The 144,179-nt window shown below is 40.2% G+C and overlaps 1 long non-coding RNA gene and 1 pseudogene across 2 annotated transcripts; one reads left to right on the top strand and one right to left on the bottom strand.

Moving 5' to 3' along the window:
- Positions 1-30,104: 30,104 nt before the first annotated feature.
- On the top strand, positions 30,105-116,276 carry LOC144378627 (uncharacterized). 2 transcript variants are annotated; one of them, XR_013440534.1, is made up of 5 exons: positions 30,105-30,466; positions 60,098-60,248; positions 71,056-71,145; positions 111,557-112,706; positions 113,943-116,276. It is a non-coding gene; the product is annotated as an uncharacterized LOC144378627 (long non-coding RNA). The 2 variants fall into 2 exon arrangements; XR_013440533.1 differs by lacking the exon at positions 30,105-30,466 and adding an exon at positions 59,466-59,748.
- A 2,084-nt stretch (positions 116,277-118,360) lies between these two features.
- LOC101967292 (putative nuclear envelope pore membrane protein POM 121B pseudogene) lies at positions 118,361-119,718 on the bottom strand (annotated as a pseudogene).
- Positions 119,719-144,179: the final 24,461 nt, after the last annotated feature.

Below are 144,179 nucleotides of genomic sequence, written 5' to 3'. Positions count from 1 at the left end.
ATTGCCAAGTGTCAATAAACAAGGATTTCCCCCCAAGTCCTCTCTGCTTCATTGTGGGTTTGGGGATCTGCAACGTAGGGTCTGGAGTGATCCAGTAACTTTTCAAGTTTATGCCTTTTATTTTATAGTATACTATCTTAAATTTTTTTTATGATAAGCTGACAAATTATTATAATTATCACTGTATGATTTTATGGGGTACAATATTATGACATGTAGAATGATTGAATCAAGTCTACCTATCCATCACTTTGAATACTTACTTTGTGGTGAGAATATTTGAAACTTACTATCTTACCAATTTTGGAATACTTATTATTATTTTAAATAACTTTATTTATTTATTTATTAATTATGTGGTACTGAGGATCAAACCCAGTGCCTCATATGTGCTAGGCAAGTGCTCTACCACGGAGCCACAACCCCAGCCATGGCACATATGTTATTATTAACTACAGTCACCATGCCATGCAATAGATCTTAAACTCACTCCTCCTGTCTAACTGAAACTTTGTTACTCTTGGACAAACATCTCCTCACTTCTGCTACTCCCAGCCTCTTCCAGGAGTTAACTGTATGGATTGAAATCATGCAGTATTGGTCTTTCTGTACCTGGCGCGTTTCATTCAGCATTAATGCCCTTCACGTACATCCACATTTCACAAATGACAGAATTTTCTTCCTTTTTTAAGGCTGAATGCTATTCCATTGTGTAAATATGCCACATTTTCCATATCCATCTTCTTGTGTTGGGCACTGAGCATGATTCTGTATCTTGGCTATTATAAATAGAGCTGCAGTAAGCATGGGTGTGTACATCTCTCTGACATACTGATAACAAATCCTTTGGATAAATGTCCAGAAGTGGGATTGCTGGATCCTATTGGTATGGGTCTACTTTTAGTTTTTTGAGAAACCTCCACACAGTTTCCCTATAATGTCTGCAATAATTCATGTTTCCACCAACAGCAAGGGTTCCCTTTTCTCTGCACTCCTGCCAACATTCATCAACTTTCATCTTTTTGATAACAGTTATTCTAACAGGTGTGAGATGCTCTCTCAGTGGTTTTGATTTGCATTTCCCTGGTGATTTGTGGTGCTGAGCTTCTCTTTACATGTACGTTGGCCATTTGTATTCTTGAGAAATGTGTATTTAGTTTCCTTGCATGTTATTAATTGGGTTATTTGTTTTCTTGTTTTGAGGTTCTCTGAGTTTCTTATATACTTTGGATATTAATCCCTTATCAAATATATGACTTGCAAATATTTTTTTCCCAGTCCTTACTCTGATGATGGTTTTCTTTGCTGTGCAGAAGCTTTTTAGTTTGATGTAACCCTACTTGTCTGCTTTTGCTTTTGTTGCCTGTGCTTTAGGGATCATATCCAAATGGTCCACAGCAATGTCATTAAGCTTTCCCATATGTGTTCCTCTGGTAGATAGTCTCAAAGCTCCACACCTTATGTTTAAGTCTTTTTTTCCTTCTTTTTTGGTACCAGAGTTTGAACCCAGGAGTGCTCAACCATTGAGCCACATCCCCAGTCTTTAAAACTTTTTTTTTTTTTTAAATTTAAGACAGGGTCTCACTAAGTTGTTTAGGGTCTCATTAAGTTGGTGAGGCTGGCTTTTAACTGCCAATCCTCCTGCCTCAGCCTCCCAAGTCACTGGGATTGCAGGTGTGTGCTACTGAGCCCAGCTTTAATTTATTTTGTAGATTTTTGTGCATGGTGTGAGATAAGAATTCAATTTCATTCTTCTGCTATTCAGTGCTCCCAACACTCTTTAATGAAGAGACTATTCTTTTCCCGTTGTACGTTATTGGCATCTTTGTCAAAAATTAATTGACCATAAATGCACAGATTCACTTTTCATTCTTTATTCTGTTTTATTGGTAGATGTGCCTATTTTTGTGCTAGTACCAGTAGTTTTAGTTGCTACAGCTTTGTAATATAGTTTGAAATCAGGTTGTATTGATATCTGTTTTAAGACCATTTTTTTTCCAGTTTTGTGAAAATTGACATTGAATTTTGATAGATCACATTAAATCTGTAGGTAATTTTTTTGTAGTATGAACATTTCTGCAATATGAATTCTTCCAATCCATAAATATAAAACCTCTTTCTATTTATGTCTTTAACATATTTCATTAATACATATAGTTTCAACGTACAGATCCTTCACCTCCTTGGATAAATTCATTCCTGAATATTTTACTTTTTGATGTGATTATAAATGATATTGTTTCCTTCATTTCTTTTCCCAATAGCTTACTGTTAGCATATAGAAATGCTACTAACTTTTGCGTATTAATTTTGTATTCTGCAATTTTATTCATTTGTTAGTTTTAATTTTTTTGTGTGTGCTGTTTTTATGATTGTCTGTGTATATAACATCATGTCATTGTAAACAAACTTCACTTATTCCTTACTGGATGTTTGGATATTTCCTATTTCCTGTTTGGGTGCCTTTTTTTAAAAAAATTCTTTTTAGTTATAGCTGGACACAATATCTTTATTTTATTTTTATGTGGTGCCTCGCGCATGCTAGGTGAGTGCTCTACCTCTGAGCCACAACCCCAGCCCCTGGATGCCTTTTATTTCTTGTTGTGGCAAGTACTTACAACACTATACTGAATAGAAGAGGCACGCATCGTGTCTTGTTGCTGATCTTAGCGGAAAAGGTTTCTGCTTCTTACTGTCAAAATATGTTGCTAGTTGTAGGCTCGGCATCCACACTTTCATTGTGTTGAGTTACATTCCTTCTATACCCAAGCTTTTTTATTAAAAAAAAATATATATATTTTTTTTACGTGGTGCTGAGAATCAAACCCAGTGCCTCATGCATACGAGGCAAGTGCTTAACCAGTGAGCTACAACCGCAGCCCCTACACCTGAACTTTTAAAAGTTTTAATCATGAAAGGACGTTGAATTTTGTCAAATGCTTTCTCTACATTTAATGAGACGATCATATGGTTTTTGTCTTTTATTCTGTTAATGTAATGTATCACATTTATTGATTTACATATGTTGAAACATCCTTGTATCCCAGGGATAGATCCCCACCTGATCCTGCTGAATGAACATTGTAACATGCTATTGAATTTGGTTTGCTAGTATTTTGTTGAGAATTTTTTTCATCTGTTTATTGGGGATATTGGTCTATAGTTTTCTTGTAAAGTTCTTGTCTGACTTTTGGTACTAGGGTAATGCTGGTCTTATCGAGTGAGTTTGGAAGTGTTTCTTCCTCTGATTTTTTGGAAGAATTTAAGAAGAATTGATTGATACTACTGTTTTTTTCTTTAAATATTTGGTAGACTTTATGGGTGAAGCCATCAGGTCCTGGGCTTTTCTTTGGTGGGAGAATTTGTACTGCTGATTCAAGTTTTTTACTCATTATTACTCTATTCAGGTTTTGTATTTTATTCATGATTCAGCCTTGGTATGTTCTGTGTGTCTCAGAATTGATTCATTTCTTCTCTATCTGACCTGTCAGCATGTCATAATTCATAGTAATCTTTATGACCCTTTGCATTTGTGTGGTGTTAGTAGTGATATCTCTTCATTTCTGATTTTATTCATTTGAGTTTTTATTCTCTCTTTTTCTTAGTCCAGCTAAGGGTCTATCTACTTTGTTATTCATTTCAAAACCCCAACATAATTTTGTTGATTTTTTTTCCTATGGCTCCTGCCTGTGTTTTGTTTATCCTGCACTAATCTTTGTTATTTCCTTCTTCCTGGTAACTTTGGGCTTAGTTTGTTCTTCTCATGGTTCCTTCAAGTTTCTAGAACTAGTTGAGGGTGGGTGAGGGAGAGCAGCTGGGGTGCGGAGCTTTGTAGAGAAGAAACTGCACTTCAGCCAAGGCGTCATGGGAAAGTGGCCAGTCCAGAGAACCCCAGCTCACCTTGCCTTTGGAAACCATCTGGGCATCCTCCCTGGAGCCCTTTGGAGAGGGGCCATCGGTATGGAGAAAGCACAATTGCTTGGGTTGCCTGGCATGTGGTTTTGAGTTCACTGGCAGACACTGACCGTGACCTCATATATTACGCGTAAGTAGCTTGAGAGGGCAATAAAGCCAAGAATAAATAAAACTCTTTAAGAGGTTCTTGCTCAACAATAAAATATGTTTAAAGGCTTGCCCAAACAAAAACAAAACCCCTACATCTTGAATGATACGAGAATAACAAATAATACTTAAGTCACAACCACTGGATTTCTAAAAAGATTATTCATAGAAAAGGAATTCCATCAAGCAAACATTTTATTTTTCTCAAATTGGCTTTCTACCAAAAAATTAAAAAAAAAACTTGAAAACAAAATAGTAAAAGAAATTGCTTACATCGATCCAGAGAAATGGATGGATTCCAGTAATAATTAGTAGTCACCACCAAGCATCGTCCACACAACAGAGCAGTAAGGGTCTGGCTTTCTATGAGGCCCAGGTCTGAGTTTCTGAACCTTGGGGTTCACACCAGGGTGGGATGAAGGGTTTCCCTGCCTCATTTCATCAGGGTATGAGTCACGGCTGCACCAGGAGTTGTTTCTATGTCCAATTTCACTGGCTCTTAGTCTGTAAAAATTCTCTCAGATTCTGACAACGAGCTGACTTGGGCTCGTTGTTCTACCACGTTGAGATTGACACCAGGAAGTCCCCGCAGCTGATATCGTCTCCAGCCACCTGAATGTGGTCTGGGGACTCCTTGTGTCAACACCGCACTTTTTATGGACTCCTGAGGTCATAACTATTTTCATAAACATGAAGATGTGGTTTGCCCTTTCTACTCTCTTTTCCTCATGAATGTACAAGGAATCTTCCAGAAGTGATGACATGATGTGTGATATCACAACAGAGTGAAGGTAGAAGCAGGTAGGAGAAACTAGCTCTCTTCTATGAAAACAAATGTGAAAGATATTTCAAAAAACCTGAAACAACACCACTCTTTCACTATTTTTTTTAATTTTGAAAAATGCAGTTATTTCTGTTAATAGATTTATTATTTTTCAATAACGAAAATATTTTCATTTGATTTATAATATAGTGACTATCAAAAGATAAAACATGGGGTTGGGGATATAGCTTGCCTTACATGCACAAGGCCCTGGGTTCAATCTCCAGCACCACCAAAAAAAAAAAAAAAAAAAAAGATAAAACACATAAACTTCAACTCTTTATCATTTTTAAGAGTCTATGTGGTTCAGAGACTAGAAAGTTTGAGAACTGCTGTTCTCTGAGATAGTGAAATAAAGTTGATATTTACTGAGTGCTTCTGCTTGACGCGCACTATGCCAAGGGCCTTATATAAATTACCCCATTTAATTCTCACAACTACGCTAGAAGTGGACGCTAGCATTCTGTCTGAATGGTACAGACGAGGGGCCTGGAGCTTAGAGAGGATGCATAACTTTCTCAACGTCTTAGAGCTAGAGAGTGGCAGAGTGTGGACTTGAAGTGGGGGAATATGGCTCCAGCTCCCAAAGCAGTAGCCACCTACTGATAGTGACTCTGATAGCTGTTCCTCTGCCTGTACCCACATGCCACCTTAATAATGTAATTTAATGAAATGAGACCATAGTGGCAGGCAGTAGAGAAGGTACTGCACGCAGACCCTGAAAGGGGTCTCTCGATCTGAGTGGAGGTTGGACTGGGACCATGGCAGGGCTCATGGTGTGGTAGACACCAGTTGGGCAACTAGATCCTAAAAGATTGTGGTCCACACTGGTATCTCCTCTTTTAAGGCCCTCCAGGAGATGAAGGGCCGTGGATGTTAAGAACCAAGTCCCAGGTTGGATAACATTTTAGAGCAACGTGGTAGAATTAGAATGAAGGGACCCAGAGGGGGTGAGGCTGACGAGGAAGGGCCCTGGCCACCCTGGTGGCATCCTGTGTGGGAGGCTACTTACGCAGACTTCCCATTCTACTCTGGGCCCTTCAGATGCTGCTTCAGGACCAAGCCAGTTACTGCTTTTTACTAAAATGCAACGGTGATTGTGTGCACGTGTGTGTGTCCTGGACTCATTTGAAAGAGCTAAGGTTTGTGTGTAAGTAGTTGTGACCCTAAGTCACCTCCACCCAGAGGTGTGGAGCTCCAAGATGTTCTGTAAGCTGTCCTTTTATTGAAACTAGAGAGGATTTTAAAAACAAACAGATGAAAAAAAAAATCCCACAGCTCCAGTGAAGCAGAAGACTCATGCCTGTGCTGAACATGAAGAGCTGGGTGGGGTAGGGATTGTACTGGAGGAAAGTGAGAGGCGAAAGGGTATGAATGGAATGGGAGATGGGAATTTTAAAATGGATCTTAAAAACTTCCTGCCCTCCCCGCTCCTGCTTAGGAAGAAGTCGAACACAGGGAGGCAAGCTTTACTTGGGTAGCCATTTCTTCATTTCACTTATTCATTCTAGAGAGAGTGTTTGTATTTGATGAGTTATTATTTCATGAACAGATGAAGGATGAGCACAAGGAGAAAGTTGCAGCTTCTGTAGAAGCTAAGATGAAAGCTTTGGAAAGACTTGATAAAGCTGTTACTAAAAAAAAAATGCTATTGAATAAAAAGTGAGAGAGAGAATTCTAAGTGAGAAAAATCCTAACAATCAGTGGGGGAGGGGGAATTTCTTTCTCGAGTGTTTTAAGGATCTCATTCACTTAGTAAATAAAAAGTGAGCATTGTAGATGATATCTGATGGCTTAGGCAATACAGAGCAGTAGTGGGTCCTGCATTCAGGAAAGGAATCCAGGTTGCACCTTGAATGATCAGTGAGTGAATACATAGATAGGTGTATGTTCTAGGTTAAAGTATTTAGTGAGCTCTGCATGTGTCATTTTAATGAATCTCTGTTCTACTAATTTTCTTTAAAAAATTTCAGGCACCTTCCCAATAAGTATTGTACTGGAGGAAAGTGAGAGGCGAAAGGGTATGAATGGAATGGGAGATGGGAATTTTAAAATGGATCTTAAAAAATTCCTGCCCTCCCCGCTCCTGCTTAGGAAGAAGTCGAACACAGGGAGGATAAGACATACAAAGGAAGAGTCAGAAAGTTTGGGGTCTTTTTAATTTTTTTCCTTCTCCTCACTTGAACTGAGCAAAGGTGTGATTGATGTACTTGACCACTAGATGCCACTGTTGCCTCACGTGAACGGCACCAGATGCCCCAGTCCTAGTGATAGGCTGGAAATTTTACGTGTTCCTGGTGTTTAAGGAAGGGAACAGGAAAGGTCCCATTGTTGTTGGTAAATTTTAAAAAGTATATGGACTTGGGTTTTGGTTAAAAAGCACTCAAGGACAAAGTCCCCAACCAAAGATCACTAATTCTCAAGGAATGACTTCAAAGCTGGCTTTCTTTAAACAAGCAGCACAATGTTTGCATGATCAGGGAAAGCCCATGTTATGGATGGTTCAGGGCATTCTCACTACCTGGTGTCCCATGCAGGTCACCCTGTCACAACGAGACACTCCACAGAATGGAGTGCACAAAAGGTAAGGTGCAGCCTGACTCCCCAAAGCAATCTTCTTTGAAGAACTGCATGCAGAATAGGAGCACAGGTATGGTGAGAGGAATGGGCTAGCCCTGCAGTGTCCCGAGCTGGCTACGGAGTGCTCTCCACAGCTCCTGACATCTGTGTTGGGGACCTCAGAGCTGGAAGAGCTCTTGAGAGTCTTCACTTTAATCTTCCATGTAGTGCAAGCAATTCTTTGGAAACATCCTTCATAGATGAGGATTCACCTGCTAAAACATGCTGTACTGAGATTCCTGTGGTTGGGATGTTTTACTGTGGGTTATCTCTGTTTGAAAGCACATTCTGTATTAATCTTCCCTTCTGCCTCCCTTCAATTTCCCTTAGTTACCTCTCATGATTTCCAGACTCCTGTATCAATTCAGGGGACTGCAGTCCTTATTTATTGAACAGCATTAGGGCCGTGGCCTGTGCTAAGCAATCAGGACCTCCTCTGGACACAACAGGGACCGCCAACAGCTTCTTACTATGGCTCTCCTGGGACTGAACCTGACATTCCAGGTGAAATCTAATTCTTGCCAAGCATAGAGACATGATTGCCCTCTATCTGGAAGCTGCCGTCCAATAAGACTGTATTAACTTTCACATACTATAATGATGCTTGTTCACTTTTAAGTTTGAGGGAGATTTAAATTCCCAGGTCTTTTCTCAGGATCTGTGTCAAGCAAGTTTTTTTTTTTTTCCATCCTATACTTTTTTTAATAAACCTGGGTCCTTTTTCACCCATTCACTCACTTGGTGTGTGTGTGGAGTACTTCACGGTTAAACATGTGGCTTAGCAAGGGGGTGTGGCAGTGGTCTACCTTTTGCTTCCTCGGGGGTTGGGTCCATCGCAGATTTGGAACTTGCACCTGCCGACACCATCCTGATTGCTGAAGCATGAGTGCTCGTGCCTGTTTGTTCTGTGAGAACTTGAGAAGGACCTGACCCACTTTTATAGAATCTGACTCTGTGTTGAAGAATACAAGTGAGGCCAAGTGTGGTGGTTCATGCCTATAATCCCAGTGGCTTGGGAGGCTGAAGCAGGAGGATCATGCGATCAAAGCCCAGCCTCAGCAACTTAGTGAGGTCCTAAAGCAGCTGAGTGAGACCCTGTCTCTAAATAAAACATAAAAAAAAAGGGCTGGAGATGGGGCACAGTGGTTAAGCACCCCCACACCAAAAACAAACAAAGAACCCCCCCCCAAATAAGTGAAACTTAACTTGGATTTGAGTTTTTTTTCTTTTCAGAGAGAATATAGGTTGTGTTTATTCAAAATTCTCAATAATGTTGTTTTTTTCTATTTTTAAACATTTGTTCTAATTAGTTATATATGACAGTAGAATGTATTTTGACACATCATACTTAAATGGAGTATAACCTCTCAGTCTCCTGGTTGTACATGATGTGGAATTACACTGGTTGTGTAGTCATACATGCACATAGGGCAATAATGACTGATTTATTCTACTATTCTTCCTTACCCCACATCCCCTCCCCTTTCTTCACTTCCCTCTGCCTAATCCAAAGTACCTCTATTCTTCCCTAGTCCTGCCCCTCTTATTTAGAATTAGCATATTCATATCAGAGAAAACATTCTGCCTTTGGTTTTTTGGGATTGGCTTATTTTGCTTAGCATAATATACTTCAGCTCCATTCATTTACCTGAAAATGCCATAATTTCATTCTTCTTTAAGGCTGAGTAATATTTCATTGTGTGTATGTACCACATTTTCTTTCTCCATTCATCTGTTGAAGGGCATCTAGGATGGTTTCACAGTTTAACTATTGTGAATTGAGCTGCTATGAATATTGATGTGCTGTGTCACTGTAGTATGCGGATTTTAAGTCCTTTGGATACAAACCGAGGAGTTGAATGCTGGGTCAAATGGTGGTTCCATTCTGAGTTTCCTGAGGAATCTCCATACTGCTTTCCTGAGTGGTTGCACCAATTTGCAGTCCCAGCAGCAATGTATGAGTGTGCCTTTCCCCCCACATCCTTGCCAACATTTATTGTTGCTTGTATTCTTGATAATTGCCATTTTTACCTGAGTGAGATGAAATCTTAGGATAGTTTTGATTTGCATTTCTCTAATTGCTAGAGATGTTGAACATTTTTTCATATATTTGTTGATTGATTGTATATCATCTTCTGAGAAGTGTCTGTTCAGTTCTTTGGCCCATTTATTGATTGGTTTTTTTTTTTTTTTGGTGTTAAGTTTTTTGTGTTCTTTATATATCTGGAGATTATTGTCTATCTGAGGGTAAGTAAAGATTTCTCTCCCATTCTGTAGGCTCTCTCTTCACACTATCAATTGTTTTCTTTGCTGAGACGCTTTTTAGTTTGAATCCATCCCATTTATTGATTCTTGATTTTACTTCTTATGTTTTAGGAGACTTGTAAAGGAAGGCAGTCCCTAAGCCAACATGGTGAAGATTGGGCCTACTTTATTTTTTCTAATACATATAGGGTCTCTGTTCTAGTGCCTAAGTCTTTGATCCACTTTGAGTTGAGTTTTGAGTAGGGTAAGAGACAGAGGTTTCATTCCATTTTGTTACACATGGATTTCCAGTTTCCCCAGCACCATTTGTTGAAGAGGCTATCTTTTCTCCAATATAACATAACCATATTTATATAGGTTTGTCTCTGTGTCCTATATTCTGAACAATTGGTCTACATATCTTTTTTTGGTGCCAATACCATGCCATTTTTGTTATAATGGCTCTGTAATATAGTTTAAGGTCTGGTATTGTTATGCCTCCTGCTTCACTTTTTGGTTATTTTGAGTGTTTTATTTTTTCAAATGAATTTCATGGTTGCTTTTCTATTTCTGTGAAGAATGTCATTGAGATTTTAATAGAAATTGCACTTTGGGAATTATGGCAATTTTGAGAATATTAATTCTGCCTATCCAAGAGCATGTGAGATCTTTCCATCCTCCAAGGACTTCTTCTATTTCTTTCTTTAATGTTCTGTGGTTTTCATTGTAGAGGTCTTTCCCCTCTTTTGTTAAATTTATGCTTAAGTATTTTTTTTTTGAGGCTATTGTGATGGGGTAGTTTTCCTAATTTCACTTTCAGTGGATTTATCACTGATGAACTTATGGGTTTTGATTTTATATCCTGCCACTTTGCTGAATTCATTTATGAGTTCTAGAAGTTTTCTGGTGGAATTTTTGTATCTTCTATATATAGAGTCATGTCATTGGCAAATAGTGATAGTATGAGTTCTTCTTTTCCTATTTGTATCCCTTTTATTTCTCTCATCTGTTTAATTTGTTAGAGTTTCCAGGACTATATTTAATAGAAGTGGTGAAAGAAGGCATCCTTGTCTTGTCCCAGTTCTTAGAGGGAATCTTTTAAATTTTTCCCCATTTAGAATGATGCTGGTCTTGGGTTTAGCATTGATAGCTTTTATAATGTTTTACAATCCTACCACCCCTAGTTTTTCTAGTGTTTTGAACATGAAGGGGTGCTGTATTTTGCCAAATGCTTTTTCTGCATCTGAGATGTCCATATGATTCTTGTCTTTAAAGTTTATTGATGAATTATGTTTATTGATTTGCATATGTTGAACCAACCTTGCATTCCTGATGAACCCCACTTGATTGTGGTGCACTGTCTTTTAAATTTGTTTTTGTGTATGATTTTCTAGAATTTTATTGAGATTTTTTGTGTCTATGTTCTTTAGGGGTATTGATCTGAAGTTTTCTTTCCTTGATGTGTCTTTGTCTGGTTTTGGTACCAGGGTGATACTAGCCTCATAGAGTGAGTTTGGAAGGGTTCCCTCCTTTTCTATTTCATAGAATAATTTGAGGAGTATTAGTGGTAATTGATCATTAAAGGTCTCATAGAACTCTGCTAAGAATTCTTCTGGTCCTGGGATTTTCTTGGTTGATAGGCTTTTGATGGCATCTTCTATTTCATTGCTTGAAATTGATCTGTTTAAATTGTGTAAATTCTCCTGATTCAGTTTGGGTAGGTCATATGTCTCTAGAAATTTGTTGATGTCTTCAAGATTTTCTATTTTATTGGAGTATAAATTTTCAAAATAGTTTCTAATTCTCTTCTGTATTTCAGTAGTGTCTGTTGTGATATTTCCTTTTTCATCATGGATTTTAGTAATTTGAGTTTTCTCTTCCTCTTCATTAGCATGGCAAGGATTTATCAAATTTATTTATTTTTTCAAAGAACCAATTTTTTGTTTTGTCAATTTTTTGAAATTTTTTTTTGTTTCAATGACATTGATTTCAGCTCTGATTTTAATTATTTCCTGTCTTCTTACTGCTTTTGGTGATGATTTGTTCTTTTTCTAGGGCTTTGAGATGTAATGTTAGGTAATTTATTCATTGATTTTCATTCATTTATTTATGAGCTCAATTTATGAACTTTCCTTTTAGCATTGCCTTCCTAGTGTCCCAGAGATGTTGATATGTTGTATTGGTGTTCTCATTTATAACTGAGTATTTTTAAATTTTATCCTTGATTTCTTCTGCTATCCATCTGTCATTCAGTAGTGTATTGTTTAGTCTCCAGATGTTGGAGTAGTTTTTATCTTTTATTTTATCAATGATTTCTAATTTTATTCCATTATGATTTGATAGAATGCAGGGTAGTATCTCTATTTTTTTCATATTTGCTAAAGAGTTGCTTTGTGGCATAATGTATGGTATATTTGGGAGAAGAATCCATGTGCTGCTGACAAGAAAGTGTATTCACTCATTGAATGAAATATTCTATATATGTCCATTAAATCTAAGTTATTGATTGTATTATTTAGTTCTATAGTTTTTTTGTTTGGAAGATCTATGCTGAAGTGAGAGAGGTGCATTAAAGTCACCCCGTATTATTATATTGTGGTCTATTTGCTTCTTGAAATTGAGAAGGATTTGTTTAATGTACATAGATGCTGCATTGTTTGGGCATAGATATTTATGATTGTTACATCTTGTTGATGTATAATTCCTTTAAGCAGTATAAAGTGTCCTTATTTGTCCCTTATGACTAACTTTAGCTTGAATTCCATTTTATTTGATATAAGGATGGAAACCCCTGCTTGTTTATGTGATCCACATGAGTGATGTTTTTTCCCATCCTTTCATCTTCAATCTGTGGATGTCTTTGCTGATGAGATGAGTCTCTTAAAAGAAAAATATTGTTGGGTCTTTGCTTTTAATCCAATCTGCCAGTTTATGTCTTTTAATTGATGAGTTTTAGGGTTAATAATAACCCTGAATGGGTTATTATTGAAATATGGTTTGTATTCCTGGTCATTTTGGTTTGGTTTTGGCTTTTTACTTGACTTGGTTTTTCCTTTGGTTGACTTTTCCTTTAGTGTAATTCCTCCCTTTGCTAGTTTTCACTTTTTTTCACTTCACCTCATGGAATATTTTGCTGAGAATGTTCTATAGTTCTGGCTTTCAATTTGTGAATTCTTTTAACCATTTTTTTTATCATGGAAGGTTTTTATTTCATCTTCAAATCTGAAGCTTAATTTTGCTGGATATAATAATTCTTGTTGACATTCATTTTCTTTCAGAGCTTGGTATATGTTGTTCCAGGAACTCTTAGCTTTGAGGGTCTGGGTTGAGAAATTAGCTGAGGTCCAAATTGGTTTCCCCTTAATCTGATGCTTTTCTCTTATGGCCTTTAGAATTCGATCTTTTTTCTGTATGCTAGGCATTTTCATTACAATGTGCCTTGGTGTGGGTCTGTTGTAATTTTGCACTTTTTGGGGTCCTGAAAGCTTCTCATATTTAATTTTCCATTTCATTCTTCAGGTTTGGGAAATTTTCTGGTATAATTTCATTAAAAAGATTGTGCATTCCTTTGGTTTGTATCTCCGCATCTTCATTTATCCTCATAAATTTTAAATTTGGTCTTTTCATGTTATCCCATAATCCTTGGATGTTCTGTTCATGGTTTTTTACCATCTTTTTTGTGTGGTCAACTTTATTTTCAAGATTATATATTTTGTCTTCATTGCCTGAGGTTCTGTCTTCTTAAGTGGTATGGTCTGTTGGTGATATTTTCCATTGAATTTTTAATTTGGTTTATTGATTCCTTCATTTAAAGAATTTCTGTTTGAGTTCTTTTTCATAATCTCTATCTCTTTATTAAGTGATATTTCATTTCTTGAAATTTAACTCTGATTTCACTCCTTACATCATCCTTTATGTCATGGATCAGTTTAATTATGTACATTCTAACCTCCTTCTCTGACATTTCTTCTACTGTATTGTCAGTAGATTCTATTATTGGAGCATCTTGGTTTGTTTGGGGCACTTTGTTCCTATTTTTTATGTTGTTCGTATTGTCTTCCCATCTAGCTATGTGGATCTGAGGTAGTAAGTTTCTACCCAGTAGACTTATAGTGTTCCTAAAGAATTCCAGTAATTCATTTTTAAGGGGAAGGTCAATATTAACAGCACCCAATGCAAACATTATACAGCTTAAACCAAATAGCTCCTGTGAAGAGGTCTGCAATTTTGTCTCGATAAACAGAAATGATGTGTTCAATTATTGTCTGCAATATAAACAGTATGTTTACAAAAGAGCTTACAATTTCTAATGGTGGACAAAGAAAGAACATAAGTGGTGTAGGTATGATATTTATGAGAAAGGAAGAGAGTATATAGTAAAAGATTATAGGAAGAGTGAAAGAGGAATCAATAGAAGTTGGCTGCTATCAGAAGAAAAGAGAGAAAGAGAATCCAGAGAAACAGGTGAGAGAAAAAATATATATCAAGTAAAAATGAATAAATAAAAAATTAAAAAGAAAAAAGCAAAAATAAAATAATAAAACTGTAATATTCAGACATCCTAGTCCTCAATAAACTGATGCATAAAAATACTTGGTTTCAAAATGGTGGGGATGTGAGAGAGGTTAAAAAGAAATCTTGAAGGAAAATTGAACAATTGTTTCCATTGGAGTTCAAAAGATTCTCAGCTTCCCTCTTCAGATGATAGGTGGGGCTGTCTGGAGTTTGCTGGGGGCTCCACCCTCAGGATGGTGAGACTCACTAGGGTGGTAGAGTTAGTCCTGGAGGCAGAACTCCTGGAGGCCAGGTATAGGAATTGCTGGTCCATGTTGGAAAGCTGCATTCAAGGAATCTCCTTTGAGTTCCACTTGTGTGATGGAGGAGCCTGATCTTAGCCCCTTACATCACATACAGACCCCACAATTCCTGGTCTCTGATTTAGTCTCCAAACTCGATCTTTCCTGCCCCCACCCTTTTGAATTCCTGGTCAGGAACTTCTCTCCAAGGTGGTCCTGAGGTTGAGTGCCAGGACCTAAGCGCCTGTAGCAGAGAGCTATTTTATATTGGCAGATCAGACCAGGCACTGAGAGTTGAGGGCCAGGAACATAGCTTAAATGCTGCGTCTGGTTGGTGGCTAGGGAGGGTTTGGGAGACTGGGGATTGGGGAATCTAGAGGGCCCTATTGGGTGCCTGACTGATGCCAGATATGGCAGGACAAGAAGATGGGTGGATGCCAGACTGGGGAGGGAGTCAGGTTATGGGCTGGTGCACAGGGACCAGGCTAGTGCTGGGGACCAGTGAGTGCTGGCCTCAGTGGGCCCCAGGAGCTCGGTAGGTGCCAGACTGGCTGGCTGGATAAGCTGAGAGCAAGATGCCCTCCCCCCTCTTCCAACCTTTCAACACAATGCAAACAGCCTGGTCTATCCCAGCATGCTTCAGGACTTGCGGAACTGGGGAGGGCATGGCTGTCTCCTGTTTCTGCAACAAGATGGTGTGGCTACTAGCACACCGAGCCAGAAAACGTCAGGTACAACCAAACTTGCAGGCACCCCTATAATGGGAACTCCAAGCCCTGGCCAGTGTCCCCACATGAAGGGTGTTGTGTTCTCAGTTGGCAGCAGTGGTGGCAAATCAGCAGCACCTGATACTGGACCTCCAGGTCTGGCTGGTGTTCCAAGATGGAGGCTGCCACGTCTTGAGATGGCCAAGGCAGCAGCTATGTCCCAAGGTGGAGGCGGCTACGTTCAGAGATGGGGCAGTGGCAGCGGTGGATTTGGGCTTCTACTAATCTTGTAACAATGGTGCTTTAAAATATATCAAATGATAACTTGGTTCCACATTCTTAGTAAAATTTGGTACATATGAATATATGATTGTGTTCAAGGAATTTGCAGAATAATAGTATATGTAAGGGAAATCAGAAATAGAGAATATGAAAGTCTACCAACTTACACAATTGAAGCTCTGCTGCTCTCTAGTTTCTTGAGCTCAATTATCCTCTGAGGGAAATATGACCTTGAAGGCCCCTTTTGGTAAAAATCTCTAGGAGCTTGTGATGGAAAAGAGTGATCATATGCAGACTGGGCAGCCTTAGGTTTATGGGGGAAATGTTTCTAAGAAGATATTTCCCTGTTGTGAGTAAAAAATACATCAGATGTCTCTTTCACATACACATTGATCTGAATTCTAGTACTGGTTTTGTTGATATTAGCTCTGGTAACCATGAATGTCACACTGGCCAGATTAATACTTACCCATATCACTGGAAGAACTAGCCAAGTCAAGTGGTTCTAAGTACTAAGTGTTGAATGAAACCATTGAAATTGACCAAACAATTTTATGTTGCCTGAGAAAATACTAGATTAAACAGTAGCCATTATGTGGTTAAAGGGACTTGTTATGATGAAGTTTAGAGTTAGGAACAGCTCTCCCCACCCCAACTTTTTGTCCTTAGCTACTCATTTTGGCAAATGACAAGATTAGACAATATTGCAATTAACATATTTCAGATATTAGTCATATATGTTGACTTGCTATTTCTCTCTCTATATATACATATTATATATACCCTATTCATATACAATCTGACCATCCCATTTGTTTAGTTAAACTGTGGATATTATTAAATAGGAAAATAGATATTATGTGGAGACAAGGATCTGAACCACAAGAACTATGTGTGATAAATTAATGGGCAGATAAGCCAATGATGAAAGAAATATTTCCACTGCATGCTGCATTTGGTATGCAAATGGTTTGATTATATAGTTCCTGGAGAAGTCCCTCAGATGAATCCAGGTTTAGAGAGAAACCTTTGACTCACACATTTTGGTTCATTGATAGGATGTTTTCACAGAGCTTGTATAGGGCATGACACTTTGTTGGTTTATGTCCTACCTCACTGATTGCTGCTTTCAATCTCCTTTGGTGGTTTCTCCTTTTCTTCTCACCTGTTATTTATTGGGGTGCCCTATAGCTCAAACCATGGTCTGCTTTACGAGAATCTACTCCCTTAATGACCTGTTCCAGGCTCATCTTCTAAATGCCTTTTTTTTTGCCAACAACTCCAGATACATACTTTGTAGCCCACAAATCTTACAGATCAACAGCCTACACCACATCTGTACTGAATGTATAAGAACATCCGAACACAAAACCCTGATCTTCCCTTCCAAACTTGCTCCCCTTGGCTTTCTCATCCAAGCTGATGATAATAAAGTGCAGCAATTTAGAAGGTTAGAAAAGTGACAAGGTGCCAAGTCATGTAGGGACTTGTGGGTCCTTGTATTGACACAGAGTTTTCAATAAGTAATATGAGGAGACATTGAAGGGTTTTGAGCAAGAAGTGAAGTTTTATGATATAGTTTGAAAGGCTCATTCAGGCTTCTTTGGGGGAGATCAGAGAAGAGAAGCCCATGGATACAAACAGGTGGAAGACTATTGCAATAACCAAGGTATGACTTGGACCATGGCAGTAGCAATGGTGATGCTCATGGTGACTTGGACCATGGCAGTAGCAATGGTGATGCTGAAAAGTAATCACATTCTGGATGTATTTTGAAGGTAGAGTTAGTAAGATTTCTTGGCAAGATGCAGGATATAAAAAAGAGAAAAAGTTGGCATGACTCCAAGACTTCTAATCTGAGCAACTAGAAGAAACTGGAGAGGATTGCAGGTTGAGTTTGGGATGCCTATAAGATATTGAATAAAATAGTTGAATGGGGAATTGTATATTCTATCTTGGAGTTCAGGAGAGAGGTCTGATCTGCACATATCATTTGGATATCATCCCCTATAGATATTATTTAAAACCTTGAGATTGGAAGACAGCATTAAAGTCTACCACATTTAAAAGAAAGTTTCCTATAGATCTTAGCATTCATTCTCAACCAGAGATACTTCTCTTGGGGATATTTTGCAATGTCTAGACTCCTTTTGGGTCTTCACAGTGCAATCTAGTGAATAGAGGCCAGGGATGCTGTGATACATCCTGCAGTAGGACACGGGACTGTCCCTGTGATGAAGAGTTACCTCGCCCCAGACGTCAATAGTGTCAGAGTTGAGAAAACCCTGTGTAGAAGGAGAAGAGAGGGAGACCAAGCACTGAGCCTGAAATATGGTAGCAGTTAAGAGGTGAAGCAGAAGAGGGGGACCAGCAAAGGAGACTAAGAAGGAGTAGTCAGGCAAGTAGGAGGAAGTCAAAAGGTGTGGGTTCTGGCAGGCAAGTGGAGAAGGTTTGTCAATAAGGAGGAGCATCAGATGCTGCGGATCAGTCAAATAAGATGAGAACTGAGAATTATTCATTGCATTTAGCAATATGCATGTCATTGCTGATCTTGACAAAGTAATTTTGGTGTATATGGTGGCTGGATTTAAGATTGAATAGAAGGGAGGGTACTAAAGACAACTGGTACTGAAAGTCTTTATAGATGTTTTGTTGTAAAGGGGAATGAAGACAGGTGTCAGAGAATTTGACATGAGTTTTGACTGATGCCAGTCCAAGGCAAGGGTCCTAGAACCAAGGACAAGGCAGGTCCAGGTTGGAATGATTCAGGACACAGGTCAAGAATGAGGCAAACATCTAGGGATCTTAAGTTTGGATGTTGGGTTCATAGGCCAGAGGCAGATCTGATGAATTGGGCCAAACTAAGACATCTCTAAGGCATTCTTTTCTCTACATATGATCCTTCTTCCAGGACTTGAGTTGGCTATGTGGAGTCTTTGCAATAACTCAGATTCCCTCTTACCTCTAGCTTTAGAGATGGGCTTGTTTGGTGTTGCTTTGAGGGTCCAGGTAAGTCTTAGAGCAATGGATGTCTGGATTATTGTGGCAGCCCCTGGTCTGATTCCAGCTTGCTTCCCTTTACTCCCGTGTCTATTTCCAGAGTGATCCATCTAAATGCTAATCTAAGCATAGAATTTCCCTGTCTAAAAACTGTTTATAGCTCCCCATCCTAGTCAAGATAAAAATTCAGGCTCCTTGGTGTGGCATACAATATTATCTCAGTTTTTGTTTCTAGCTATGTATCCCAGCTCCGTATCCTGCCTTTCCCGGCCTTGCAGTGTAACTGGCCTTCTCGTACCTACTGCTCTACATACTCACCCTGCAGTTCCATACCTCCACATCCGTGCTCAAATTGTTTATTCTTCTGGAACACCCTGTCTACTTTTTGTGCTTGTCCAACTCCTGCTCGTTGTTTAAGACTCATTTCCTTTATGAAGCTCTATAAGTTAAAATTAAATTTGGTGCAAGTGTCAAACAAACAAACAACAACAACAACAAAAATAGTAGCTTTGTTGTAGCCCTGGAGTAGGGGCATGAGGAAGGGAGGGTTACTTAGAGGTCCATGGAGAGGAATATCATATGCTTCCATAGTCCTATTTTTGCACAACTATCATTTAACTAGGATGGGCAAATCTCAGTGTGATCTTTCTTAGATTTTGAGACTTTGATGTTGTTGCTACTAGGATTGTGCCTTCAGCTCTAAGAAATTGAATAGTCTTATATTTTCTGGGTTTTTTTGTTTCGGATTTTATTCTAAGCCTTGTTTTAGATTAATTCATTAGTTCATTGATTCATCATTCAGTGACTGACTGGCATGTTAGTTCACTCACTGTTTCTTACTGTATGAACAACCTGTTTCTTCTGGCTCACTCATCAGGGTAGCTGGAGGGGCAGGATAGCAGACCAATTATATCTCCATAATTTCTCATGTTCTTAAGATGCATCACCCATAGCATTAATTTTTCTTTGCCCATTTATTTGTTGTAAAACAATTATTAAGTACTTATCACTTGCCAGACACTGTATTTGGTGTTCAGGATGCAGAATGCAAGACATCCCTTGTCCTGAAGGAGCTGTAGCCTCATTTCAGTGTAGTCAAAGAAAGCAACAGAGATGAATATAATAAATTCTTAGATCAAGGTTTGCCTGAAGTGTCATGAGAGTGCAGAAGAGGGACAGAAATGGTTGAGACTTGGAATCAATGAAAAAAAATCTTAAGAGAAAGTGATGTGCTAGGTGCAGCAGTGTGCACATGATCCCAGCTACTGGGAGGCTGAGGCAGGAGGATCACAAGTCTAAGGCCAGACTGAGCATCTTAGGGAGACTCTGTCTCAAAATAAAAAAACAAAAACAGCTGGGTATGTAGCTCAGTGGCAGAGCACCCCTGGGTTCAACCCCCAGTACCAGAAAAGGAAGAGGTAGGGAGAGAGAGGGAGAGAGAGAAAGAGAAGGATATGCCTGAATGGAGTGATCACAGACCAGGGGGAACTTAAAGTGGGGTAAACCAGAGGCATCTTGGTGGGAATTAAACTTCCTAGAATTGTCAGCAACCCTTATTCATGCTACCCTAAGTAAAAGAACCATCAAAGTAAAAACAATATGCTTAGTAGGCAAACACTATTATAAATTCCTTAATCTCCATCATTCCCACCCTCAAGTTACCCCCAAATAAATGTACAATACAATTTCCCCAATTGCTCCTGGATTCCCACCTGGATCCCCTCCTGGAGAGACATCTGGGGGGTGTCACTGCCCTCTATCCTTCACTCCACTTCGTCTCTCAAACTCATCTCTATCCCGAATACCTATAAATTAGTATCATTTGTGAGCTCATCCAGAGAAAATGATGAGGGGGTGGGTGGAGTTGAAGGGCAAGGAAAGATTTAGGGGAGGGATGAGGTTTGGGATAAGTAAGGACCAGGAATGGGGTGGGGATAACTGCTGTGGAGTAAGCGGTGTTATGTGGCATGTCTCCCCTGCCTTACACCTCAGAAAATCTCTGTTTCTGGGGATGGTATAGAGGAAAAGGTGGGAGGGTCTTATCCACTAGTCAGAGAGTCATGGAAATCATGTAGGTGGGTTTTCCTAAGGTCCATTGGTGGCAGTTTTGTGTCAACTTGACTAAGTTAAGAGATGTGCAGCTAGCAAATATTTCTGGGTGTGTCTGTAAAGACATTTCTGAAAGAGATTAGTGTCTATATCAGTCGATTGGGCAAAGAAGATTGATGACTCTCACCAGTGTGGGTCTATCTAATAAAGACTCAGGAGACAAAGAAGGCAGAGGAAGACAGAATTCACCCTCTGTGTTTGACCTGGGACCTTGTTTCCTGTCCTCAGACATCTGCACACCTGTTTCTCAGGCCTTTGGGCTTGGACCAGGACTTAACACAATTGTCCCAGCCTCTACCCCTACCCTAGTTCTCAGGTGTTCAGACTTGGAGTTTGCACTTAACTATATCATGGGCTTTCCTAGGTTTCTTGCTTGCAGATGGCAGATCATGGGGCATGGCCTCCATAATTGCATGACAAAATCTCCATAACTTCCCTCTTTCTCTCTCTCTCTCTCTACATACACTCTTTCACACACACAAAAGCACACACCCACATTTTTTGAGAGAACTCTGATACAGCTATGATGAAGAAGGGGAAGATTTGAGAGGTATCTTTATTTTACAACATTCTTTTCTACTGTAAAAAAATACATAATCATTATGTAAAATCTGGAAAATACAGATAATTATTTTTAAAATTGCCAGAAATTTCAACATCTAGAGATAAGACCTGTTCATATTATAGACTACTTTCCCAGCATATTTTCTATGCATATGCAGACGAATGATATATTTATTCTATATAGTCAGGATCCAACTTTATATACACTTTTTCCTGGTCCCATTTTCTTATTTTAATGTAATACACATCACATAAAATTCAACATTTCAACCATTTTTAAGAGCTTCATGATACTAAATGTAATCATATTATTGTGCTTTCCTGGTACTTTTTAAACTCTTTCTACCTGTAGATATTGGTTCTCCTCTAATTCAAGAAAATTCTCTTCTAGCACATCTTGATTATTTTCCTGGTCCCATTTGTCATATGTGCAATCAACACATCATACTTCAAATCTAGATTCTGAGGAGAGTATAGCAACATGATTTCTTGTGGTTTCTCACTTCTTATTATTGTTCTGAGCTGCTTCAGAATTATTTAGGTGATTGCTTTGGTAAAGGAGAAGAGTTTTATTCTGGAGAGAAGTCTGCAAAATTTACTGTAGGTAAACAAAGGACTTAGGATACAAAGATTTCTGGTAGCCTACAGAAGAACTAGAGCCCCACCTGGTATAAGGGAATGTCCACAAACATATCCTTCCTTTCCCAGGTCACCTGCAGAGAAAGAAATATAGACTTTCAGCAGAGACTCGTTCCTCTGTTTGATGATGTGTGCTTCCTGGCATCTGGAATTCAATTGACTGTTCTTTGTCTTACAGCCAAGAATCTGGAAAGTGGGTGGGCACATCAGCTGGGACTCAGTGTTTCACAATGGCACTGAAGAGAACCTGTCAACACTCAGTCAACAGGCAGTGAGTGGCTCAGGGGGCCTGGATGAAGGATGGGTACGTGGGAGGGTGTGAGTGTGCATGGGGCCTGGAGTTGGAGATCTGTGAGGCTATTTTGGTGCCTCGCTCAGTATGGGCATGTGTTTATTAACTCTCAAGTGGAATACTTCTTTACTGGGAGTCTGATTGGACTTAATTTTCAGTTAACTGTTTATTTGGTCTAATTTTCTCAGTTTTAGTAGGTTGTTAGACAAATCAACCAAATGCTAGTCATATATATCCAATCACTGCTTCATCAGTAATAAAAACAAACACTAAATACTTCTGTGCTATAGAGATAATTTGTTATAACACTATTTATAATAGAGGAATAGTTCAAGATGAACCCTATGTTGGAAAGGAAGTATTTTTTTTTTTAAATAAGAAGTACATCTGGCTGATCCCCAGCAGGCATTGTGATGGACATAAAGTCTCTGTCCCACTTGTCTGTCAGCCTTTCAGGTCCAAATGATGTGTCATCTCCTCTCTAAAGCCTTGCACTCTTCCTCCCAGGCCCCCTCGTATCTCCTGAGCACCACCTCAGCCTTGTGCATACTTCAGGGATGGCACACGGCTCCCTACCTTCCTGATGAAGGAAAGTGTCCCTTATTTATCTTTGTGCCCTGTGACATAGTTTAGAAGCTCAGTAAATTCTGATTCCGTTATAATTTAAATTAAAGTCAGAGAAAACAGTGAATTGTTTGTGCTAATTTAACAAGTAACCAGGCTTATTGGGCTGGAATCAAATAATAAAGTTAGAATTGAAATCATTCCTCCGCCCACTGGTTAGAAACAACCACTATAAATGTTTTAGGATATTTTTATCCAGATTTTCTTTTTCTGTGCACAAATGTATATAAAGATAGAGATTTCTCTGAAAAAAAAGTTAAGATTAGACTATGACTCCTTCTTTGTAAAATTGAACAAATTCAATATGCCATAGGTATCTTTCTGTATGAATAAATATAGAGCCAGACCACTTATTTAGCCAATCACCTTATTTTGAATTTTGTGTCCATTTTCTCACTACTATAAATAATACTGTGCTAAATATTCTTGTATATGCAACTTGTGTGCTTATTTCAGTTATATTTATCCAATTACCTTTTTAAGAAATTTTAAGTTAGTTCTAATATTTTCCTACTGCTATAAATAATACTTAGATAAACTTCCTATGTTTCCCTTTCAATTATGTTCTTATGATAACTTCCTAGAAGCAATCTCATTGGTTACCCATTGGTCAAAGGGCATGTAGTCTATAAAGATTTTGGATACCTATGGTCAAATTACCCCCACAGGAAGGATGTACAAATTTGCCGTTGTTAACAGCATGTGAGAATTTTCCTTCCATCCTATTCTTGGCCACTCTGAGGTTTATGAATATTTTGTAACTTGATTGGGTATATTTTGTGGACCAGTTCTCAGGCCTTAACCATAAATAGCATGGTTTCTCCAGAGAAATGTGTCCTACCTAAATGGCCAACTTAGAACTAGCCATCTCTATAAGTGTGTGGTTACCTGTGAAAAATACCTAGGAATCTTTAACAGCATGCATTAGAAAATGTGCCAAGGTGTAAGATGGAGCCCTGTAAGTTGGTTTAATTACTGAGCACCAGAGGACCGGGAAAAAAAAAGTAGCCTCTTCTTGAAGGCAGTCTTGTGACATGTGGCCTCATGACATTATCACATTGTTATAGGGATGTTCATTTTGCATTTATAAGGTAAAGAAGTCAGTGGTATTTAGAATTATACCAAGGACCCTTTGAAAATACTCAGGACAGGGGACTAATTGATGAGGTCCTTTCAAATATGACTTTTAGTCCAGCAAATTATATTTAGACACCCGGCACTAGAAATATGTAGACAAATTGGAGAGAGTTCAGAGGAAAGTAATAAAAATGATGAAGGGAACGGAGGGACTGATTTATGAGGAGAGATTAAAGGAACCCAAAACACAGAGCCAGGTCCCAGAAATGACTTCAGGGAACATGATAACAGACAGCAAAAATTTGAAAGGTGTAAACCACCAAAGCGAGGACTTCTTGAGCTTAGGACCCCAAACATAAGCAGTGGCAGTAAAGTGAAATGAAAGGGAAGAATCAGACCTACTAATTTATTCAGGGGTGTCTCCAGGGAGAGGTTAAAAGTTCTCGGACTGGAAACACTTAGCGCCAGACAGCACTCAGTACCCCCCACCCCCAACCCCAGGAGAGGATTCTAGAGCGGAAAACAAGAAAATAAACTGGCAGGTTGGATCATGCCAAACTTTGGAGTCCTTCCATGTTTTTACCTCATGGTGATCATATAAATATACTATCTGGGGTCCCAAAGGTAAAGTAATATGGCTCATCTCCTTTTCATTTCCTGACTTTAATGCCTCTTAAAGTTAGCAAGTTTAATCATGTCAGAACATGTGCTTTTCCCATCACGTCTCCCCACATGGTGTCCTTGTGATAGAGGTGGGGTGCAAGACTGCTGTTCCTGTGGATCACGGCGGGCAGCCCTGGTGTCTTCCAGGGCCTTTTGAAATCCGGAGGAGGATACAGGAAGGAGTCAAGCAGTTGGGAACATCCATCCGCCCAAGCCAGCGAGGCTCTCTCATCAGCTAGGCGTCAGCCTTATTGCCACCCTCAGATGACCCCCATTACTGCATGTGGGAGCTGTGTTTCTCCAGAAATTCACCAGGGCAGCAGGTCCGGGGGCGGGAGGGATGGAAAAAGCACATGAAGGCCTACCCAGGGAGATGGTCCTGAGTTTGGTCTTCTCGTCCTCTTAATAATAGAAAGTTAATTTGCTTGGATTTGTTCCAGCTCGTATTCAATTATCCATAAAATCGAAAACAGAAAGGGAGGATAATTGAAACCAATAATAATACGTACACATCTCTGTTGTTGCCTGTTCTCTCTTCATAACAAGTAAGTGTTCAATTAGTAGTTATCCTGGACCTTGTGCTGGGTTAGTTGTGTGAGGGAGCCTCAGGCAGGCCTCCATGTGAGGTTCAGCATTGGTTCCCGTGGCAACCGGAGGGGGTGGCAAGATAGTGACGAGGACCAAGGCCAGCTCTCATTAGGTATATAAGTGAAGGAGAGGGGTTGGGGAGAGATGACCTTTATTGTGTTCAAGTGAGGAGTTTGGGCTTTGGCCATAGACAAAGGCTTCTCTGCTTAGTGCGTGTCTTTGGTCACAAATTATGTAACTTCTCTAAGTTATCATGTAACTTTTCCTAAGTCTTGATTTCTTCATTAGTAAAATCACAGATAAGAACAATACCTAACTTGTAGGATTGTTAGAACTGTTAATAAATAAAATGTACAATGTGTTTCAGCATCTGTGTATGAAGTAAACACTCAATAAATATTAACTATAAAAGAACTATAAAGTCCTCTCCTGAGCTGCAGGCGTACACACACACACACACACACACACACACACACACACACACACATCCCTATCTAAGTCCGTGGGGCCTCCTGTACCCATCTGTGAAAAGGGAAAATGATCTTTACTTCTACAGGTATTTCTTAGGGAACTCATGACTGTGAATTCTTAGGGGATCCATGGATGCAGTGAGAAGTTTTAAATTTTGCTTTTTAAAAATCTCAATATTTGTTGTTATTAAACATAAAATAATGAATATATTTAATGTTTTAATATTTTTTAAAAAAACTAATATAATCTGAATTTGGATCATGTCATCGGCTATCTTATACCAAGAAATTTACTTTTAGGCTTATAGCGGTGTCAACACTGCACGATCACAGAAAGTGACAGCTGTAAGTGTCTCTCAGACTGAGGTGTGAGCCCTCTACGTTTTCCCCCACATTTCTCAAGTTTGAGAAAGACTGAGCTACAATAAACACCACACCAGGTGGGGGTGGAAAGAATGGAAAGGTTATGTAGGAGTCACAAGAGAACCTGAAAAGAGGAGAAGGTTCTTCATCAGGTAGTGAGGAGCTGTAAGCTGGCTAATTTGGGCTCCAAGGCCAGCTCATTCACATGGATTGTGCTCTTGGAGCTAGAGGCCACCACAGGTATGTGAGAAGCAGAGAATCATTCATGGGAGATCCCTTGTCCTTTCTACCTGCCGACATGGACTCATCTACCCTAGATACTACCATTCCTTCTCTGAGGGAGCACAAAATATAGCAAATGGAGTAGAGTAGCTTTTCAACACCCTGAGACAGACTCTAGCCAGTCCTCTAATGGGGCAAAGTTTTGGGGCAGCAGTGGGGTTTGGAGCACTCTGGAGTTACACGACCATGGTTATGACGATGTCAAGCCCTGATCTGCCACCAAAGAGCAAAGAAATTCAAGAGGAAGGACAGACACTGTCAAATGCACCCAGAATCAAGAGGGGCCAGTTAATCACCTGGGACTGTGAACAGTAGATAGATTTTTCAGAGCAAGAGACAGTACTGCATCTGAACTTTCACAGGAAGGAGACACACGGATTCTATAAAATAGATAATGTTGAGATCTGGAGCTCAGGCTTTGTAGATTTGAAGTAACTAGTTTTAAGGATCTGCTGGGCCTGGCCATCCTGGGGTATAGTAAGTTTAGTCACACCTCCTCCGTGCCCTGGAGCAGAAAACACACAGATGACCTTGGCTCAGCTTCTGGTCCTGCCCTTCCGTGGGGTCCTGACAGCTCCTCCTCCACTCTTGGAGAGTGCACAGAGAAGAGCAAACTCCTGGTTGACTGACACATGGCTGGAGGGCAGCAGCAGGTATTGGAGGGAGACCAATGGATTTACCTAATTGAGTTTTCTCATTGGAAAAATAGGGATCCTTGTGAGATCGAAAGAAAATCACCTACTCCAGGTGTGTATAATGAACTCAAGAAGAGGCAGGACATTTAATTTCCAACTCATCCTGTCTCTGTGACATCGGCCTGACCTCTCCGCTCTTTTGGGCCTCAGTCTCCTCATTGGTACATTCCTCAGGAGACTGAATTTAATACCCTCTAAGGAAGGATCCATTTGCAACTGATCGATGAACAAATTACCCAGGTGCCTGAGTGGTTTCTGCTTTCCTTAAGGTCTTGGAATCAATTATCATATCCTTAGAAAGATGGTTTTGGTAGAAATCTGCTTTGTGAATCCTGATAGGTAATAAATCTTTAATTTGAGGATCTGCTTAGACTTTTCTCTTCTACTTTCTCCCTTTGGTCTTACCCTGTGTAGGTGCATCTATGAAATAATGGAAACGGAAGGATTCGAGCACCCTGTGTTCTGTCGTGAAGTCTCTGCTGCCATTGGCTCAATGACATTTGCAGTGTGCTATGGTTTGGGTGTGGTTTGTCCCTCAAGGATTCATGTGTTGGAGGCTTGGTCTCCAGTGTGGTGATGAGAGAGGTGGTGGGAACCTTAAGAGGTGGGACCTGGTGGCAATTGTTTGGGATGTTGGGAGCCTGCCCTCAGGATGGATTCAGGTCATTCAGGATGGATTCATGCAGCACTGAATTAGTTCTTGTGAGAGCAAGTTGTTATGAGAGTGAGCCTGACCCCTGAATTACTCTTTGGTTTCTTGTCTTGTGATGGGGTCTCTCATTCAAACACGTACTCTGCTGTGATGCCATCTGCCATCAGATCTAGTCCCTTACAAGAAGCCAAATGAATGGTGCCACCCAGTCTTGACTTTCATGCTTCAAAACTGGGAGCTAAAAAAGTCTTTTTTTCTTTATAAAGATACACAGCTTCAAGTTTCTTGGAACAGTAACCGAAATGGACTGATACATGACACATGATGGGTTTGAGGGCATTTGAACTCACTTATATGTTCAGAAAGGAGACTGCTATGACCTAGAGAAGCAATGACAAAATACCACAGGCCTAATGAAGGCCATCTTTTCAGAGCTGTCCTCTCCACATGAACAAAAAGTCTCATGGGCCCTGGGGAAATCTTATATGACTTGAGAAAAATGAAAATACTTTTACAGTTGAGTCCATCAGCAATGCAAACCTCTAGGTATTGCTGGTAGCCTTTCCAGGAGGGCCTCCTTGGAGGGCCACTTCTACTGCCTGTCCTTCAGCTCACTAGCCTGAGCTCAGGATAGGGAAATAAGCCTGAGAAGGATGCTGAAATTTGCCCCTATGCTGATGCCAACTTTGGCCCAGGACATAAATGGAATTTTATGTGGGCACAGCTGCTTCTGAAGTCTGAGTCAGAGAAGTAAGAGCTAGATTTTCTGTAACCTGAGTTCTTCTATTAAGTGTTTTTGTGAAGTTTGAGGGATCTGAAAGGTGGGGGGTTAATGTACTTAGTGGTCTCTCTTGTTCCTTTACAGGCTCAGACAGGCACAGTTCCAGGAGTGGCCACGGTTAGGGAGATGGGGGAGGTGAGGGAGTAGGTGGGAGCTTTCTATACTTTCTCATCAAATTTTCTGTAACTCTAAAACTGTTTAAAAAAATAAAGTCTATTAGTTTAAAAAAAGAAAAAAAATGCACTTACTTTAAAAGCCATTGATCATTTATTTGTATTTGCTTCCCTTTTCATTAGTACTAGACCCCAAATTATTTCTCAATAAAAAATAAGTAGTATTAAGAAAAACACTAGGGGCTGGGGCTGTGGCTCAGTGGTAGAGCGATTGCTTCTAGCACTTGCAAGGCCCTGGGTTCAATTCTCGGCACCACATAAAAATAAATAAATAAAATAAACATATTGTGTCCAACTACAATTAAAAAATTAAAAATAAACAGTAGAGGGACGGGTCGTTGTTGGCCTGTCTCCTGATGTGGCCACTGAGTGTAGAGATAAGCCAGGAGCCTGACACTTAATAGATGCTGAGTAAATATATAATGAGTGAAAGAGCAGATAAGTGAATACCGGAGGTAAGCAGTCCATGTGGGACAAGCAAGTATTTCTGGTGTTACACCTGGGGGCAGTGCACAGGTGCAGGTTGCCTCTGGGGATCAGCCTTCTTCTCGCTCATAGCTTAGGAGAGGCCATCACCACCAATGCCTGGACTCCTCAGAATACCCTGGGCCCAGGCCTGTAGTTCTTGCTTGGCATCTACAATGACAACCGGATGGCCCTTTGGTTCCCAGTGGTTGGGCTTTGTTTACTGTCACGTCTCCCTTCTTACTATCTAACATTACTTATGTTCCTGACTATTGTCTGTCTCATTTTCTCTGGATGTCATTTCCTTGACAGAGGGCTGCTGCCCGTCTTATCACTTTTTCTACAGGGTTGGTCGGAGAACGAACACATAAAATCTAATGCTGAAAGCCAGGTTGGAGAAGAAATTTGAACCTGAGTTGAGGATGTGTTAGCAAATCTGAGACATCCAGCAGACAACGGGAAATATAAAGATATCCAACTTATTCATTTAAAATGATTACGGAGGCACATGCTATGTGCCAGACACTGTGTAAGGTGATTTAGATATCGTTTTGACTTTCCACCTCCGATGTCCAAGCCCAGGAATAGAACACCCAGACCAAGTTCTCAACTTACTTCTGCCAATTTGCTGTGTGGGTTGGGCCAAATCGCTTAACCTCTCTCTGTACAAAGCAGGGGAGTTGATATTCCACCACCTCCCAGGGCAGTTGTAAGGATTAATTGGCATTTATAGAGTGCTTTGTGATCCAGAGATGAAAGGTCTTCTGCTTCTGCCAAATCGCATGATTACAGCAGTGTGGTAGGATGAATGATTTAGAGCTTATGAAGGACTTTGAAGATGAAAAGAAACTAAGTCTTATTATGATTTCTTTTAGCTCCTAGGCAGCACTGACCTCAAGGTTTATGTGCCCCTGAGTCTTTCCGGCACCACTAGGATTCTCTGTCTTTTTCTTGTTCTTCCTCAGAAGTTATGTTGGCCTGTGGATTTCTAAATTTTGCATAATTTCTAAAAGAAAAACTCAAGGCAGCATCCTGTGTTATAGACACACAAATTCAATGAGCCTAGGGCTATGGGAGGAGGGGGATGAGAAGGAGAAAGAAGGGGAGGAGGAGGAGGAGGAGGAGAAGGAGGAGGGCAGCACAGAGTAGATTTTTCTCTGACCCTCTGATTACTGGACTTAGATCCAGGGCTCACTGATGGTTGGTACCAGTGAGTTCTATTGAAAGAACAAAATAGAGCCAGTAGTGACCAAATGAAAGGGTAGTTGGAAGCATTAATTTGTTGGATGTTAGCTTTTAAAAATATGTTCAGAACCAATGTCTCTGGGGACATATTAAAACTTCCTCCGTTGGGACAAAACACTGACCTATACTGCATACGTTTCTAGAGTCTTCACTCCCTTGAGGGCCTCCAAGATTCCACCTCAGGAGGTAAAGATTCCATCTGGCCTACAGCACCCTGAAGTCTGAATTCTCAGGACTGGGAAGATGATCAGGTACCAGTGGAATATAGTTAGGTCAGGGCCATATAGAAAGGAGGGGGCAGGGTTCTGGGACTGGGATAACAAACTGTATGGAGTTCACTTTAAAGAATCTCACTTGAAAGGAGTCCCTCCCTTTCTTCCTTCCTTCCTTCTTTCTTCAAAGCCTACTTGGGACAGAAAATTTGAGATGGATGTTAACGGTATTAAAAAAAAAAAAAGGGTATGTGTCCTCTTACAGGAGGGTCCAGAAGCCCTGCCCAACTTGTCCTACCCGGAGGATAGGGCTGCACAGGACCAGGTGCTGTGTGCCTACTGATTCCACCTGACTGGGAGGTCTTGCTGCAGACGTTTATGTGGTGTTCTTAATATGGAAGGACTTGGTTCTGGAGATAATATGCCCAGATTCGATCCCATCTTGGTTATATTCATATCTCAGCTCCGTTCAAAAGAAACCCATAGCTGGGCTCACCGATACATGCCAGTAATCCCAGTGACTCGGGAGGCTGAGGCAGGAGGACCATGAGTTCAAAGCCAGCCTCAGCAAAGGCAGTGAGCAACTCAGTGAGACCCTGTCTCTAATAAACTACAAAATAGGGCTGGGGATGTGGCTCAGTGGTTGGGTGCCCCTGAGTTTAATCCCTGGCACCAAAGAAAGAAAGAAACCCATAAAACAAGGAATTTTCAATTTCTTAATGCCAAAAGGAAAAGAAGATTTACCTTTATTAGCGCTTTTGAAACCTGGCTGTTGGATAAAGATAGTTTACTTTAGTTGACTAGTCTCGAACTTTCCCCACTTGCCCATGTCTCTTTCCACCTCATCCATTCAAGCCCGTTTTTCTGTATTCTTCTAGAGCCAACACTTGTAGCCGGGAGAGGGGCCATGATTTTTCCTCAGTCCATTGCCCGACTTGGTAATGGAGAATGGAGGTTGGCTTTTGGAAAGCACAAAGCAAAAGCAATTTAAGTCAACGATCAGAGTGACAACACAGAGTCTCCCCAGGATAATGCCTGTCGCTGTGTAAAATGCACTATTGTGCTCGGTTTCAAGTAAAGGGTACAAGGCATTTCTGGCCAGAACAATTTGGTTCTGAAGGGCGCGTATCTGACTGCCAAGTGAGAAAGCACCCACGTCCCAGTGAGAGTGGATGCGAGAGGAAATTTTTTTTGTCCATTATTTCAAAGTCTTTTAGTAATTCACCAACAGGCAGGCTATTCAGTAACATAATTGAGTTTTCCATTTATAAACAGTGATATAACAACATAGTAGTTTGATCCAAGATTCTGTCCCAGTATGTCCCACTTCCTGGCAGTTATTTTAAATGGTGCAACGGAGCTTTATTGGATTTGGGGAATATTTCTCTATCCAGTGCTCTCTGAAGTCATAAGATTGCTTGATGAAAGGTGCCTTGTGAAAACACTGCCTTGTTTTAAGAAAATGTAAATCAACTTTTATAGTTAGTTTTCTTCCGTATTTGTATTAATATTTGCTTGGGGAATAGCAAGAGTTGTGTGCTTTTGAAGCACAGTTTCATTATATATTCATTATTGTATTATTTTTTTTATCATCTCTGAAGCTTGTTCCCAGTACTCTTCTATATAACTTGTTTTTGTTATGTCTGATTCTAATTTTAGCCATAAACCACTGTGGTTTAATGGGTTTAAATCACCGGAAGGACATGTGCCAAATTAAAGGCTTGTTTGTAATTTTTTTTAATGCTATATATTTTAACCCTCTCCTCTTGCTGAGGAAAACTAGGTTTCTATAAAAATGTATACTTCAAAATATTTTTAATGCATGGCTTTGGAAGAAGTCTGAGAATGCTACACAATGCAGGAGAGGGCTGGGGGATCTTTTGTTAGAGAAACATAAAAATGAAATATTTATATGATTGGGCCCAGGCTTTAAAGCACTTTTTCCTCTAGAAAATAAATGCTGCCACATTTCATTTCTGTAAGTCTGCTGTCTAACCTAGTTGCTATCGCTGTCTTCGTTATTTAATTATAGGCCTAAGGAGTCGCTGGAGAAGGAGGGCAAATGGTCCTACAATAGATTTTATTTATTGGTTGTGGTCAGGTTGGGGACCCCTGGGAAGCAGGCAGTTTGCAAGAATAGCATATTCTAGATGCTGCTTGCCTTATTCAAAGAACCAGTTATTTAACCATCGGTTCAGCAGCTGCCCGACTGTCCACAGGTGTAGCACACCGAATGTCATTATTCCTTAAGGGGAGTCCACCTAAAAATTATCTGGGTACACATGGAAAAAAATCACCCAAATTAGAGTTGGGGTGGAAAGTGTGGTTTGGCTAGCCAGTGAGACTCGACTGCCTACTAGATTTGGAATTTTAATTTTGAGTTGCATGATAAAATAAAAAGGGGTCTATAGGAATTGAAACTAGAAGCAACATTTTGTGTGGCTGTGTATTTTTTCTGGGGAAAGCATGGATGCGTCTTGAGATTCCCTCACGAGCCACAGCCCTGAAAAGCTGAGAACTCTTTCCAAAGCAGATGACTCAGTCTTCCCCACACGGTGGACCAGCCTAGACAGTCACCCACATGTGGCGTCTGCCAGGGAGGAGTGCCAGCCCATGGATGAGCACTGCGTTGATTTATTGTGAGCTTGAATGGAGAGTGGGGACCACACTGATTCCTAAAAGCCTCAGCAGGTGGTGTAAATGGGTGGAGGGAAACTGGTGACATAGTGACCACTAGGGAGATGTACCTTCTTTCTCTGGGATAAGTTTTTGCCAACCAATGGTGAAGCATGCCAGCTGCATGTTTATGTGTCACCGATTGTTTAAATGTCAGCAACTAATTCAAAAATTTGAAGAACGTGGAACAAACCACACAGGTTTGCAGGACGGATTTGACTACAATCCTTTGGTCGGTCACCTTTCTGCCAGAGCAGTAGCTTCCATTGGAAGCAAACTAAGGGCTCCATTTTCGTAATGTGTATTTGCTAACAGCTTCTTTTCTGTTCTAGAATGAAATCCATAGATGATACAATTAACATGCATAAATTAAGAGCAGGAACAACAATTAATATACTGCCTCAACTGGGATGCAATGGGAGAATAACAGGATAGAAATTTGAAAAAGTGTATTTAAACACTCAGATATGACTAGACTGGAAATCAAAAGAGCCCCTATCGATGTGCAGAATGCTCCCTTAGAAGCAGAACTGACATCGTGGAAAACCATAATGGCAGAGGATTCTTCCTCATATAAATCCAATCTCACATCCTTGAACTTTTTACTCATCAATCTTAGCTCTGCTCTCTTGTGCCACATAGGTCACATTTCATGTTGCCTTTATGAGACGACTTTTCAAAAATATGAAGAATTTCTCTCTCTCTCTCCTCACAGCCTTCTCGTGGCCAGACCTTGTCTTCTCTGGCCAAACATTTCTAGTTCCTTCAACTACTCTTGACATAGTTCACCTCCCAGGACCTCCCATGCAGCCCTGGTCCATCCGTCATTCTCTTTTTCTTAAGTCTGGGAGTCTGAACCCCCAGTCCTGGCTCCATCCTGCATGGCAGGCTGTGTCTGAGCTGCCCTGTCCTTCTCCTCCCCAGCTCCAGTCAGTGGACAGTTATAGGAGAATGTCTTGGGTTGTGTTGTTCCTGTGGCTGTCATGGTCATTCTTGATGTCACATAGGAAAGGAAGCCCTTCGGCATGCTGGGATGTCCCTTGGACATTAAATTACATCTGTGCATCTGAAATTGTGAGATTTGACTATGCTTGACCTATAGAAAAAGCTCATAACCTACTATCTTTATTAGTGCTGTTAATTGCAACCACATCTCCATTGTGGGTTCATTTGAACAGGGTCCTTGCTGTTTCCATCACATTCTGAGTGTTGACACTGTCCGTGCAACTAATCAGCATCCTCTCAGGGCTCTGATTTATAGACGCAACCCTTAGAGGAGACATCAGGCGCTGTTGAAATCACTGGCTTTAGCTGTTTTGTCCTAATGCGCTATTTCCGTATCAGCTCTAGAGTGAAACTCAGCCTCTTCTTTAAATCTACAAAATGTTGATTACATTAAGAATCCTGAGTTGTCCAGAGAAATGGAAAGTAGAATGGTGGGGAATTGCCAGGGGACAAAGGGGGAGATAATAGGTCAAAGTGCACAAACTTGTTGTAAGATGAATGATTTCTGAGGATCTAATGTATAGCATGGGAACTCTACTTAAGAGTACTGTATTATATACTGAAAACTTGCTAAGAGAAGTAATGCTAAGTATTCTCACCACACATACACCAATATAACTATGTGAGGGATGGGTATGTCAGTTTGGTGGTGGTAATCATTACCAAATATATATGTATACCATGATATCACTTTGTACACATCAAATACCCACAATTTTTATTTATCAATTATGCTTCAATAAATCCAGAAACAAAGCTGACAAAAAGTTCATAGGTTTTGGCTTTATTAAAAAAAATTTTGTGTGTCAATAGGAGTTGACAACATTGCAGAGTATATTGATTTTTATCATCTCACTGATGATATTTTTATCATATTTTTATCATCTCTTCCTCACTCCTTCCTCCTGGATTGCCCATGAAACTTCAAAAGTTCTTTCCTCTTTGATGCAGAATATTGTGCTCTCAGGTCTGCAGCTTTTGTTCTAGCTATTGCATAGGACCTGCCCAGGGGATGGGGGTGGAGTCCAGAGAGAGTGTCACTGGACACTCCAGTCTTCATTAACGTCACTTCTCATACTGAAATATTTCCCTCCTTATGAGTTTCTCAGGCCAATTGTGGGAATTATTTTCTCTGTTGCAGTAAAGCATTTGTGTGCTTTATTCTGTCTACCTATCTGGAAGGAGTATATTTATTATCTATTTGTGCAGTCTTCCCACATCCATTGGTTGAGTGCCTACTCTGTGCTAGGGAAGGGTCTTCCCGTTGGGGATAGCCAGGCCTTACTTTAAGGAAATGGTATTTTGGTGTCCGGCAGAAGAGTTCACAGACAAGTCAACCTAGCATGTCTTGGTGGCATTGTCATTGGCTCTTATGGTTGCACAAAAGAAGAACATATAATCTAGTCTTCAGAGACCAGGGAAGTCCTGGCACATTAAACAATCTTGCAAGATGAGCAGGAATTAGCTAGGTGAAGGAGGGGAGAAAGGGAGGCCCAAGGAGTTTGAGGAGCATGTGTAAATGTATAGAGTGAGACCTGAAGCCTATTTCTAAGGAAATCAGTCCTGGCCAAACTCAGGAATGATGGTCAGGGCTCTACCCATGAAAGCTGAGCACCCCCAACTGTCATTTGTCCTACAATAAAGGTCCATGTACATTGTTTGTGAAATTTCTTTGTCAGAGCATTTACCCCTAGCATCAAGAACTTTATTTTTATCCTTTTCCTATCAAATTTCTGTTCTTTCCCTTCCTGCCACTTAGCAGTACATATAGAAACAAAATTATTTGAGGTCTCTCTGAGACCTCATCTCTGTTAATAAAAATCAGGGTTCTGTGTTATGGATGTATTCCAGGTAGAGCTTTTCTTTGATTTTTCTCTGTCCTGGTGACTGAGGTTGAACTGGTCTAAGTTCAGACTCCATTTGCCCCATTTCCAGCTGTCTGATCTAGGGCAAAATATTGAATCTTCTGAATCTAAGTTTCTTTGTCTTAAGATGGGGATGGAATAGTTCCTGCTGTAGACAGCTGTCATGTGAGGCAATGCCTAATGCAGGAAAAGTATTCAAAAATGATGGCTTTTGTCTTCATCCTTATTAAGACTTTACTGAATCCCACTGACTGAATGGGAAGAGGGTGGCTGCAGAATTTTCTTCCTATGCAGGGTACAAAGTAGTTGAGACTTGAGTAAATGTGAGAAGCCACTGAAACAAGTCCCCAAGAAAGTTTGATCTCGTGTTTTCTTATCAAGAAAATGAGGGAAGGAGCTGCCAGCCTCTGAGTCTCCCTCTGCAAAATAAGAGTTGGGTGAAATGATGGTTTAAATCCATTTCAACCTATGGAAGGTGGTATAGCTCAGGTGGAGTATATGCTTAGCATGCACAAGGCCTTGGGGATTAGTCCCCAGCACCAAAAAAAAAACAAAAAACAAAAAACCAGAAACAACCTTTTGCATTTCATTCATTTCAGCTTCCAGAATATCGCCAATTAATGGATATTGATTATAAAAGTACAGAACTTCTAAATAATGGTTACATGTTAGAGATCCTAGGAAGTTTTTAAGACCTTTTAACATCAGGGTTCTACTCCAGACATTTTAAGTCAAACTCATTGGGTCACTTTATGGGGTAGCCAGCATTGAGGGTTACTCTGATAGCTAGAGTAGGGGTCTTTGATATCAACTTATAGTATCACTTACAGTAAGTAATCAAAGCTAGAGAATTAGATGTCAGAAGTAATACCAACAATTGCTTTTATTGTTTGCTTCAAGGTTTTTTTTCCTGAAGTGAATAATTAGACTTTTAAGAGATGTATGTAATTGCAAGTCTTTGAATTTCCTTTATTAAAATATTCATAGCATAAAGATATATGTTGGCAATTATGTTTTTAATTAGAATGAGAATGTGTGTAAAGCTCTTTCACAGAAATGCATACTAAATCTGTTTAGAGAAACTTACTTGTAAGACTTTTTCATTCCAATTCAGGCTTTGGCTTCCATTCAAGAGAAGCCACTACAATGAAATATTTCCTGACACTATGTGGAAACAGCTGTCCTTGATGTGTGTATTCTTATTTATGCCAGGGTCCCTAAAAGCTTCCACAAATAAAACCTAGGTTTTTTTTTTTCAATGAAAACTATTTCAAAATGGAAGAGGGTTGTATGTCATGTTGACCCAGAAATAGCATGATTATAATGAGCCCAACATGGGAGAGGGCTTAAAGTCTCAGGTCTTCATGGGAAACGCTTTTCCTTCACTATAATTGGAGGGGAAGCGTAATGGTATTTTAGCACGACAGTTTCCTAATGTGTACTTATTGAACTTCAGTATGTGTGGTCTCCTAAAAAATTCCACAGGAGAAATTTCACAAATTATGAATGCATATGTTCACTTCTGAGAAGGATAATAACTATAAAACTTGTTTGATAGCTTGTTTTTTTTTTTAGTTTTATTATTATGTAGTAGACATTCTTGTCAAAACCTGTGATCTCACGTCATTGCCCGTTTTCCCACAGAAATGGAAAGTAGAAACGGAAGTGGGAAAATGTAACAGTGGTCCACTTTATATTTTGGATGTAGTAGCCCTTGCTGCTCTGCCACTGCTATTTGGTTTTAAAACAGTTTCTACCTTTTCTCTCTCCTACCTCCTCCCTAATCTCTCCATCCCTAATCTTCCCCTCCCTAATCTCAGGATAACTTTTGTTCTCTATCCTAATCAAATATTAAGGGCCCTTGAGCAGCTGCCCACCACAGGAATGAATTTAAATTTGGAACTTCTGGGATGGGACCAAAAGGTCTAAGAAATGACTTCCCGATTAACAGGTGAATTACGACTCTGGAAAGTTGTTGCAATGGGCAAAGGTGCTACATATGCAGTTGAGGGGAGAAATAAAGAATGTCCATGTGCTAATGCCCTTTTCAATGTTTTATTCACTCAAAATCACTCAATACAATTTCACTGTATAGGTTCTTAATCAAGAAATGACAATCCTTTAGGCTGGGCACTACAAACACAATAATTCAGACGGATTAAAAGCAATAAACACAACTAATTCAAAGCAAACAAATTCTAAGTTAACTCTAAGCACAGCAACACTCTTAATCAAGACAGACCTATTACAGACATTCCCTCTGCATGCTAAGTTTAAGTGCTAGATTTAAAGTCTTAAGTTTTAGATCTTAAGTCCAGAAGATGCACACTCAGACCACAGTGATCAGGACAAGAACCGATGGAGGCTTCTCTCAGTGTGGAGTTGATGGCTGGTTGAGGAAACGGTCCTAAGGAGAAGTCGCCATTCTCACAGGGGTCAAGAGGCTGTAGAGTTTGAGAGCATGAGGACAATGCAGAGGATCAGGAAAATGATGAGAAGAGTTGGGATGTCATTCCAGGTCCTCATCAGACTCTCCAGCACGTGTGCATCAGTATCGGCTGGCTTGAATGTCTGTTCATTTGTTCCATTATTAATACTAAATTTTGGGGCTTCTGTGCACCCTTTTGGTCCCTATAAGCTGATACCAGGTTTCTTAGTGTCATCTCACATCTTAGAGTCAGGGCCTATGATCTGATGGTTTCCACCCTGGTATTACCCTTCTGACTCTTATCAGGGTTAAGGCAAATGACATGTTTATATCAAGTGACTTCACTCTGACTCTTATCAGCATTGTGGAAAGGGACTTGTTTTATCAGGCTATCCCTTGTGACATATTGAAGGGCTCTGTGGGCTTGTGCCTGGTGAGACTACAGGTTTATTTTAAAATGGAGTTGCTTAGGCTGAGGCCATCCTTACAAATGTAGACTTCGAATCACCTCCTTAAAACCCCCTTGTTCTCCCTAATGGGCAGAACCACAGACTCTGGGACTTGAATTCCCTGTGTTTCTCCTTTGCTAGCAAAAGCAATAAAACTTCTTTATCCTTTTTCTAAAAAACAAAACAAAATAAACAAAATCCTGAGATTTCCATAATCAATTTAAGGACTAAATAATATTCTTCATTTATGAATATATCAGAGTTTATTTCACCAATTTCCTATTTCTGGCCAGTTAGCTTGCATTCACCTTTTCCTGGGCTAAATAACACTGCAATGAACATCTTTGTCTTTGTATCTTCTTGTCTTTTCATTTTTTTGTGGTACTAGGGATTGAACCCAGGGGCACTTGGCCACAAAATAGGGCCACATCCCCAGCTCTATTTTGTATTTTATTAGAGTCAGGGTCTCACCGAGTTACTTAGTGCCTCACTTATGCTGAGGCTGGCATTGAACTTGAGATCCTCCTGCCTCAGCCTCCTGAGCTGCTGGGATTACAGGCACGCGCCACCACACCCAGCTCTGCCGGGTTTCTGTTCTTGCCACTAAAAGGCTCAGGGGTCACTCTAGTTAAACTGGGCTAACTGGGCTGCACGAAATAACCACACAAGAGACACAAATACCTTTTTCTTTGGGGTCGCTGTGACGGCTTCTCTGACCTTAAGGGTCCGCAGAAAAAGAGAGAGACCAAGAGCACGCGCTGACCCCTTTTATTGAGGAGAAGCTATTCAAATGGGGCAAGGGGTCAGGTGTCAGGGGGCTGAGTTTATCTTCATGATGTCCACTGTCAGCAGGTTGACTGACACCTGGGTAGGCCACACCCAAGGGCACAGTAAGAGAAGGGGACACACACAAGGCACTTCCCTGGAAGATTCTATCCTAAACAGGGCAAGGGGTTATATTACAAAGGAACAGGTAAGCCTAGCTTCACCCATGGGGCTGTAGCAAGACACACCCATTTCTGTGAGTGAGCGCCTCAGCACCCAGCTGGGGAGTGTAACTCAGTCACCTGTAAGGTTGGCCTCCCACACAGCTCATCTTCCTTTCTTGAGACAATGAATTCCTAGAAATGAATTCAAAAAAGTGGAATTACTGAGTCAAACAGTGTTCATCCTTTTAAGGATTTTGATACATTTAACAAAATTTGTACTGAAGGCTATATTTATACTCCTAGTGAAAGTTATTCTTTATTTAGCAAACACTTTTCAGCAACACAGAGTCATCATCTGCTGCGTTTTTGTTTTTTTAAAAAACCAAAGTAAAAAATCTCCCTTAATAACTCAACAAATAGCTTCCAAACTCCTCAGGCTCATTCTACAAGGTAAAATTCTAGAGAGTGCCAAACACACTGAAGCAACCAGAGTGGAGGACAGGGGGGGATGCAGAGGAGAAAGAGGTTGTTGAGAATATGGGCTTAGAAGAAAGGAATACGTGTTCCACTTGTCAGTGTCTAAGAACAATGCACTTCCTCTTAGAGACAAGCTGGGGTTGAAAAGAAGGGAAAACTAGAAATTCCACTTAAAATTTCACTGGGTCTCGTATTTGAGGTTGGCAGCGCCCAGGCATGCCAGATGGCTTTGTCCATTCTTTTGAACTCTCCCTTTTGATTGTCTTTAAATTTCCTCATTTCACCTGTTCTGGGTTTATTGGCTGGAAAACAAGCAGGTGAACATATTAGCTCCTCTGAAGGCACCAGTAGACTACAGGAAATTTATGTCCAGGTTAGGAATCATATAACATGACTACATGCTGCACATTTATGAGCAAGTTAAGCCACAGGGAATTTTATACGGGGATTTATGACACCAAGTTCTAGCAGGCGCATTCTGAGGCGTGTGCAGGGAAAAATTTAAAAAAGGGAAAAAAAAATCTCTGCCTATTGTATTGATTCAAATACTTCAATTGATGGGAAAAACATGTAAGGGTTTTATTCTGCAAATTGCCTATGAGTTCAGAGAAGAGACAGGAAAACATAAATATTATAAGCCCACCACTCCTCCTTCCCCAGGTATTAAAGTCATATATGAGTTTGGATGAAGTCATTTCAGTTTTCTAGGCATGTGTGTACAGACTAGAATTATCTACGGGCATTTAATGGGATGTTTTAGCAAAGTCTATCCCTATTAATTCCAGGAAGGAGGAGGAAAGAAAGGAGAAGCATGTGTGGGGTTGAGAGGGCAAGACTTCTACATCCCCTAAAAAACTGACCTACACCTCCTGTATCCGTCCCTACAGCCCATAAAAGCCAGCACAAAGGGGAGCAGCAGCTGGAATCATTCAGCAAAGGAACGACTTTCAGAGGCCTGGCTAGCAGCAGGTGGAATATACATTAGGGTCTTTTATTCTTCAAATAGTACTTATTTTCAGTGGGAAGCAATGTGACTCTTATGTAGTCAATAAAGAGTAAGGGCATTTGTGCTTTTAGCCAGTGCAGCTGATTAGTTGTGATGATTCCAGCATCTCACTGTTCCCAGCATGGCTCAGAAAACATCGAATTAGAGGGCGGGAGGACCCGGGTCTTGGTGGCAGAGTGATTTCTCAGACCATGCTGAGGTCTCTAGGAACATGGCTCAGTGGCCAGAACAGCTTGGAGTGACTGGGCTGCTGGGACAGTGGTTGCTTGGAAAACTGTTTTTTTTTTTTTTTTTTTTCATACCTGTCTGCTTCTCTGTTCTATGGTTCTGGAGGCTAGAAGTCCGAGATCAAGGTGCCAGCAGACCCAGTGTCTGCTGAGGATTTTCATTTTTGGTTCTCAGAGGCTGACTCTTGCTCACATGGTGGAAGGAGTGAGGGTCTCTCCCAGTTCTCTTTTATGAGAGCACGGATCCTAATCACCCTCCAAAGGACTCACCTGTTTTTTTTCCTTTTGAGAGAGAGAGAGAGAGAGAGAGAGAGAGAGAGAGAGAGAGAGAGAATTTTTAATATTTATTTTTTAGATTTCGGCAGACACAACATCTTTGTATGTGGTGCTGAGGATCAAACCCGGGCCGCACGCATGCCAGGCGAGCGTGCTACCGCTTGAGCCACATCCCCAGTCCTCTTTTTTTTTCTTTTAATTTGTTCTAATTAGTTATACATGACCGCAGAATGTATTTTGGTTCATTGTACACAAATGAGCACAGCTCTTCATTTCTCTGGTAGTATACAATGTAGAGTTGCACCACATGTGCAGTCAAACATGTACTTAGGGTAATGATGTCCATCTCATTCCACCATCTTTCCTCCTCTCATGTCTCTTCCTCCCACCCCACTTTGCCCAAAATTACTTATTCTTCCCATGCTCTGCACCCCACCCCCCTGCATTGTGGATTAGCATCCACTTATAAGGGAGAACATCTGGCCTTTGGTTTTTCAGGATTGGCTTACTTAGCTTAGCATGATATTCTCCAAATCCATCCATTTAACTGTAAATGTCATAGTTTTATTCTTTTTAAAGGCTGAGTAATATTCCATTGTGTGTGTGTGTGTGTGTGTGTGTGTGTGTATCACAGTTTCTTTATCCATTCATCTACTGAAGGGCATCTATGTGGCTTCCACTGTTTAGCTATTGTGAATTGAGCTGCTATAGACATCGATGTGGCTGCATCACTATAGTATGCTGATTTTTAAGTCCTTTGAGTATAGACTGAGGAATGGGACAACTGGGTTAAATGGTGGTTCCATTCAAAGTTTTTCCATATTGCTTTCCAGAACAGTTGCACCAATTTGCACCTCGAGGACTCACCTCTTAAAACCATCACTGTTGGGGGCATAGGATTTCAACATGTGACTTTGGGGCAGGAAGGAACAAACATTCAGAACACAACTGCAGTCAGCTCCACAATGTGCCTCGAGTGGGTAGGTGGTGTATGGTCCAGAGGTGGTGATAGTGGTCTGGTTTGTCTTAACAACCTTTTTGCTTAGGATGGTAGTTATTTTTATTCTAAATGTAGATGGGTTTGAGGGTGGGGAGGAATAGAAGAGGAAGGAACTCTTGGGAGTCCAGGGGCTCTAGGAAAAGTCAACAGGAGGCTATTGCTGGGAGAAATCAGATCATACACTCCCTGAAGGTTTTATTTTCCACTGCTCTCCCAGTGTCTGCACCTAGCAGGTGCTTAATGCATGATCATGTTGCCCGAGATCAAGTGGAATAGGAGGAAGTGGCACTATCCCTTGTCACAACCAGGAGCAAGGCTTCTCTCCTTGGAGCGTTGTTAGTGCTGTCCAAGGACAGAGGTTTAAAGATATAAAAATGGGCCAGGTGTGGTGATCCACACCTATAATCCCAGTGATTTGGGAGGCTGAGGCAGAAGGATCACAAGTTGAAAGCCAGCCTCAGCAATTTAGTGAGGCCCTAAGCAATTTAGTGAGAACCTGTCTCAAAATTAAAAAAAAAAAAATGCACACAACATACACACACACACACACACACACACACACAAACACATACATACACGACTGGGGATGTGGCTCAGTGGTTAAGCAGCCCTGGGTTTAATCCTCAGTAACAATAACAACAACAAAAAAGTATTTAAAAATGGATTAATTAAAATGTCATTAATTTTCACTTTTCTTTCTTACATGCACTGTGGGCTGGAATGGAGCTAGGGCAGCTTGTTAGCATTACCTGACTCCTTGCTGAGGTGTTGGTGCAAATTCAAACTGGAAGCCCAGGGCTTTTTTCCATGCTTTGTTAAATACAAAAGGACCAGGATTCTGGTTCTCACACTGGAGCGTGTATCAGTGTCCCCTGCAGGGCTCCTTGAAATGTAGAAGCTGGCCCCTCCCCCAAAGTATCTGACTTCATGGGTTTGGATATGACTGATGATTTGTATTTGTGACAAGCTCCCAGGTGTGACCATGCTGCTCCTCCGAGACCACACTTCGAGAGCCCGTGGCTTGGAGGAAAGAGCCTTCACACTGCAGTCAGATGGAGCGGGACTCCTGTCTCACTTGCTCTGTTGAGCTTGGTCAGGTCGACTCTGTTTTTCTCATCTTTCTTATCTGCAAAACAGTGACATCCAACGTCACAAGGACCATTCTGAGGGTGAAACCAAATCACTCCATGGGAGTGATTCAGGATACAAGGTCTTCTTCCCTGACTCCCTTAGTGGGATCTTCATATACCTGGTAGAGGGCTAAGTCTTCTGCAGTATTGATTTCCCTTTATTGCATTTATGTCCTGAGGTCTTCACTATTACTGAACCTTTACTACATGAATGACATAGTGCAAGATGATTTTTATATTACATATAACATTATGTGTTATTCCTTTTTAGCAGATGAGGATACGTAAATTGCATATGAACATCACAGCTAATATGTGGCAGAATAGAATATTCAAACCAGCCCCTGCCCCATCCCTGCACTGTTAATTTGTTTGTTATAATGGTTCCCATGATTCTCCATGTACAGAAATGTGAGATTATTGGATCCCTTTCTCTAATTATTCACTTGTAAGGCAATAGAAAACACATCTGAGAATACTAAGTGATTATCCTGAGAATGTGAATAAAAGGGGTAGAATTTTGTTGTTGTTTCTTTCAGCCAGGAACTCTGATTCATCTCACCATGCTGCCTTGTATATAGAGGAGCTCGGCAAATGTTTATGGCATTAATAAATGAATGAAAGGCTCAGATCCAATGGTACTCTCACCTGCCTTCATAATTCCTGGTTTTCCTCCTTTAAGATTAATATGAACCACCTCCTTTATTATTCCTACAGAGCCACTGGCACTGGCTCTTGAACAATTGGTGAACATAGTCTTAAAGTCTTGGATCTAGAACTTTTGCAGGAGTTTTTATTTATTTCCTTCCCTGAACAATTGGCACTCACGGTCTGAGTTACTAGAATGGTTTGGAAAGGCAATCCTTCCATCAGGACCTATTCTGTATACTTGTAAGTAAAGTTACCCTAAGATAACCTTGAGCCCTTCCATAGTTGAGTCTTGTATCCCTAGGAAGGGATACAAAATAAAAAGCCAGTTGTTTTCCCTGTGATTTCTAACTTCTTCCACAGAAACCTCCAGAAAATCAGAAGAGAAAGCTGCGATGAGCAAGGAAGAGCACAGGGAAGGACTCTCAAGGACTCTCAGGGTAGGAAGGGTGGAAACAGGAGGTTTACGGCAGGGCTCTTAATGGGCACTGTTCAAAAGATGCCTGGCAAAGTGCCTCTTCCTGTTGGTCCTGAAGGCAGAGTGGTTTTCCCATGGAGGTCTGCTCATCGCAGTCAGGGAGGTACTGGGCGGTGTACTCTGAAAGGATGGTGATCTTAGGTTATTTCTGCTATAAGAACTGTAGGTTGCTGCTTCCTATGTTGGAGCATCCCTGTAAGAATATGAGAGAATAAATGGCGTATCCACATGTATACTTTTGTCCCTAAGATTTGGACTCACATGTAAGGCAATTTATTGCTCACAGTCATTTACTTATGAGTTCTGTCATATTGCCCCATACCTTTAATCCTAAGAGATATGTGGAAGCAAGACACAAAATTACAGTATATCAGGTATTTTTTTTTTATATTAGCGGAAGTGAGTAGATGAAAAATTATGTTTGGTCAATCTTAACTTTGATATCTTAGGGAGAATATTGTTTTAGTTTAACTCACATATGTTTATCAGACAGTTGTGTATCTGGAATCATGTTAGATGCTATGGATATAGAAATCATTGATAAAATCCACAAATCAAAGCCCTCTTCTATTATTGAAATATCTTACTAAGGTGTATGTATGTACACACCTTAATTCTTTCTTTTTTTAAAAAAAATGTTATTGTATTTTTTTATATCTTTATTTTATCTATTTATTTTTATGTGATGCTGAGGATTGAATCGAGGGCCTCACACATGCCAGGCAAGTGCTCTACCACTGAGCTACAGCCACAGCCCCAAACGCACCTTAATTCTTACATTAGTTTTGTGTGTGTAAATGGGAACAGGGTGGGGTCCCCCCATTTTTTATTTTAAAGAAAATATCATTGATTCCCTGTTTTGAAAAAAAAAAAGGTTAAGAAAAAATTTCTGAGTGACATTGGTGAAGTTTTCTTAAAGGATAAGTCACAAAGGAGAAACCAGCCCCACATCCTACTCCTGTGCTGTCCCTTCCCAGCAGCTGTGTCCTAGGGAGCACCCACCACCCTCTGGTCTTCATAATTCATGTATTTTCTAGAATCCCAGCAACCCCCCTCCCTCCAGTACAGCCCCAGGTAACCAACCCTCAGTCTCAGGGGAGACGAGGCTGACTGTTCTCACAAAGTTAGAGTTTTCTGTCTTTTCTTTCCCTGATCCACAAGGAAATGAATCCTAAAGTAATTCTTAAAAAGAAAAGAAAAGAAAGAATTTAAGAAGAAGGCGGCTGGGGAAAGAAAGAAACATTGATACTCACCTATATCCAACAAGTGCAAACTAACAGTAACTGGCTGGGAAAATTGGAGCAGTCCTCTGATTTGGTGAGGAATGGCCACCAGCGTGGCCGAGATGAAGCTGTTGGCTGCCATATGTACAGTTGCTTTCTCAGTGTTAACTCAGCACTGTGGTTATTAAAATACCTAAATCGGGGCTGGGGTTGTGGCTCAGCGGTACAGCACTCGCCTAGCATGTGTGGGGCCCTGGGTTCGATCCTCAGCACCACATAAAAATAAAATAAAGATATTAAAAAAAATAATAAAAATAAAATACCTAAATCATTTGGGGCTCATTGAATCAGTAGGAAGACACTGCTTCACAGTCTAGTTCCTATCAGCCACATGGGGGCAGCATGAGGATCCCAGACTTTAGATTTCAATTTTTACCTGGTTTCTTTGTCTCCACAGGGTCTGGAAGACAAACCAACAAGTTCTGGCTATGTGTGTGCATGTGAGTGTAAGACCTCCACCATGGCTATATAAAAGCTAAAATATATTTTTTTTTAATTTTTTATTCTAATTTTTATATATGACAGCAGAATGAATTAGAACTCATATTACACATATAGAACACAATTTTTCATATCTCTGGTTGTATGCAAAGTATATTCACACCATTTGTGTCTTCATCCATGTGCTTAGGGGAATGATGTCCATCTCATTCCACAATCTTTTTTACACCCTTGCCCCCTCGCTTCCTCTCCTCCCCTTTGCCCTCTCTAGAGTTCATTTAATCTTCCCATGCTCCCCCTCCCAACCCCACGATGAATCAGCCTCCTTATATCAGAGAAAACATTGGGCATTTGGTTTTTTGGTATTGATTAAGTTCATGTAGCATTATATTCTCCAACTCCATCCATTTACCTGCAAATGACATGATTTTATTCTCTTTTATTGCTGAATAATATTCCATTGTGTATATATTCCACATTTTCTTTATCCATGCATCTAGGTTGGTTCCACAGTTTAGCTATTGTGAATTGTGTTGCTACAAACTTTGATGTGGCAGGGTTTCTGCAGTATGCTGTTTTTAAGTCCCTTGAGTACAGACCAAGGATTGGGTAGCTGGGTCAAAAGGTGGTTCCATTCCCAGTTTTCCAAGGAATCTCCATACTGCTTTCCAAGTTGGCTGCACCATTTGCAGTCCCACCAGCAATGTATGAGTGTGCCTTTTCCCTACATCCTCAACAACACTTATTGTTGTTTGTATTCTTAATAGCTGCCATTCTGACTGGAGTGAGATACAATTAGAGTAGTTTTGATTTGCGTTTCTCTAATTGCCAGAGATGTTGAACATTTTTTCATAGATTTGTTGATTGATTGTATATAACCTTCTGAGAAGTGTCTGTTCAGTTCTTTGGCCCATTTATTGATTGGATTATTTGGTTTTTTTGGTGTTTTGTTTTTTAAGTTTTTTTATATACCCTAGAGATTAGTGCTCTATCTGATGTGCAAGTGATAAAAATTTGCTTCCATTCTGTAGCTCTCTATTCACCTCACTGATTGTTTCTTTTGTTGAGAAGAAGTAAAAGCTAAAATTTCTCTGTGACTATTTGGTGTTAATCCTACATTTTTTAAAAACCAATAATCCTGTGTGTGTTATTGTGTATGTCTTGTCTTCCCTGGTTGGATATGGGACACCATGATAAGACCTCGCTCACAGCCTTCAGTGGTTAGATTATGAAATCACTCCTCAAAGAAAATTTTTGAGGGCAGAATGTAGAATCCACTGGGATTTTCTAGGAAATATAAAGAGTTCTGGGTTCTGTTCCTAATTTTCCAAAGCCTCACCCTATGACTATACAAAGAGATTTCATTGTTCACTGGTGAACAGTTTATTGGCTTGGAGACTTAAAAATTCCTCTGGAGTGAAAAAGAGGGGCCACACTTACAAACACCAGCACTACTGCTAGCATCAAGGAATCCCAGGGGCCTGGGCCTTGTGGGAAATTCCTCCTCACCTAAGCCCCATCAATGGACATCTGAGAACCCAGTTACCCTAATAACTCTCACACATTCTGTATGCATTGTCAAATGCCTGATGGATGCTGGTCCCTGTATGGGCTCTAGGGATGCATGGGAGTGAGGATTAAGAAATGAAGAAAACCTTCCTATGCTCTCCCACAGGAAGAAACAAGAGAAATCTTGAAAGACCTTAGATCCATAAGAGTTCTCAGCACATAGAACCACACTTACTTCATAGTGGACAATAAATGTTAAGTTGTAGGAGGAGGATCTGACCCTCATGGTGTGCATAGGTTGAAGACTCTCTTTAAACAACATGGATTCTCTCTAAAGATTTTTTTTTTTTAAATCCTGCAATTCTTAGAATTCCACAATTCTGGAAAACAAACACAAGATTATCAGGTTGGGGAGATTCTACTCCATAGTTCTCTGTAGACAATTTTCAAAGTAAATGGCCGTGTGGTTGACCAAACCACAGATGAGTTCCTTAGGACCTACTTGGAATGCATATTTAAGGCACGATGGTGATTAGGTCTGTCCCATAGTAAATCACAGCACTACACACTGCACCCGAAACATCATAGCATAGCAGTCTATAGCTCTTGTCCTGAACTAGACTTCATATCTCAGACTCTAGACTACTTTGCAGTAAGGCGAACGTTCTTAACAAAGAATCCCATGTAAGGGGTGCTCTTGGAATAATCCTCAGGGAAAGAAGCCTTCCTCAACCCCGGAGGCTGTTAGGTGCCTTGCAGCTTGCTCTTGGAGTTCCTGTCCTCCAGAGCACAGATCATATCTTCCTAACTCCCTTAAGGCAGGGATTGGGTGTATTTTTACTCAATACGGAATCCCCAGCACCTAGTGTAGTATCTGGCCCAAAGTCAACACCAAGCAAACAAATCAAACAGAACTTCTGTGAATAAATTTGTGCTATGATTCCAGATTTAAGAACTATCATATTTCTTGGCCAGCCAGCCAACCTATTGCTGTTAGCTGTGTCAACTTGCAATTCTACTCACTTCTCCATACTATTAAAAAAACTGAAGGGGTATATGTATATATACATGTGTGTATATAAGTGTGATTATGTAGATATACATATTCACATATATAGAATATATATAGTGTGTAGATATTTTATATATATATCTGTATGTGTATGTATATAAAACTGTTGTAAAAGTTAACAGCAAATTGAGACAAATTATATGCTGTAAATATGTTAATCTGTTAATATCCTTATTGTATATTAAAAATAAGGAAACTTAAAAAAGAAAGAAAACCAACTATTTCAAAGTTGACCGTAGCCTTTGTATACAGCCTTTGTATACAGGGGCAGCATATTGGGATTATCTTGAGAGATTTTAAAGATCCTGATGCCTGTTTTGCTCCCAGAGATTCTGATAATGGGTGTGGACAAGGCCTGGGCATTGAGTTTTTAGAGCTCCCGAGGTGTATTAGTCTGTTCAGGCTACCATAACAAAATACCTCTGGGTGATTTAGACAACAGACATTGACTCGCTCACCATTGTAGAGTCTGAAAGTCCAAGATCAAAGCACTGGCAGGGTTGGTTTCTGGTGAAGCTTCTCTTCTTTGTCTTACAGATGGCTGCCTCCTCACTATGTCCTCAAATGGGCTTTTCTTTGTGTTTGCAGAGAGAAAGGAAGAAATATCTGGTGTTTCTTCTTTTAAGGATACCAGTCCAGTTGGATTAGGGCCTCATCCTTATGACCTTATCTAACCTCCTCCAAGGCCGAATCTCCAAATGCAGTCAAATTGGAAGTTAGGCCTTCAACATATGAATTTTGGGGAGGACACAAGTCATTCTGTAGTATCATATGTCTCTAATGTGGGGACTAAGGTTGCAGAGCACTGGTCTAGGAGCAGAGAGCATATCATTTTGAGCCCATTTTGTCAATTTGTCGGGGAATCTCTCAGAATCCAAAACCAGTTGTTATCCCCTGCTTCCAGGTAAGTTCTCTGAGGAAGGAAACATTTCCTGATGTTTGAAAAACGGACATGTATGGAGAAGGAACAAGGATCCTTTAGAAGGAATGGGATCAAGATTTGACTTCTACCTTGTTGAGATTCAACCTTACATTGGGTTGAGATAGTCCCAAATGAAGATCCACCAAGAGGAAAAATCTTAAGAAAAATATTTCATGAGAAGAGAGAAAGAAGGGTAATTTGGGCCCAGGGTAGGGCCATATTTATAGCAGTAATTATTAAAAAAAATGACTGATTGCTCCAGAACTCCTTTACCCATAGTATTTTTGTTGGTCTGGCTCAATGTGTTTACCCTGCAAGTAGGTGGCATACAGTGATTGATGGTCCCATCAGGGTGACATGGGCTGGGAGAGCATCAGTTCTCTAGTAGGTTGGCAAAAAAAACAAAAACAAAACAAACAAACAAAAAAATCCATGTGTATCCTTCTTCCAGCTAATTAGGTGAACTCTTTCTGGGAGATGATTCTGTTTGGCTCCACAGTTCAACCTTCTTTGAAGATATTAAGAACGTGGTGAATTATCAGTTCGCTGCACTCTTTCCAGCTGAGGATTAGCCAGAGCTGCTAGTTTCCTTGCCTCCAAATCTTTTTCTTGGATTTGTGACTGATAACTATTAGGAATGTGGAAGTCTTTACATACCAGTATCTTCTCTGTGCCGAAAGAGAAAGCTATGAGGTGCCCCAGCCATGGCGCTCAGCTTTGGGACCCTCTGAGCCATGGAGGCAGAAAGGGCTGGCACCACCACTGAAAGATGGAATTCAATCCAAGTCCCAACAACCCTTGAAACCCTTCACATGCTGTTAGTGAATCTGAGTGAAGCATCACTTCAGATGTGGTGAGAAGCTGAAATGGAAACTATTACATCAAAACATTTCATTTGGTGAGGGGACTATTTGGAAAAATCCTATTTTTTTTTTTTTAAGGAACAAAGAGAAGTTGATGAAAGGATTTGAGGTTATAATGACCGAAGTCTCCACTGCCTCCCTTCCTTCCCCCACCCTTCTTCCAAAATGGAGAAAAGAAATAAAGCCAGAGAAATGTCTTGAATATTATAAGCCTGCCAGGCCAGACTTTTAGCTAGGATAGCGTGGAGTTGTAATACCTTTTAATTACAGTTGTATAATTATAAATAGGAAAGAAATTAAAAGATGAAGATGTGGTTTGTAATGAAATTACCATAAATACCATGGCAAGCTTTAAAGTCGTCACAAAAATTCGTAATACAAAAACATGAATTGGAGGTTCACTTCTCCCAAAACTAGAAATTAAAATTTTGTGGATTCGTGGCCTTCCTTGTTAGCTTGGTATTTCCTCCTCAGTACACAAAAGCACTCTTAGTCATGCAGACATAAACAGACCTTTAAAGAATCAAAGTCCTGGTTGGTAACTCTTATGCTCTCCAAGCACTTGGGCAAGTGACATAGAACTGACTTGGTTTTCAGAGACAAATGGTGGAAACATCAAAAGAAATCTAGTCCAACTGCCTGGACGTTTTTGATTACTTCTCCTTTTGGGAGCTAGCATATGTTTTGTTTGTGATGAGTGAATTTATCTTGAAGTCTTTATTTAAACACCCATTTTATTTCCCACAGAACTGACAAAATCTTGAGATTCGGAATAGGAGACTGTAATTGCAAATTGCTGCACTGCCCTCGGGCCAACAGCTTAAGCCCATAGATCTGTGTAGTTAGATGCATGACATCATCTTTTAGTGCTTTTGCTTATCTCACAGGTTAGTTCCTGTTTGTTCAAACATGGTTAGTGACATCAACATCATGAAGTCAGTTTCCTAAGCCTATTCCACAATAGTTGCCCACTACTAAGACATCTTGAAAATGTGAAACCTTGATCAGAAGAGAGATCAAATAAGAAAGCCTGGCTCATTCTCTGTTGCAAACCTTTCTCTGACATTGTGAAAATGCTTAACACATGTCCTCATGATGGTGAATTGTACCTTTTTTGTACACGAAAGATATATTTTTCTTTTTCTGAACCAGGAATAATTCTTTTGCAAGAATTATTAACTTACAGGCTTGCACTATCAATTAGGAGATATCTTTTTGTGCCTCTGCTATGAATAAGAAGTTATGTGTGCTGAGGACTACCTAGGATTAAAAAATAGGATAGTAAAGTAAATTAGAGGATAACAAAAAGGCAAATATCAAGAATAAAAAGAGCTGAATGGAGAAGGCATTGTATAATGGCTCTTTTTGTTTAATACCATTTGTAAAGGAGACCCATTGAAGGTGTTTGAGCAGGGAAGTGACATGATAAAAATGGTCTTTTGGAATAAATCAAAAGGGGAATAAATAAGAAGGTGGTCACTGCTTCCCCTGTAGCCCTTGTGGAGGTAGTTATAAGAATATAAAATAAACATTATAAATAGGGGAATAGAGAAAAATAGGAAAAAAAGCAGTTATAAAAAGAGCCAGCTAGAGATATTAGGTAATATAGATGAAATGGAGGTATTAGGTCAATAGATGAAATGAAGAACACAACAGAGGGAATAAATAGCAGAAGGTAGACCTGGATGAACTAACTGGTGAGCTGAGAAATGTAAACCCTTTGGCATCAGTAAAAAATAAAAAGGAAGTTAAGAGATATGGAATTGAGAGAAGTTCAGGAGTCTCAGAAGGAGAGAATAAATATTAGTGAAGAAGATTTATTTTAAAATTTAATGGCAATCTGTAAAGGAATATAAAGACTAAAGGTCCAGACAAGGGAAAAATATCAACAAATAGACACATTATAGAGAAATTTAAGAGCCAAAACAACAAGAAAAATCCTAAAAGAGTCCTGAGAAAAAAAAGAGCAAATGAACTTGTAAGGAACAACAACAACAAAAAAGCTGCCATCACACTTTTCAATAGCAAAACTGGATGCTAGGATTCATGGGAGTCATAGTTTCAAAGGACAATGTAGCTCCTGGAGTTTTATACCCAGATAAACTATGGTTTAAATGCAAGGGGGTAAAATGAAGATCTTCATAGGTATATAAGTTTGGAGAATGTTTATCCTTTAAAGATAGGCTTTGAAATGCTATTGTAGGACAAATGATCATTGTAGGAGGATGCTGAGAATATGGGAAGTTTATCTACCTGTCTGTGCCTGGTCAGGAAAACAGAAATTATTTTAGGTCATTCAATCTGAGAAGGACTTAATGTTGGGGAATGATTATAAAGATGTTTGTAGGGCAAAGGGAAACACTCTACCCCAGAATTCAGGGAGCTGCTCCTGTAATTGGCTGAAATAGATGAGTCCATCCTGTGGTGGCTCCTGCTTGGTAACAGACCTGTGGTACTTAGTGACACTGGTGACGGTTCCAGTAGCGTTGGCTGTGTAGCCTAGCAGTACCTGAATCCAGCAGAAGCCACCACTGATGCTGCAGTTCAGGTTCTGTCAGAAACAGAGTAGCCTGACCTTCTTTCCACCAGCTGATCAGGTAGAGGTGCCTCCTGTTGATGGAACTTGGTTAGAATTTAGATGTCAAAGAAATGTCATCTGTAGGCTTCCTGCTCACATCTTCTTCTAGAGAATAGAGAAGGGTGAGTGTGGGGCTAAGAACAAACAAATATCTGGTGTTAGAATCATAAATAATGTAGAAAAGTGGCTTCCTGTCTAAATAATGAAGAAAAAAAAAAGAGTAGACAGGAAAGGCACATCCATCATCACCTGGAACAAAAACTGATGAGATCCACATGATAGGGAGGTGAAGGTCTGCTACGCTACTTGTGTCTTCTGAAGAAAGTCACAGATGCTAGAAAATTTGTGAAATTGATAGTGTTCTACCTCACTCGTCATTGGAGAGTTATTAACTACAACAACAGTGAGATAACATGTAACAGACATCAGAATAGCAAATATTATAAAATTGAATGACTTCATGTATTGGCAAGAATTTGAGAAAAAGGAACCTTATGCATGTGAGAAATGCTTAGAGAAATTGAGGATGTGTTTAAATCAGTTATGAGCTGCAAACATGCTTCTGGGAATATACACCAGAGAAACGTTTTCAACATATTCATGATGGGACATGAGTCATAATGCTCACTGCTACATTCCGTTTGGTGGCAGACAAGTGGTGGCTACTGCTAGGGAATTCAATCAGTAAAATATGGCAGGTGCATACACTGGAATACAAACTAGGTACATAAGAACATGATGGATAGACAAAAACATTGTGGTAATTGAAAATGGTAAGGTACAGAAAGAGGTTTTTTTTTTTTGTTTTTGTTTTTTTTTAAGAGAGAGAGAGAGGAGAGAGAGAGAGAGAGAGAGAGAGAGAGAGAGAGAGAGAGAGAGAGAGAGAGAGAGAATTTTTTTAATATTTATTTTTTAGTTTTCGGTGGACGCAACATCTTTGTTTGTATGTGGTGCTGAAGATTGAACCTGGGCCGCACGCATGCCAGGTGAGCACGCTACCACTTGAGCCACATCCCCAGCCCCCAGAAAGAGATTTTTTAGCAGAATATTACTTCTAAAGCCACACATATATACAAATCACTATATAAATTTTAGAAATACTGAAGAGGGTTGAATAGTGGCAGACCAAAAAATATATACATGTGCCAAAATCCGTGTGATTTTTTTTTTTTTAAAAGAGGTCTTTGCAGGGCTGGGGTTGTGGCTCAGTGATAGAGTGCTTGCCTAGCATGTGTGAGGCACTGGGTTTGATTCTCAGCACGCAAGTAAATAAATGAATAAAATAAAGGTTCATCAACGTCTAAAAAATATTTTTTTAAAAAAGGTCTTTTCAAAAGTAATTAAATAGGATCTCAAGGTGTGATGATCTTGGATTAATAAGTGGGTCTGAATCAAATAATAACTGTCCTTATCAGAGATACACAGCAGATGGAGAGGAGGCCATCTATACGAAGATGGAGGTGGAAGTTGGAGTGATTCAGCCACCAACAAAGGAACACCTGGAGCCTGATCTATAAATCCTACTAAGGAGCACTTCAGCAGAGTAGGAAGTAGCCCAGTCTAGGTCTGAAAATCTTCACAAGCAAAATTTCTGCTGTAAATATTGGCCCTAAAGAGCAGTGGGCCTCTATAGTGCCAACTCCATGTGGTACGTTTCCTTCTTCCCTTCTACCATTCAGACCTTTTAATAGAAGGTGAGTGTTTGAGCTTCTCTGAGGAAATATTCTTGATGCAGACAAGATAATGAACAGGGAAATAATGGTGGCTCCTAGTCTTTAGTCTTAATGATGGACGTAATTCAATGAGGATTCCTGGCACAAGAATTTTTGTTGGTTTGCAATTGTCATTTCCTGCAATTCTGCTTGGGCTCCAGGAATTGAGGCTCCAATTTACCTCCATGCTCTTCTGTGACTAGTTCCTGATGGTCTCTGCATTCATTTCCTGTGGCTGCTGCAACAATTCACCACCACATTTGTAGCTGAAAAAAACAAATTAATTAGATTACAGCCCTGGAGGTCAGAACTATGAGTGAGTTTCACGGGGCTGCAGCTTAGGTGTCCTCTGGGCTGGTTCCTTCTGAAAACTCTAAGGGGAGACTTTGTTTTCTTGATTTTTTTCTCAGCTTTTAGTGGCTGACTATGTTCCTCATCTGGTGATCCCCTGTCCCCCTCTTTCCATCCTCAAAGTACATCCCAGCAGTCTCTGCTTCTATCTTTATACTTCCTTCTCCTGTGACTCAAAGTCATTCTGTCTGCATCTTAAAAGGATCACATCACACCCACACAGGTAGTTCAGGATAATCTCCTCCTTTCAGCATCCTTGACTCAATCACATCTGCAAAATCCTTTTGGTAGATATGATAACATTTGCAAGTTCTAGAGACGAGGATATGGGCATATTTGGGAGCTGTTATTCAGTCTACCACAGTTCCTAACCACAGAGAGGAGTACATTCTGAACCTTTATTTCATAGCACTGTGAGGCCTAGATTTGCTCTTTCGCAATGAGCATTCACTTGGCATTCCTGGGGTGAGTACTGAAGCTTCTATAAGCCCACAAAACCACAGGCTTTCTTCAGGACTTGTCATGTTGGCCCACACAATTGGATCGATGTTCTTTGGATTCTTTTCCCGTTCATGATCCCAGGTCTCCAGCTGCATGAACTCCGGCACCCTGGCAGACTGCATGGTATTCTCCCATTTTCAGCCAAGGGAATGGAATCTCAGTGGATTGACTTGCAGGGTCAATGAGGTCTCTGCAGCCATGGACTAGACATCTCTGGATGTGTGCACCAACTGTTATCCAGCACAGGTTCTTCCCACCTGTCCTTGGTCACATTAGTCACGGTATTATTCGCTGTGCTGTTGATCACTTCTTTTTGAGGACCAGGGCTTCAGCCAACTGGATCTTGCTTTGTCCCAGACTCTATCCATGCCTCCCTTTATCAGGTCATTCTTTTAAAGTCCTATCTTTCCCTGAGGTCAGGTTCTTATGAGTTATGAAAGCTTGCAACGAAATTGTGAATGCCTTCTTAGAAAATATCTTCTATTTTATCTAATATTTTTCTGATTATGTAATCATATGAGCTAGCTAATTTATCTAATGATATTATCTAATATTTTATAGATTTCTTACTTTGTTTTAATGCAGTGCTGGGGATCAAACCCGGGATTGCTCTGCCACTGAGCTACAACCTCAGCCCTTTCTATTTTTTATTTTGAGACAGGTTCTTGCTAAGTTGCTGAGGCTGATCTTGAACTTGTGATCATCCTGCCTCAGCCTTCCAAGTGGCTGGGATTAGAAGTGTGTGCCACTGCACCAAGCTCATGTTATAGATTTCTAAAGATGTAATATGAGTACACAGTCAACCCACCTGGGGTCTGCAGGGATTAGATGGTGGCAGTAGCCTGCCTTAGGGGACTGTATGCTGTGGTCTTCTTCTACACCTTTCCCTTTAGGGTCTGTTCTCTGTGCGTGAGTTAGCCACTGCTGGTAACAAATTAACCACAAAATTAATAGCTTCAAACAACAAAATTTATTATCTAGCAACTTTTGTGGGGTAGGGTTCTATATATGTAGAGTGGCTTAGCTGGATGCTTCTGACTTATACCATCTCTCATGAGGCTGCAGTCAAGATATTAGCCAGAGCTGGAGTCATCTCATGTTCAAATGGTAGGTTCTGTCTGCTTCCAAGCTCAGTCACATGGCTGTCTGCAGACCTCAGGTTCTCACTAATGGGAGAGCAGGTCCTTTGACCTGTGGCCTCTCGATAAGGCTCTTCTCAATATGGCACTTTGTTTCCCTCTGAGAGAGTGAGTGAATGAGAGAGAGAGAGAGAGAGAGAGAGAGAGAGAGAGAGAGAGAGAGAGAGGGATTTTTTTTATAACTTATTCTTGGAACTGATATCCCATCACTTCTACCCTTTCCATTTGTTAGAAGCTCATCACTTAATCCAGCCAACACTGCAGGGGATGGGGCAAGAACTACCAGAAGGCAGGAATCACTGGAGGCTATTGTAAAAGCTGCCTGTTAAACCTCAGGAGGAAGTTGGTGACAGAATACCATCTATCTGAAGGGAACAGAGAGCCTAAGAGTTGAGAGGGGTCACAGGAGCCCTAAAGATAAAGTGTTGAGCAGAGTTAGACATTTACTCATACCTCAATCAGATGCTACCCTTTATCCCAGGCTCCTTTCTGGGCTTTATTTTATACCTCTGAAGAGTATGATGCTTTTTTTTTTTTTTTTAATACTCGGTAAAGACTCAGGTTGTAAGTTCTGTGTTACTTCTGTGTTCAAATCTCAGTGTTACTTTGTAAGCCTTGGCTGTGTTCCTTTGAGTTCATCCCACATGTATGTGTTTGGGGGCTTAGTCGGGGACCCATGCAGATTGTTTGCACAGAATACAAGGGGACTCTTCTTTGGTTCTCTCCTCTCCTGTTGCCCTCCTTCCTTCCCAGCAGTTGGCTATGATTACTCATGTTTTTTTTCCGTATCTACTCACCAAAAAAGACAGAATACGTTCCGTTAGAATTTTAGCTGCAAATGTCACACCATTTTCTGGTGATGGCCAATGGATAAGGGAAAGTTGGTAAAAATCAAAACAAAACAAACCTACTCACCAAAGGAGAAATTTATTCCTGTGCTGATTTCAAATTTCATCTCTCTCTGCAACCTGTTGTTATTTACTTTCTAAAATCCTCAGAAGTTTGTTGTTGTTGCTGTTGTTATTGTTTCAATTTTGTCCAGAGTTTTCAGGAATCATTGATGGGAAGGTTGTTGACATATGAGAGAAAAAAAAAAACCTCTACATTATGTTAAATGCATTGGATTCATGTTTAAAAATAAATTACAGTGGGTGGAAAAAAGGATTAATACGTTGGGACTCACTGAGTCAAAGTAACTCATTTATTTGGCTTCCATAAAAGTCCATAAGGGTTCTAAAACTCACTTTCTCCCCTGGAATTAAAAGAACACAGAGTATAATGCTTGATGGACCTGATTTAAATTCCAGTTCTACTAGGAGAGTGACCTTATGCTTACTTGGTTTCCTCATCTGTAAAAACTGAGTCATGTACATAACTCTGTTGTATGGATGTTGTCTGAGACAATATGGTACCCAGGAGGCCTTCCACAGAGCCCTGTATCCTTCTCTTCCCTTTCTTTTATCATCTGTTTCTCCAGAAAGTTTATAGCCCTGGCATATTTTGGCATTTGCTAGACAATTATCCAGAGCATCCCAGCATGCATACAAAGAAAACAGCTCAGTAAGAATGGGTATCTTTGTAGAGAGAGTGTTGGTGTGTGTAGAGGGCTGGCCCTCTGCCTGGGATGCAGAGGTCAGTGGAGCTGCCGCCAGCTGTCTGCAGTGTTAGCCAGGGAAATCAACTCACAGCCCTCCTGGCACCTACTGCTGGACTTGGGTAAACATAATTACAGCCTTTAAAAAGAGAAGAGGGAAAGCAACCAAATCTCCACTCGCCATGTAAACAGGATGTCCACTGAATGGCAGCGTGGAGATGTTTATATTCTGTTTGGGGACAATTGACAAAAGGCCTCGGGGAGCCTTTATTGCTGCCTGGGGCAATGGTCTGCCAGGAGTGGTGGTGGCTGGGTTCCTCCCGGCTTTGTGCGTGCTGTGAATGCTGGGCTTCAATGAGAACTCTGGGGCTCTCTGGAGCTGGGAGGCAGACCTTTGAGAGTCTGGGTCTGGTTACCTGCCAAAGGCCCTTTATCCACAGATAAGGTCATTCTGGTGTCCAGTGCAGAGTTTCCAGCATACCCACTGTGACCTATTAAACAGTGATCTTAATGATGATTCACTTAGAACAAGGCAGCAGGCGAAACACTTCATTCACATAGATTATCTTGTTTTGCTCTCCTACAAACACTTGGCCCAATTTTCTCACTCTCATTTTTTAGCTAGGAGGTTTTGCAAAGATAAGCCACTGTTTTTGAAGTCATGTCCAGTGTAGCCTCAAATCTGGGCTAAATAGGAAGCAGGGACCATCTACCAACTTCAGATCCCTCTCTTTAGGGCCCAAATGAAAACATTTATTGAAGGTATGGTTTATTTGTTTTATTTGCAGTATTGGGAATCAAATCCAGCATCTTGGCCGTGCTAGGCAAGCACCCCTACCAATGAGTCATACCTCCAGTCCCAAATGATTTTTTTGAAAAATATACTAAAACTTTGTTCTCTATGGACTTCCTAAGGAACTCATGTTTTACCCCAGGAGTGAGATTGTGTTGCGCCATGTATTCCACGTGGTCCTGCTTTCACCCCAGTGACCCAGGGTACACATTGGTCAATGTTGGCTGTGGTTGCATCTTGAGTAAACATGATGGACTAATTGGACCAAAGAGGCAAGTCCTGCTTTCATCCAGTTTTGTTTTGTTTTTGGAATTCTAGGCAAGAAAAGCATCTCTTCTCTTGAGGCCATCCAACTCAGTTTACTTCTGAAGCAAGAGAAATAGTAAAAGCAGACACTGGTCTTGGCTGGCTTTTGTCTCTGGCACATACCCCTGGAGACCGGTTTTGCTACCCATCTTCCTGGACACTGGTAAGTTTAAATGCAATTGTAAACATAGGCTAATCAGGCTTCTCTACACCAGGAAGTGGTCTCTCTACCTTTATAATTCCAAGTGGAACAGGCTGAGACTTGAACAGAAGGGAGGGAACATACTTGTTTTTGCAGAAAGAATTAGGACATTCACACGAGCAGTTTCAGAACACTGCATGGCCTTTTCTAATGTCTGAACATTTAGATTATAGGGAAACTTAATCATCAGCCTTTCCCTTCTCTATTCAGTTCTCCTCAAGGGGAGACACGTGGGTGGATAGTTTCCCTGTCTGGGGCTAAGGCTGTATTATTAGCATGTTACAGTCAGGCACAGAGACTTGTTCTTATATGGCCCAAGTTTTAGGAATATCATTGAAAAAATAGAAGCATTCTCAAGACTACCCAAATTGGTGGTGTTTGTGTTGTTTGGGTGATAGTAAAATGCTAGAAGTGAGAAGTTCCTGTGGTGTGTGTGTGAGTGTGTGTGTGTGTGTGTGTGTGTGTGTGTGTGTGTGTGTGTGTGTGTGTGAAATTTTTGTCATGCTAGCCATTGCATCCTGAGCTATGGAAGACTCTGTCCTGGAATGCTGGGCTCATCAGCTGATGATTTGTCCTGTCCATATGTGCACCAGACCTGCAGACAGACCTGGGAATTTAGCTATCATTGGCCATCCTTCTCAGTGGTCTCTTTTCCTTATGTTCATTCCTTCCTGCACACGGTATGGTCTTCTACCCTCTTGCTACCCTGCAGCTCTAGTGTGCCCAGTCTCTGCTCCCAAAGTAGCCGCTGTTCACAAAGGGTGCAAGCCACCAAGTTGGGTGGCCTTGTCCAGTTCTGCTGGCATGCTGGTGTTTGATTTTTTTTATCTTGCTTTATGAAGAGAGATCCTATCCTTGATCCTATCACTGTAAATATGAAAGAAGTTGAAATAGAAATGTAACCACTTCTTTCCACATTTCCTATACAAACTGAGTTGGCATTCTTACCTCAAATCTGCTTGGTCCAGTGCCCAATTTTAGCCTTGATGTTCTCCATATGTGACCTACTCTCTGGTCTTATGCCTGGTTATACTCCATAGCACACAAATGCACAGACCTCCAAACCCCATTTACCCTTAAAGGATTTCCCATTTGAGGGTATAAAAGTTGAATATCTGGAGAGGAGGATGGGTTATTTTGGGGGAGGTCAGTACTTGTTAGTTGAATAAACAATATCCAAGAGACAAGAAGATAATGGTCCCAGTTTGGAGACTCTCTCCTTTTTTACTCTCAATATTTCTCCTTTGAGTTACCATTGGATATGTATATTCCATTGAATTTCAAAGCTGGTGTCTGATCTCACAGGCACACTTGGAAATGAGCTTCTGCTGAAAGTCATAGTGAGGATCACAGGCAGTGAGGATCACAGAAGATCTAAGTGATTGGATAGGACTTAAATAAGGGATGAGGGCATTGTTGGTATATATTCTGTTCTGGCATTACTTTTATTATTGGCAAGGTGAGTTAGCATCGTTTTCCCTCAATAAACTCCTTTTGTTTGCTCAGGTCACATTGGCCATAGTTACACATGGAATCCAGTCCACCCCATTGGTTGTTATTGTAATTGGGAGTTGTGATCCCATTCATTCCACCAACTGGCTTATTGATCTGTTGAAACCTACCCATGTGTGTGGCCAGGAAGGGCTCTGTACCTTTCCTCTGCTTTCTGTCTTTCCCTTATTTTCTACATGGCTAATGCTGCTGCTGATTCTTCCACCTAATTTATTCCCAGCCCCTGCTCTAATCTCTTTCCCTACTGCTAGTGGCTGCTGCTTCCAATGGGCTCTGCTGTGGCTCCAGAAAGCACCAAGACCCTCCTACCAAGCCTAGCTGAGGGCTACAGCTCTTCTAAGTGGAAGAACCTTTTTGTCTCCCAAAGTGAGAGGTCTTTCAGCCAACCTGAGAGTTGAAATATGACTCTAATAACTCAGTCTCATAACTACCTGCTTGAGTCATAGAAGAACACCCTAGTTGCAAATTAAGTTTAGGTTCAGGAAAAGAAGCAACATTGCTCAAATGTCTGGGGCCTGGAGCTCTGATCATTAGTTCCACATTTCTTTTCCTCTCTTGCAAGGGCTTGGAGTCCTTCTATAGTTGGAGTTTTCCTTTTAGGTCTTCCTAGGTACTGTAAATGTCACACGTAACACAAAACTCCCATCAATACCATTTTCATTCGCAGAGACCCATTGAGATCCATACAGATATTTTCTTTTTTCTAAGCTAATCTCAATAATATCACATTTTTTGGGAAAAAAGATGTTAGCTGTAGTTATGTTTCAAAGACAGGATTTTTGTTTGTTTTTAAATGCTTGTTTGTATTTGTAAAGGTTTTTATACTTAAAAAAAGGACAAAATAAGATTCAAAGAACCCCACAGATGTTTATTGTTAAACCTGAAAACATTGCCCCATCCCATTTACTGTCATTCCTCTCACTTAAGAATCTGTATAGAAGAGTCATGTTTTCCAAGACCCTAAAGTGTCTTAAATATGTTCCTGTTGGTTGTTGGTTACATAAACATCCAGATGTGCTATTTTACAGATCACAAGATATATCAAACATGTCGCTTTCATTTTCTGTATTCTGCATAATTTCTTTGTCTCTAGCTTTTGAAGATGCACTTAAGTTTTTGTTTTTTGGTGAAACTGAGCTAACTGTGTGTGGCCAACAAAGCTCTCTGTCTCTTTCAGCTCAGTAAGTGACACTTGCAGTTCACCTCTGGGAGATTTTGTCAGCAGAGCTTGACTCTCTGCGTTCTGCTGGAGGGGGAGTAGCTGCAGCCACAGCAGCTGGGACGACTATGGGTTCTCCTAATGCCCTTGGCTCAGTCAATAGAAGAGCAAACATGAGAATCAAATGAATGCTCTCTGTTGATATGTATTTATGAGTCTCTGTGGAAGTTACAGAGAACAGGGAAAAGGAGAAAAGATGTGAGTAGAAAGAGTCCAAAAACAGATTAATTAGGGTTGCTGGTGGAAACTCTAAATGATTCAGGGTTTCTTTGGATCAGAAGAGAGTCACGGGATTATTAATTGGGCATTCTTTATGAAAGAGAGAGAGAGAAAGACTTTGAGGGAGCACTGACTCTCTCAAGAAAATATAAATTGGCCTTTGGCAGGAAACCTGCTTTTTCTTGCCATCCGAGAGTCATGCGAATCTTAGGAATGGCAAACATCTGTTTGAAGGGCATCCAACCTTGAACTGGCACAGAACTCACAAGAAATTGCATCAGGATTTGATGTGTAGTTTTCATTCAACACAGCAGGCATGGTGGGTGACATTGTGGCCAAGTATTAAGAAGGGACTCACAATTCAATAAATATTTAGGGTGTCTAGTATGTGTTAGTCACTATGCTATGTGCTGGGTTACTAGGGCCACCTTGGACCCAAATAAATGATTTCTTCACACTGACACTAGGATAAGAGTTCACAGTGTATTTTCATCAATATGCTATCCCTTTACTGTGTTTTTTTTTCTCTTGTGCAGTCTGAAATTTGGTGGACAATTACAATGCACATAATGTAGACCAGTGCTTCAGAGAGGCTAAGCCTAATTCCACCATTGTGCATGTGAACTGGAGTGCCAGTCATTCTTTCCTCTTGATCTTCACTCCTTGAAATATTGGCAGATCCTCCTGAAGTGGTTATGATAAGATTAAAAGTATAAAAATAGTCTGGGATTTATGAGTGCAAATTTGCTTTTGTAGACTTTGTGCTCTCTATTTTGCAGAATCATAGTAGTTCTGATTTTTATATGGTAAAATGGTAGATGTATTATATATTATCTAATTTGCTTTGTGGGTGCTGGGAAGCAGTTTTTAATTAAGTATGTTAATACCCCTGCCACTCAAAGGTATGAATATCAACACTAATTGTGATAAAGACTATTAAATAGCTTCACATCCCTGCCAAATATCCTATGAAAAAGATTTGATTTTCAAAGCTTTTTTTAAAAAATTTCATAATTGTAGACAAGGAATGATAGACTTAAATATTAATGAAGACTATTCACTATAACCAAATAGTTTATAGATGCTGGAACAAAAGTTTACAAAGTACGTTGCTTTGACTAAGTCATACCTTTGCTATAATTGTGTGCTCAGATTTACCCACAAAACAATTTTGACTTTTCCCTACAAACACATTTAATGGGAGGAAAATCCTCCCTGTCCCTCTGTCCCCCAAAGAAGATCTTCTGCCATCATGTTTGGAATTGTTCTCCAGGCGCCAAGGCTATTGGAATCACTCTACTAGTTTAACTTTTGTGAACCATAATGTGTAGTAGAAAACAGAATTCCATTACAGCCTCACAAATGCTACTGAATTGGAGCCAGAAAGCATTTTTTTGAGGCACTGAACAACATAAAGCCAACATCTTGGTCCATGGCTCTGGAGGCATCAGCATCAATAGCTGGAAAACAGGGGGACGAGGGATGAATGGGGCTGGTGAATATAACCTCACTTGTCTCATTTCTATGCCTTGTGCATCCCAGATTTCTCCCCAAATTTCTTCCCAATTCTAGGACCTTTGTTCTTTCTGTTTTCTCTTCAAAGAACATACTTCTTGTGACTTTTGAAGAACCATTTCCTTCTCATCATTTGGACATCAGCTTACATGGCACCAAGGGAAGGAAGCATTCCTTGACCATCCTATCATCCTATTTGATGTGGATGGTGCTTTTTTTTTTTTTTTTAATATACTCGGGGTTAAACCACCCAAGCTCTTTACTATTGAGCTACATCCCTTGCCATTTAATTTTTTTTTTTTTTACTTTGAAAAAGGACCTTGCTAAATTGCTGAGGCTTGCCTCAAACTTGTGATCCTCCTGCTTCAGCCTCCTGCCTTTTGTGTGCCGTGGCACCTGGCATGACTGCTCTTTTTAATATTACCTTCATTTATCTTCTTCAGAGTACTTCTCTGAAAAGAGCTTGCCATTTATTTGTTTACTTACTTCCTTGCTTATTAGTTTTTCTTCTTCACAGAGCAAAGACCTTTCTCACTTAACTGGATCCTTAGTCGCTAGAGACAAGCCTGGCCCAGGAAAGAACCCAGTAACTATTTGCTGGGCACAGGAAGGACCCTTGAGGTATCACTAGCTGCCCTACTTTAGAATGCCTGAGCCCCTCCCATCCCAACAGTGCAATGTTCCTTTTGTGACAAATGTTCCAGAAAAAAAATTATTGGAAATGTGGGAAACGTGATAGAGCATGAAGCATGGTAGAATATTAAATTAGCTTCATAAACTGTGAATCATAAATCATGGTTCCATCTGTTCTGCGACAGAGTGAAAACAGCAAAATTTTCCACAAGAGAGAAACTAAAAACAAAGACAAGACACGAGTTTCAACTCATGGAGAGCCTGTTACTATTATTTTGGATCATCTTCTCTCTCTCCTCTGCTCTTCAGCAAACATTTGAGTCATGCATTCTGGAATAGGCTCAGGGATCTATTCCTAGCAGACATCGGTCTCCACCAACCCAAATCTTTCTGCCCCACAACTCTGTGCTTGGCCATAGAAAGCCACTCGACAAATATTTATTGACCATTAATTCTACTGTAATGAATTTATTCATCTCATGTATGTTTTATAAAATGGAAATATCCTTTAGAGAAGGTAAGCTACTAAAAGTCCATCCATTCATTGTCTAGCATTAATTTGTCTTGACTCATTGACGGATTTGATGAGGTATCGAGGACAGGATAATTTCTTGAGCTTAGATTATGCTTTGGGCAGGACAGGTCTGAGTGAGGCATGAGGCACAGGGTTTATGAGGCATGATGGGACATTAGGAGGGGACAATGAAATAAGGAAGCATTTCCAAGACAATAGATTCAACTTTAATCTACTCTAAGGCTAGTATGGTGTAATAGCTGTTCTGGGAGAACTGGTGCCTTCAGATTATTCCCACTGAAGGCAGGAGGTCACCAGGACATCCAGACCAACCAAAAAAAAAAACCATAGTGTTATCTTGGGGATAATTGAACATCAATAGACAGATATCATTTTGGACAGCCTTTCCAAGAGACCGATAGCAGTGTTTGCATCTAGAGAATGGAAATGAGGGGGAGTAGGTTGGTGGGTGGGTCTATAGAGCTTTACTTTCCTCTTTATAACTTTTTCTAAAGTTTTAATTTTTTCCTCTGAGACTGCATGGGTTTTATAATTACAAAATTAAAAATAATAAAAATCATTATCTCTTTTAGAATTTACTATATTAAAATTCTAGCCAGATAGAAAATGAATATTAAAGTAACTATAATAAAGTAGTAGAGGGATTTCACAACAGAGTTAAAATTAATATATTATTATGAGAAAAAAAACCCTTGCATTTGTAAAACACAGTTTTCATGCATATTTTTCAGTCTTTCCTGAAGGATGTTTACTCAGCCTTCTTTAGACAAAATAACACTCAGGACACGCATGGGGACCTGGTTCTAGAATACAGACCCTCTCAGACAAGCTTCTCTAACATATTGGCCCCTGTACTACTCATCCCACTCTCTTTGTGATGTTCTCTCTCTCTCTCTCTCTCTCTCTCTCTCTCTCTCTCTCTCTCTCTCTCTCTCTCTCTCTCATTACCAGCTTAGACTTCTGCCTCTCTGAGTGTTTTGAATTCAGACACCTCAAAAGAGGAACTGATTTTCCCCTATGCAGCATTCAGGGTAGGAATAGTTACCCAAGCTTCTATATTTTCTTGTGCCATAAAATGCAATCAGCAGTGGACAAGTGTAAATGCCATCTGATCTTTCTAGCCTGAAAGTTTCTAACACATATTTCCTGTATTTAAGAAAAAAAAAAAAAAACAACCCAAATACCAATTCCTTTCACTTGCAGTGCACTAAATAGATTTTCAAGTTCTCACATGCACCCTCCTGGTTCATCTCTAGCAGAGAGCGACTGTCGTTGAGCTTGTCTCCCATAATAAAAGGCTGTTTAAGTCATAATTACATGTAGCAAAAGAGGTTTTGCATCACAGGCATGAAAGTATTATGATCTATGGCTCTTGGGGAGTAAGTAGAAGGTTTCCCGACTATTGTCTGCTTCTTTAACAGCATACCTTGTTTAGTCTAGAAGACCCTGAGCGAGTAAGGCACCGTGGTTTTACCCGCACGCTTGCCAAACTAGTGCTTTTCATAATGGGACTTTGTGCAAGAGAAGAATTGTGCAGAGGTGCAGTTATACAAGAGTTGCATCAAACAGTTTCGATCCCCCACCCCCATCTCCCATAACTCAGGGTGGAGACTCTCATTTGGGAGAACTTCAGATGTGACCCTATTTGGAGCTGTGGGGAAGACCACAGAGACTATCCAGACATCTTCTGGCTCTGTGGCTTTTGTCAGTGTTGTCACAAATTAATGCTTGTCTGATTTCCCCTTGATTGCAATGTTACAATCTCCCTTCCCAACATTACAGGAGTAATTTGTTTCTTCTCCCAGGCAGACTTCTTGTAGGTAAAAAATAGAATTTCCATTGAAATTAACAATACATACTTTAAAAAATTAACAATGTCTATGTATACATGTAATTTAATTTTCGTAAAGAGGCCTATTTAGCCACTAAAAAATTTGCTCTTTCCCTTCTATAGATGAGGCCTGCACCCTGATATGCAATGTGGAAAGGGAAGGGATCTTGTGAGGTCACTGCCCAGACCCAAGCTCTATTTCTCGGCCCTATTGCCATGTGTGACTTCTTGCCAACACAAATGAGTCAACATGTATCACTTCTGGGCTGGAGTTTTAAGAAGCAGATGTGCATATTCCAATGTATTGTGCTTTTCTCCCGGATTCTACTCGAGTACACTGGGGCTTCAGGACACGGTGGAGCCTCGAGATCTAAGAAGCCTGGATCCCTGTCAACCAAGAACATCTCCAGTGAACTATGACATAGCAGGGAGAAAACCTGGATTGAGCCAGTCCCCTGAAATTTTAAGTTTATTATACTCTTTCCTCGAGGGTCAGAAAACTTTCTTTGTAAATAACCGGATAATAAATATTTTAGCTTTTGTGGGCCATGTAGAGATTCTGCCTCCTCTGCTTCCTCTTCCTTCTTTTTATAACCATAAAAAGTATAAAAACTACTCTTAGCTCATAGGTTATACAAAAACAGCTGTAGGCTTAACTAATACAAGCTTTTAATACAAAACAAGAACAACAGCAGCAACGAAGGATTCTGCAGTCATTGCCATCTGTGCCATTATCTAGCAGGCCCTGAGTCTTGGGAAGAAGAGCTTTAGGTCCCTGGGCCAACCTTTGCATGGTGGAAATGGTGCACTGTGGCTCACCCGCTGCGCTCAGGTGCTTCCAAATCACTGCTCTTCAGATTGGTTCTCGTAAAAGCCAGAATGACTCAAAAGTTGAGGTAGTGCATCAAACTGCTAGAAAAGTTAAACTCCTACAACTGCCAGGGGGCACTTCAGAGTATAACTATGTTACTGCTTCCCTCCCACCCCCTCAGCTTTATCAGCAGCACAGTTGACACTGTTGTTTGGATCCAGGCCAGAGCTAGATCCAACTCGAATCATCCATCAGCAGCTCAAGATCAACTATGGGTCCTGAAGCACAACACGGTGAGACTGCAGGAGGGCGTCTACATTTCCTGGACCTGCCACCACAAGGTCACCAGGGTTTCCAGGCTGGATGGTGATACTGTCAGTCCTGGCACCTTCTGTTCCACCCAAACCTTTGTCTCAGTCAGCACAGAACTCAAGACCACCCAAACTTCTGGGAAAGTCATTATTCAACAACAGAATGGATAAATAAATGATAGATTCTCCTGCGGCAGCTGCAGTGGAAATTTTGAAGAATTTATAATGGTCTGGGGAAAAGCTTATGAGAGTGTTAAGTGAAAAGAGCAGAATTGCAAATTACACACTCAGTGTGACCCTCATTGTCTAAAAACATAGCTACTTTAAAAACTAACAATGTCTTGAAGTAAATATACCAATGTGTTAACAGTAGTATATCTGGATGGTAGATTAGGAGTGATTTTTTTAAAAGCATTCCATTCTGTGTATTTTGGAAATAAGGACAAATGATCTGTGCTGTGTGTGTGTGTGTGAGTGTGTGTGTGTGTGTGTGTGTGTGTGTGTGTGTTTTGTTTTATGATCAAGAAATTTACAAGTATCTCTTCCTGCACAGTCATGGGAGAACCCTGCTGTACAGAGTGAGTTCCCAGCCTGAGTGACTCTGCCCAGAGAGGAATGTGGGTGATCCTGAGGTCCACATTTAGAATAGGAGCAGAAAAGGGAAGAGGAGAGCAAACGGCAAGGGGGCCAGCACAGTTCTTTGGTGGAAACCAGGAGACTGGGAGCAACCTGTTTGCCGTGATCTGTTTCTCCTGGGCCTGCAAGTATTCGACTCCTTTTAGGCCCAGTGTCTTACCTCAAGGTACACCCTGCACTCCTTCCTCGCCTTTGTCTGTCTGTTCCTAAGGCCATGGCACTGGAATCAAAGCAATCAAGGTTCAGGTACAGGGTGTGCCTGTCCTCTCTCACCCTTCCCAAGTGGGCGTGGGAGCAGAAGGCTCCCACACTGTGCTCACGGCCCCACCCCAAGGCCAGGTCCTTTCTCCTACCTCTCATCTTTCCCAAGTGACTACGTGGGGCTGTTCTGTGACTGTCCCCACACAGTTTGTCATTGCCTTTGCTCGTGCACATATGCTCCTGGAAAACAGTGTTGGTTCTCCGCTGGACACGTGGCTGAGCACAGAATTCATTCATTTGGCCAGTTAACAAATGACCCCTCTGCTTGTGTAATTACATCGCTCTAGGTGCCAGAGGCACAAGAGACACCAGGTAGAAAGATTCTTTCTGTCTTGGAGCTGACTTTCTATTGAGAGAGTAAATAAAGATAGATATAATGTTGAGTCAGGCTGTGCTGTGAAAAGAAATACAGACTGAAGAAGGAGCTAGGGACATGGGTGGAAGGTGCCCTTAAGCAGACTTATCAGAGGAAGTTTCTCTGGGGAAGGTTATTTTCAGCAGAAACTGTGATTAGTGAGGGAAAGAACCAAGTGTGGGGACAAGTGTGCTGGCTAAGGGAACAGGAAGCCCAAAGGTCCTGAGTCAGGAACAATTGTGTTTCCATTGCAGTGAAAGACACGGATGTGTAAACAGGTAATTGTGACACTGGGGGACAGACACTTACCACTCAGCATGTATAACTAACATTTATAAATATAGCTTATTTAGTATCTGTGTCCCCTGATAGAAAACAGACTGCATAAGGGCAGAGGTGTTTGCATTTCTTTGCTCATCACAGTGTCTCCAGGACCTAAGACAGCTACATGCCCACAGCATGATGGATATTGTGTGAATGGAGCCAAGTATTCCACCCTGTCCCTCTGCTTGCTGGTTCTGCTGTCCAGAGGCCCTGGGAGTTATTAGGCCCAGTGTTGTTAGACCCTGGGAGGAGTGTGTTATTTAAAGAGACCACCACACTCTCTCTCCACCTAGTTTTGGCTTTGGGATTCAGGCGAGTCTCTGAATGTCCTAGAACTAGGAGATTCTGCTTACCCAGGAGGTGGAGGGTGCTCGGTACCAGACTTCATGTTGGCTGTGATCCACACTCATTCTCCAAGAATCACAAGGTCCCTGGTGGCTTTCTTGATCATGGGCTATAGTTTGGAAGTTTCTCCCTACAGCCCACATGTTAAAGGCTCATGGTGCTGTTGAGTTGGGGCCTCGTGGAGGGAAGTTCGGTTGTTGGGGCATGCCTTTGAAGGAGGTGTTGGGACCCCAACCCCATTGTTTTCTATTTGCTTTCCAGCTGCGATGAGATGAGAAGCTTTGCTCCATCACATGCTCCACACCTTCAAGTTCTGCCTGGCCACTGGCCCAGAAATGGACAACAAACCATGTAAGCCAAAAATAAGAATTTTCTCCTTTAGGAAGATTTATCTTGGCTGGGTGTGGTGGTGCATCTCTATAATCCCTGCAGCTCAGGAGGCTGAGACAGGAAGACTGCAAGTTCAAAGCCATCCTCGACAATTTAGTAAGGCCCTAAGCAGCTAAGTGAGACCCTGTCTCTAAATAAAAAACAAAAAGGTCTGGGATGTGGCTCAGTGGCTAAGTGCCCCTGTGTTCAATTCCTGGGACCAAAAAGAAAAAAAAAAAAAAGAGAGTTATCTCAGGCATTGTGTTCCAGCCATGGAAAGCTGCTGACCACATCATGCCAGGAAGGAGCTGTGAACGTAGGCTTTTGTGAACACTTGATATTTAGGAAAATACACACTTGTTGTCTTATGTAATGAGGCCCATCCCTTCAGTGCTTGGCCACATCTTTACAGGCCAGGGAACTGGTAGCAAATATTCTGTCTGCGAACTGGTCTGTGAATGTGTAAAACCAGAGCTTTCACAAGTGTCAGGAGCCTTTGCTTTTGTGTCGGACTGATACATATAACCATTGAGCAAGACCCTGACCAAGGACCAAGTTGTAGAGGCAGGGACCTTCTTCTCATCTCAGAAGAGATGAGTTTTTCACAAATACTCAAGTAACAGATCACCTGCACAGTGTATCTGGGGAGTCAAAGTGAATTTTCTATAATTTCCTTTATAGGAAAAGCAAGGCCTAAATTTTATAAGTATCACAAAAGGAAGAAATTAATAATTATTGAATATGCATTATTCTTGATAGATTAAGCAGAATACTATGGTCCAGAAAGCTTAAATGTGCCCAAGACCACACAGCTCGTTAGAGTTGCTTAATTGGTTTTAGAAAATTAGAGAATTAGAGCAGAATTTCTTGCCTCCAAGCAAATAACACTAAAAGGCGGCTTTATTCTGATGCTCACAAATTCCCACTTAGGTTTCCTCTGTCTCTATAAATCTCTTGGTTGAAATTACTTCATCTTTGGCTTCTGAGTACCTATAACAAAGCCTAGCACATCATAAACTCAAGAAAAGTTCGTTAATAAACAGAAGCAAAAAAAATTTATTTGTCATTAGCACTTTGTGTGAATTAGAATTAAGTCTCAATGGTAACTTTTCCTTTAATGGGAATAGCATATGCACTAATTTTAATGGTTACCATGACTTAACAGCAACTGAATTCTTCCATTTGCTCAATGCATAATCTCTGGAGTTATCTTTGATCCTTCTCCTCTTGCACCTTACATCCAATATGCCATCAAATGTTATTGATTTTACCTGCAAGGGATGTCCCATTTGACCAATTCTTGCCTCTTGCCCTGCCACCAGGGGCAAGCCATACTCACTTCTACCTGGATTGCAGGCACAGTTTCCTATGGAACTCTGAGCCTTAGCACTTGCCCCTCCAGTGTTTCCCAAACAGCAGCCAGAGTGAATCCTATATGAATGCAAATCAGATCACATGGGTCTTATAGGATTCTCACTCCCCACCTCCATCCTGGGGCTTTGCTGACCTCATTAGTGCTCTCTTCTCTCTTTGGTGTTTTGACTGAGTAAAGAAATTTGTATTCGTTTCAGTTTTATTCTTGCCGAATACTATTAATTTGAGTTTGCTTAGATCCTGTGAAATCATTAGTTTATAATGGTTATGCTTACTAGCCATGGTTTCATTTAATTCACTGGTTTTCACTCTGACTGCACATAAGAAGCTCCTGGGGAGTTCTAAATGGACACCTGTGTCTAGGTCTCATTTCTAAAAATTCGAACTAATTGGTCCTGGAAAGTGGAGATCTGTTTAGTGTCAGTATTTTTTTTTAAACCTCTTTATTGCAGTAAAATTAAAAATCTACTAAAACTACATACAAAGTATACAATTTGATGAGTTTGGACAACTGCACACAGTCATGAAAATCCACCACCACAATCAAGGGAATAAGCACATCTATCACCTCCGAAAGTTTCCTCGTGCCATTTATGTATTTCTTTATGTGGGTAAGAACATTTGAAATGAGACTTACCCTTTTTACAGATTTTAAAACTGCTTTATTAAAGTACAGCTGATATATGAAAAGCTATAGATATTTAATGCATAAAACTTGAACAACAGTATTTTTTTTTCCCCAAGAACTCCCCAGGGGTACCACTGTGTAGTTGGAACTGAGAGGCACTGTTTACTCCTTGCAAAATAATCTCCTAATATGATTCTGATCATGAACTTCAACAAAATCATCAACAATATATATTGATAACCCTATTTTAAGCTCTGGGATGGCAGAGACCTCACATGTCTTTTGCACAGTTATGGCTTTAGGATGTAGTGTGGTGCCTGGTGTAAGATTATTACTCAATAAGTATTTGGTCAATGAACAAGGGACCAAGCATTAAAGGCTCACACACCTTGCCAAAGGTCATACAACGAGTAACTGACAAGAATTCTAACCTGCATCTATCTCCAAAGCCAACACTCTAAGCATTATTCTGTATTGCTAGACCCTTATCCTGAGAAGAAGATAAGAGGTAAGATGAGGAGATTGGTGACATTGAAGACAGATATTTTTCCCATTTCACAATTGCGGGGGTTTTGACAAAAATAATGTTTCTTTGTTAAAATGAGTTGGAATGCATATTGAAGATATCCAGGAATATTTGGTGAGACCACAGCTATTAAGCTATTATGGTGAGACCATAGCTATTATTAATAAAATAAATTGAGTTGAAGGAGAGGACTAGTGATTTTTTTCCTCTTCTATTAGACAGACCCATATTGTATTTTAGGGCCAAAACAAAACATTCTGCCAAGATTCTGTTTCATAGTAGTTGAACCACAGATCATTTCTAAAACAGCATAAATCTGTGTTTCCTGAGATGAAAGTGTATGCCGCAGACCACAGGTTGACATTTCATATGTTATAATGTGGTTAGCTTATGCTTTCAAAGTTTGTCTTAAAGATAGGGCTTGCATAACACTACGTGTGTAAGTATGAGAGTGTGGATGAGCCAGAGCCTCGACCTTGGACTTCTAGCCTCCAGAACTGTGTTAGTTTAGCTACCTAGTCTATGGTATACAGCTGGATGGCCCTCACCGACTAATAACATCTTTGGAAGAGATTAGGGGCTATAAAGACATACAAATATATATTTCTGTCAAATTTGCCTGTCTCTTCTACTTACCAAAGCCTTTTGTTGAGGTTCATTATCAGAACCTTAAATGGAAAACAATTTCAGAAACCAGCATGGAATTTATATGAAACCAGTTTTCTAAAAAAAAAAAAAAAAAACCAGATGGATTGCCATCTATGAGTTAACCTTTTTGAATGGAGTTAGAATATTCCAGAAAGGTAATAACCCAGCAGGCCCATGGAAAACTTTGGGTTGATTCTCTCCCATGGATAAATGTGTACTTGGTAGGCCAAGAGGACTTTTTCAATAATTAGTTTAAAATAATATAGTGCTTTTTATTCATGCTTAATGACATCCATCAAAACTGCTTAATTTGCTTTAACTTTATTAATTTACTTTAACCTTCTTTGTGAATATATTTTATTCTTTTGTAGTTCTGCCCAAATCTGAGTTTCTGATCTTTTATTTTTTCATGGTTGGAAATCAATTTAAAATAATGGTTAAGAACTCGGGCTTTGTGGGGGTTTCTGCTTTGGGGGAGGTTGGAGAAGGACATGAAAGACCTTCTCTCCCAAGGAAAAAGAAAGAAACAACAACAACAAATGTATTTTCTATGGGGCTAACGAAGGCCAGTGTTCACACAAGGAAGCCTTGATTAACTGAATTCCAGAGAGAAAGAGCCCTTTATAAATGAGCAGAGAGCCAAGGCTGCCTCTATACTTGGGACAGCTTCCTGGTCTAGCTAAGGGTAGGTCTGACAGAGAAACTTCACAGGGTCAAGGGGAAATGAGCAGGGCCTTGGGCCAAGTGGGCTGTCAGGATAAATTAGAGTCTAAAAAAGCCCCAAATGGTGGGGCAGATTACTGGGGCTCAACAATGCTTTCCTCTGGCCCTCCTGCACCATGAATTTTGCTAAGGAGGTAGCAGTGAAGGAAGGGCTGGTAAGCAGAGAGAAAGTACTTAGTCCTATGCATTCCTGTGGTGTTTGGATTCCAGAGCCCTTCCTGGAAAGGTATCCAAAGATGAACCCAAAATAGCCAAGGTTTCCCCAGTTCAGCTACTGAAAACATCCAAAAGAGCTGGGACCTGGGAAATTGAGAAGTGAGCTAATCACACATGATTTCCATCTTAATAAAACTATAACAGGGTGGGAAGAATCCAAGATGGCGGGCTAGAGGGAGGCTGCATTCTGGGTTGCTTCACCATCTGGGATTCTAGTAGTGGGAATACGGTTTCTTTACTAGTGATTAGAGGACCCCTGACAGCTGCTCCGGCGCAGGAATCATGGCCACTGTGACCATGCAGGTTTCCAGGCCTCAGCATCAGCAAAACTCCCAGCCACTTGCCCAAGCAGGACCTCTGGGTGCCAAGCAGGACCACTAGCATCAGTACTTATGAAGGGTTCCTGGCCGCCCACCTGTGCAGGAATCCCGGCTGCAGCTTCCACGCAGGACACCCGGCTACTGCCCACGTGCAGAAACTCCAGCCGCCACTCCAGTGTGGACCCCATCTACCAATGGGGGCTCCCCTGGTTGCCTCCATGATGGGACACTGCAACCACTGCCATAGTCCACTACACATGGTAGCCTGCACCTGGGGACACTGCACAGGGTCTGGGGACAGCTGCCAGCCACAACACTGCATGCCACAGAGCTGCATCTCTGAACACGCTGTCCACTGCAACCACCTGGCCCCACCAGACCAACCTGACACCCCATTGCTGAAAGGAGCTGCCTCCATCTTGCGACACCTTCATCACCCTGTTTATTTGGGGTAACCTCCAGCTTGGAGCAACAGCTGAGGTTTAGGAGCAAAATCAAGGTACCTATAGTCCCCAACTTCCCCCCTCCCTGGCAGCGCTAACCCAGCACAGTGCTAGCAGCTATGCAGCTGGTCCATAGCTCACAAAATCTGGTCCTGAACTGCCCAGTACAAAACAGCTCTCTGCAACAGGTGCATAGCCCCCAAAGCGCAGCCCACAAGACCCCCAGAGAGAAAGGTTCCTGACTGGGAAGTTGAAAGGAAGAGGGTGAGTAAGATACAGTTTAGAGACCAAGAATTGTGAGGTCTACAGGCGACGATACAAGGAGATCAGACCAGGTGCCCACATCAACAAGTGGGCCCCAAAGGAGATCCTTGGGGTGCAGTCTCCCATCAGGGGCCAGCAAGTGTTATTCTCCATGTCCAGGAGCTCCGCCCCCAAGAACAACCCTTCCACCCTAATAACCTTCACCTTCCTGAGGATGGTGATACCAGCAAACAATAGACAACCTATTGGGTGAGAAGGGAAGCAGGAAAGATACTGATCTTCAACAAAAATAATCCTAGTATTTTTTTTTTCCTATCTCTCTCTCTTCTCCCACCCTCACATCCCCAAGATTTGTGAAACCAGGCTGCTGAGGACTGGGATGTCCGAATAGTATATCATAGTTGTGTTGTATATTTTTTATCTCCTATTTTCATAATAGATATTTTATAAAATATCTGTTATTTTTACATTTTTAATTTTTCTTTCTACTTCTGTTTGTTTTTTTTTACTCTATTGTCTTCCCATTTACTTTTCTCCCCCAAATCATTTTCTCTTTCTTTTCCTGTTACTAACCAACTTCTTTTTCATGCTTTCTAAGATCTAATAACTCTATATAATCATGTCCTACCTCCTCAACATCTCATCCTACACCTCATTCCTGGTTCTTTGCCCACCGTCAGAAACTGGAGACCCTTTTGCAAACCTACTGTTTATATTGCACATAATAATTGAACTTACTATTTCTGTATATTGTAACAAAACCGTAAACGTCTTAATGGCAGCTATTTGGCTTAAGGTTGTATATTGTATATATTGGGATCTGTTAATATTGTTGTTCCCCCTTAAAGGAGAGGTATTGGAATCCCACAAGGACACTATAAGTCTATAGGTAAAAGCTGTAATGCTTCAGATCTGCAGTGCTAGAAGGGAAGACACATGAACAACATGAAAAAACAAGGGAAGAAAATGCCCAAACAAACCAAGATACTACATTATTAGAATCTATGGGCAGCACAACAGGAGAAATTACAGAGAAGTTCAGAATGTACATAATTAAAATATTCTGTGAATTAAAGGATAATATAAGAGACCAAATACAGGCAACAAAAGATCATTTTGATAAAGAGCTACATAAGCAACTACAGGAAGCAAAAGATTACTTCAGTAAGGAGAGAGAGGTTCTGAAACAAAACAAAACAGAGGGCGAGGGGCCGCATCTCGCTGCCAATGTGTGGCTGGGCATGGTGTTGGGCACCGGCCTGCCTTGCCTGTCTTGGGGTGCCCAGGGTAATGGTGGCAGTAATGCTAATGCTGGCAAGCAAGCTGAAGCGGGATGAAGGCGTCAGCCACCATGTCTGACTCCACTCGGAGGGTCTCTGCAAGAGACAAGTTGCTTGTCAAAGATGAGGGTTACTACCAGGGTGGAAAATTTCAGTTTGAAACTGAAGTTCCTGATGCAGACAACATGGTGAACCATTAGGGAGGTGAAATAAAGTGTAAAAGGCCAATGAAGCAATGAAAGTGCCTCCCAAAGTGAAATGCTTGACCAGGATCTGGCACCCCACCATCACGGAGACAGGGGAAATATGTCTAAGTTTACTGAGAGAACATTCGATCGATGGCACTGACTGGGCTCCCATGAGAACCTTAAAGGATGTTGTTTGGGGATTAAATTCTTTATTTACTGACCTTTTGGATTTTGATGATCCACTGAATATTGAAGCTGCAGAACATTATTTGCGGGACAAGGAGGACTTCCGAAATAAGGTGGACGACTACATCCAGCGTTATGCCAGATGATAAGAGGAGATGATTGCAGGACCATGGACTGTGTGTCACAGTTTGTCTCTAATGTGAAGCAGCATGAGGTAGCCCTCCTCCCTGACCTCATGCTCCCTCAGTCCCACAGGATTGTCCCGGTCCTGTGACCTTGTCCCGAAGAAGATCATCCTCCTGACCGCCCACTGTAGGCAGGGAATGCAACATAAATACATCAGGAAACATGTTTGGGCCTCTGAAGAGTTGTCTGCCTCCCTTAACATGCTCACTTTTCTGAAACTGTGCTGTCTAGGCTGTCGGTGAGACTCCTGGGAAGTTGTAATGGGCCGGCATTGAGGCTAGTGCTTGCTTCCTCTTCCTCAGCAGATGGGTATCCAGCGTCACTTGCAGATTGGCAATAAGAAACCATGGCATGCTATGGTTGGATGCACATTTTCTTAGCTTCTTCTGCAAATGGTGGCCCTGCATAGATGTGAGGCTTCCCAGAGCAGAGTCATTCACTGTAGATCTTATTAAAATGCGTATTTTATTTAATGTAAGTGTACTTTGGAACAGATTTGTAATTTGTACAGTTTAATGCTTTAATTATTTTTTTCTATTCTCAAAAAAAAACAAAAACAAAAACCAGAAATCTCTGAAATGAAAGAAAGAAACAAACAACAACAACAAAATAAGTTAAAAACACAATAGAAAGCACTACTAACAGATTAGACCATTTGGAAGACAGGACCTCAGACAATGAAGATAAAATATGTAATTTTGAAAAGAATTTTGACCACACAGTGAAGATGGTAAGAAACTATGAGCAGAACATTCAAGAATTATGGGATAACATAAAAATACCAAATTTAAGAAGTATAGAGATAGAGGAAGGCATAGAGTTCCAAACCAAAGAAATGAATAATCTTTTCAATGAAATAATGGCAGAAATTTTTCCAAACATGAAGAATGAATTGGAAAATCAAATACAAGAGGCTTACAGGACATCAAATGTACAAAATCACAACAGATCTACACCAAGGCACATTATAATGAAAATGCCCAGCATACAGAATAAGGAGAGAATTTTAAAAGCCAAAAGAGAAAGGAATCAGATTATATATTGGGGAAAACCAATTAAAATATGTACAGATGTTTCAACCCAGACCCTGAAAGCTAGAGGATCCTGGAACAACATATACCAAGCTCTGAAAGAAAATGGATGCTAACCAAGGATCTTTTTTTTTAATATGTATTTTTTTAGTTGTAAGTGGACACAATTCCTTTATTTTTATGTGGTGCTGAGGCATGGACCCAGTGCCTCACATGTGCCAGGTGAGTGTTCTACCACTGATCCACAGCCCCAGCCCATGAGCCCCAGCCCCAGCCCCCATGAATCTTATATCCAACAATATTAAGCTTTAGATATGATGACAAAATAAAAACCTCTCATGATAATCAAGAGTTAAAAGGATTTACATTACTAGAAAGCCTGCACTACAGAACATCCTTGGCAAAATATTCCAAGAGGAGGAAATGAAAAACAACAATGAAAATCAGCAAAGGGAGGTATTACACTAAAGGAAAAAGCAACCAAAGAAGAAACCAAGTCAAGTTAAATACCAAAAATGACCAAGAAAAGAAATCATTTGTCAGTAATAACCCTGAATATTAATGGCCTAAACTCACCAATCAAAAGACATAGACTGGCAGATTGGATTAAAAAAAAAAGACCCAATAGACATCCACAGATTGAAGGTGAAAGGTTGGGAAAAAATATACCACTCACATGCACTGCAGAAATAAGCAGAAGTTTCCATCCTCATATCAAACAAAGTAGATTTTAAGCCAAAGTTAATCAAAGGGGATAAAGAAGGACATTTCACACTGCTTAAGGGAACCATATGTTAACAAGACATAACAATTATAAATATATATGCCCCAAACAATGCAGCAGCTATGTTCATTAAACAAACTCTTCTCAAGTTCAAGAGTCAAACAGACCACAACACACTAATTCGGGTGACTTTAACACAGCTCTTTCACCACAGGATAGATCTTTCAAACAAAATCTAAACAAAAAAACTATAGAACTCAATAATACAATCAATAACTTAGACTTAACAGACATATATAGAATATTTCATCCATCAATGAGTGAATACACTTTTTTCTCAGCAGCACATGGATCCTTCTTTAAAATAGACCATATATTATGCCATAAACAAATATAAAAAAAAGAGACACTAACTGAATTCTATCAGATCATAATGGAATGAAATTAGAAATCAATGATAAAATAAAAAATAGAAGCTACTCCAATGACTGGAGACTAAATAAAATGCTATTGAATGTACAATGGGTTGCAAAAGACATCAAAGAGGAGATTAAAAAATTCTTAGAGGTAAATGAGAACATTGATACAACATATCAAAATCTCTGGGACACTATGAAGGAAGTACTAAGAGGAAAGTTTATTGATTAGAGTTTGTTCCTTAAAAGAAAAAAGAGTCAACAAATAAATGACCTAACATTACATCTCAAATCATTAGAAAAAGAAGAACAAATCAATCCCCAAAGAAGAAGACAGGAAATAATTAAAATCAGGATTGAAATCAATGAAATTGAAACAAAAGAGATAACTGAAAAAATTGGAAAAAAAGTTGGTTCTTTGAAAAAATAAATAAAATTGATAAAAACTTAGCCATGCTAATGAAGAGAAAGAGAGAGAAAACTCAAATCACTAATATTTGTGATGAAAAAGGAAATATGATGGACACTACAGAAATACAGAATATAATTCAAAATAATTATATTTCAATTATAAATTGAAAATTTATACTCCAATAAAATAGAAAATATCAAAGGCATTGAGAAATTTCTAGAGTCATATGATATGTCCAAACTGAATTAGGATGACATACACAAGTTAAACAGATCAATGTCAAGCAATAAAATCAAAGACAACATCAGAAGCCCAACAACTAAGAAAAGCCCAGGACCAGATAGATACACAGCTGAGTTCTACAAGATCTTCAAAGCAGAATTAATGCCAATACTCCTCAAATTATTTCATTAAATAGGAAAAGAGGAAACACTTCCAAACTCATTCTATGAAGCTAACATCACCCTGATTTCAAAGAAAGAAAACTTCAGACTAATATCCCTAATGAACATAGATGCTAAAATTCTCAATAAAATTCTGGCAAATCGAACACAAAAAAACATATAAAAAAGGTAGTGAACCATGATAAAATAGGGTTCATCCCAGGGATGCAAAGTTGTTTCAATATATGGAAATCAATAAATATAATTCATCAAATCAATAGACTTAAAGATAAGAATCATATGATCATCTCAATAGATGCAGAAAAAGCATTTTGACAAAATACAACACTCCTTCATGTTCAAAACACTAGAAAAACCAGGGATAACAGAAACATATCTCAACATTGTAAAAGCTATCTATGCTAAGCCCCAGGCCAACATCATTCTAAATGGAGAAAAAATTAAGGGATTCTCTCTAAAAACTAGAAAAAGATAGGGGTGCCCTCTTTCACCACTTCTATTTAACATAGTTCTTGAAACTCTATCCAGAAAATTAGAGAGACAAAAGAAATTAAAGGGATATGATAGGAAAAGAAGAACTCAAACTATCACTACTTACTGACAATAAGATTCTATACCTAGAAGACCCCAAAAATGCCACCAGAAAACTTCTAGAATTAATAAATGAATTTTGCAAATTAGCATGATATTGAATAACACCCATAAATCAAAGGCATTTCTGTACCTCTGTGACAAATCCTCTGAAAGAGAAATGAGAAAAACTACCCCATTCATAATAGCCTTAAAAAAATTAAATACTTGGGAATCAACTTAACAAAAGAGGTGAAAGACCTCTACAATAAAAACTACAGAATGCTAAAGAAAGAAATTAATGAATACCTTAGAAAATGGAGAGATCCTCCTTGTTCTTGGATAGGCAGTATTAATATTGTCAAAATGACCATACTACTAAAAGACTATATATATTTAGTGCAATTCCAATCAAAACCCCAATGACATTCCTCATAGAAATAGAAAAAGCAGTCATGAAATTCATCTGAAAAAATAAGAGACCCAGAATAGCTAAAGCAATTCTTAACAGGAAGAGTGAAGCAGGTGGCATCACAATATCACATCTTAAATTATAGTACAGAGCAATAGTAACAAAAACTGCATGGTATTGGCACTAAAATAGACTTGTAAACCAATGGTACAGAATAGAGGCCACAGTAACAAACCCACATAAATACAGTTATCTCATATTAGATAAAGGCACCAAAAACATATATTAGAGAACAGATAACCTCTTCAACAAATGGTGCTGGGAAAACTGGAAATTCATATGCAGTAAAATGAAATTAAGCCCCTATTGTTCACCATGCACAAAACTCAACTCAAAGTGGATCAAGGACCTAGGAATTAGACCAGAGACCCCGAGCCTAGTAGTAGAAAAAATAGGCCCAAATCACCATCATGTGGGATTAGGCCCCAACTTCCTTAATAAGACTCCTATAGCACAATAGTTAAAATCAAGAATCAATAAATGGGATGGATTAAAACTAAAAAGCTTCTTCTCAGCAAAAGAAACAATCAATGAGGTGAATAGAGAGCCTACAGAATGGGAGCAAATTTTTACCACATGCACATCAGATAGAGCACTCATCTCTAGGATATATAAAGAACCAAAAAAATCTTAACACACAAAAAACCAAGTAACCCAATAAATAAATGGGCCAAAGAACTGAACAGATACTTCTGAGAAGATGATATACAATCAATCAACAAATATATGAAAAAATGTTCAACATCTTTGGCAATTAGAGAAATGCAAATCAAAACTACTTTGAGATTTCATCTAACTCCAATCAGAATGGCAGCTGTAAAGAATACAAACAACAATAAGTGTTGGTGAGAATGTGGGGGAAAAGGAACACTCATACATTGCTGGTGGGACTGCAAATGGTGCAACCAATATGGAAAGCAGTATGGACATTCCTTGGAAAACTTGGGATGGAACCACCATTTGACCCAGCTATCTCATTCCTTGGTTTATACCCAAAGGACTCAAAACAGCATTCTACAGTGACACAGCCATATCAAAGTTTGTAGCAGCACAATTCACAATAGCTAAACTGTGGAACCAACCTAGATGCCTTTCAGTAGATGAATGGATAAATAAAATGTGGTATATATACACAATGGAATATTACTCAGCAATAAAAGAGAATAAAATCATGGCATTTGCAGGTAAATGGATGGAGTTGGAGAATATTATGCTAAGTGAAGTTAGCCAATACCAAAAATCAAATGCCGAATGTTTTCTCTGATATAAGGATGCTGATACAAAATGGGGATGGGGGAGCATGAGAGGAATGGAGGAACAACTTTAGACGGGGCAAAGGGTAGGTAGGGGAAGGGAGGGGTCATGGGGGTAAGAAAGACAGTGGAATGAGATGGACGTCATTACCCCAAGTACATGTATGAAGTCACAAATGGTGTGACTCTACCTTGTGTACAACCAGAGACATGAAATATTGTGTTCTATACGTATACTATAAATTGAAATGCATTCTGTTGTCATGTAAAACAAATTAGAATAAATAAATTAGAAAGAAAAAGTTAAAAAAATCACCCAAAACTATAACCCAGACACAGCTCTAATTGGTTCTAAAAGAAATATGAATGATCAGCCCCTTGCCCTAATTGCCAGTAAGGGAGAAGGATTTCCCTGTCTAGATAAAAATCAAACAAAACTAAATATTATACATCAGTCACCATTGTTCTTTTATATACAATGTCTGGAATATAAGAGCTATGAAGCATGGTTAGAAGTGGGAAATGGATTCTGTAGTCAAAAAGAAAAGGTAGTCAATAGAAATGGATCCATAGATTATGCAGTTATTAGAATTAATATCAGGACTTTGAAACAGCCCCTCTCCCTCTCTCTCTCTCTCTCTCTCTCTCTCTCTCTCTCTATATATATATATATATATATATATATATATATATATATATATATATATTATATATTATATATTATCTTTTGTAGGAAAATAATGGTGAAAAGATTGGATATTTTAGAAGAGAAATGGAATCCTCTAAAATAGAATAAAAAAGAAGTTATAGTACTGAAAAATACAATGTCCAAATCAGTCATTAGAATGGCTTAGCCTTAGATTAAACACTGCAGAGTAAGTTTCAGTGGACGCAAAGACAGACAACTGTTGGATCTATAAAAATATCACATAAAATAGACTTTAAAGCAAGAAGTATTACCAAATACAAGGAGAACATTTCATAATGCAAAAAGGGAAAACTAAGAAGGCAAAAACCCTAAATGAATATTTTGTTTCAATATATAAAGCAAAAAATGGACAAAAATAGAGAAATATACAAATCTAAATTCATAGTTGAAAGTCATAATATATTCCTCTCTCACTAAACAGATGAAAAACTAGAAAGGAGATAGAAAATCTGAAACACCCTTTCGATCATCTTAACTTAATCAATATTTATAGAGTGCTGTACTAAACAACTGCATAACACTTATTATTTTCTTTTTGTTTTTAATACTTAGTATTTTCAAATGTATTTAGAATATTTATCAAGATAGAACATGTGCTGAACTATGAAAAGAACAGAGTTCAAAAGACAGAATTTGTACAGAGTATGTTCTTGGAACACAATAGAAAACAATAACAAAAAGACATTTAGAAAAATTGCCAAGTATTCAGAAATTAAACAACACTTCAAAGAAGAAATTGCAAGGAGAAAAATACTTTGAACCGAATTATAATGAAAACACACAACATATCAGAATTTGTTGGAGGTAGTAAAACAGTGTTTAAAGGAAAATTTATAGCTTTATATTCTTATATTAGAAAATAAAAAGATTTAAAATCATTGTTCTTATTGTCCACCTTAAGGAGCAGCTACTAAAAGAAAAGTCAAATTAAATACAAAGTAAGTAGGAAAGTAGGAAAGAAATAATGAAGAGCAGAAATCGATAAAATGAAAAAAGCCAACAAAGCCAAAAGTTGACTCATTGAAAAAATTGGTAACATAAACACAAAAATTTTAAATACATTTATTTAAAATATGATCAAAAGAAAATAAAAACACAAATTAACAATATCAAGAGTGGAAGAGAGGCATTATTAAAGGTCTTACAGACATTAAATCAATCATAGGGGAAATATTATGGTCACTATTGTGTCAATAGATTCAATGACTTAGATGAAATTAACAAACTCCACAAAACACAAATTAACAGAATCAACAAAAAATAAATAGAAATTTGAATGCCCTATATCTATTACTGAGATTATATTTAAAATTAAAAACCCTACTACAAAGAAAATTTCAAGGTTCAATTGGTGTCACTGATAAATTCTCCCAACTCCATAAAACTTACTAACATTAGAAATTGCTATTGTTATCAATATGATTTTCATAAGTCTTCTCCCTCAACTTTCAATCTCCATCTTTCTGGGAACTGAACTCAGGGGCACTTAACTACTTGCTGAGAACCACAGCTGAGTGGGAATGGCCCCTGGCATTTTGCTAATAGTATTGGTTGAGAGGCGAGCCATTAAGATGATGACTTTTGAGTTCTCCCGGAGTTCCCCTTGAGTTCCGGTTGAGCTCTTGCAGGGATTCCTGAAGAGTTCACATTGGTTGGGGAAGTGCCGGAGGAGGGATTTCCGGTTGGTGGTTCCTGGAGGAGACGTGTGGCGTTCAGAAGAGTTCCCGGGGAGTGTGCTGGTGGAGTTTGGAAATAAAGTTTGTTCCTGCTTTAGTGGCTCGTGATTTGTGCCCAGCCAGACTGCGGCAACTACTGAGCCATATCTATAGCTCTTTTTATTATTTTATATTTTATTTAGAGACAGGGTCTCATTGAATTCCTTAGGGCCTAGCTAAATTGTTATGGCTGGCTTTGAACTCACAATCCTCCTGCCTCAACTGGATTGTGGAGCTGCTGGGATTACAGGCATGTGCCAATGCACCGGCCTCTATCTCTATCTTAAAGCAATCAGAACAGAGCTTTTCATAGCCCCCCTAGGAAATGTCTGAATTTAATGAAAGATTACCTTGTAAATCTTACTTTTCCTGTCTGTGTTCCTTTGAGTTAGAATGATTTGTGCAAAATACCCACATTGTTATTGCATCTGAATTTAATCTTTTCTAATATTTTTGCATAAAACCAGTTATTCTTCTGGGGTTTGAGAAGAAGTTCTGCCAAACAGTGTCAACATGAGAGAGTAGAATACAGTAGTTTTAATTTGATATAAGTTTCTTTTCTTTGGGGTCCCATCATGTCTTGTGTTCTGTTCTTTTAGTAACAACTAAAACTTTATTTACTTGATTCCTTGGTACTTTGTATAAGCCCTTTCTAATTGACAAATAATTGTCACCTTGATTTAGGTTCTGATAGTAGACTCAGATTAAAATTTGTTTAGTAAATGGAGAACTCATGAATAATCACAATTATGGCTGGAGGTAGCTTGCCTTTTATCCTGTCCTTCCTCAGAAATACTAACAGCCAGTTAGACTAGAAGCTAACGTACATCCTAATGTATTCTTGACCACTGTTGTTTGGTGTAGTTCCAGCAACATCAAACATAGGAGGTATCCAGATTTCTTGGAGTTGAAATGATTAAGGCTGCACATTTCAGAGACCCTAGGAAACTGGAGGTGCTGACTGAAGAATATCGATGTAAGAATGTGTGAGGCTGAGCATTCAAAGCCAACTAAGTGATGAAGGGTCTGCCGCTCTGGATCCTTCTGGTTCCTTTACTCCTCTTCTCCAGCAGCAGAAAACTGAGTTGGTTAGACTTCAAGATATCTGGCCCCCGCTCAAGGACAGTTTCTTGGTGGACTATGACATTCAACTATTTGGAGTACAGACTCTGCTGTAACCGAGAGATTAAAATACCATAGTTTTAATTTGATAGAAGTTTCTTTTCTTCTTCATCTGGGAAAGGCAATCCTTTGTATAAAGCTAAAAGCTTTATTCAAGTTCTGCTGTGTTTTTTCTTTTTTTTATGTGTGTGTGTTTTTGAGTAAACACACATTGAATATCCACTCTGTTCCAGGTAAGGTGCTGGGGACTGGTCATACCAAAATTAATATGACAATGTTCTTGACTCAGGAAGCTCTGAATCACATTTGGGTGTGGGTGTAAATGCATGAATGTGTGTGTGTGTGTGTGTGTGTGTGTGTGTGTGTGTGTATGAAGGTGTAGGTGGTACATATAAATAAGTTACTTGTCTTTAGTGATAACAATACTGCATTGTTTCCTTGAGATTTGTTAAGGGAGCAGATTTTAAGTATCCTTACCACAAACACAATGGTAATAATGGGTGGTGATAGATCTGTCAATTAATTTGTGATAATTAGCACACAATGTATGTGTATACTAAATTTCGTTGTATACCTTGAACATATATGACTTTTATTTGTCAATGAAATATTTTTAAATGCAAAAGAATAAAGGTATAATGGAGATAGAAAAAAGGGAATGATCATCAAGGAAGGAACAAAAGATAAGTCTTTGTTATATTTATTATTATAATGTAATCAGTATATAACCTGTCCCTGAGCAGTATCTCTGTTTTTACTCTCTTTTGTCTTGGAAGCAGATATCAAAAATTCTTACAATCAACCTAAAGAATTCTCTGTGACCAAGCCAATAAATAGCCATTCACTGTTATAGTTTAGATATGAGGGGTTCCCCAAAAGCTCACCTGTGTGACAATGAAAGAAGATTTAGAGATGAAATGATTGGGTTATGAGAGTCTGAACTCATTTAGTAAATTATTCCATTTACTTGGTGGTAAGTGTAGGCAGGTGGAGTGTGAATGGAGGAGGTGGGTCTCTGGGGACATGTCTTTGAGGTGTATATTTTGTCCATAGTGAGGGAAGATCTCTCTCTGCTTCCTGGTGCCAGGCTGCCTTCCTCCATCACACGCTTCTGCCATGATGTTCTGGCCCTCCTCCAGCTCAGAGCAACAGAGTTTGCCATCTATGGACTGAGACCTCTGAAACCATGAACCTCAAAATAAACTTTTCCTCCTTTAATTGTTCTTGTCAGGTCTTTTGGTCACAGTGGCAAAAAAGCTGGCTGAAATATTCACTTTATTAAATGTTTCATAAAGAATGAGGGTTAATTGTCATTGCACAGTTCAATGTCATTTAAGTCCAAGTTATTTAACTCCAGTATTACTTCACTACAAGAGGTTCCTTGAGGCCTTCCTCTTTTGCAGTCTGTCCAACCCTGAAGTCAAGTGGGGTGTATCTCTGTTCTTCTCTAGGCATTGTCTAGATCTTCTGCTCTAGTTTTCCTTAAAATGAGACATATAACACTCTACCTGCTCCCCACTTGCATCTGCCTGTCTTCTGCTGAGCAACTTAATTCTACTTTTCAGCTATAAACCTTTTCACCTAAATTCAAAGTTCAGTAGTGTCTTTTAAATGAGAAAAGTCCATTCTTACATGTTCTTATTAAAATGGTTAATTAAAAAAAAAACTATTATTACCCCCCCTCCAGAATTTCTTAGAACATTACTTACATTATTGAAAGGAGTAAGCAAGATACAGCAACCTAGGCTAGAAGGAGATGGGTTGACTGACTTGATCCTTCTTTTTAATGATTTTGTTACTTATGATTTTCTATAATTGCACCCATAAGTGACTCCAAGAGATGTAGGCCTCCAAAGGGGCTCTTGAAATTCTGTTTCTTCTCTACTTCCTGATGTGGTGCAATATTTATGTTCATTTTTCAATTTTCCTGGAGAAATTCAATTTTGTGTATAATTTGGAGGTAAAAGATGGTCATTAACAGGTTGGAAAAATGGTGGAGGTAATGCTGGGACATTGGGGTTATGGTAGAGGGGGGGAACAGAACCCAGGATCTCTTTAACCCATACCATACTTCTTGCCCAATATCAACTCAACTCATTTGTAGTTCAGAAGAGTAGGATGAGTGCACTTTTTGAAGTATCTCTTGAGAGGTGACGCTCCTATAACATATCTGACCTCTAAGGTTACATCCCTCTGGGATGCTGAGAGAGGAGGGTCAGATCAAAGGGGGATGTGAGGGAAACATTGAGCAGGAGCTGTTGGGTCAAAGAGGGACACTGTGTGTGTGTGTGTGTGTGTGTGTGTGTGTGTGTGTGTGTATGTGTGCGTGTGAGTTTTTTAAAAGTGACAAACTGAGCTGGAGTCTGCAGAGGAAAAGGAAAGGTGGAGAAAGGGGCATCAAGTCAGGTGGTAGATACAAAATATTTTCTGGGTGTGACCAGAAAGACTAGCCTCTCCCTTTTTAGACTCCATCACTTAATTCATTTTATATTGTGAATTAGCAAACCTAATTCAAGATTTCTTAAACAGTATGGTTTTCATTACTACATAGTTAAGAGAACAGGCCTTGGAATAAGACTGGGTTTGGACTCTTGTGATCATGAGTAAGTTACTTAAGTTTGGTGTCTCGGTTTCTTCATTTCAATTAAATAAATTTCACTTAAATTAAATTAAACTGATCTGATTAATAAATGTAAAGCACAAAGAAAAGTATTTGGCTTCTGGTAAGCTTTCAATAAATGTTAACTATCATTTGTTATTATTATCTTTAGGAAAACCAACTTCCCAAACCTATGAAGTTCGTTTTTCAGAAACCTATGAGGCAAAGGGTGATAATAAGATTCTTTGCTACAGTTTGGTACACTTGGCATTTTAAATCACTATATTCACAGTGTTAACTATGCCACTCTCACCAGAAAATTATGTGTGTGTATTTGAATTACAGGCCTTTAATCTGAAGCTCTGTACTATCTGCATGTATAGTCACTTTAATCATACAACAAACCTGCAAAAATATTTAAGTGTAAATTATGATGTTGACTAAACACAGAAAAACTGCAGTTACCAAAGCCTGCACCCAGATTCTGTACAGGGTGAATAATTTGATAGGGTATAGAGAATGCTTATGAGGACCAGGTGGCTGCTAATTAGATCTTCTACACTACTGAAATGTTCTCCATGCTGGAACTCCCTGAAGACAGTGAATATTAGCTTTGTGGATGTTGATAAACCTGTAGTTTATCAGCATCAGGGTGGAGGTAGGCACTATGAGACTTTTCTCAGGCTGCTGGTTAATGTACAGTAGTTTTAATACCTTAAACCTATAAATGGAGGAGAGAAAAAGCCCAGACAGAAAGCAGAGGAAAATAAAGACCCAGAAAATGAAAGGAAGAATAATATTCATAAGATACTTTCTAGGAATTTTCAAATTTCCATATTGTCTTTATATCAATTTTGTGGGACACATTTCTATCCCCATTGTAAAAAGTGTCATGGGGTATCTGTATTATAGATACTGCTTTCCTATCTTTTTCCTTGCTGGTAGAAATCCAATTTATTTGGAGTGTTGCCCTCCCAAATGTGACTTCAGTCCTTCACCTGTCACCACTGCTCAGCAAGAGAGAGACCTTGAGAGGTCATTGTCTTGCAATTACTCTCTAAGGGGATTGTCTGGACAGGTTCTGACATCTGGTTTAAAGACAAAATGTGTCTCTTCCAAAGAAAATACACACACACACACACACACACACACACACACACACGCACACACACACTTCAAGCCAACAATTTCTGTTTTTGAGCTGGCAATGTAATCTATTTATACTTACTGTATGTACTGATATATTGATTTATTTGCATATATTGATATATTGATCATATATTGATTTATTTCAATTCATCCCACTATTTCTATATTTCTTTTTAGTCCCTTTTACTTAAGAAAATAGACAAATATATCTCCCCCCCCCAAAATGAAAAATCTACATAGTTTTATATTCTTAGAACTATTCCTATTGGGTGTGTTGGCTCATGTTTGTAATCCCAGCAGCTCAGGAGTCTGAGGCAGGAGGATCAAAAGTTTGAAGCCAGCCTCAGCCAATTAGCTAGGCCCTAATCAACTTAGGAATACCCTGTCTCAAAATAAAAAATAAAAAGGGCTGAGCCCCTCTGGGTTCAATCCCTGGTGCGGAGGAGGAGGAGGAGGAGGAGGAGGAGGAGGAGGAGGAGGAGGAGGAGGAGGAGGAGGAGGAGGAGGAGAGAGCTTCACTGAGACATAATATCTACTCCAAGGATATAACCATCAAAGACCCACCTCTTCCAGCTACACCCTACCTGCCTACAGTTACCCTCTTACCATCTAGTTATACTCTATCAGGGAATTAATTTGATGATTAGGTTAATGCTCTCATAATCCAATCATTTCAGCTCTAAACTTTCTTGCCTTGTCTCACACATGAACTTTTGGGGAACACCTAATGTTTCAACCATAACATCCTAACACAATCTCTCAGATTTATTTTAAAGTGCTTCAAAACATTTCTTTAATGTGAGTCATCTGTCCTTTGAGATCCTATATCTGAACAACAGGAAGTTCTAGGGTCTTTTCCTTCAATATTTTGAAAATTGCTTTCTCATTCTATCTTCGACATATCTCAATCAATCATTCAGGTTTTTTTCTTTTATCTTCAGGTTGAATTTAGATAATTTCTCCAGTTCTGATTTCCAACCCATTAATTCTTTCTGTAGCTGTGTGTTATGTGCTGTTGAATCCACTTCTTGAGTTTAATTCAATTACTGGAACTTCTATCTACAGAGATTCTGTCTTATTCTTTTAAAAAAATCTGCTTGCTGTTTAATCATATCTTCCAAACCATTCCATTTACTGAAATATATTAAATGCACTTATTTGATATTGTGATTCTCATGATTCCCGTATCTGAAGTCACTGAGGATCTGATTATGCTGTCTGTGGTTTCTTTTGGCTCTTGTTCATAGTTCCTTGTTTTGTGGGGTTTTTTTATTTGTTTGTTTCTGTTTTGTTTTGTTTTTACTGGAAGCTGCCCATTTTTATAGGATAAAGTTCTCTGAGGCTCTTCCAATGTGAAATCACACTTGTTTCTATCACATAATTGAGGGCACTAAAAATCTGGTCTCCTGTAAACTAAATTCTTACTTTGAGGTTCTTGAGAAAATTTACTTGGGATAAATTTGTGCTCAATTTTACATGACTGACTTATATGGATGATTTCCCAAGGGATTTTTTTTCCCTCTCTCCCCCTCTACTTAGCAATACTGTTTGAAGGCAATTTCCCTTTTTAGTGCTTTGGAGTGAGATTTATTGTTTGTATTTCATCCTTTTCCCAAGGGTGCATGCCTTCAGGAAGCTAGCTTTGTAAGCAAGGTCTTCCATTACCTCATCTACCTTGGGAAGGCTCTAGAACTTGTGTTTTGTTGCCTCAGCCTTCTTGGGGCTTTGATAACAAATTCTCAGGTGGAGTTCATTTCTCTAAGCTCCATGGGGTTTTCATGACTAACACTTATTTGGTAAATGTCACCAGGGTGAACAATCCTTACCTCTCTGGAATCCTGCCTTCACTTCATTTCTGTAAACCTAACCCTAACCCTAACCCTAACCTAACCCTAACCCTAACCCTAACCCTAACCCCTAACCCCTAACCCCTAACCCTAACCCTAACCCTAACCCTAACCCCTAACCCTAACCCTAACCCTAACCCTAAGTATGATTGGCATTCTTGCTAGGTCATGAATTCATTTAAAGTGTTACTATTTTTTACCAAAGTTTTTATTTGAGTGAGAACAGTGAAAGTCTGAGAAAGTTGTTTTAATTTCTGGTGGTGGTGGTGTTTGGATTTACAGAGTGACCCCAATATATTAGATGATTTTTCCCCCCTGCTACAGTTGAATTTAAGCTGTGCTGTGCTTGAAAATGGTTGATTACTCTTAGGACATGTGTTGTCTTTTGGTTCAAGCATTTGCCCAACCAGAGATCTGATCTTTGCCTCAAATTGAACTAAAGCAAATTGAAATTAGCAATGTTGACTTTGGTGTAAAGCTCTCCGAACCATTTTATTGGTGCTCTACACACAGTGATGGTTAGAACAGGAAATTTAGACTTCAGGAACTGTAAGGGGGTCTATTGTGAAAGTTTTTCTGCAAGGGAATGAGGTAATGTATTTCTGGGATTGAGGAAAGATTTTAACTAAAGGGGATGGTTGTTCCTGCTCATTCCTCCTGGAATAGAAAGGATGAGTGTACTGGGAGGGAAGGTTCTACCCCTACCCCTTCAATGTCGAGGAGGAGGAGTACTGGGAAATATCAAGCTGTATTCAGAAAAAAATAACAGTGATAGATTATTAATGTTCAGCTTGTTTCTTTGCTTTAAAAAAATCTGGGTAGCAATAACCATGATTATTTTGTACTTTGCTTAATGCTCAGTTTATCTAACTTATATATCTAAATAACAATTTAAAAAGCTATTGTAATTGTTTGGTACTTGAGGTTAAACCCAGGGTGCTTTAATATTGAGCCACATCCTCAGCCCTTTTTGTATTTTATTTTGAGACAGGGTCTCACTAAGTCGCTTAGGGGCTTGCTAACTTATCCAGGCTGGACTCAAACTTGCTAATAACCTCCTGCCTCTACCTCCTGAGTTGCTAGAATCATGGGCTGACATGAACTAAAAACATGCTACAGCTGTGCCCTGCTAAAAACATACTACAATTTTAAGAACACTTTATTCAGTTTCTAATAAATTATGGAAACCTTTAGAAGTTTCATCTACTGGGAGACAAGACATGATTCTGCAGTTTCCTCTTCTCTTTGAGACCTTGGAACACAGTAATGAATTTCTTTCAACTTGGTTATTGCGTGTAATCCCCATGCTAATTAACTGTTGGCCTGCCCCCTTTCTACCTAGCTTTGAAGAAACTTGACCATGAGAGAAATGTAGACAAAAAGGAGTGGGAAGTTTCAAACTTAGTTTATACTTGTACAAAAATAAGTGCATCCATCAGTTGATTAATGAATGGCTTATGATATGATGCTGATTGTTGTAGTTTGGGTATGAAATGTCTCCCAAAAGCTTATGTGTTGAGGCTTGTTCCCCAATGCTGCAATGTTTAAAGGTGGGGATTTGGGGGAGTTATTGGATCATGAGGGCTCTGACCTCATCAATGATTTCATCCATTGAAGGATTCAAAGCTTAATGGATTATTGGAAGGTCATGGAAACTGTAGGAGGTAGAACCTAGTTGGAAGGAGTAGGTCCTTGGGAGCATGCCCTTGATGACTATATTTTTGTCTCTGGTCCCTTCACCACTCTCTGCTTTCTGGCTGTCACAAGATGAGCCATTTTTTCTGCCACATCTTTCCACCATGATATTCTGCCTCACCTCAGGCCCAAAGGACAGGAACCAGCTGACTTCTGAGAGCAGAGATAGATGATGAACCACCTTGTTGTGATAAAGACATGGAACAAGAGAAGCCTGTTTGCAGAAATCATAAAATCCAAGGAGTGTCGGCTTGCCCTGTGATCATGAGTAGGTATTTGAGGAGAGATGTTGAAGATATATTCTATCCGCTTGCACTGGTATCAGTTAAGTATAGAGGGAGATTTTTCAAGTGCAGTATGCAGAAGACAAAGGATTTTAGACCCTAGTTATGTGGAGCTATGGACAAACTCACACTGGCTGCATTCTTTCAGGTCATTGCTTCTTCTGCCCAGAATGTTCTTTGTCCTTTGGGTTTCCTGTGGCTCCTGTTCTTCCTTCAAGATTGTTCACAAGTGTCAACTTTTTTCCCATCAAACACCTTTAGACAATGCTGATTGTCCCCACCCCATCCCCAACATACATCTAGACTGTGTGAAATCCTAGACAGTGGCTGTTGCAGAATCTCTTTCTTTCTCTCTTCAATTTTGGAGGGTCAAAGCCTTAGCCTTGTACATGCTAGGCAAATGCTCCACCACTGAGCTACATTCCTATCCCTGTTGCAGAATTTCTGTTTGAGAGGATCAATAACTGGATTGAGAGGAGGACTTCTCCTGAAGCTATGTTGGTGTAAAAAGGAAGGAGACTTTACTAAGAATCGTGGCTTATTAGGAGGGAAATTCAGGGGATGACAGATTGTATGGGGTCAGTCACTCTTTGGCACTATCGTGGCCTGACGGGGAAGGATGGCATCTTATCCACATTGGGACCCTGTGAAGGAATTATTTATAGAACATATGAATAATTGGGGGGAGTGCAGAGACAAAAGTGGGACAAAAATGAAGAAACAAGTGTGTTAGTTAGATTTTGTCCCTGAGACAATACCTGAGAAAAACAACCGAAAGAAAGAATTATTTTGGCTTCTAGTTTCAGAGGTTTCAGGCAATGATCACCTGGCTCCATTGCTTTGGGCCTGAGGTAAGGCAGAACATCATGGTAGAAGGACATGACAGAGAAATGCAGCTCAGCTTATGACACCCAGGAAGCAGAGAGTGATGAAGGGGCCAGGGACAAGATACAGTCCCAAAGAATGTGCTCCCCAAGAACCGACTCCTTCTAACTAGGTTCTACTTCCTACAGTTTCCACCACCTCCCAATAATTCATTAAGTCATTATTCCGACAAGGGGGGTTCCGCAGGCAACCACCAAAGGGTTCCATAACACAAAAAGGCTTGGAAACCTCTGCTTTCTATGTCTATTTCCATCTGCCTTCTTTCTACAAATCAGCCTGCTTTAGGAGCACCTCCGGCTGTTGAAGGAAGGGTCACTGTCTACATTGGAGCCAGAATATTTATCAAGTGGACAGGAATATACCTGCTTCTCACTGTCCCCCTGGATGTGAGATGTTCTCAAAGGAAAGTGGATCTGGTGGAGGAGGGAATGCTAGAGGTCGCCTGGTCTTCTGTGCCACTGACACAGAGATTCTCTCATGGAGATCATCTTATGGAAGATTTGGGTTTTTACTCAGGGAGGGAACATTTTCACATAGTACCTGCAACATCTCTCCCAGGAACTTAGTGGAGTAGATTTTCCTGGTAGGATTTTCTCTACTGTCAAATCTTCCACAGGGCCGACATCACCAGGCAACTGCAATTCTCTTTCTTACTGAGCTTAGACTCTGCCTCCAGAAGTCTTCTCAGAGCAGGGCTCCGGGCAGCAGTCCACACTAATGGCACAGGGTTGGCATGGCAGCTTGAGTGTTGGCCACCCTCTCCACAGCCTTTTTCTAACTTCCCTCCAGAGGGAGGATCCTAGTGCCCTTCTGGCTCCCTGAGTTGCTGTTTTTCTTAAGGTCTGCTGCTTGTTAAGCATTATCATGTTTTCCTTCTAGGTAATATGTTTCTATTTAATATGCAGAGATGGTTTCAATATGGACCAATGACCCTCATGTTAGAAGTTTTAATAACTCAAAGTGAACATGAAGGCAGCATAATATGACAGAGACACCAGCTTTGGCATGACAGACATTCAATAAATGTCAGTTCCACTTCTTGGGTTGAGCACCTCCTGATTCCCTAGTACTGTGGTAAGTACCCAAGGAACTTGAAGATGTAGGCCTTTTCTTTGAGAAGGCTTTACTAATACTGATGAGATGGTGCAGAGCAATCTTTTGATTTTCTGCAGGTACTATGAGGTGGTAGGCAGCAGTCTGGCTAATACAATTAATTTAAAATTTAGAAAAGTATAGCTTTCCTCTGATGTGCAGTCTCTGCGATCTCAAAGCAGCAGTGGAGTGTTTCAATCTCTTCTGGGCACTGGAAGGCAGACGGAATACTTTACTTGCTGCTCAGCAATGTGTAGATGGAAAACACATCTTTTGATTAATTAAAAGCAAAAGGTTGGAACTACTTACCTTTCCATTCTTTAATTAACAAAGCCCACAGGCCACATGAGGAAGTAATAACACTCATTATGTTGTGATGAAGGACTGTGATGATGAGTTAAGTCAGATGGGACTCCGGGCCCCATTCCCTTCAAGGCTTCCCCAAGATGTGCCCGAGTGTAGACAGATCCTTACTTGTTGAAGAACTCTGTCTCCCCAGCCCTGGCACATGCTTCTTCAGAAAGGGTGTTTCCTTTTGCAAGGGAAAGAAGAGCCCTGGAAACAAAGGGTTATATTTTAATTAAGCCTCAGCATCCTCTCTGGAATTTCCTTTATTGAAAGAACACCTCCTTTGATTTCTATCTGTTGGTGTTAGTGTTTGGAACAAAAAAAAAGATTGATCCCTTGCAGGCAGAGCTGTCTCCTCTGAATGATCAAAAGGTAGGTCAGCTGACTTACAAAACAACAAATTATTTCCTTATTGTCCCTCAGATCTCTCAGGAAGCACCTTTTGAAAGATACTTTTCATTCCTCAGCCTTTGCTCACTATCCTTCAGGCCTGGTCTGAGTGTATTTCAGGAAGTGACAGACACCCTTTCTACCTGCTGGTAGAAGCCCACCCTACCCTTCACCACCACTTCCTTGACTCTGGTGCCCAGAGTCTGAGGGTTCCCCTGCCTATCACCCAGGCACCACTGAAATTTGTTAGTCAAATAGCTTCCCACTTGTGGGGAAAGTGCGCTTTCAAAGTGGATTTGCTACTCATTCAAATGCAGCAGTATCAGTTAACATAATTCCCCCACACGATGTGTGCAGGCTCACTCTCTGTCCGTAAGTCCTCTGATGAGAATAGAAAATGACTCCAGAGCATTAGTATGGAACATTAGGTGTCAAGATTTTGCTCTCATTTCCCCTTCTTTTGGGAAATAAAACCCAACATCTCCATTGTCTTTAAGAATCAGAGATGGGATGGGTTCCCCCGCTCCCCAGAAAGAAAATAAAAACCTGTATAAAAGATTCTTTTTAATGCTTTCGTGGGAAACCCTGAGTTGAGCAGCAGTTGGGTTTTCAAGAAGTCAAAAAAGTTTTAATTGTCCTCCGATGGACTACCTATAGAAAGTCCTGGTTTCTTCACATGAAGATTTTCCTTCATTGAGTGTAATTGTATATTAGAGATTACCTCTTTTTAAGTTAAATGAATGCTAAGAAAACTTACTTAGGTTTCTATTCTTGCTTTTTAAGAATGGAGTGATTGAGTCTTTGCAGGAAATTTAGAAAATTTTTGTGGCTAGCTTTGCATGCCACGTTTCAGCATGTTGTAAGTTTTATAGCTCTTGAAATGTGATGTTAGCAGTAGCAATGCTGACCCTTCTATGATTATAGTGTTACAAATAGCAATGCTATAATCTCTGTCATTGAAAAATCTCATGCTGCTAAAACCTTGAGGGTGATCTGAATGCTTTAAAAAGTAGCTGAAGGAAACCATCCCAAATTCCATAGCGTCAGTGCCTATTTTCACCAATTTGGTTTAGCTACAGATATGAAAGCCCTCCAAATATACTTTCTGCTTCTTTTAGATTATGAGATACATTGGTAGGCTATAAGGAACCCTATCTATCTCAAGCAATAGGCAGGTGGAATCTGAAACTTGAAATCCCTCTTCAAATTTAGAATTGGTCCTGTTTAGTATGAACTGGGGTTGACACACCCCAGTACAAGCCACAATACTAACTCTTATCTGGCTTATTGATATTGCCTCCCATCTGGTCTTCCCAAATTTACTGGATGTTTCTCTAGTCCATTTTCACACAACATGCAGAGTGTGAAATCCAAGTATGTTTACTAAAATTGTGTTAGCGTAGGTCCTCTGAGAAGCACATGCTGTAGTAGAATTAGATATGCAGGGGATTTATTGCGTGGGAAAGAGAGGGAGATGAAGGTGATGGGGAGGATTTTCTGCAGAGATTCTAGTCAGCTCTTGTGAAGGACAGAGGGAAGGAACACAAGTTGTGGGGTGCCAAGGCCAATGTCTCGGCTTGGCACCAGAATCACGAGGCACTCACAGCTTTGTAGGTTCAAACAGCAATTCTTTATTCCCGCTCTCACACCGCCTCCACACAGGTCCAGGGGCAAACACGTTCTGCTGTCTCCCGCACAAACCACCTACTCACGAGGCTATCTCCAAAACCCATTTTAATCTCACGAGAACTCAATGGGAACAAGCAGCAGGAACACCCTAATCCCAGCAATAATCTTCAACTTCCAACTTCCCTAAAACCCATTATCTTAAACTGGCAACGCCTTAAACTCAAGGAGCCGGTTACTTCCTCAAACCTGATCAGCTCTAAACCCGAATCCGCCTTGGTCCTTGAGCAAGGTCACCTTATTAAAGCATGCATGCAATGTTCCATCAAATGTCCTCTAAGCAGCATGGGGTACGCTTGGCAAGGAAATTTCGATGCGTCATTCCTACTTGGTAATGGCCCTCAGCAGTGGGGGAAGGATCTCAAACTGCAGTGTAGTTCTCAAAAAGTTCCATGTTCCAACTTCCAGTTTCATCTCGGGTTTTCCCCCGACCTCCTGAGCTGCAGTTTCCCTGGTGTCCCTTCAACACTCCCCACACTCCAATCTGCTTCCAAGCTCAGGGCCTTTCCATGTCTTCTTTTATTTGATGGGAATGCATTCCTCTCCAGTTCTTCAAAAGGAGAACTTTCAATCTCCACCGTTGGTTCTCCACTTTGGCTGCATATTAGAATTACAAGGGAGATTTAAAAAATCCTGATGTCTAGACCACACCCCAAATAAATTGTATCAGATACTCTGGGGGTAGTATTCAGACTTTAGAAGTTTTTAAAGCTCAAAAAGGAATATTTCAAGGCAAAATATTTATTTTATATATATAATTGTATATATATATATATAATTATACATATAATATAATATATATAATGTCTCCCTTAGTGGAGACTGGTGCAGAACTGATACGTGGCACTATGGATCGAATGTATGTCACTCATCTAGCCAGTCACCACTAGATGAAATGTCATGTCATGAGGGATGGAGTTGCGAGCTGTTTAGCCTATTGCAGGGCCTTCCTCATAAGCATTCCTCAGTAAAGCCTTCTGTCTCATACACCATCTCCAGGTATTTTCTTTGGTCTCCCTACAACCTATCCTACTGCCCTGGCACAACTGGTCTATGGACCTGACAATATCAAATCCTAATAGAGTTGAGCTTTTGCCAGCACATTTCAAATAGAACACTATTGAACAGTTAAAAAGTGGCTCTTGGAATGCAGGGAGTGAATACAAATTTTATTTAAATCGAAATGGCCAAACAGGACAGTATAGTGACTACTCTATTACTCAGTATAAATCTAGACAAAGTATTTTTATGTCTTTTTTTTTTTTTTTACTACTGGCATATGTAGCATTTAAAATTAGCCCATTACTTAGATTCCACATCTCTCTTGTTCATTGACGGGTTGTTGAGGCTTAGAGGACAGTTTGTACTCAATAAATATTTGTTTAATAAGTGACTGAATACTTCAAGCTTATTTTGACTCTCAAATTTAGATCTCTAGCTTCCCGCCTCCTGTCAAAGAAATATGTAAGCATTTCCTTCTGAGGAGCCAGACTTCCAAAGCAATAGAATGAGCCGTCCTTATGGGCTGGGGCTGGGTCTCTTCTGTTCAGGCTGTATCCCCAGCCACTACAACAGAAACTGTCTTGTAGAAGGTGACCAGTGAATATTTCCTGAATAAGTGAATAAATAGTCATTCTATGTCTTATATGGAAAAAAAAAAACCTTTGATCAGTAACATTGGCCAGCATATGTTGGTTGTTACACCACCAGGCACTGTTCTATGCTCTTTACAAGTAGTATCTCATTTAATCCTCTCATTTGCCCTGAAGATGAGAAAACTGAGGCACAAAATGGCTTAGTAGCTTGCTCAATTCATTACAGCTAGTCAGAGGCAGTGTCAAGGTTTGATCCAGAAAAATCCAACTTTCAAGCCCAGATGGAATTGTCTCATAATGATGAATGTCAATCATGACATCACGTGGCATGTGGTAAGTACTCAAAAATATTTCTTTCCCTTTTTTTCCTCTCTTTTGCTACTTCATTTCCTCTTTCCCTCTCTTAATCTTCCCAGTCTTTATCTTCCCAGTCTCCCCCTAGGGCCATATTCTGCCCTGCATGTCAGAGTTGGTTGTGTCACAGTGTCGTCCCACTTCGGATACTTCTGCTGGGAATGTGTGTCTGAGCTGATTCTCTTCCTCCAGTCCTTCTGGCTGTATCATCAGCAATGTAAAGAGGCTGTTGAAAGGTCCCCTAAAAGGAGTTTCATGTCAGAGTTGCTGTTTTAGATCAGACTGAATCATAACTTTCCTTCCCATTAGTCTGTGAGCTGAAATGAAATTTGCTAATTTCTCAATGATTCATTGACCTCCTCTAGTGTTTAAGCATTTTCCAAGACTGTTAGAGAGACTTCCACCACTATAGAGCCAGGTATAGAACTTGACAGATCTAAATTTGGGAAGAGAGAAGAGTACCGCATAGGAGACAGCACAGGGGGACAAAAAAAAAAAATTAAATAGGTCACAAAGTTTTGGTCCAGGAAATTTAGAAATCTTAAACAAGTTATGTAAATCAAAAGAAAGGAAACATTGTTTCAGCACATAATGGACTGATTGAGAGCAAAAGCCAATCCAACCAAGTGTCAAAGCATTTTATGAAACTTCACTGAAGTCCCTTTAAAGGGAAAGGGCTGCTCCCTTGTTCTCCAGGTAGCAAAACTCTGCCAAAGAGCAGTCACTCTGTCCAAAGTCCTGAGTCCAGTCAGCTTCCTGCCACCAAACAACTCCTGAATTTCACACCCTGTTGACATAGAATCCAGAAAGGAGAGGCCCTAAAATCCTCCAGTGTAATGGCAGTGTTTTGAGTGCTTAGCAATGAAATCATTGCCTTTGGTTATCTGTTAATTCTTTTGGCTAAGCATTAAGCCTGGAAAGTTATCAATCACAAAAGAAAAGGGGCTGAAGTAAGACATAAAAATAAATAGTATAGGAGAAATTGGACAGGCACGAGGCGAAGCTCTCCAGAGCTCAGGATGCTGCTTCTATATAGTAGCCAACTCAGGCCTGTAAAATCCAGCCATCAATTGTAAGAGTCTTGGAGGAAATGCCAGACCAAGAATTCATCCGTGCCATGTGCATATTGCCACGAAACGGTGGAGGTATGGGAACTGCATGAGGCTGCTTTCTGGCTAGAGTGGTTTATGGAAAAAAAACTCCCTTTTTTTTCCAAGTTGGAATATGCAAGAAGGAAAAGAGCACCACCTGACTCCTTGCAATAATGGCTCAGAGGGGCTGTGAAGTTGGTGGATTTGGTACCTGGGACTTTTATGCTTCTTGTCTTCCCAATAGCTACTCTCAAGGTAAAGCACTGTATAATCTGAGCAAGAGAACCAAGAAGACACATTTCTAGGCTTTTCCAGAGTTGCCAGAGATCAAAGGAGAAAGGTAACCTCAGACAACGGTGGAGCCATTCAAGAGGTGTTCAAGGAGACACCAAGTTCAGTGTGAAAGAAAGTAAATATTAGAGATGACAATTAACTAGGGGGAATATGAGTTCCAGAACCCATGGGCCACTCATTGAATTGAAACTGGTTTACTCTATTGAATCTAATGAGTAGAGAATGATCTGGGAAACCAGGCCATATTGTGGTGCTAGATCTACTCTGGATAGAGAGTATTACATAGAATTTAAGTTCAAGAACAGATCCCAATAAGAACAGAAGAAGGATTGATAAGCATTCTTAGGGCAAACCTAGCCCCTCCTCCCATCTCTCTCCAGAACTCCCACTTCACACAAGAGGACCTCTTTCCTGATGAGAGCGCCTCCATTACAGCTGCTCTTCTGAGCTCTTTCAGGCTTGGCCAGGTTGGAGGTTTTCCTGCATTCACCTTCCTTTCCTCTGCCTAAGTACATCTCCATAAAGTTAGTTGGCATCATGTAAAGGGCAAGGGAAGCAAGCACACCCATAGCTCTGGCTGGTCAGCGATTCCCTGAGTGCCTGTCCACTCTTCCCCATATCTACCCTGCTCTGTGCCCTGCGAAGCTGTCATGTGTGGGCTCTGTCAACCGAGCTCTCTTGCTCTGACTTCTAAGCCGTGTTAGGAGCACTGTCTAGATGGCAGATGTGAGACATAAGAGGGTTTGAGGTATGTACATTCCTAATTTCTCTGTTGAAGGTTATCAAAGGAGATATGTTCGGCTCAGTGTGATCAGCACAGTGTCCCCAGGCAGAGAAAACCCTGGATCTTACATAGGGCTTTGGGAAAGCAAGGAACTCGGGATTGGCAGATTTTCAAGGGCTCACTGTAGGTTGGCAAGACTGTTGATTGTTGACTCTCAGAGGTAGGTTTACTGGAGTTATTTCTGCCTGACTGAAAATTAAGGCCTGATGGTAGTTGGCTTGCAAAAAAAAAAAAACATGTTGACTGATGTGATTATGTGCTCATTTTGTTGATCATTGGATCAGATCCTGATGTCCATTTCTGTGTCAAGACTATAACAATTAGTCTTTTTGTTAAGTTTGTGGGGACTTTTTAATTCTTATCTTTCTGTCCTTCTGTGGTTTGCTTCTCCAAGCCTCTGTGGTAACAGCTTCCTCCAGTGGCTGGGCTAGGGTGCTTGGTTACATCCTGGTCATTGAACGATGTTCCCTCTTGAGCATGCTCTGTATTCCTTGGAGAGGTCTTGATATACACATTATCTTCCTCTCCTGTTAGGATGTAAGCTAACTCTAGAATTCTTTTTTTTTTTTTTAAAGAGAGAGTGAGAGAGGAGAGAGAGAGAGAGAGAGAGAGAGAGAGAGAGAGAGAGAGAGAGAGAGAATTTTTAATATTTATTTTATTTTAGTTCTCGGCAGACACAACATCTTTGTTGGTATGTGGTGCTGAGGATCGAACCCAGGCCGCACGCATGCCAGGCGAGCGCGCTACCGCTTGAGCCACATCCCTAGCCCCTAGAATTCTTATAAGTTGGTCCCTCTTACTCATTTCTCTATCTCCTCCTTCCTCCTTAATATTTATTTTTCCTTTTGTTGGTGTCTGTGTGAATTTCTCAATGCTCCTTCCAAATTTATATTTTTCTCTTAAACTTTATACAGCCTGGAATTTATGACATCAGTTGGCTGTCTTATTTCAATGACTATATTTTTATTTCATTTCTAACTATTCTTTTTCTTATCCATCTGTTCTGATTTCATTTCTGGCCCCTTAAGAATAGTATAGGTCACTATGCATACAAACGAATCTCTTAAATTTGTGGGATATGGTGTTGGTCATTTACAAATGATGGGCATTTTGCGCTCTGACTTAGTCACAGTGACGTACAATGCAAACTTTCCTTTTCTTTATCTTTCTTCCTCCACTTCTCCTTCTTTCTTTCGCCTCTTAACTTCTTTCTCCCTTTCTTCCTTTCCCAAATATCCACAGAACATTTATTGAATAATCTTGCACTATTGCTTCTGTTATACTTTGTACTACTAAGGTGTATTCATAGATGAACTGTACCAAAGTAGGCTCTGAAATTGGAGCATCCTCATCCTTATTCAATATTATTTCCTTTTAGGTTGAGAGTGAGGGGCATGTGTGGAACTGTAATGGATTTCCTATATAGTGTTGTCAGATAGTACTTTATATTCATGCCTGAGAGCAGGTCATGTCAAAAATTGTTGTTAATCTAAAAAAAATCAATCCAATGATTTAGACCATGAAACACTTAAACAAATGATTTTTTTCTCAGTGGTACTGGAAAAAGCATATTGGATTTAGAATCAAGCTAATTCATTTGAGAAATAATTCCACGATGGATATGTGCTCTTGGGAAAGTCACTTGACTTCTTTGAAACTTGAATTTCTCTTCTTTAAATTGGGATCTTGCGACTTCAGAGATACTAGAACTGAAGCATTTAAGAACCAGTGTACCCTTCTTCAATCTTTTACTAGAGGACTATTGATGCTCCAGATGGTGGAGCCTGCACAAACCCATGTCCCTGAGTGAGGGTGTTCCAATTGGCATGAAAAAGAAGTCTATGTGGCATTAGCAAGTTATCCTTTTAAATTAGATCATTGAATCTGGGGGTTTGTTTGTTATTGTGACATAACTTAGCCCATACTAACTAGTAGAGAGGGAAAAAATAAGGAAGAAAATGTAAGATTAGGGAGATGATTTTAGACACTTTAATCTACTTATAAGCCTGAATAAATGGAGCAAACAGAGGAAGATAAATTGAATTATCTTTTATAGTATTAATTAGAAGAGAGGGTGGGAGATCACTGAGGATCAAGATCCAGATGCAGGAGGAGAGAGATTTTACCTCTGATATTGGATGCAAAGATGCAAGCATGAGTGGATGAAGATGCTTGTAGATAATGGGATGAATTGTGGAGAGGATTCACCCCTGATCATTCATTTTCATTGGTTAATGTTATATAAGTGTATTTGCTAAGTAGGAGGAAGATAGTCGAATCAAAAATACTTGAGAAAGTAAGCTTGGTGAAGGCTGTGTCTTTATTCCTCTTTATTATCAGCAGCAATCAGAGTGCCTCAAGACATTCTTGCCAAACACATGACTGCCAGTCATAGTTATTTGGCCCATAGTTTTGGCATGAAATGACTGGGATTTTCCCCTTTCCCTTAAAATATCAGCCTGCCCTAGACCTACCCTTACTTGTTCCCTATAAAAGTTGTTATTAAAAGAAACAAAAACAAAATCCAGTTCCCTCTTGGAACACTAAATTCCAACACACCCAGGAAGCAAATGCACAAATATAATAAGACTTTGATTAGTTGTGTTTCTCCTGTTGGATCTCAAACTCTTTCATCAGTAGTGGCAACTTTCCAAAAGGAAATTTTTAAACTGAAAGCTTTCATCATGTCAAGTTCTCATCACAGGCAGGTAGCATAGGAATGCCTCTACAGTATGACTTACAGTTAACATCCTAAGGAGACATGTGAATTGCAAAGGTGCACTGTGTGACAGTTAAGCTCCGGAGGAATTAATACTATAGCTCCATTTTAAATAAAGTGCATACATGTAAAAAGAAACTTTAAAAGAATCACCAATATAATGTTTACCAATTGTAACCAGTAAACCATGAAAAACATGTAAAGAATAAGTTAGAAATTTCTTTTTTTAAATTTACTACACTTTTTTATATCTTCTTGGAGTTTTTTGATATATGTAGAAGCCAATTTTTCACAAACACACACATACAAATATATACATACATACACATTTTTGTATTAATACTCATTTTCACATAAAAATATACAGTTACCTCTTGGCATTTTTATTTTGTCACTCAAAAATATATCTCTAACTCAATCTTGTTTTTTTTTAAATGGTTACCTTGTCTTGATAATTTGGATATATAATAATTCATTTAAATAGTACCCTATTCATGGACATTTGAATTCCTCAAGTTAGTTAGAAATGTCTACTATCTCCATCCCCATCCAGTGGAGATGATGTTGATAGCTTGATGAACAACATTCTTTTTTACACTTTTCTCTATGTTTGTATAAATATCTGGTGCCCTATGAGGAGTTTTGGTTACTATCTTTAATTTTATTAATACTACCTATGTTACTCTGCAACACGCATATTTAATTGTGTAATGTATCATGGATTTTTCTTCCAGTTTGGTTTATGAAGATTTTATTGTATACTCCCATGTATTAAACTATTCCTATATTCATGAATATTCAGTTTTACTCGTTTAGAGGCAAGCGCTCTGCCACTGACCTACAACCCCAACCCTTCAGTTTTACTCATTTTTGTTGCTTTAACAAACATTGCAATAGATGTGCCTTTTTCACGTTCTTTTGTTCATTTATTTTTCATAGGACCCACAGAAATCCTCTTTTGGAAGGTCTAATGAGGAAGCCCATTCTAGGTATTTGGAGGAAAATGTTTCCAACAGAAGAGAAAATGTGGCATAATGCACAAAATGGGAAACAAAGTGATAGGAGATATTAAGTGGATTCAGAATCTTGTTTTGCATCTGCTGTGTGCTGGAAAAACCTGTGATTTCAGTCTTTCCTTGAAATGGGATTATTAATGCTTTCCTTGCCATCAAGATAACTTCTTATTATTTCTGCTACATATCCTTTTAAGTTTGCTGCATAAAATCTTGTTTATTATATACACATGTATGTGTATGATGTGTATAATACAAGTGACTGCTAGCTCAGTAGATCCTATTCTAATTCCTCCATAACTGGTTACTCTTTTGAATTTCCAAAGGGATGCTTCTTTTATGCCCCAAACATCATTTGAAGAAGCTTTATGTTCTCTGTTAATTATGAGGTGACAATATTCTTGCTAAGGGGCTGGCTCCAAATCTTCCACTTTCCAATCCTCTTGGGCTCCAAGAGGTCCCAAGTCCTGCCTCTACCACTAGAGCCCCCAAACATCCCTGTTTATATCCATAGTCCTGCAAGACTGTTTCTGAGTTGTCCCATCACTTTCTGGCCTCCTCTCACTACAGAGAATCAAATTCAGTCCCCGAGGCTGGATGGGAAGCAGATGCTGAATAACCCACTTCATTATCCACTTCTTATTGTGAGAGCTGGGATTTTTGGAGTGGTCTTCTGATTACCCCTTCCCACATTCCCATTCCAAGACATATTTGAAACAAAAGTTCCCATGGATATGAGAGAAAGCAAATGGATTTATTTAGAGGAGGGGACAGCCTGTTCCCAATGTTCTACTATATATGTACCTTTGAGTTGTGGCTTTATTCAATATCCTAAAACTTGGCATCCTGTTAATTGGATGTGAGGGCATTATCAATGAAGGATAACAAAAGAAAGAAAGAAGGGAAATTATGACTTTCACTGCACTTATACAGTGAAGGGCTCATTCTCAAATGTGTTGGCATTTCATATGAAAATACACATATGGTAAGGAAAATGTAAAGAAAAACATAGTAGTAACAAGAGTTCTTTTTTTAAAAATGAAAATATCTTTTAAAAGACTGATCAGACTGTATGCAGTAATAATTAATCTGAGGGAAAGAAACGTGTTTTCCAAGTTTGGTCTAAGGCCAAGTTTAAAGCACTTACATAATTAAAAAAATTCTTCATGTCCCTTTGAACCTCTGGAAGAAGGAAAATTCCTATTTATACAGATAATGGCCCCCTCAGAAAAATTTAACATAATTTTCATTTGCATTCCAAAACTTAAATTTGTAGGGACATGATTATAGGATTCGGGCTTAAGTTTGAAAAATAAATAAATGGAGAAAAAGCAGTCAACATTGGACAGTGCCTTCCCAAGCTCTTTGGGCAGCAGACCATTTTGGGAAGTATTGAGCTTACCCACAGGAGAGTTTTGTCTAGGAGTTCATCTTGTAGTTCATCAAACTCCTAGACACTGACCTTGGGTACTACTCCTCACATCTAGGCAGATGGGTTCTGTTTAGACTTCTCCCAGGAATATGTTACAGTGTTGGCTTTAGAAAGAGGTTAAGTTGAATCCAGTGCCCTCTTTATCCAACTTCCAACAGAAATTTGCAATCATTCACAGGCAGGGTCCTTGGAAGAACTTTCGGGTCAATGTGCTTTTAGGATTATAAATTAAATAATAGAGTATGATATGTGTCATTTCCACAAATATTGATATCCAAGAGGTCATATGTCTTTATTTTACTTATATCAAATTAAATCTAGTTCAGAAGCAGCACTTCCTTCTCAGTGTGTTGGGTCAGCAAGAAGTTTTTTAGGCAAGTGGAACTGCACATTCTTTCTCAGAGTTGTACAAGAGTTTTCTGTGGTGCTCAGAAAATGGAAAATGTATTCCTAATATTCAGCCTGTCATTGCTACTAATATTTTCACCATCCAGATCATCATGGTCCTTTCAAGATGGGTGGCTTTGAAGGCGGGTACAGAAAAATATGATGACAACAAAATACAAGCCAGTATTTCAGTAAATGATCCTGTCACCACAGGGTGAGGACATGGTCTTGCTGATTCCACTGTCCTTACTGTTCCTGGCAGAGCAAGGATTGGAACTTAGGCATCGAGTCCAGAGCCCATTTGGAATGAATTTACTGATCCATTCACTACATTGTAGGTATCATGCTAGATGCTAGGAGTATGGCAATGTGCAGAAAAGATGGGGGCCTTTCCTCATGAGCCTTAAAGTCTGACCGTAGAGACAGGTATAACCAAATGCAGCAGGGCTGAGTTTACACCTTACACTTCAGATGTGCCAGAAATTAAATTTGTTTATTTTTATGATAGATGATATTCCTGCTGATAGTGAGAAAAATCCTTAAAATTATCAATCAATAAAAGTCATTCCTTCACTTAAATGAGTTTAAAATATCCCCTTTTGATCTACTTCAGTTTTGGGGGAAGGTATTTGCATTATTTCTCAGTATTTCTTGCTCCTTCCCTTTTTCCTTCTTTAGGCATGGGGAGCTTAAGAAATACGTTCATGGAGAAGGTCATTTCCCTGAGCTGACTCTAGGAATTATCTTGGGATCTCTCCACTAGCCCTTCTCGGGGTTTCTACCTCCCCTTGTTCTCTTCTTCCCAGAGGTTTCAATGTGCTTTTAGGATTATAAGTTAAATATCCTGAGGGATAGCCAGGGCCCTCCAGTCTGACATCTTTGCCTTGATCCCCCTGTCTTTTCCCTGAAGGGAAGGGCTTCTGCTTTCTGTTGGAAGAGAGCTCCTAAGAGATATTCTTTTCTCCTCTATGATTATCTTCATATGACTTTCTGTTTCCTGGGGTCATTTGCTTACATATTCCACAAATATTTATGGAACTCCTATAATAGACCCAGAACTCTTCTGTGCACTCAGAATATACCAGTGACCCAAACAGAGATCCGTGCCCTTTGAAGTTGACATTCTAGTGGGATAATATAAAAGAAGCACCGTGTGTTTAACCCATAAAGTACACAGTATGTTAGAAGATCATGAATGTTAGTGGAGAAGACAAAGTCAAGAGCAAAGGAGAGCCTGGGGCTGGAGGGACGGGTTGCAATGTTTAATAGAGTGATCAGCTGAGAGGCAGGCAGAAGGTGAGATTGAGCAGAGGTTTGAGGGAGATGACGGCGCTGGCCATTTAGACTTGTTGGGGATGGTCAGGGGGCTAGCAATTGTTAAGGCTACATGCCTGGAGTGGCATGAGACAAGGGAAACAGTATGACCATGGTAAGAGAACTTAGGAAAGTGGAGCAGAATCATGTAATACTCCATAAATTTTTTTTGTCAGTGATGAAGATTGAACCCAGGGTCTTGTGTATGCTGGGCGAGTGATCTACCACTGAGCTACATCCCCAGCCCTGTAATTATTTTTTATAGATTGTTTTCCATCAAATATTTAGCTCCTTTAGCTAAGATGTGTTTGATGCTCCCCCCCCCCCGCCCCCCGCCTGGAATTGGAGGCACTTAATAATTACCTATTCAATTTTTTAAAAAAAGAATTATTGTAAACTATTGGGGAGTTATCAGAACATGATTCTACCTAGTGACAAGGTGGTCAGCTAAACTCCTTTTCTGTAATTCTAAATTCCTGACAATGATTGCACTTAGCCCTGAGTTGTGGGGAAACATTTCCAGTTTATATTCAGATCTATGCATGTTCTGTTGGCAGAGTGTCAGTCAGTCAGGTTGGAGCAAGTGATGTGCACCAGTTCAATAGGAGATCAAGTTCCAGGAGAGAAAAAAACTCTGCAGGGTTAATCATAGAACCTTAGCTCAAAAGCACAGGGCCTCATGGATAACAGATGTTTTTGGCTAAAACAATGGCATTCTGATTTAATATTCAGGTTAAGGGGGCAGCTGTAAATGGCCATCCTGGAGATGTATTGCGGGAATTTGTCTGATGTACCCTGCTGAGACACATCAACTCAGTGATGGATATTTTTATATCTTTAAAATTGAAGTTTTTACAGCAAATCTAACAAGGAGATACTGAACAGGGCCCACTTCTGCTCAACCAATTAATATAATCTTTGCCCCCAAATCTTGTCTCTTATAAACTGTATTTAAGCAGATCTTATTTTTTTGAAGGGAATGTGGATACAAATCCAGGTGCTGAGCATCTAAGAAGTTACTTTTCTGTGAGCAACTAAAGAAATGTGAGGAGCATTTTGAAAAAAGAGACTGCTCTTCAGTGTCTGTTAAAAATTAGCTGTCTGTCTTTGTGTTGAACACAAGTACAATCTGTAAAATATCATTCCTAGAAGGTGGATTAATGAAATTCTGAAACCATCTAAACATGATACACCTCTTGGGCAATCTTACATATGTTAAAATTGTTACAGACATTTTCCCATCCCCACAATTACACATTTTGTGTGGGGTGGTGGAGGGGAGGAAAAGAATTCTTGAAATTAAAGTACATCTTTCTTGACATGTGGCAAATCCATCAGATACATGATAAATCTTTCTTTCGGAGCTGCACTCTATGAGAGTGTTTGTTCTCCTTCAGGATGGCCTGGGCTCCAGTAATTCATTAGCTGAGTATGTAACTGAACTTTGCATCAGAACAAAGTTCCCAAGGCCCCCAGTGAGCAGTTTACTTCTTGCTGAGCACATTGTAAGGTGGTATTTTGAGTTGTTTGCTTTTCCCCTCTTTGAATGCCACGAAGCCATTTACTAGAGCAGAATTGCTTTTATGTTTCTTTTTCCCTTCTCTTTTCATGTCCATTTCTAACAGGCTCCTCTGTAATGTGGCCATTGGCATGAGCTGTACACTCCGGTAACTGGGTAAGCAATTAGGACAGCCGGACAAATCTTCTCTTTTGCAGCGGGAATTTCCTGGCTTCTCTACACACAATCTGCCAAACAATGAAGATCATGGGAAGAAGCCAAACAGTAAGACCTTTCTTTCCTTAAAAGAAACAAACTCAAAATATTACTTAAATAATTGCCCTTTCGTAGCTGAGGACAAGACGCTTCAGGAACGGATGGCACCAAGATCATGTGGGAGGGGATGACTGGATGCCAACCTCACCCAGCATCTCCAGCATGTAAGGGTAACCTTTTGGATCTCCCTACCTCTGTTGCAACATATCATTTTGGGAGCAAACATTCAGACTCTAGACTGATGCATGGCCGATGGCAGAAGCTCCTCTAAATCTTCATTGACATTCCAAGAGGCCAGCTTGCAGGTTAAGAGCTAAGTGAGACACCTCTTCAGACATTTTGGAAACAAATGATAGATTGGTGATGGTACTGTTATTAGAGCCCAAGATGAGATTTCTTCCACTCTGGAAATGAAACAAACTAAAGGAAAAAAAATCCAAATATAATTTATTGACACAAAAGGGACAATTGAATTAGTAAGACTAGGCAAGGACTCAAAGGTAAATCAGAGCATGAATCCCATAGGCACAGGATCAGATGGAATGTTTTTTAAGCCTTTCAAACTTCTGAATTTTGCTGCTCTTGAAATGCAGTTGAAGAAATGGAAAAAGTGTGGCTGGAAGTTCTATCGAAGCCAGAGGAGGAGGAATTCTTGGGTCTAGCAGACTGAATTCATCTCAGAGATGGGAAATGAAGAGCAAAAAGGAGTCATGTTCCCACATCATCCCTGTGGAGAATGCAAAAGCTGTGGCCTCACCCTTCATCTTTGTAGACACCATATGGGATCAATCTTGGTGACAATGATAAGTTCTTGGTGACTGTGATATTTCCCTTTAAGATTCTTGGGATTTGGCATGGGACTAGGGTGGGGTGAGAGGGTGGAGGAGGGGGAGGGAGAGAAAGGGATCATTGGGGATGAAAGGGGATAATGAATATCAAACAAACCACAAGAAGACAAAAAGATGGGATTCCTCAGAGAAGTTTCAACACTTCCAAAACAAGTAAGTTAGGGAAACCTCCCTAAATGTGCCGCCCTTAATTTAAGGTAGTAGAGAAGAGGTTTCCTTTGTGCTCTCTGAAGGCTGGAATAAGTTCTGATGGATACTCTTATAAATAATACTGTGATTCTTAATTTCTCCACTTGCTTGGGCTTGCCACTCAAGCAGGACACCTAAGATGAAGTTGGTATGTGTGCTCTTCCAACTGACAAGAACAATCATGAAGGAAAGAGCACAGTATTAGAAGACTGAGGGTGTGGGCTCCTGCAGACAATCAAATAGCATCTCTGGACATATTTTCTAATCTGTGAAATGTGAGCGTTGGGTCAGATAATCCATCAGAATCCTCTGAGCTCTGGAAACTCCGATCTAACATTCTAGAGGTTTATTTGATGTTTATCTTTGCCATGGTTTTGGATATGAGGTGTCCTGGTAAAGCTCTTGTGTAAGACAATGCAAGACTGTTCAGAGGTGAAATGATTCTATTAAGAGAGATATAACCTAATCAGTGAATTCATCCACTTGCATGGATTAACTGGGTGGTACATGTAGGTAGGAAGGGTGTGGTTGGAGGGAATGAGTCCCTGAGAGGGTTACTTTGGGGGTTTCATTTTGTCCTCCATGAGCAGGCATCTCTCTACTTCTGGATGTCATGTCCTGAGCTGCTTTCTCCTGCCATGATGTTCTGCCTCACTTTGTGCCCAGAGCGAAGTAACCCTTAGTCATCCCTTCTGCCAACTTCCTCAAACACTCTCTCCCAAAGGAGAACTCCATGGAGAAAGCTTCCTGTGTAGCATGTCTCTTGTTTTCATTGATAAAAGGCATGTGGCAGACATTATCAGTCCTCCTCTTCTGAGGCTCTGTCTTTTCTTCCTTTCTTTCTATTCTTCCTATGACTGCCAATGAGACCCAAGTGGAGGCCTTAAAACAATAACTGAGTAAGGGGGAACAGAAAGGAAGGAAGGAAGGAAGGGAGAAGACAAGAGAAAGGAATTATCAGGTCAAAATGAGAGGAATGTGAGGAGGATGCGAGGAAGGAATGGGTGAGGGAAGAAATCATCAGCACTGGCAGGAATGGACTTCACCCGCTGGGCAACCCCCAGAGTGAGAGGGACTCCACAATTCTGGGTTTGGCAGCTCTCCAATGGCTCACAAATTTTTAAAATCATGAGGAATACATTAGCTGGCCTAGATGAAAATATAGACCTGTTGTTGTTTTTTTTTTTTTTTTTTCTCCAGCTTTATGTTAGATAAAAGGATACTTTCATTGGACAGCCTCTGGGAAACAACTGGAATCTACTGACACAAGTAAGCAATCCCACGAGAGCAGCAGCACTATAGGAAATTGGAGAGGCATCCCTGAAGGCCTGGAATTTTCATTCGAGGGACTGGGCTCCATCGGAGACTCCTAAAAGAAACATGAAAGTCCATGAATTATCATTGGATCCATGGATCAAACTCACAATACCAGCACTCCACTCATATTTCCAACTCAAATAACTCTCACACTCAGGGCGGCCACCAGGCCCTGGCAGGAAAGTAATATCCATAATCCTGCCATGTTGCATCTATCTATTCTGACAAAAGGAGTCAGGTTGGATTTCAGTGGGAACTACCTGCCGGCTTCTGTATTTAGCACCCCTGCTCAGATGCTTTCACACAGCATTACTGACCAGGTCCATACCAGGCAAAGCTCAAACTGCCACCCGTTAATCAGCAACTCAGTACGACAAAGGAGCAGACTCGGTCCCACTCAGGGAGATCACATTAGCACTGTGTGATTCTGGTCACTCAGGAGGAGCAGCCATCATTCTGGAAGAACCAGTACTTAGCTTTCTTCCATTAAATCGCCTTTAAAAATGAACCACTTTCAGCAAAATTGAGCTTTGTTAAAAGTCAGGAGAATGGTTGACCTTGGCTGGAGTTGAAAAGAACAAGGAGGCTTCTGGGCGCTAGTGAGGTACTGTTTTTTAAAATTTGAGTCCTGGTTACACAGGTGTGTTTGGTCTATGAAAATTTACTGGGCAGCGTGATTATGATCTTTGTGCGTGTGTGTGTGTGTGTGTGTGTGTGTGTGTGTGTGTGTGTGTGGTGTGTGTGTGTATTATAGTTCCATTAAAAAGTACAGTTTTCTTTTAAAAGCACCTTTTTAAAGGAGAGGGATTGTGCTTTTATTCAGTGCTCTAGCCCTTGATGTGAGCACAAGGTCTGCCTCCTAATCATTGTCTTAGAGAAGGTGCTAGCAAATTCAGCAACTGGTGAGGGCTGACTTTCTGGATCACACACAGCTGACTCCTTGCTGTGTTAGCTCATGGAAAGAAGTGAGAGCTCCCATTAGTGTCTGAAGACACTAATCCCATTCATGAAACCCTCACCTTCATGATCTAACCCTTCTCAAAGACTCCACCCCCTAACAACATGAACCTGGGGACTTGGGTTTCCCTGTCTGAATTTTGGGGATACGCAGTCGTTCAGTCCATTATGATTCTTAATAAATATTTGTCAAATGAAGGGAAAAAGAAAGAGAACTGCTTTTCTTTGGTGTCCTGGCTCCAACCATCTGTTGTTGTCCTTCAGAAATGTTGGCTTCGACGAATAAGGAGCCACTGGACACACAGTTTACAGATGTCAGCTGGTGACAATGTCTCAGTGTATTCCCCTGGCAAGGAAACTCAGTGAACAGGTGCCTGGCCTTTTGTGTTTTAAATTCTCTTAAGCATCGGATCAATTTTCAAGCCTAGAGAAACCATTGCTAATGACAAATACGAATCATCTGGACCAATGCTTCATGATGGAGAAAAGCAGAAGTAGTGGAAAGGCCCAGCTGTTCTTGGAAGGGCCAAAAGAACTGCCCAGTTGGGGCTTTCCTACCACTGAGGAGAGAGCAGCCAGACACCCTGACATTTCCAGGGGCCCCTGCTCTCAGGTGTTTATGTTTTCACTGCTGGACATATTTGTCCTGATTTTAAAAATATGCTTAAATATTTTCCCAAAGTAATCACAAACTTAGACAAAAGTGGCAATGCCGACACAAAAATTTTTTTCTGAACCAAGTGAGAATAAGTTGTTAACCTGATGCCCCTTCATCCTGAATACTCCAATGCCCATTGTACCACAAGAAGGTCATTTTGCCACACAGTCACATTACCACCATCAGATTCAGGAAATTAGCGGGGACACATAACTACCATCAAAACCTTAGGCCTCCTTATGGTTTATGAGCTGTCCTAATGATGTCCTTTATTTCAAAAAGAAGGTCCAATTGAGAATCATGCATTGCAATGAGTTATCACACTCCTGGGGCTTCTTTCAGTCTACACCAGCTCTGGAGTCTTTCCTAGACTTTCATAATTTAAAATATTATGAGCCATTTTTTTAAAGTTAAGTAACCTTCAGTTTGAGTTTCTCTGCTGTTTTCTTAAGATTAGAGTTTGGACATTCTTATTTGGTAGGAAATCACAGAAGCGAGGCATGTTTCTCTTCACATTCTCTCAGAGGACACAGGATTTTAATTTGTGCCACGACTAGTCATGCTTACTGGCATCACTCAATAAAAGTGAAATATGTCTGGTTTCTCCATTGTATCATTTCTTTTTTTTTAGGTCACAAGTTTTTTTTTTATTCTTAATAACATAAGGAGAAAAACCTCACATTCATACTAAAAAGTCCAACTAGACTCAACAGGAATTAAGCCCTTATTTGTAACAGAATGTCCCAGCCTCCTGTTTTGTCCAGTGCATGTACACACGCATGCCCAGGCTGTGCCAGGCCCTCCCTGCTTCAAGGCATTCCTGGACTGAGTGGCCTGTCTATGGAGTGGAGGTGAACTAGCTCAGACTAAAACTGAGAGGATCCACCTTACACTTGGGCATAGGCAGAAGCTTCATCTCCAGACCTGTGCCCCACCTCCACCCCTCCAATCTTAACAGGTGTTTGAGACTTGAGGTGCAGGATCCTTCCTCCGCCGGGCACGCAGCCAATCTCACACAGGTTCCCAGCTCTCCTTGGGGTGGGAGCATCCCCTGCCACAAGACATTCAACCTCAGTCACAAAGGGCAGGGGACTGATTACAGACACATCACATTATTTATAAAATAAGAATTATATTTATATAACACATCAAGAAGGCACTCCAATCCCTCAGGAAAGCTGCCTGGGACAGCATTTGAACCCCTTCTTCACACAGGCATAACCTCACTCTACAGCTAATTCCTAGTCTACAGCATTTACACTCAACCATCTCAATAAACCAAGCTTGAAGGAATTTAATAGGTAAATTAACTTAAATACAAAAGTAAATTTGTATTTTGTTAAAAAAAATGTTTAAATATTTTATTTTAATTTAGATGCACACATTCATACTTCTCCCAAAGAGGATGGGCATGGCAGCAAAGTTCTGGGGCCTGGGGAGTATGGTTTTGGAACCAGGAGAGAAAAGAGGAAGGAAGGGTTGGAGAGGGCCCTATTTGGGAGAGAAGTAAGGTACAACTTCAAGGAATGGTGCATTGGGGTAGGTCAGACATACTAGGGGTTGCCTTGCCTAGTGAGGTCAGGGAGGTTGGAGAGATGATGGAAGGAAAGAGTCTTTGCTTCCCCAAGGTCCCTTCCCTTGGGCTCTCAGCCCTTAATCTAAAACCACTGGAAAATTCAGGAGCCAGCACTGTGGCCTTCAAGTGGTGCCACTTTGAATTAGCCAGGCCAGGAGACTTGAGACAGTTAAGTCCAGCACTACCAACATGCCACCACACATACAATTCAATTCTTCCTCCAAACTTGATTCAAAGAGCAACTGATGTGGGCTTCAGACAGTAACACAGGACAAGGCATGGAGCCTATAATCCGGGACAGGCAGACAACGGCCCGTGAGGCCAGCTGGTGGCAGAAAGCAGCTGAAGGCAGGGGTGGGCATCCTGCCTGTTTCAGGAGTTTCTCTCCTGGAGCAAGGGTCTTGCCCCTGGATCTGCTAGACTAACAGTCTTGAGCCAAACTGGCAGAGCACCCAAGATGAAAATTGAGTCAGGCTTGGCAGGGCAAAAGAGGGCAGCAGAGCAACACCCACTGGGGTCTCCAAGGCAAAGCTAGATCCAGGTCATTTAAAAAGGAATAAATCCTGCAGGGGACCAGCGACGGACAAAGCAGCAAGAAATGGGGAAATAAGAGTCCTGGAAAGAGACCTGAGGAAGAGAACCACTTATAGCCTAGCCAAGGGGGTAAAGATTAGAGATAATCCATTTTCCTCAATCCCACGAAATGTAACCAGAGATCCAAGTGGGTGCATCCCACACCCTCTGGAAAGGCCGGCTCTCTGGGAAAAGGTGGGAAAGGAGGACACCTGACTCAATGAGCCAGGAAATGAGCCAACAGCATGGACAGATGTTTCTTTAGGTCTCCAGCCTCACCAGCGCAACTGTTCAAATACAGGGATCTGGGCTTCAGCCCTGCCACCATCTGCCCCCTTTCTGAGGCCCCTACTTCCTCCATAAGAGAGAGGGCCCTGGGATGCTACCAGTACCCTGGTCAATCAGAGATCTAGGGTAGTTTTGTTTTATGGAACTCGAAGGGTCAAGAGGCTATTTCTAGCAGGTACTAAGGTCCAGATTTTGGCAAGGGTAGGGAAATGGGGACAGGGACAGAGGCTATTTCTTTCAAATGTGCTGTCAAGCCCCTGGGGTCTTGGATCCCCACATCAATGGGAACAAAGGGGCTGCTGATCTGAAATACCTGACTCCAGTGAATCTTTGAGTGGGTGTTGAGGATGCCCCAAAAGAGAGGCTGCTGCCTGCCTACGGTGCCCACTCTAGCAGCCTGGGTGCTCTGCCCAAAGGTAGGTGTGGAGGTGCTTCCAAATACAGATTTGCTCTCAGGTGTGTCAGCCACATTGAAGTTAAAGGGTGTGTTCTGGCTGGGTTTCCCCAGGGCATTCTGACTCAAGGTCCCCCCAAAGGGATAGTGGTGCCTGTGGTCCCACTCTGTCCAGCTTCAAAACTGAATGCCCCAGAAGTAGAACTGGGGCCTGGGACAGCCACACGGAGCCTGAAGTCCCCACTGGCAGCTGGGATCGCAGATCCCCTAAACGTAAAAGGGGACGGAGTTGAGCTGCCAAACACTGAGCTATCAGTCCCACTGCTGGTGGTCTGGGTGGTAGCTCTGAAGCCAGAGGTGGTGGCTGCACTAAAAGAGAAAATGGCCATGGAGCCACCAAAGCCTGGCTGTGTGCTGGCAGGAGTGCTGAAGGCTGAGGCTGTGGTTTTCAAGGCAAAAGCCGACTGCGCTGAGCTGCCAAAGGCCGACTGGGATGGCACTGGCGCCGGCGCTGGGTCTGCAGATGGGACAGGGGCCACAGAGTTCCCAAAAGTGAAAGAGCTGCCAAATTGTGGGGTGAGGGCTGGCTTGGTAGACCCCTGCTGCTGCCCATCAGCAGCCTCAAATGTGGGCTGGAGGGTGGCTGCTGGATATGCTGGGAGGGGGGCTTTGGCTCCAGCCAAAGGGAAAGTTGAAGGCGGGGTGGTCTTGTTACTGAAGTCTGTGTGGGCTGGCTGGTAGTGGCAGGAGCTGAGGTTGTGAGAGAGCTGCCAAAGCCATGGAAGCCAGCAATGCTGCTGCTGGTGGTGGCTGTCTGAACAGTACCAGGCAGGGATTGGCCAAAGGTAGTGACTGCTGTGGTTGTCAGCATGGTATGGATGGGGCTTGCCAAATTGGAATACGGAGCCCACAGCTGTGGCAAAGCTGCAGCGGAGGCTGGGGGCCCCTCAAAGGGGAAGGGCCAAGAGGTGGGGGTCGTGCAACTGGTCATCCTGCTTTTGTGCTGGCGACATTGCTGATCCCAAAGCAAAAAGCAGGTTTGGAAGCAGAGACTGTGGATGCACTGGTGGTTGGTGGTGGAAGCCGAAGTGGCAGTGGCAAGGCCATCAAAGAGAGGGGCAGCTGGCACTGCAGTTGCAGCAGTTGTTGGCTTGAAGGAAAAGGGAGCTGGCAAGGTCACCAAAGATGGGCTTAAAAGTTGGGGTGGCACCATGCATAAAACTCAAAATGGATCAAGATCCTAGGAATTAAACCAGAGACCCCGAGTCTAATAGAAGAAAAAGTTGGCCCAAATCTCCATCATACTGAATTAGGCCCCGACTTCCTTAATTAGACTCCTGTAGTGTAAACATTAAAATCAGGAATTAATAGATGGGATGGATTCAAACTTCTTCTCAGCAAAAGAAACCATCAGTAAGGTGAATAGCGAGCCTACATTTGGGGAACAAATTTTTACCACTTGCACATCAGATAGAGCACTAATCTCTAGGGTATAAAAAGAACTCAAAAAGTTAAACACCAGAAAAACAAATAACCCAATCAATAAATGGGCCAAGGATCTGAATAGACATTTCTCAGAAGGTGATATACAATCAATCAACAAACATATGAAAAAAAAATGTTCAACATCTCTAGCAATTAGAGAAATGCAAATCAAAACTATTCCAAGATTTTATCTCACTCCTGTCAGAATGTAGCTATTAAGAATACAAACAATAATAAGTGTTGGCAAGAATGAGGGGAAAAGGCACATTCATACATTGCTGGTGGGATTGCAAAATGGGGCAGCCAATATGGAAAGCAGTATAGAGATTCCTTGAAAAACTGGGAATGGAACCACCTTTTGACCCAGCTATCCCACTCCTCAGTGTATACCCAAAGGACTTAAAAACAGCATACTACAGGGATACAGTGACATTAATGTTTATTGCACCACAATTTACAATAGTTAAACTGTGGAACCAACCTAGATGCCTTCAGTACATGAATGGATAAATAAAATGTGGTATACATACACAATGGAATATTACTCAGCAATAAAAGAGAATAAAATCCTGGCATTTGCAGGTAAATGGATGGGGTTGGAGAATATAATGCTAAGAGGAGTTAGCCAATACCAAAAACCAAATGCCGAATGTTTTCTTTGATATAAGGAAGTTGATTCATAGAGTGGTTGAGAGGGAGAGCATGGGAGAAGTAGATGAACTCTAGATAGGGCAAAGGGGTGGGAGGGGGCATGGGGGTAGGAAAGAAGGTGGAATGAGATGGACATCATTACCCTAAGTACATGTATGAAGACACGAATGGTATGAATATATACTTTGAATACAACCAGGGATATGAAAAATCGGGCTCTACATGTGTAATATGAATTGTAATGCATTTTGCTGCCATATATAACAACTTAGAATAAAAATAAAATAAAATTTTAAAAGTTGGGGTGGCAGTGCTGGTCATCATGAGGATGGTGGAGCTGGAAGAAGCCGTGGCTGTGATGGAGAGGCTGCACTGCAAGGGTCCTTCTATCTCGCTTTTAGGTGGCATCATAAAAATGGGCTTGAACCTGGGAGAAGCAGAAGACATATGGGGGCAGCTGGGGAGGAAGGGTCAGAGGGCATGCTTTTTGACTGCCAAATAGCAGACCTTGCTTGGGGGTAGGGGAGGAGGCAGGTGGGCTTGGGGATTTGGCAGATGTGTCTGACTGAAGGTCTGGAGGTGACTTGGCGTCAGCTACTGGTGCTGTGGAGGAAGCAGGGACCAGCTCCAAGAAAGTGGCTGTGGATTTTGAGACTGAAGAGGTGACTGGCAGGGGCTCTGGTGGTGAAGAGCCAAGAGAGGCCAGAAGGCTGGGTGTCCTCAGAAGTGAAGAGGCCACAGTAGTTGCCACTCCAGCAGATTCATGGAGGGACAGAACCAGGAGACTCTGTGTCATTGCTACTTGTAATAATAAACATTTTGGGGGGAAATACGTTGAAACTATGTGAATATCCCACTATTGTCAAACTTCCGCTTTATTCATTAATTAAATCTTCATGGACCCATGGCTTCCTTCCCGCTTATTTGGTGGGCTATCATGCATTGTTATAATTTTTTCTTGAGATGGCTTTAATCATTGTGATGGGTTGTCTTGTTTGTCAACTTAATTGGATTGAGAAATACCTAGAGACTCAGTAAACACACTTCAGATTGTGTCTGTGAGGGTTTCCATAGACGACTGGCCTGGAGGTCATGAACTGAATTGCCCCGAGTGTGGATGGTACCATCCAATAGGCTGGAGGTCCGGGTGGAACCAAAAGAAAAAAGGGGATTCCCACACCCACAAGCTCAAGTCTTCTTGAGTTGGTGCATTTTTTTTTTTTTTTTTTTTTTTTACTGCTGCCATTGTTGGGGACAGCAGACTCCAAGTTCTTTAGTCTTTGAACTTGAACTCCATCAGCGACTTTGCAAGTGGCTTTTAGGCCTTTTAGCCTTGGACTAGGGTGGCATCTTGTTCTGAGGTTTCTTGGACTGAGCAGCTATTGATTTCCCAGGGTCTCCAGCCTCTGATTGTGTAAACCAGTCTGATAAATCTCTTTCTCTTTGTGTACACACACACACACACAGAGAGAGAGAGAGAGAGAGAGAGAGAGAGAGAGAGAGACGTGCCCTTTTGTCCAGTTTCCCTTTATAGAATCCTGATTAATACAACTGTCCCCTACTTTGACTAGTGGATGATCTCTTTTGGATTGAATTCTGTGTCCTTTTGACACATCCTCATCACTCCTGAAGTACTTCTTCTTTTTGTTTGTTTGTTTGTTTTTTGACATAAGGTATGCCAGGCTTCTCTTATTTTTTTCGGTTGGAATTAGCCATTTCTCCAAGACATCATATGTATGCACAATCACATGCATGCACGCATACCTGTCTTTACTTCTGTCTTTACTCCTATGTCCTTTTGACACATCCTCATCACTCCTGAAGTACTTCTTCTTCTTCTTCTTTTTTTTCTTTTGACATAAGGTATGCCAGGCTTCTCTTATTTTTTTCTGATGAAATTAGCCATTTCTTCAAGACATCATATGTACGCACAATCATATGCATGCACGCATACCTGTCTTTACTTCTGTATCTTGTTTTGTCTATGGAAAACCTCAAGTTCACATCCAAAGCTCTGCTTCTGGGCTGATACCAACATCACAGGGTTCATATATGTAACTTCTTTCTCTGACAGTTGGAGACTCAGTTATCTTTAACATATTGTCTATTTGATCCATTTGCCTATATGTAACGGATCTTGCTTCTCCACTGCCATAGCCTTCTCAGTATGGGCATCTTGTTCTGTCTCTGACCACCTTTCACATGGGCCTCCACATGTGGATGTCCTCCTCACCCAGTTTTGGCTCTGACACTATGAGTTGGGCTGTCCCCATGTGTGAACATGTCTTACTCTGCTCAGACACCCGACTCTGGGCTCTGACACTTCCTTAAAGCTGCCCCCATGTATGGATTCCTTCTCATCACACCTGAGCTGGAACACCCAATAGTTCCCTTCCCCTTGTACTGCTGGTGTGAAAGTCCACCTGCATCTGCTGTACCTAATGACTTTAGGGCTGAATTCTTCAGAAGAGAAGAGAAGAGACCAGAATGAAAAGAACAGAGGTAAGGAGAACTTCCTCCTTAACTTTAACCCAGATAAATATGTTCAAGCCAATTATTTTAAGAGCTTCTCATTTTCTGTTTACATGGTTCATTCATACCTTTTGATTCACAATGAGAAAGAGATGTGTTTTCAAACCAATCAGGAGGTATATCTGATTCTTCTTTGCCATAGTTTTCAGAAAAATGTTTACCATGTAAGTCTTATTTCTGTTTCAAGCAGCCCTGGCCAACCCATCTTGGCTGAGAACAGTGGGAGACTCAGGTAACAATTCCAGGGATGATAGCAGGAGGCTCTGGCTTTGGCTTTGACCTCCTCGTCGGGAGGATCTGGAACCTGAGTTGCCACTCTTCCTTCTACTCAAGGGATCATGGTTTACACTTAAGAGCCTGTCTACGTGGTTGCTGTGGTAGAGGGTGGGGTGAGGAAGGGGACAGCGTTCTATGCCCATTGGCCCTCAGGGCTGGACTGCAGAACACCAGGGGCAGCTTCTCTGTCACACCCACATTATCACTCCCTCCTTCTAGCATTCTTGATCTTTTTCTATTTCAGAAAGACCATACCCACCTGGAGGCTATTCCCCAGGAATCTGGGGCTCACTTGGACCTCTCTTTCTACTTGGGATGTTTAATCTATGTCCTAAGAAAAGTATCAGTTTAAATGCCATTATCAATTTTTCTTCCAGAGACTTATCATGTCCAAAGTTCTTCTAGAGGCTTGTCCTAGTAAACCAGAGGATCCAGCTGTTTTCTGTATTTGTCCCTATATTTAAGAATGAACAGTTGTGACTTCATCTATGACTATTAGTTTCTTTCCTTTAAGGCTAGAGTTAATTAAGGAGTCCTAACCAGATTTTGGACTTCACCTCTAACCCCCATCTTCAGTAAGGCTATATAATTTAGTCCATCAACCTGGACTTTTGTTATATAGTGATTTCTCATATGTAGTTAGTTGTCCAATTGCTTATTCTATGTCTGTACTTCCTACTATACCTTACACTCCAAAATTGTATAAATTTTCTCAGGCTACTTTACCACTTGTAATCTCAGAGCTTAATAGAGTGCTTTGAATTCTATCAGAGCTTAAACAAGTATTTTTTTGTATTAGGGGTGGAGCCCAATGGTGCTTGCCTAGACTGCATGAGGCCCCGGGTTTGACCCCAGCACAAAAAAACGAAACAAGACAGGAAAAGAAAAAATTTTGTTGAATGAATTTGTGAATGCCAATTATGACCTTAGCGGCCTCATATTATTCAATCCTAATATCAACTGGGAGATAGATTCTGGGAAATCAAGGAAGTTGTATAAGAAAGAAACATAAGTTTTAAAGGTTAAAGCTTAAATTCACTTAGAGAAAAAAAATATAACTTATAGTGGTTAAAAGCACAGATTCTGAAGTTAGGCTGCCAAGATTTGGTGGTTTTTAGGTTGTATTGGGAGCTGAAGGAGTTTATGCACACAAAGTTCTCAGGACAGAGCCTGGCACACAGTTAGCTCCAGTGAACATTAGAGGTTAATACCACTTGTGCCTTTCAGCCTGTGTCCTCTTCACACTCTCATGCTGCTTCCTTTTATTAATCAACTGACCCTCATAATGGAGTCCCTGTTAGCTAAAATACTAATCAAAATTAATATATGGAATCAATCAGTTTTGTATTATAACAAGGTACCCGAGGCAGCTAACTTATAAAGAGAAAAAGTCTATCTAGTTCACAGTTTTGTAGATTCAAAGTCTGAGATCAGGAAGCCCCAGGGGTCTGGCCTCTGGTGAGGGTATCCCATCATGGCAGGATCACATATGGGAGTTACATAGTTACATCTCCAGTGAGAACAGAGAGAGGTGGGCAGGGCACCCTAGGCTTTTAAAACAACACTTGAGACAACTATCAGTGAGTCCCATGAGTACTACCTTCCAAGGGCATGCCCCTAAGAACCCGAGGACTAGTCCCCACATCCCAATTCCCACAGTTCACTCCAGAGGCCAAGCTTTAACCACATGCACCTTTGGGGGATATTCAATATCTAAACCATAGCATATACCACTTTTGAACTATGATAAATAAAAATTAAAGTCTAGAGGGCCAGTCAGAGGATAGAAGAAGCCTTGGTCTCTAACCCACTATGTGGGTGAAAGCCAACCACTCACCAGGAATATTTGTTATAAGTCCTACCTGCAGCTAAAAGACAGATTAAGACCTTTGGAGTAGAAGACTTATTACCTCAAAGAACTTCATGGTTAGTATGCATGACATTATCATTATAGGAAAAAATCTATTTTCATAAGAATAAAATGATACAATAATAACCATAAGCACCAGTGGCATTGGGATGATTCCGTGGGACACTGTAAAAAACACTATTACAGCCTTTTCCTCACCAGTGTGACTTGTTTAGAAATCAACTTGAGTTATTTCCTGTAGAAGGCAGCTACAACCACCTCTTCCCACCCTGGCTCAGGCCAGAACCAGGTGCCTCATCCTGTGTTCCCACAACACCCTCTGCACCTGTGTATCCCACAGAATGCTGACATATTGCCTGCTTTCCCACCTAGGCTATTGACTTGGTTTGTTTGTTGGTTTGTTTGGGGCTTGGGACCAAACCCAGGGCCTTGTGCATTCTGGGCAAGCCCTCTACCACTGAACTATGGCCCTATCCCTCCTTATTTATTTTTACTTTTATTTTTTTTGACATGGGGTCTTGTTGAATTGTCTGGGCTGGCCTCAAACTTGGCATTCTCCTATCTTAGCTCCCCAAACAAACTAAGCGACTACAGCTAATCTTTGATTGATGGATTGATTGTAGTACCGTGGATTGAAGCCAGGTCCTTGAACATGTTGAGCAAGCACTCTCCACTGAGATACATACCCAGCACTTTTTATTTTTTGAGACAAAGTCTCACTAAATTGCCCAAGCCAGCCTCCAATTTCCATCCTCCTGCCTCAGCCTCCTGGGCTACTGAGATTATAGGGGTGTGCTATAGACTATAGACCATGCCTAGACTATTCACTTATTAATCCAGGTTCTCATTCATCTTCCAACTTGGCACATGGCAGGAACTTGATGATTATCAGTTACATGATTAAATCAATGAGCAACAACTTAATTCTGCAGCCACCTTGAAACACTTTTTGACCATACAGATGTTCAGGGCACCTCTCAACTCTTTCAGGGAAGAGTGAACTCAGAGCCTTTCTTTCAGGGAGGGAAAGCAAATTTTTGAATCTCACTTTTGGTTCCCTTAAAGGGCTCTGTTGTTCACTCCATATGCCTCTGGACTAAATTACCACATTTTCTTTTCTGGTGGTTCAACATGTTCTTGGCTACAGAAGGCTGAAATCCTGCTACAAATTGAGCCTTGTAGGAACTTAAAAGGAGATGTTGTCTCATGGGAAACCTGTCCTGCGGCATGCCTTAAGTGAGCCTCAGGCATTTGAAGACATCAGACCCAGACACCAAAATAAAATTAACAAGGAGGTCCCAGGAGGGGGACAGGGCACCTCCCATCCCAATGTGTAGTCAATTGAGCCCAATGACGGTCCTAATGAGCTGTTTTACGCGATTCTGGCTAACTGACACTGCACTCCTAATTTTCTCTCAAGGTATCATTAAAATCAAATGATTCTCTTTTTTTGAGTATCCATTTACACTGTAATTATGTTGGTCTTTTGTAGTGACTTTTGTGGTTAAATTGGGCAATTCTCCTCCTGCCTGTGTAGATAATGTAATGACTTTTTAATCATTTGTTTTCTACCGGCCAAATTGTTTCCATGATCCCATTAGAAATTCTTCTGTAGTGATTCCAGTGGATTTATTGAACTACTGGTGACAGCCACACTGATGAACTGCAGGCTGCCTGCTGCTAAACTCAGCCAATGCATATCAAATACCTTCCATTTTCCCCGGAACCCAGAAAGAAGCTAATGATTTTGATGGATGGACACGTTTCCTGACGCTTGCCATAGAAGTTATAAAGAATACCATGTGGTCACACGGTAGCTTTTTAAAGAATCGTACTTCTTATTTTTTTCTGATTATAGAAGCGATACATTATGATTATTGTGGAAAATTCATACATACATCACGTATCAACACAAATCACCTATAGTTTAACAATTTACTTAAAAATCCCTGTTTTAGTCAACTTTTTCGTTGCTGTGACCAAAAGACCTGACAAGAACAATTTAGAGGAGGAAAATTTTATTTTGGCTTATGGTTTCAGAGATCTCAGTCCATATGCAGTTGAGTTCGTAATTCTTGACTCAAGATGAGGCAGAACATCATGGTGGAGGGATGTGGCCGAGGAAAGAGGCTCAGGACTTGGCATCAGGAGGCAGAGAGAGCTCTGCTCACCGGACACAAAATATAAACTCCAAGTCTTGTCCCCAGTAGACTACTTCCTCCTGCCATACCATATCAGCCAACAGTTACTGCCCAGTTAATCCATATCAGTGATTAGATTAAGATTCTCATAACTCAATCATTTCACCTCTGTACATTCTTGAATTGTCTCACATATCAACTTTTGGGGATAGGTCACTATCTAAACCATAGTAGCCATTTTGTATTTGATGGTATTTTCTTATAGTTTTTATCTATTTCTCTGTCTATTGTCTATCTTTTTTCTACCTCAACCTAGCTAGCTATCCAATATTGAGGCTACTAATTACACTTAATTTTTTAGCCAGAATTTTTTTCCACTTAATTTGTACGATGAACACTAAATATTTTTTGAAGGTATAACTTTTAAAGATTATATACTAATCCATTATGTTTATTTGTTCTCTAAATATTTCCGGAGCTCCTACTGTTTAGCCATTTCCTTGTTATTTGAACATTTAGATTCCTTAAAAATATGTCACATTGTGTCTTGCTCCTGTAAATGCTTTCCATTTTGCTAGGAGTAAATCCCAAGTCCTGAGAATGGGCCTTGGAGGCTGGTTCCCAGCCTTCTCAGGCATCATCTCCCATTCCTTACCTTCTCAGGCATCATGTCCCACCCCTGCACCTCCTCTTTGATCGTCTCAGGCCATTCAGGCCACACTGATCTCTCTATTCTTTCTCTAATCATCAGTTGGACTTGTTCTCCAGGGCCTTCGTACCAGCTGTTCTGCCTGCCTGGATTTCCCAAGCATCCACTTTCCAGATATTCTATCTCCTTCAAACCTTGGTTCAAGTGTCACCTCCATAGTGAGGCAGGCGGCTCCTCCCCTTCTTGCCTCCTGCCACTCCTGATCTCTTTCATCTCCCATAAGTATCATTTGTTTGTGGTGGAAACACTTAAAACTTATTCTTTCAGCAATTTTCAAGTATAGAATATATTATTATTAACTGCAGTCACTGTGTTGTACAGTAGACACCTTGAACTTATTTTTCCTAGCAGAAGTTTTCTTGCTCTGGTTTTACTCTTTTCTTACATCATCGATTACTTTCTCCTTTTTCATGTCCTATTTAATTTATTGTTGTTTGTTGTTTTGGTACCAGGGATTGAACCCAGGGGCACATCCCCAGCCCTTTTTATGTTTAATTTAGGCATAGGATCTCCCTCAGATGCTTAGGGCCTTGCTAAGTTACTGAGGTCAGGGTCAAACTTGCAATCCTCCTGCTTCAGCCTCCTGAGTCGCTGGGATTACAGGTGGGCATGACTGCACCTGTAAATGGCCTCCTATTTACTTTTAACCAAGTTTATTGTATATTTTCTGTCCTTCTTCCCCCACAATAATGTGAATTTCATGGAAGGAAGAGACTTTGGCCAGTTTTGTTCATCAATGTGCCCAAAACACTACCTGAAAAAAAAAATAGGTACTCAATAAATACTTGTTAAATAAATGGATAAATGTTTTGCATTTTTGTTTTTTACAAATAATGCTGCATTGAATCTTTGACTAAAGTGCTCATGATTTTTTTTAGTATATATTCTTCTTTTTTTATTTTTATTTTTTAGATATACATGACAGTAGAATGTTTTTTGACATACATATATGGATATGACTTATTCTGATAAGATTGAATGCTCTTTTAAATGATTGCTGACTATCTTTCCATTTCTTTTTCTCAGATTTAAAGCATAATAACCACATTACCACAATCATTTGTTGGGTACCACTTTCTGTGTGCCAGCACAGAAACAATACACCATTTAGAGACACATTAAACCACTCCATTCTTGTGGTAGTACATGATGTGGATTCATTGTTAGGATACATTCTTAAAAGTGGAGTTACTGAGTCAAAGGAAAAAATTTTAAGGCTTCATTTTATATACATTGTTAAACCGTTTTTTAAAATAGCTATTTCAATTTATGCTTTTAGTAGCAGAGTATAGCTGTTTAGAGTATAGCTGAATAGTGTATTAATACATACATTTAAAAGTATCTCTGCCAATTTGATTAATGAAAATTTTATTTAAAGATTTACACTACAGGGCAGCACCACATACAAATAAAGATGTTGTGTCCACCGAAAACTAAAGAAAAATAAATATATTTTTTAAAAAAGATTTACACTACAAATTTTTATAATTATTTGATTACTAGTAAATTTGAAGATTTTTAAATTGACTTGTTAGTCATTGGTATCTTTCTTTTTGGGTATTACATTTTGTAAATGTTAGGATTTATATATATATATATATATATATACACATATATATGTGTATATATGTATATATATATATATATATGTTGTAGATGGACACAATATCTTTATTTTGTTTATTTAGTTCTGTGTGGTTCTGGGGATTAACCAGGGTCCCTCACATGCTAAGCAAGCGCTCTACTACTAAGCTACAACTGCAGTCCCTATTTTTATTTTTTATTAGGAATTATTTATGCATACAAGGGAATGTATTTACAGAAGTAAACCCTCATGAACCCACCACCTAGTTTAAGAAATGAGACATCACTGATTGTTTTAAAACCCTGATATATACCTTCCAATTTCATTCTTCAGCATCTTTGCATTACTTTTTCAAATGTGCCCCTAATAGTGTGCTGTTTAGTTTTGCTTACTTTGAAAATGGAGTCAAACTGCTTGGAGTCTTCTGGAGTTGAACACTGAATTTCTAAAATTCGTCAGTGCTTGTTTCCTACAGCTGAAGTTCATTTGTTTTTACTGCTGTATAGTATTCTTTTATATGTATATGCCACCATTTTTTAATCCAGTGTCCTATGGGCAGATAGATGCTGTTATAAAAAACAGTGCTACAAACATTTTGCTCATGATTCCTGGGACATGCAAAATTTCTCTGGGGTGTATACTTAAGGGTGGAATTGCTGGGTCATAAAGGATGTTTGACTTTTCAAGTTAATATGAAGCTCCTCTCCACACTGGTCTTATCAATTGACATCTCCACTGGCAGTAGATGGGTGTTCTTATTGCTTCACATTTTTCTGAAGTTTGTACTGTGTTGGAGTGTCTGAAAAATGGTATCTCAATAGGGGTCAAATTTGCATTTACTTATTACCGATTAACTAATAAGATTGAAAGCTCTTTCAAATGATTGTTGACTATCTTTCTAGTTCTTTTTTCATATTTAAAGAATAATAACCACCATTACCACAATCATCTGTTGGGTACCACTTTCTGTGTGCCAGTCCCTGCACATGGCATGTGATTCCCATCATCAACTTGATGAAGTAGTTGCTATCAGATCTGGGGGCCCTAGAGAGATGATTATTAGAGTACCTGTTACAACCTGTATTTCCCCAAATGATGGGCTACACGCCTTTCTAACACATGCCTGGAGACCCAAGACTAACCAGTGAGACTGCAATTGGACAGTAGGCACTAAGACTGTCCTAATGCCTTTCAGAGATATTTTAACAGTCACTAATACTTATGTGAAAGAAAACTTTCTAGAGTTTGCTTCTGGGGCCACTTCTTTGTTCCCTTAGCCGAAAGGACAAGGACAGTGGCATTTTTATTTGTGTCTAGAATGATATAAAAAATCACTTCCATGTGAAACACCAACTGGAGAAGGTAGGAGTCTCCTCTCAGAAGGGTTGTCTCCTGAAGGAACCTCATCTTATATTTATTCAATGAAAGATATTTTATTTTGAATTAAAAAAAAAAGATAGTTGATTGGTGATCATAATAGTCTGAGATTTCAGCAAAAGATAATGTAGTTATTGGTTCTTCTGAGTGAATCAATGCAACGAGGCTTTGGTTTGAGTCTGCTTTATGCAGGACTCTAAGAGAGAGATACAAGAGGACAGGAGGACATCGCCTCCATCCTCACAGTTTCCTATTTAGATGGATGGTTTCAAACTCTCCAAGAAGGAGGATCTATTCTCTTTTACTTGTTAGAAGTAAATTTTTCAGTCATTTGTGTGTATCGTTGGCATTTCGGTGGTTACAATAAGGTTAGGTTAGGGTATTTGGTTGGTTTCTAAATATGTGTAAAGTCATCATTCAAGAAATATTTTCCACCATGTTGATGGTATATGAGAGCCAACCAAACATCCCAAGGTTTCCCGTCAACTTCATTGAGAGAATACCCCTAGGAAATATTGTGGGGCAGATCCAAAGGGAAATGGAAAGTTGTTATCATTCTGCTTTGGAAAGCTGTCGTAGGCCGCTGCAGACTAAGAGTCGCCGTCTCCCAAACCCTCCTCACCTGATGAAGGGGGCTCACAGCAAGTCTGGCTGAGAACTGTGGCGGGGAGAGTGGTGATGCGTTCTGTCAAGGATCCAAGTGAGGCTCAGGGAATCCACAGGGTCACAGCACCCTTAGGACTTGACTGTTGGCCAAGGGAAGGCAAGCAGCCAGTCAGTGGACTGGGTGGGCCACAGCGGCTGGAACTGAACTTGACTTTTCTGGTATCTCTGGAAAGGTCTTCTCCCCGATCTGCACTTGTCCACTAACTTAAGATCATGCTGTGTGATGATTTTATTTTTTAGTAGAAGTTGAAATACAACAAACTCTGAGATCTCACTATCACATGCACGCAGCACGCGCCCCCTCCCCCTGACATCACTTCACACTTGAATCCTTTCATCAACACTTGTTTGTTCCACTTGACCCTTAGCATATGTGGAGTTAGGCTCTTAGTCACTTAAAAAATTTTTTATTGAGGTATAATTTTCACACCATGTAAGTCATCCATTTTAAGCATACATTTCAATGATTTTTTTTTAAAAAAAGTTTACTGAATGATAAAATCATTACCAAAATCCAGTTTTGAAACAGTAGATCCCTCTTGCCAATTTTTAGTCAATTCCTGCTCTCCCCATAACATATCCCCCTGCCCCAGACCTATGTAACCACCAATCTGCTTTATATTTCTGTAGTTTTGCCCTTTTTTATACATTTTATATAAATGGAACCATACAAAGTATGACCTTTAGTGTCTTAGCGTGAAGTTCCTCTATGTTGCAGCATGTATCAGAATTTCAGTCCTTTTTTTTAAAAAAAAAAAAACAAACTTTATTTTATTTATTTATTTTTTAGGTGGTGCTGCAGATCAAACCCAGTGTCTCACATGTGCTAGGCAAGTGCTCTACCACTGAGCCCCAGCCCCAGCCCTTCATTCCTTTTTAACACTGAATAGCATTCCATTGTTTGGTTCTAGTATATTGTGTCTATCCATTCGCCAGTTGATGGATATCCACTTTTTGGCTATAATAATTTCACCATGAACATTCTTGAGCAAGTCTTTATGTGAACATGTGCTTCAATTTCTTTGGGGTATATACTGGAGAGTGGAATTGCTGGTTCACATTCTAAGTCTATGTTTTTTTTTAAGAAACATAGACTTAAGACTTTTTTTTTTAAGAAACATAGACTTTCTTTCTTTTTAAGAAACTGCCATTATGTTTTCCAAAGTGGTTGTATCATTTTATCTTTTTCTCTGGTGCACTTCTTGTTACGAGTTCTACTTTGGTATGAGTTCTCTCCCCCTCTGTGGGCTGTAGGCTTCTTGAGGACAGCAAACTGCCTGAAGCCCTAACTCTCCTCATAGGTTTGTGGTTATTGATGATCATGGTTACAGTGGTCTGAGTGGTGGCTCCAAAGATTTGTCCACATCATAAATCCATTGTAAATATTACCTCGTATGGAAAGGATATGATTAAGGAGATTGAGAGAAGGGGTGCAGGCCCTAAATGCCATCACTAATATCATTATATAAGAACAAGTGCAGAGGGAGGTTGAACACAAAGGAGCAGGTCATATGAACTCCCTATAGAGAGAGAAGTGTCCATAAGCCATGAAGTGCCATAACTACCAGAAGCTGGGAAGGGCAAAGGAGAGATTCTCCTCTTGATCCTCCAGAGGAAATATAACTCTGACACCACCTTGATTTCAGCTCAGTGAAACCATTTTCAGACTTCTGGCCTTCAAAGCTGTAAAAATAAATGACTGCTGTTTTAACTCTCCAAGTTTGTGGTACTTTGTCATAGCAGCCACAGGAAACAAATATAATTGCTAAAAATGGTAGCTGGATGGAGCAAGAGTGAAAGCTGAAATGCAGCATATCTGGAGGTGATAAACCCAGTCCTCGATCCTGGAGACAGAGAGGTTTTAAATTGCCCATTTGATAGTTCATTTTCAACCATTAAAGTCTAGTGGCTCTATTTGCCTTTTCTTTAGTGTGAATGTGTTCTTTTCATCTGTAAAGAAATGACATATCTCCTTTGCTTCACAAACCTTATTTTCTGTTGCATACAAACCTGTGTTTCTACCTGTAACTATCAGGATTCCAAGGCTCTGGAAACAGACTGCCTGTATTCAAAGACTGGCTTTACCACTAACAAGCTATGTGGCTCTGGGCATGTTACTATACCTTATTGTGCGTAAATATAAACTTATGGCATTTGCAGGTAAATGGATGGACTTGGAGAATATCTACACAATAGGAATAATAATAATATGCACTTCATACGGATTTTGAGGATTGAATTGTAAATATTTAACAACTAGCCCACTTTGGGAAATTAGGGTGTTAATTTTAGCATTTGCCAATTTCTGTGGTGTGAATACTTTCTCTGTGGTGCCATTTTAAGCTATCAGTGAATGTAGAGTTGGGAAGCAACGCTGAGTAGCACACCATGTTATTTTCCTCTATATAGTTACAATAGATATACATAACCTCAAAAATGTGGATGATAGTAAAATGTCATAAAATAATTAGGAAGAAGTTAGTTTTAAATATTTTTTACTTCTTTCAAAACTAATGTATTAAATTATGTTCATGTAATTTTTAATATTTGCTGAGTTTAACAACTTATCCATTAGTTTCCCCCCAAATTAACAATTAACTCCCTTTCCTGAGGGCTGGTATAAACGGAAACTGCTCATTTAACTTAATATATACAAAAGAACTTTAAATAAATCCCTGTAATCAGCAAATGGTGGGTATCAGTTTATTATTACTCCTACTATTATTTGATGAATTTAATGCAGAAAGTAGATAGATTTCCCTGTTCTAAGGGAAAGGCCTAGCTAAGGCCTGGCATCAATCTAGACCACCTCTCTTGTCCCCAAAGAAGATTAATAACTATTAGAAGATACTCAAATGTAAAGTCATGAGCATCCAAGAACCATACTGAGTTGGTAAGAAAATTAAGGACATGGTTGCTCCTCTATCTCTAGCAAAGTGCTTGATATATTCAGACTATTTGGAGTATAGGAATAAAGACAGGGCTTACAAAGGGCACCATTTGGGGGATCTTGGATAAGAACCATCAGCCACTGAGTAGAAGAATTGAAGGTTGGGTCTCTTCAAGCCCACTTTACTGTTCCTCCAGTACAATATACCCCCTACTGTCTTTAGATGTTGATCTTTTGTTCTCTGCCCACAATTTTTATCCTCAACTTAAAGTTGAGTAATATTTTTAAAATGCTTTTATTTTATTATTATTATTATTTTATGTGGTGCTGAGGATCAAACCCAGGGCCTCACACATGGTAGGCAAGCACTCTGCCACTGAGCGACAGCCTCAGCCTGAAAGTTGAGTAATATTGGAGGAGCAACTGGGAGATCAGGAATTGATGAAATGACCATGAACACATTCCAAAGGCCATTGACTGAAGTGCTCTAGCTGGGTAATTCACATGACTCCTTAAATGCTGGATGTTACATAAATGCCTTGAAAATGAATTCATCATAAGGATCCATTTATCCTTTTGCCGATGAAGCCAATTCATAAATTGTAAAATCATATTTAGGATAAGAGTCCTTAAAATAATTAAAGAGTTTTCCATACATGTCCGTCTCATTATGTCCGCCTCATTCCACCATCTTTCCTACCCCATTGCTAGGAAAATACCCCAGAGCTATTTCAACAAATGGTGCTGGGAAAACTGGAAATCCATATGCAACAAAATGAAATTAAACCCCTATCTCTCACCATGCACAAAACTCAACTCAAAAATGGGTCAAGGACTTAGGAATACAACCAGAGACCCTGCATCTAATAGAAGAAAAAGTAGGCCCTAATCTCCATCATGTCAGAATAGGCCCTGACTTCCTTAACCAGACTCCTAAAGCACAAGAAATAAAGTCAAGAATCAATAAATGGGATAGATTCAAACTAAAAAGCTTCTCAGCAAAAGAAACAATCAATGAGGTGAAGAGAAAGCCTATACTTTGGGAGCAAATTTTTACCACACACACGTGTCAGACAGAGCACTAATTTCCAGGATATATAAAGAACTCAAAAAACTTAACACCAAAAAAATAAATAACCAATCAATAAATTGGCTAAAAAGCTAAACAGACACTTCCCAGAAGATGATATACAATCAATCAATCAACAAATATATGAAAAGATGTTTAACATCTCTAGTAATTATAGAAATGCAAATCAAAACTACTCTAAGATTTCATCTGACTCCAGTCAGAATGGCAGTTATCAAGAATACAAGCAACGATAAGTGCTGACGAGGATGTGGGGGAAAAGGCACACTCATATATTGCTAGTAGGACTGCAAAATGGTGCAGCCAATATGGAAAGCAGTATGGAGGTTCCTTAGAAAACTTGAAATGGAACCACCTTTTGACCCAGCTATCCCACTCCGTCTATATCCTAAAGACTTAAAAACAGCCTACTAGGGTTGAGGCTGTAGCTCAGTGGTAAAGTGCTTGCCTAGTACGTGTGAGCGCCTGGGTTGGATCCTCAACACGACATAAAAATAAATAAATAAAGGCATCATGTCCATGTACAACTAAAGAAAATTAAAAAAAAAAAACAGCATACTATAGTAACACAGCGACTTCAATGTTTATTGCAGCACAATTCACAATTGCCACACTTTGGAAACATCTTAGATGCCCTTCAATAATTGAATGGATAAAGAAACTGTGGTACATATGCACAATGGAATATTACTTAGCATAAAAGAGAAAAACTTATGGCATTTGCAGGTAAATGGATGGAGTTGGAGAATATCATGCTAAGCGAAATAAGCCAGTCTCAAAAAAACAGGGGCTGAATGTTTTCTCTGATAAGTGTATGCTAATCCATATGGGGGGCATGGGATAAGTGGAGGAACTTTGGATAGGGCAAAGAGGAGTGGGGGAGGGGCAATGGGGTAGGAAAGATGGTGGAATGAGACGGACATAATTACCCTAGGTACATGTATGATGCACGAATGGTGTGGCTCTATTTCATACACAACTAGAGAAGTGAAAAATTCTGCTCCATTTGTGTACAATGAATCAAAGAGCTTTCTACTGTCATGTATAACTGATTAGAACTAACAAATAGAAATAATTAAAGGTTTTCTTTTGCTACTATACATAAGTAAAGTAGAATAAAACAGATCGATTTATTTTGGGATACATGAAGGGAAAATAAGCAAATGACCTAAAACCAGCTCATTTACAATTCAAACCAGAAGTTTTTGTGTTGTAAGTTAACAAGATTCAGTTATCCTTGAATTAGCTTCAAACATATAGTACAAAATTAAAAATTTTGGAGAAGAAAATATACTAAAGACCCTCTTTGGGGATTGCAAACTACTTAACTAGGGGTGTGCTCCCCAAAGTGGGCTGTGTGGAATTTTATTCCTGGGAAAAACTTCAAATGCTTCAGGGGAAAAGATGCCTTTGATCAAATAAGTTTGGGGAATGTCCCACACCAGTCCGCTATTGTAGGTAGATGCAGGGAGCACAATTGTGTAATAAAATCTCTGGGAAGGGATCCTTCTCAAAAACACCCTGATTTAAGTGTGGCTCCTCATCTTCTAGACCTTTCTGACCCCAGAACCCTGCTTTCATCTAACTGCTGTCCACTAACATTTGGAGCAACTGTTGTTCTCCAGGACACAATCTCACTCTCCACACTAGGCTCTCCTTGCTCCTGCACTGTTTTGTGACTGCAGCCAACCTAGCTCTCCAATTCTCCTAAGAATTACTTAATCCCCTCACAGAGATGCTGTGCATCAAAATTTCCACAGAAAGTTTCTCTAAAAGAGTTTTGAATGCTGCTTTTGTGCTCGGATAACATTTGTTAGCTGAAAGTCACCTTATTAATTCTGCTCTGATTCCATTCTGCCAGAAATCTCAATCATGCACATCGGTGGAATGGCGGCCTCGGCTTGGCACCCACATAAAAGCATTGGTGGACACTGGGCCAAGCTGAAGAAGCACCAACTCACTGCAACTTCCACCTGATGGTCTGCTTCAAAGGTCACTTTTTTCTTTGAAAGGCACAATGGCCACAGTCATTTCCTTTGTGTATTAGCTAATTGCTACTATTTTTAGCCACTTACATCCAGACTTGTTGTCGTGGAATAACCTGTGCTCCCATCATGGCTCCAAGGGTGGCTTACATGTGGAGCCAGGATGCCTGCAGCCTAAGGCTTGCCTCGGCTCGTTACTCCCAAGCTGCCTCCTCAGTCTGGTTTTGGTTTAGAAACAAGGCGGTATGTAATCCAAATAAACAAGCCGAGGCAGAATATCCAAACCACTGAAAGCAAAGCAGCTTTGAAACCCCAGTAGAACACTTGGGGTTCAGTTCATGTGATACAAGCCAGGGACTCATTACTCAGCAAGGTGCCTGTGGACAAGGTGCCCCGGGCTAGCTTTGCTTCTGTAGAGGGAGCTCCTTCCCAAAGATGGTTGTATTTTAGCCTCAAATGCAAACTCTCAGCAAATAGGCATCTTTAGAAAGTAGGAAGAAAAAAAAAATCACAGACTTGCTTTTTAGTTTGGGGTGTTTCCTTAAAGTGAGGCAAGACTAATTTGGGCTTTGGGGACATTTGTTTTGTGATTTCTGGAGAGTGTCATATGGCTCTTCATTGAATTAAGCTTCCATGGGTGGGGTTGAACTTCTTTTCTGTCACAATGCATAAGATCCCAACTCAGCCAGGTTTCTGTGTTTCTGTCTTCTAATAAAGAATAGCAGCCATAAGTTGGAATAACTCAAAATGATCTTTTTAGATTATAACAAATTGTTCACAGGATTCGGAAAAATATCTTTCCCTTGTGAGCTATAAACTTAAAGCTACAAATTCTTTCTTTCTTAAATAAGGACTGAGGTTCAAAGAATTCAACTGGAACGAGATGTAAAGCAAACACATTTTTGTCCCCTTAATTTGCCCTCTGTGTCCTTTCCTAATTTTGTGTTTGTAATATTAATTTAGAAGAAATTTGGTAAATGATCACTGACTCTACTGGTTTAATGGCTAATGATTCTTCCCTTCTCAAGGACTGGGTTCCTACAGCCAGCCATGAAGTCATTTGGGCAGGGCTGAGGATTCCTTTTCCAAAATGCTTGGGACCAGTTTTCTGGATTTCAGATTTTGGAACATCCATAATGAGATACTTGGCTAAATGTTAAATTTAATGTTTCATATATACTTTATAAACATAGTCTTAAGATACTTTAGCACAATATTTTTAGTGTGTTTGTGTTTTGTCTGAGATGTGTCACATAAGATCGCTTGTGGCATTCTGTTGGTGCTCAAAAAGTTTCATATTTTGGAGGATTTCAGATTTTGGATTTTTGGATTAGGGATGCTTGACTTGTGCATGGTTCTGGACAGGGCCAGCTTCAAGGGTATGTGAACCATGCAGTCAAACAGGGGACTGTATTAAGAAGGATTCCCTCATCTGCTGCAATGCACTTTGTCGCCGTCTTGAAATTCTTCATACTTTTTTGAGCAAGGGATCCATATGTTCAATTTCCCCTAGGTCCCTAAAATTATATCGCCAGTCCTCCTGGATTATAGTTGACTGAGGCTTTCTGCTTTTTTCTTTCTTTTTCTTTCCTAGCAATAGCTCCAGGTCCAGCCTCTTGACCATGCTCAATGCTGGACTGCCTATTCTCATGTCCACTGCATCAGGAGCTGACTATTTACCCTACATGGAGTCAATTTTCAATGATCCTTCCGTGGATTAAGGGGCTTATTTGTCATCCAAGTAGTTTTTTGTTTTTGTTTTTGTTTTTTTTTTTTTGCTTGCCACCCATGGACTTCCAAGAAATGCCAGGTCATTATAACAGCTGAACATGCTTAGAGAGGCAAATATGTTGCCCAGGAAAAATCTTACAATGATAAGGCTTAATAAAAATTATTTTTCATTTGTAACTTCTACATACTTATCAACAATAAACCACGAACAGGTGCAAAATCAATTTATATTTGGAGTTTACATTAGGATTTTTAACATCTTACCAAAAACCTGAATACTTTGTTTTATGATGTCAGTTTCCTGTGTATGGTTTCTAATTTTTTTTTATGTTGAGCCATATGGAGGACATTTATATTCAATATGCTTATTAAATTTTTATATTTGTGCCACTTGCATAAGTTTATGGAACTTAAGAATTATTGCAGCAAAACTCCTGTCTTGGGATAGTCATTTGTTTTCTTTTTCCTTTCCTTTTTATGGCCTTAAGAAATCCTTTTGAAATGGTAACATTTCTCCTGTACCCAATTTAGAAACAGTTCACCTTACTATATACTCTTCCCATCTGCTACCTTGGTAGAAAATGCTTTTATTAAACTCTACTTTATTGAGATTGTGCCTTCTTAAAGAATATGAAAAGAAACAGGCCTGTTATTTCTGTTTATATTATTCAGAGGATTGTATGTTAGATGACACTCTGACCTCATTCACAGTTCTCTCAACTACAGCTGGCTGAAGGACTAGCTCATCTGGGGCAATGCCTTGCATATCAAATTAAAATTGTGCCATAAAGATCGCTGAATATGGATTGAGATGGGGAACATTTAGTTACTAATGCTCCTTTTAGGAAGAGAACTGTATACAGTCAAAGGAAATACCCTGAGAAGCCACTTGGGATGGTGGTAAGAATTTCAAGGAATATGATCAAATAACAAGATGCCCAATAAACTTCCCTCCTGGTAGCTTGACTGGAATCAACTGGAGAGCTTTTATTTGCTTTCAAGGGCACAGAATTTTAGGGTTAGAAACAAATGACCTGGGTTGGTACATGAGAAACCGAAACTTGTCAGCAGGTATTCTTTTTTATTTTGAGGGTGGTGGTGGTACCTGGGATTGAACTCAGTGGTACTCGACCACTGAGCCACATCCCCAGCCTTATTTTGTATTTTATTTAGAGACAGAGTCTCACTGAGTTGTTTAGCGCCTTGCTTTTGCTGAGGTTGGCTCTGAACTGTAATCCTCCTGTCTCAGCCTCCCCCATCACCTCTTCTTTATTTCTATAAATAATGGAAAAGAGACATTTTAAAGATCATCATCTTGAAGAAATGCCAAAAAAGTAGCTCTTCCACAGATCTACACCTCTTTATCCACCCTTAATGGAAGCACCTTCTCCGATTTAATTTCTGGTCAGCTAGTTTGTTTTGTGTTCATGGTCTTCAGCACTCATAACCAGCCGAGGTTTCCTTGTTGAGGCGGGTAGCAGAGCCTAGAGCTAATGTGCGGTCCACTTCTCATGAATGTGTTAGAATTCATGTGCTAACCTCAGTGCTTAGCCCATGTTATTCTCTAAATTTTTCTTTTCCCTAGCTACTTCATCTTTCTAAATAGTATGCATCTTTTCAGACTGCATTGACTCCTTACTATTGTAACTTTTAAATTCTTGTTTAGAGGTATTTTATGCAAATATCTTCTTCCTTTTCCTCTTTCTTCCCTCCCCCTCCAACTATCCTTGTATGGTAATTTCATAAGAGTAACAATAATGACTTCATAGCCCATAAAGTAATAATTATTGGCCTTTGTTTTAAGAGCTGTTTTCCACTGTTGTGGTCCTACATAAATTAACAAAGTAACCAAAGTGTGTATTTTGGATGAAGATTCCTAATACATCTGGTGGCCAGGGGTGCTCAACACTCAATCAATTTACCAAATAATAAAGTCCATACTGTTATATAAATAAACATAAGTATTAAGTAAGTAGTAAAGGATGTTAACTGTATATAGAATCTAAAAACACAAGTGAATTATATTACCCTCACCAAATAAAATTCTTATGTATATTTTTATTAAAAGTAATTCAACATATAATTAGTATTACTCATTTATGATATGGCTAATGAACAAATTATTGGCCTTAGACTCCTAAATGTATTTCCAAGTGCCAACCGGGCATTTCCATAGGATGTCCCAATGGCGTTTTAAACTTGACATCTTTACCCTCACCTACCCCTGTCCTACATCTATTTTTCTTATTTTCATCTATTTTTCATCAGTGTCATTGTCCAGACATGTCTCTTTTCTGAACCCTACAACAGCTGATCATCTTGTCCCCTGCTTAGGTCTGACCTGTCTCTAGAGTCCTTCCCTGACCCTAAAGCCATTTCAGATCCTGTCATCTCTCCCCTTTACCTGAAGTGTCTTATGGGGTATAGATACACCTCAGGCTACCCATAAAACCATCTTTGGGGTAAGCCAAGAAAATATTAAACGTGTATATATTTTATCTTTTCCTTTTAACATTTCTGGCTTTCATAATGCACATATTAGTACAATTACCTTATGAACAAATAGTCATCATATATAGGACTGTATGCTCACAAATTTCTGATGTAGTATGTAATTAAATGGTTTGGATTAATGACCAAAATAGGAAACACAGGACAAATGTGGAGCAGAGGGGAAGATGAAAACCGGTGAGTTTAAAGACGATTGGGACAACTCGTTGGAAATGCCTGGTAGGCACTTGGAAATACATTTAGGAGCCTAGGGGCTGGGGATGTGGCTCAAGCGGTAGCGCGCTTGCCTGGCATGCGTGCGGCCCGGGTTCGATCCTCAGCACCACATACCAACAAAGATGTTGTGTCCGCTGAGAACTAAAAAATAAATATTAAAAATTCTCTCTCTCTCTCTCTCTCCTCTCTCACTCTCTCTTAAAAAAAAAGAATGAAATAAAGATAATGTGTCCAACTACAACTAAAACATAATAAATATTTAAAAAAAAAAAAAAAAAAGAACATTTAGGAGCCTAAAGCCAACAATTTGTTATTAGTCATATCATAAATGAGTAATAATATTTATTTATTTATGATACTGGGAATTGAACCCAGAGAGGCTTTACCACTGAGCCATATCCAAGCCCTTTTAAAATTTTTTATTTTGAGACAGAGTCTTGCTAAGTTGCTCAGAGACTCACAAAATTGCTGAGGCTGGCTTTGAACTCAGGATCCTCCTGCCTCGGCCTCCCAAGCTGCTGGGATTACAGATGTACACAACTACACCTGGCTGAATTACTTTTAATAAAAACACACAAGAGCTCTATTTTGTGATTTATAATTTGCTTGTATTTTGTGATTCTAGGGTCTATATGCAGTCAATCTAGATTATTGCAGTTGTCATTCTGTTCTCACTCTGACGTCCCCATCATTCTATTATTTATCATTAGCTAATATAAGTAAAGCACATAGAATAAATTAAGCACTATGCAAGTATTAGATCTTATTATTTCTATTTAAACAGCTTGAATAAATGCATTGGTTCTCATATTGGGAATCTTCAGGCCAACTCTGCCCATAGGTTGGCACTGTGGGTTCCAACCAGAGGAGGAGGCTCACCGTGGTCCAGCACCACAACAAAAGACACATCCACTCTGCTCCCTCGAACTTCTCGTCACCATGTCATCTCACATCACACAACTGTAGAAGAAAACCTGTAGACCTTATTTCTAAAATAAGGTCCACATTCCCTTGGGAGAATAGAGAAGAACATATGTTGGGAAGTTGCTGCCTAGGATGGGTGGCATTCTGTGTTCTATTCCATCTGTTGAGGAAAGGAATGAGGGAGAACAGCATAGTGTTAGTGCTTTGGATCCCATTCGATCTCTTCCCCTGTTGCTTGTGTTATCTGCAATAAACTACCTACTCTTTCCAAGCTTGTTTCCCAATGTGTAAAAGGGTACGAGAACACTGGCCTCACAGAATTGTAAAATAACACATATAATGTATTTAAGATCAATAGGTTTTTAATAAATGGTGGCATTTTTCATTTGTGACATCCTGACACTTCTAGAAAGGTTTAGAACACTTTTCACTAATGGAATATTGCTGTGATTTGAATGTGTCCCCCAAGGTTCATGTGTTGGAAACTTAATCCCAATGCAACTGTGTTGGGAGGCAGGACCTAAGAAGTAGTGATTTGTGCCAGGCACAGTGGCACATGCCTGAAATCCTAGCATTTCCAGAGGCTGAGACTAGAGGATAACGAGTTCAAAGTCAGCCTCAGCAAAAGCAAGGCACTAAGCAACTCAGTGAGACCCTTTCTCTAAATAAAATGCAAAATAGGGCTGGGGATGTGGCTTAATGATTAAGTGCCCTGGAGTTCAATCCCTGGTAGCCTCCCCCCATCCCCCCAAAAATAGCTATTTGTTCTGCTTTAATTAATTAATTAATTAATGTGATTGCAGGTGCAGCTTAGAGGGTGGGCTGTTACAAAGGCAAGTTCTGACTGTCTTGCTCTCAGGCTCTCTTGCCCTTCTGCCTTCTGCCATGGGATGATGCAGCATGAAGGTCCTTGCCAGATCCTAGTGTTCTCTTGGTTTTCACAGATTCCTGAACTGTGACTCAAATATATTTGTCTTCTTTATAAATTACCCATTCTAATGTATTCTTTATAGCACCAGAAAATGAACTAAGATA

Source organism: Ictidomys tridecemlineatus, chromosome 6 (assembly GCF_052094955.1).
Source record: "Ictidomys tridecemlineatus isolate mIctTri1 chromosome 6, mIctTri1.hap1, whole genome shotgun sequence".
Taxonomy (NCBI): Eukaryota; Metazoa; Chordata; class Mammalia; order Rodentia; family Sciuridae; genus Ictidomys; species Ictidomys tridecemlineatus.
This window is presented reverse-complemented; position numbering and strand designations above follow the sequence as displayed.